At 31.3% G+C, this 114,998-nt stretch overlaps 2 protein-coding genes across 3 annotated transcripts; both read left to right on the top strand.

Moving 5' to 3' along the window:
• Nucleotides 1-14,557: 14,557 nt before the first annotated feature.
• LOC134696230 (dachshund homolog 1-like) lies at nucleotides 14,558-74,014 on the top strand. Of its 2 annotated transcripts, none has more exons than XM_063557910.1 (10): nucleotides 14,558-15,177; nucleotides 28,872-28,990; nucleotides 49,432-49,624; nucleotides 54,355-54,443; nucleotides 56,819-56,935; nucleotides 62,559-62,768; nucleotides 69,809-69,892; nucleotides 70,270-70,416; nucleotides 71,255-71,323; nucleotides 71,787-74,014. In XM_063557910.1, the coding sequence occupies exons 1-10, from the start codon at nucleotides 14,681-14,683 to the stop codon at nucleotides 71,894-71,896; spliced, it is 1,635 nt and encodes a 544-aa protein (XP_063413980.1). In that variant the 5' UTR covers nucleotides 14,558-14,680; the 3' UTR covers nucleotides 71,897-74,014. The 2 variants fall into 2 exon arrangements, with proteins under 2 accessions (XP_063413980.1, XP_063413981.1); XM_063557911.1 differs by having other exon boundaries at nucleotides 14,559-15,177; nucleotides 49,435-49,624.
• Nucleotides 74,015-97,258: 23,244 nt separating this feature from the next.
• Nucleotides 97,259-107,197, top strand: LOC134696228 (mitochondrial import inner membrane translocase subunit Tim9-like). Its single transcript, XM_063557904.1, has 3 exons — nucleotides 97,259-97,380; nucleotides 106,231-106,326; nucleotides 106,947-107,197. The coding sequence occupies exons 1-3, from the start codon at nucleotides 97,342-97,344 to the stop codon at nucleotides 107,121-107,123; spliced, it is 312 nt and encodes a 103-aa protein (XP_063413974.1). The 5' UTR covers nucleotides 97,259-97,341; the 3' UTR covers nucleotides 107,124-107,197.
• Nucleotides 107,198-114,998: the final 7,801 nt, after the last annotated feature.

Raw genomic sequence — 114,998 nt, 5'->3', positions numbered from 1 at the left:
TACTTCAGACATCCAGATGTCAGAACATTGCACAACAAGGAACACTAACGAATGTCAGACATCGACATTTCAGAACATTGACACAACTAGGAACACTGGCAAATATCAGACATCCAGATGTCAGTACATTGATGCAACTAGGAACACTAACAGACTTCAGACATCCTGATGTTAGACGATTTCACAACAAGGAACATAAGCAAACGTCAGACATTCAGATGTCAGAAAATTGACACAACAAAGAACATGAACAAACGTCAGACATATAAATGTCAGAACGTTGACACAAATATGATCATGAACGAACGTCAGGCGTGTATATGTCAAAATATTGACACAACTAGGAACATGAACATATGTTAGACATCCAAATGTCAGAACGTTGACACAAATATGATCATGAACGAACGTCAGGCGTGTATATGTCAAAATATTGACACAACTAGGAACATGAACATATGTTAGACATCCAAATGTCAGAACGTTGACACAAATATGATCATGAACGAACGTCAGGCGTGTATATGTCAAAATATTGACACAACTAGGAACATGAACATATGTTAGACATCCAAATGTCAGGACGTTGACGCAACTATGATCATAAACATACTTCAGGCATTTATATGGCAGAATATTGTCACAACTAGGAATATGAACAAACGTTAGATATCCAGATATCAGACCGTTGACGCAACTAGTGTCATGACAAACGTCAGGCATCCAGATATCAGAACGTTCACGCAACTAGAATCATGAACAAACGTAAGACATATAGATGTCAAAAAATTGACGCAACTATGATCATGAACAAACTTCAGGCATTTATATGTCAGAATATTGTCCCAACTAGGAACATGAACAAACGTTAGATATTCAGATATCAGACCGTTGACGCAACTAGTATCATGACAAACGTCAGGCATCCAGATATCAGCCCGTTGACGCAACTAGTGTCATGACAAACGTCAGGCATCCAGATATCAGAACTTTGACGCAACTAGGAACATGAACAAACATCAGACATCCAGATGTCAGTACAGTGACACAAATAGGAACATTAGCCGACTTCAGACATCCAGATTATTTAAGATATACCAAGAAGATCAATTGTAAGTTCCTCATTTATTTGCATTTACGTTCTCGTGTATATTATATCGAAGATTTGTGATTTTAAATCCTTAGATGTGTCAGTCATACGTCCGAGCAAGGATTTGTACAAATCCTTGGTACGAGTCTTGTTAGAAATACACATAATATCTGTCTTCAGACTGATTATTAATAAATTCTTTGAAAACATTATTTGGGATCGACATAGTGTAAACAAAATACATAACATAAATTCTTTTTAGCTTTTTACCGACATAGAACTAAAGTCAATCACAAAAAAATATAACATACATGTATATGATATCGTGAATAATTGGATCACCAATGGTCTCTAAAATAGGAATATGTACTTAGTACTATTATTGCAATCCTTGTAAAAATCAAAACAATCGTTGTTTGATAGGTGCTCATACTAAATTACTGGGAATATTGATACATTGTATTATGTTTGACATCTAAAATTATTAGACGTCAATTTGCTTGTTAACATTATCACGTCCGAAATGAAATAAAACCAATTTACAGAAATCACTCCTATCTTTTCCGGTATTCGTTTTCGTAAATGACGACACCTCCCAGTCGTAAAATTGTAATAAATAGAAAACAAAAACGACAATTATCACAATTTTTATATAACAGTAATTGGCAGACCGTGAAAACTTTCACTGTCCACATCAGCATCATTTTGTTGGTGTCAATAATTGACAGAATTCGATTCCATCATAATGTTTGGATTAAATAAATGTGTAGAAATGTTTTGTTAACGATATTGTTTTCACGCAGTTTTATTTATTTATTTATCATTTATCATGTGAATTGGGCAGTGCTACGTCAGTCCAGTTAGACATATAGTATCATTATTGTAGTCGCTGGTCCTTCAAAACTTTACTGACACCTTTCCCGTCAAGTATCTTAAGCATAAAAAGGAAAACTGACGCAAATGGTGTAACTACTAGTATTTGGACTGATTTTTGTATCATAAACATTTTACCTCTTTGTGATCCTTTATCATAGGGCAACGACTAACGACTGAGCATTGTGTGGCGTATGTAAATGTGATTAATCTCCAATTCCGGCAGTGAAAGATAATATTACTGTCATCTCCTGAATTTTCTATAAAGAAAAAGGATTAAGGGGAACACAAACAAAATTACACATGAATGGTAGGAGTCAGTTATTAAAAAATGAAAAAATGTACGAAAACATAATATGTTTTTTTTATCATAAGAGGGGCCAGCATCCCTTCCCCGTATCCGCGGTCCTTGGAGAGTATAAACGGATACTAAAATAATCTGAAACTATCAGTAGAATATAGTGCCTGTCCTTTTACTGTCTTTTTCTATCTATTTATAGGACAAATGACAGAAAAAGGTCAATACTAATAAATTCTAGTTTTTACATTTTGAAAAAATTCAATAAACTGCTTGATTTTAGTTATTCTAATTATATGTTAACCATCCATAATGCTCTGTCATAATGAGATACGTTTGTTTAAATTGTATAAAGCTCGATGTTCAATTCAAAAATACTTGTAATATTATTATTTATTAGCCTCACTACCATCATTTGCAAAATAACCTAAAATTAAGATATTGAAAAAGACACGTGCTCTTTTAATTTTTTGGTTTCTTTTTGAAAATGAAGTAAATAAATGAGAACATCTCCTTTGACTTTTAGAATAAAGGATATTGTAGTTAGATTTATGAAATTAGTTTTTCCATTACGAGCAAGTCCCAAACCGCATTATCTCTTAATGGCTGGTAATTAACCCTCTTCATAACATTGCGTGGATCTCTTCTGAAGTTACTTAATTATTCCAAACATTAATATAATATACTGCTCTGAAGACAAAAATATGACGGAAAAAATGTTAAAAGGAACTTAAGACGTTATGCCAGATATTCAATTTACCGAGGAAACAATCAAATTTCTCGAGAGCTTTTACATTTTGGTTACATTAAAGAAGTAATGACATTGTCAACTTATGTTTTGCTTTCAGAACACATTAGGGAGTCGGAACCGTGTAAAAGTCACCCAATAACCAGTTTATAACTTAACATTATGAATACGCAACCATTGGAAAATATTCATAACCGAGTCCGGATATTGGTTAAAAATCATATGTTGTTCCGTGACAGCGGAAACGATGAACTCGCATGAAAACAGCATTTCCGAATGAAGCTTTAATCAGCATAGCAAGGAAAATTTGTACAAATTTATCTTTTATGCTTATAAATCATTATCAGTTAATGACATAAAAATTATTGAACGATTATCGTTTCTTTCGTGTATGAGATTTTTAATTGCTCTTTTCTCTTTGGTATTAATTTCTTTCCATAATAATAAACAAGTCAACATTTAGCAAAATGTTTTAAATGAGATTTTTTAATGAAGATATTTTTTGATGCAGTTTTGACGCAATTTCCGACAAAAATTAAGTCTTTTATATTTTATTTCTCTGTCGGACTGTAAATTAGTATATTGCATGTGGTTGGTATTTCCTTAAGGAGAATGTTAGGAAATGGGTGACCGTGCAAGCTGTATCAAGAGGAAACAACAATAATGCTGCGTAATGTTAGGATTGTTATAAAAAGTCAGTCATTCAATTAGTCTTTCAAACGTTTTTATTTTGACCACAAGATTTGTTTTTGTTCTTTGATTGTATCCGTTTGTTGCTGTTTTTTGTTTGTTTATTTAAGGGGGTGCCTTTGATATTTCTGCGACCAAATGAATACTTGCTATATGTTTTCTTCTTTGCACTTGAATGTTTTAATAAATTTTAGAAACAAAACTCAAGGAAGGACCAACACGTCCGTCACAAAAAAATCTTGCGGTTAAGAGTAATGGCAAGTTTTTTGGAAGTGTTCATGATTTACGAGTATTTTTTTTTTTAGAAATAGCGACAGAACGGCAGTTTTTCAATTTATTTTATGTCCTTCCTTTAAATCAATCAAATTTTTTCTACAAAAAAAAACCCTGATGCAATTAAAATATCTAAATACTTATTAGTGCCTGGTTTGTTGATTCTAATGGTGTGGAATCGCATGTCAGACGACCGCGAGCAGACGACCGCCAACATTCATACGTCGGTCGATTGTTCATTATAGTAGAAGTATCAGTAACTGAAGAAAAGCAGACTTTCTATCAAGAGAATCAAATCCCCCGTAAAAAAAATAAAGAAATTATCTATCTCAATATAAAGTGTTTTTATAATTATTTATTGTTTTGCTTTTGGGGAGAGTCTTGCAATATAGTTGTTTAATGAAATGAAAACTTCATCAAAATATTAAGATTTCGATTTGAAATCAGAAAAGCGATCGGTTTTGTTTTTTCACTTGCCCTGGGGTTAGATTGGTTAGATTGATTCTGTTTTAAAAGACCACAGGCCGCAATGTTGATGGTTATGGAGAACTAATTAACATAGATGCTTATTTCATCATAATTCTTGATCGTCTGTTCATTAATTGTTCTGTTCAATTAAATTAAGAAGAAAGTAATACATCATGTAAAAGGGTCGTAGTTATGTAGGCCACACTCAATAGTTCCAAAGATATAAGTAGAATTGGGGAGTCCGGAGCCTTGCAATCGGCAATTTTACTATACATATATGGAAGTTTTTAGAGGCGGATTTAGGGGGGGTGCAGGGGGAAATCACTTAAGCGTGACTGGAAAGGGCCCCCTCTTAGGCATTCAGTGGGCCCCCACTTATGAAAATTTTGATCCGCCACTGGGTTTAACATAAATTGATACGATATTGGTTGAATAATTGTAAGCTCTATCGTCTCCTGGTATATATCCTGCTTCTGTTACGAGGAAACGGCATTTGAAATTAATGTATACATGCGGACGGTGCCGCGCGTGTTTGGCGGTGTCTTCTTAGCGGTTTGGGTAATGCAATGTCGATTCCTGTGACAAATGAAAAGATCAACAATAGAGATCATTCAAACAGACTATAAATATGATTGCAGAAAAGAAAAAAGATACGTACAAAATATTGAAAAATATGAAAATATTATTCTGTACTTGTGGAGCAAGCAATAATGAAAAATAACATACTAATAATCAAATCTATTTTTAAAAAACTCATTCTCTTAGGAGACAGGATATTCTCTTAGGAGACAGGATATTTTTGTTCTTTATAAAGGAAAAAAAACCAACACATTTTCGTGATTGAATGTTGCGCCAAAATCTAAATCAAAGACATTTTAATAGTTTTTTCTAGTTGCCTGAGCTCATGATAATTTAACCCTGATAAGCACATCCGATGCCGATGACTAGCTTTAAAACATATCAACAGGACAACGGGATGGTGTCCACTTTCCCGCCATTTTAACTTTCTGACCCATGAAATGTACTCGTCCGCCCTACAGGGCGGAAAATGGAGGTTCTTTTAAAAGCATTTGCATATAAAGTACGTATTTATGGAAGTTGTTTTTGTCAAAATAATGGTATATTAATCGGTCAATATTTGAATTTATTGTAAAATTTATTTTACATACAATTTCATTCGAATTTAAAGATCTTTAAAAATAAAAACTAATGCTTCAAGTGCGTTTTAATCCGCTTAAAAATTGTAGGCACGTCCACGGGACTGTGTTTATTCTAAATTTATTTGACTTTTACTCAACTCTTGGGACATGCTGGCGACTATTCAGACTGGACACAGAAATTGAAATATTAAAATTATTTACTTAAATATGAATTACATCTGGCATGTTTTAAAGAAATCAATTTGAAGCATTCAAGATTGTAGAATTTTCAGATTTAAGGATTGAAAATTGAAGTGACCAATTGAAGACAAACCCTGAGCAAATATTACCGCGTCAACTCGTGCAAATACGGAGGTCTCGTTTTATTTTAATGTTTTCTTTAAACAATTTACACAAATAATGAAATCTTCAAAATTTAAATTAAACTAATATTTTCAAACTAAACTTCTTTGGCTTACAATACAACAATATCAAATATTACAACGTCCGGAAAGGTGTTGTAGACTTTGAAAAGAAAAGGAAAATCTCCATAAAATTATTGGTTAGAAAACAACTAACACTTTTCTTTTCGTCGGCCTGTCTGTCCCTAACTTTTTGTCCTAGTCACAATTTTTAATCGCCTTCTTGGGTCCGTTCAGACTTCGTAAAATTGTTGCTTTTATATAACAACATCCCCACAACATTGTTTGTGTGTCTGTACTGTTTGTTGGTTGTCGGTAGTTGGCTGTTTTTATCATATTGGAGCCTTTTATATATAGGTGACTATACGGTATGTGTTTTGTTAATTTTTTGAAGACCTTAAGGTGACCAATAATTGATTATATCCACTTTATTAAAATTCTATTGGATTGAATTCTCATTGGCAGTTGCACCACATCTCCTTATTTTATATATCCTCCTTAAACCCGATCCAATACAGGGAACACATAAACCCGGATAGCATTCTCTATTTAATCGGATACAATACATGAAACACATGAACCCGGACAACGTTCTCTTTGAGATCATTAGAACTGTATACTCTCAAACCTCGCTCATAATTACAGTAACATATAGACTCGGATATTGATAAGAAAAATCATGGTCACAACACATAGACCCGGCTAAATTTTTCTTTAGAACTAGGATATGAACACCTACATTAACTTCCGAAGCATGGTTGCCGGGGTCTCCGAACTTTCCCGAAGTCCTGCGTTTAAGGATTGATTGCCGAGTTTATGAGCTTCGGTCCTTGCTTGGAAGTTGCACAAATGCCTGATTAAAAATAAATAACAATCTAAAAGTACTAACACTCCAATGAACAAATAGCTCCGGAGAAGAACTCTCTGATGCCATATTAACACCAAGACGGCATATACATACATAAAAGACATAAAGTTCTATAGAAAATGACATTCAATCCAAGGACACAAACTCTGGCCTGGATGAGGTACACCACGAAACCAGGTTTGAACCTTAATGAAGAACAATCTTAAAACACTACAATCCGAGGAACATATTGTTTGGGATAAAGTTCTCTCTGAAACCAATTTAACTATACGAATCTGTAAACCTGAGTAAAGTACTATATAAATACACCTACAATTCAATGAACACAAAGATGAGGTTTTAATTATATTCTCTACATTCATAGGAACCGTCTCTATAAGAATCGTAGACTTGGATAATATCGTCTCTCAAATCAAATGGAACTCCAGGAACGCATAGACTAAACTAATATCTTCTCTTAAATCAGCCTTGAATTTATTCTTTACCTATGAAAACTTTTATTATTTCGAAATCATGTACATCTAATAAAAATCCAAATTCATTCTGAAACTGAGTATTTTTTGCAAAAAAAGGGATGAGTTATCTCGCTTCGATGATTTTAGACGAAAAGTTTACAAGGAATATGTTACTGTCTTAATGGCTATATTATCATTTGGAAACCGTGGAAACGTACCACAGTCACCGTTGTTTTCAAAGAGATAGAAGTCGAAAGAAAATACACTTCCATACTTGGTCATTATCATTGACTTGTAGAGCATCGAGTAATATTTATACCAAACGGGTATATATCTGTTAGATTTGAAAAAATAATCTTTTATATAAATAAAGCAATTATTGAATCAGAGACATATTTTAGCGTTTTGCAAATACGATACCGTTATAGATTTTCTTTTGAACAGGTATGTTCCATTTTGTTGAATGTCAGAATTTAAAAAACTTTACCTCTAATGAATAATAAAAAATATATAGTTTTATATAAAAGAGGAAGTATTTGCACATTATAATAACAGGTGCTAGTTCTTCACTGTCGGATCATCTATTTATTATCCGTAAAGCTATTTGTACGCACATATAAATTTACCTTGTGATTGTTGAAAAGATATAATTGAATAAAATTTAATTAAATACTAGTAGAAAACTTTATCGTTTTGTCCTCACCTATAGATATGTATCTTACTATTCATAAAGGATACCTGTGTTCAGACCAAGATTGATGGACGAGCGATGCGGGTTACTTTTTCCACTTTCCAATAATTTTATTTAATAACAACTTTTGTAAAATTAATTTCACTAAAACCGCCATTTATTGAGGTAATATCAAGGATTAGATTTATAAATAGGTAAATTGTAGAAAAATATGAATTTTTATCTAATTCTGCGTGTGATGGCCCAGTCTAAATCATAATAATGGGTATTTGTATACATAATATAATAATTTTATAAAATTAATTCTATAAACTTGTCGCTGTATGATTTATAAGAATCTCGGTGTTTTCTTCAACAAAGTGTGAATGATTTAAATAACGAGTGATATAGTTTACACTTATAGGGAGTCCCATAAATTCTAATTTACTTTTTCCCTTTTTCGGCCTTTGAATTTATATTATTTCAAAATTATGTACATCTCAAAAAATTCTTTTTATTTTTTCTCCCTCATTTTAGGTTTTTGCTGTATTTGCATTTTTGCGCACATAAAGCAGTAAAGATAAATTGAAACATTCAGTGTATCTGAACTTAAACTGTTACATATCGAATAGACTACTTTCTAAAAGATTTCTTTAGACTATCAACTGCTCTGTATCAAGGATCTATACCGGACAAAGCAATTGTTTATCTTGTTGTATTATTTCACATGATTTTGAAATATGTTAGGAATGTGTGATGCAGCTTATCTTTTTGTAATTTATATAATTTCGTGCAGAATTTGCATATTGGTTGCTCGCTCCTTGCAGGCTGTCAGTGCATTTTTAGAGTGGCTCTGTGTAAACAAATGCAACCTCTCAGCGATCTCTTAGTATTATAGGGTAGAAGTATTTTAAGATGTTATAGTATGCTGTCTTTCTGTCTAGTTTTTATTGTTAAAGAAGTTACTTAAAAAAATCCAGATTAACATAAATCAAAACCACAAACGTAAAAAAAAAAATCAAAATCAACCCTTTGGATATTTTATATATCTCTTGTTGAGAAAAGGTATTGTGATTTATTGGTTGAAAATGTCTTTATTCGCACTTTGTAAAACAAATAAAGTATGATAACGCGATTCTTTACAAATTAAAGAGTGTGCTAGATCTTAACACGTTTTTATAAATCTTGAACAAATTTTATCAATATTTGTATTGATTATCAATTTGTATAGTTTACATCTTTTGATGGGGACCCAATTAACACTGTGACAATCTTAATATTTACGATAGATTTAAAGGGAATTAACTTTATAAATAGGGAATTGAAGTGTGAAGTATTTGACGCTTTTCTAAATAGAAAATAAACATATTCTGTAATAGATAAATAATATGGTCCATTTAATTTTGATTTGAGTCAATTATTTATGCATTAAATTTAATAGATAGTTACAATTTTGTATAACCGTGACGAGTTTCTTCTTTGAAAAATAATAAACTGTAAAAGAGAGCAAGAATATCTATAATATTTGAACCCTGAGAATAAAGATTTCTTAGGTTTATCCAATAAAAATTAGACATTTTCAGAATAGAACCGTATAATTGATACTTTTCAGTGGGTTTTATATATCAAGATAAGACATATGAAAATCAACTAATAACTTGTCACTGTTAAAACTACACAATATGTATACATACTATTTATGTTTATGTTTTAAAATGAATCAAGCGGCTGTGCCGGCAAAATTAAGATTAGATTAATTTTCTTTTTCTCTATTTATTAACATGTCCATTTCATGGAAAAAGACTGAACTGGAATTAACTTGACATATGTTTTACAATTAATGTAACATACCAAGAGAACGGTTATACCGCTTTATAGTTCTTTTCCATATACAAACTGCATAAGTATATGTTTGAGAAAATGGCTCAACTATTTGCAGCGGAACTCATGAGTTCTGTATAGTTGTCGTCGCTTGCCATTATTGTTTTTCGTTTTTAATTATTATCTTGGGTTTATTTTTTATTAAATATTCTACCAGGGTCTTATAAAGCTTACTACACAGTATGGGTTTTGCTGTGTTTTTTAAAGTCGTATGATGACATTGTTTATATGGTGGATGATTGTCTAATTAACAATCATACTACATCTCCTTATCATTTTATATCAATTCAATATATAACTGAAGTCACGGTTTTCTTGACACCAGAAATCACCAGTTTCTGCAGATATATCATATTTCATTCATTATCAAGTGTTGTTTATATGAAATATATATCGATAAAGATTATTAAATGCACCAGATATGCAGTTTATTTATGCTACATTAACCTACCTAGTGCAGTTTTGTAAAAAGTCACAGTTAATATACTATTGAAGAGAGATACACTTGTATGACCCTCAGATTATTAAATTCTAGAAACCTTCTCCAGTTACAAATATTACTTATTGTAGAATTTTATGGCCTTTATTTAGCAGTGTGAACTATAGTGGAAAGCCGGTAATTAGTCGCTCCAATTACACAAGGACTTTCTTATTTACGAGTTGTGTCTAAATCATATATTATTTATTTATTAACATTGGCTTTATTTACGGCGTAGTAAAAATTAAAAAAAATCAACTGATTTTGAATTTCTTTTTGAATGGTGAAGAAACGACTTATATTGCTAACGTACAATCATACATGTAAAATCATTATAAAATATTAGGGTTTTAAGCATATTACTATAATAGTCCCATAAATAGACGACAGTAAGATTCCTTCCAACACAAGGCTTTTTGGTGAACTTTTAGATAGAAATATTTTTTTACGATAGATTATTTTATCATTATTATTTAATATTGTAATAATATAATCTACGCTATGGTTTTAATTGCGAAGTACAATAAACTGATCTAATTAATAACTAATAATACTTAATTAACCTTCCTCGTGACAATCGTAATCTAATTGGCTATCAGATAATTACAAACGTATAATAAATCTACAACTGATCCAAGTTTTCTTGTGTTCGGTTTCCGATTGTCTACAAATTTTACAACAATCGTAAAAAAACGAACTGTGTCCTTTTTTGTGAACAAATGTAAAAATTAAAAACAAATTATTTTTTGCTTTTATGTTGAGTTCGAAAAGCTGTTCCAAAGGAAATAATGCTAGACTAAATGTACTTAAAATATCTGTACTAGTCTGATTTTGTCAAATTTTATTTTCTTTCGGATTTTCGGATACAAATCTGAAAGTGGGGTTTGAAATACTTCGGAACCGCTCTGTAATACTATTTCAGTATTTAAAAGAATGTGGTCCTTTTAGTGTTATGGAAAACAAACTAATTGTATTAATACGACAGAACGCAAGAAACCTGAAATCAACTGCCAAATAGGTTCCTAGTTGACAACAGCCTAGAGTTCCCATTTCGTAAAGTTTGTCAGATTGGCGTCCATATTTTGACTTATTGCTATAGGTTTGGTTCGTAGGTGTCGTCAAGACGGCGAGAGTTCACCGTCCAAATCTTTATAATTTTGCTCTAGCGGTATATCCTATCTTCTCTTGTTTTCAATTCATATTTTGTGCCATGATGATGTGTGACATACAAATGTTTTCAGATTTTATGTGAAATACTTACTCAGTTAGCTTATATGGTCTAAACTAATTAAGTTAAAACAACAAAATTGGACTGTTAGTATCCGGCTTATTTTGATAGTACGATTGATACACAATTGCTCTCGTTTTACTAGTAAGATTGTATTGGTAACATCTCGTTCTCTCTAAAAGATATTATCTTTCTCATGTGGTAAAATTGTCTTGTTAACATCTCGTTCTTACAATAAGATTGGCGTGTGAACATCTCGTTCTTACGTTAAAATTGTCTTGTAAACATCTTGTTCTCATAGTAAGATTTTATTGTTAACATCTCTTTCGCACAATAAGACTGTAGTGTTCACATCTCGTTCTCATAATAAGATTGTATGTACACATCTTGTTCTAACAGAAAGATTTTACTGTTAATATCTCGTTCTCACAGTGAAATAGAATGGTTAACATTTCGTTCTCACGGTAATATTTTATTGTTAATCTCTCGTTCTCACAATTATATTGTATTGTTAACATGTCGTTATATTGTATTATTAATTCATCTTGTTCTCACAGTAAGATTGTATCGTTAACATATCGTTCTCACAGAAAGATTGTAAATGATAATATATCGTTCTCACAGTAAACTAGCATTGTTAACATTTCGTTTTCACAGTAAGATTGTATTGTTGACATATCGTTAGATTGTATTGTTAATTCATCTTGTTTTCACAGTAAGATTGTATTGTAAACATCCTGTTCTCATAGTAATATTATGTTGGTAACATCTCGTTCTCACTGTAAGATTGTATTGTTAACATCCCGTTAACACCGGAAAATTCTATTGGTAACATTTCGTTTTCGCAGTTAGATTTTATTGTTAAAATCTCGTTCTCACTGTAAGATTGTATTGGTAACATATCGTTCTCACTTTAAAATTGTGTTGTTAGCATCCTGTTCTCACGTTCATATTATGTTGTTGATATCCCGTTCTCACATTAAGATTGTGTTGATAATGGCCCGTTCTCACATTAAGATTGTGTTGTAAATGTCCCGTTCTCACATGAAGATTGTGTTGTTAATGTCCCGTTCTCACATGAAGATTGTGTTATTAATATCCCGTTCTCACATTAAGATTGTGTAGTTGATATCCCGTTCTCACGTTAAGAGTGTGTTGTTAATGTCCCGTTCTCAAATTAAGAGTGTGTTATTAATATCCCGTTCTCACATGAAGATTGTGTTGTTAATGTCCCGTTCTCACAGTAAGATTGAACTGATGGCCTCATTTCACACTCCCTTAAATGAAAAAAATCAAAGATACGCAACTTGTATAACAAACTCAGTGATTAGAATCACTGTAATTAAAATAAAATACGAGTGTCGAAATGAACAACTATATATATATATATATATATAGACTGATCCGAAAGCCCGATTTTTCATTTTCAATTGTATTATAAAACGCGGTGTAACTGAACACAAATACGTAAAAACAGCACAGTAAATACATGTAAGAGATGTTCATATCCTAAAATATTAAGTAGCATACAACATATCTGTTAATAAGGGCCAGCCAAATGACTTTCTATGCACTCATTAATGATAGTTGCATCGGTCATAAAATTAACCATACTGATTAAGAATAAGTACGGATTCCTTGCAACTTTACGTGTGGATGTTTCATGGGTTTATCATTTTAAGTAAATAGTAGTCATTTTTCTATATGTCAGGGTTTCACTGTGACAAAAATTAGATCCACGAAAATTTGAAGAATGGGCTATGAATTCGCCACACTGAATTTTAGTACCTTTGAAATTTTCGTTAGAGAAACCGCTAAAGATGGTGGATAAAGAAATTCGACAGTCGGTAGTTCTCATCCCAAATGCACCCCAAAACTAGACAATTGTTGTTATCTGTTACAAAAATGCGCGTTTTGCGGTTATGAATTCCGCCGTTTATCCTGTTTCATACATAAGAAAAATATTTATAAACACTTATAAGACAATTGTCATTAAAATGTTAATTACGACATTGTCAAGTAGCGGATACAACAATATTTCCTTCACATTTCTTACTATATCAACGTGCAACGATATATCCGTTCGAATCCTGATAAGGGACAAATCGAAATTACTGAAAAATCAAAGTAACAGGAAAAAGTCAAATAAATAAATCGTATAAGTTTCCGCGATGTTTGTGTCGTATATCTCAAATTAAAGAAAGAACGCAAATTTGACAGAGAATGATAAAAATAGTGATTATTTGATGCATATGTTATAATGGACTGATACATTCTCTGATAAATTGTTTATTTATTATATGCACCGACCATTGCTAGTTATTGCAGTTTTTTGCGCTAATTGTTTTCGTTATAAATTTAACCACAAATGTGTAATTCTACTTTCTCACGACAAACAGATAAAGACAATTTCAATCTGTACCCAAATTAAATAGCATTGTTGTGAATAATTAAAACCTTTGTTTACTATTCGGATTGGAACTTTATTAAGATACGTATATCAAAGTTTGGCAATCAAATAAATACAAATTTTTCTCGTCCTTAAGATAACAAATTAAGGATCAGAAGATTGCTAGAAATATTAAAGAATTGTTATCTATCAAATTAGGAAGTTTTTCTGTCTCTAAATGTAGAATTAAATATTTAGTCGGTTGTTTATCGGTTTTGTTAAAATCCAATGTATAAATAAATTCGTTTCTAAGTTTTCAGATGATAATCACCGCTACAGTTTTTCTTTGATATGCATTGTTTTTATGTAAACAATTTACAATGCAATAAATTGTTGACTTTTATTTCAATAATTCTTGAAATTTAGAAATTTGTTCAACAAATGTCATTTTTACAAATAAATGCAGTATTTGCATAAGTAATCGATCCGAGTTAGTAGGCGTGAACATTTTTATTGCCTGTCAGTCAATCTCTCCTCGCATCTGATTGGTGATAATATTCAAAGTAATTAGAATCCAGCCTGTAACATTATGAAAAAAGATAAAACGACAACCCACAAAACATATCTACAAATGTATTTATCTTTGTGTTAAAACATTTAACTTTTAACTTTATTTGTGTTTGCAGTTGCGACAAAAGGTATTTACTTCAATGGATCCAACTTTGTTGCACAAAGTGGAGCATCTTAGATCACCACCACAAGCTCACTCCAGCCCAGGAACTACCCCAGGGACAATCAGTCTAGCCCACGGGACGATGTTACCAGCACTCAACCTCAACAGCAGCCTGATGAACAAGATTCACAAGACGACATCTTACAGTTCCCCACCGCCAGTAGCAAATAATCCGGACAACAATGTGTGCAAACTTATCGACTACCGTGGGGCCAAGATAGCCGCCTTTGTTGTGGAGGGTAGGGAACTTATTTGTCTCCCTCAAGCTTTTGAACTGTTTCTGAAGCATCTTGTTGGAGGACTACACACTGTATATACCAAACTAAAGAGACTAGACATAACTCCAGTAGTGTGTAATGTTGAGCAGGTCCGGATTCTCCGGGGGCTGGGAGCTATCCAGCCCGGGGTCAACAGATGTAAACTCATCTCTTGCAAAGAATTTGATGTTCTGTACGAAGACTGCACAAATTCAAGGTACGTCATTTTATCTTTATAATAGACATTTACATTATTTCAAACTTTTCTTTACTGTTGTACTATTTAAATCACTTTACTGTTGCACTATTTAAATCAATTATATATTTTTTGCACTGAAGATGCAAAGTCTGGTTCATTTGAAAAAAATATGCTATTTACCGTTTCAGCGTGACTGTAATCGATGATAAATTGATAATCAATCTTGTCTATAAATAATCAAAATCAATAATCTTTTATCTCAAGGTGTTTAATAATAAATTTTGAATTTGTTTCCAAATGGCAAAAGAATAAGTGAAATGCATTTGATATAGTGACTTTATTGAAGTTAAATGTTTATTTATGTTCTGAATTGTAAACACACAAAACCCCCACAAAACTGTGTCAACAATTTATTATGTGACGGGTAATAGGGAAGATGTCCATTTTAACAAACGCGTGGCTCATTTCAAATAAAATTATAAAATCATTGATTTCTATTTGTATTTAGCCACGTATTATAAGTTTATTATTATTATGGTCAAGTTCAAAAGAATACTCTATACTCTTCACGAGTTGATGATTTTCATCTGCTTGAATACGTTTCATTATACAGAACGTTACCTGGTAGCGATTTCCCTGAAATTTAAAGAAAAAAATACAATTCACAAGAAACTATTTTTGTCATCTGAAAACATATTTAAAGTATTTTAAGACTTGTCGGAGAAGTAAGCGCGAATAACAAATGGACCAAGTAGAGAGACAGAGAACGGTGATGATTAAACTGTGGTCCGGAGTATTGATGTCCCACGGAGCGCCTTTATTGAAGTTTTAAGCACACATATGGATGCTCGTATCAAATGAATAAAACATTGTTCTTTTATCAGAACCAAAGCAGTATGACAATAACACTACGACATTTTATTATCATTTTCATATTTGATAATATTGATGAACTGCATGGGGTAATATCTGGTATTTGAAGGGGGTCTAGTTTACAGGGAGGTGTCAGTTTTATTTCCCTCTGTAATTTGCAGATGACATAGTGTAATATCGTCTGATACCACCCAGCCAGTGTCACATGTCAAATTACGTGTAATTAATACATTTTCTTGTAATTGGCAATAAATTGATACGAAAAATATTTAATTCTAATTTGAGATAAAATTTATCAGCCTAATACAGAAAATTTATAGATTTCTTATCTTTCAATGAATTCTTATCAATTATTAAATTTACATATCTAAACACTTCGTAAATATACAAATTTATATGGAAAACAAGCACTTGTTTCTGAATTTATTTTAAAGAAAACACAAATCATTTACAGAGCTCTGCAGTCGTTATGCAACAGAATTGCTAAATATGCATCGTTTACATATATTAAGCTCACCCCTGTCCCGATGGCATTATATTTATAAACACGTATTAATATCTTGAAACATTATTTAACAATATATTTTGCAGTTGATTTAAATATGATGTTGTGATAGAATTCCATGCATTGTATTCTTTGCACACATCGTTAGGGTTTCATTTTGCAAATGTAAATAACTTTTATTAAATATCAAACCGATTCGAATTAAATTTAATATGGACAATTTACGGTGCTTATAATTCTATTCGCTTCATATGCGCTCAATAAGAAGAGATGAATGCAAGGATTTAACTGTTTTCCAATAAATTTAGATTTAATATAGATTTAAAAATTGTCATCTGAATCTTTTGTACCTTCGCTTTAATCGCCTTTTCTATGGAGGGCATGCATATTTAGTAAATTCCCAATAAATATACATGTCAGATAAAAAAAAGTTAAAAGGTTTGTTTTTTCAATATCTAATCTAACTAACCAACACCAAAAGTTTCTGTAATTATTTTCCTATGAATAAATAAAACAATCTGTTTGAGAGGGATACATTTCAGAGAAAACTATTATCGCTAATACATTTCCGCATTGGTAGTATTTGTTGTATAAATAGAGTTTTTTCAAATCTTTTTTAAATACATAATTTACGACTGTTGCAACTTACATTTAATTATTTGTATCTTCAAAAGTTCCATTCTATTTATTTGTTTACTTACAAAAAATAGACTCTTTTTATCTACACAATGTGAGATATTCAAATAATGGTTTCAAATAAACACTAATAATTAGTATTATGTATTAAATAAGCTAGTTCTTTGTAAGCATGTCTTGCATAAATAAAATAAATAAATAAATCATTAAACGATTAAAGAATATAATAGGAAAAACAAATCCAGCAGTTTCCCCGAGCGTTCCAGGTGTACTCGATATGTTTCGTGAAGATAAAACAGGCCTTTCGATAACTTCGAAATTACCGATCTTTTTTTGCCAATGAAATAAAAATAAAAGCAAAGCATTTGTAAATTTGTTTGTTAATGTTTCTAACTAACAGTACAATGATCATTAATTTGGACATTATTTCTCCCTTTTTGTCTTATCATCAACAATTTATTTCGTACACCTTGATTTTATCAAGAGGGGAACAGAAAATCTGAACTGCGAAGCAATAAAACAGATTAAGAATCATCTAACTAATGAAACTTTATCATTATCGATAATAAGCCGTCAATACGCCATATTTCTTTAATAATTCTTATCGAAAACAAATCGCATTCTCTCATATTTCGTGCCAAATGGAAATTTTCATCATCGTAAATTAGAGATTTGGTCCCGACCTCATGAAACCTACAATCATTTTCTTACATTTACTTTGTTTAATGACTTACAATTAAATGATTATCATTTTGTTGCCTTAGTTACTTCTAATTAACAAATGCTTTTTATGAAAAAAAAGTAATACAGTATGCCACGTTTACGTACGCTAAACGCTGAAACATGTGACGTATTAAAAATGAAAATCTTTAACAAAAGGTTAGTTTCAAATCCTTTTATCTGTGAATTAATTCAGATATCAATGAATTTATGAATATACGCTTTGTGTAGAAATGTTATTGCTAATATATGTCTGGTAATCCAGGATCAAGATAGCCCAGATTGCGACATTCGGATTGCGATAATAGGATGTCCAATTGAAAATGATTAAAATTATCTGTTTCTTTTGTCAAATAATATCTAAATTTGTACCAAAGCATTGGAAATGTATTGATGTATTATCATTACTTTGATAAGCGAGCAGTTTGGAATGATCTTTGATTTGAGACCCCCCAAGGATGGGAACTATTCTAGACAAGATACAAGCTAACTTACTTGTCAAAATTGAAAAGTAATCATTCAAATTTATCCAATATTTAGGATTTATTCAAATCCATTTTCCTTCTGTAATATTGACGGAAGATAAGACATATTAATTCAAATTGACATATCACAAAGTTTGATTTGAAATTCGGTTCAATATGTGACCATTGATAGTTATCATTGTGGGGCTCTATAAGTTTTGTTATTTTATATATGAGCGGGGCTTAATGTGCCTTTGTTATAGTCTTGTATTATTTTGATTTTAGTTTCTAGTGTATAATTTGGAAATTATTATGGCGTTCATAATCACTGAACTAGAATATATTTGTTTAGGGGCCAGCTGAAGGACGCCTCCGGGTGCGGGAATTTCTCGCTACATTGAAGACCTGTTGGTGACCTTCTGCTGTTGTTTTTTCTATGGTCGGGTTGTTGTCTCTTTGACACATTCCCCATTTCCATTTTCAATTTTATTATCCAATAATCTTGGACAACTTAATATATTTAACACTCTTAAGCATCATCTTTACTCATAGTTTAAATTCTTTCACTGCTTAATTGTACAAATGTACATTCGATCAACATTTGCAGCATAAGACATACAACCGTTCGAGTCTTCGTCGTTGCTAGTGTATTATAATTCTCCAGAAGTATCCCTTTCCATGTTCATGTATGACCCAAACTCAATATGTGTTTAGCTCCATTCCACACAACAGCCTGGGCATATTGTTAAAGTCAGTATATCAAAAAGAAGTTGCAGTATGATGGCCAATGAGACAACTATCCACAAAAGACCAAAATGACACTTCATACCATGTCAGAGTATTCTTACGTTATTCCTACCATGTCTGAGTATTTTTTCTTTATGCCTATATATACGTATTACAATATTATTTGTTATCTAAGTGTTAAATATTTAGGTACATACGATCCGACTTACTTAATGTACACGGCGTAACACCACTTGCATTCGGAGGCATATATACTTGTTGTCCCGATACATCTCGTTCTGGTAAAAATTGCAGCTTTACAATGTAACTCGTTTAATTTTCAATACTGAAGGGGGGACTCGTCATCCTGGGAAAGATGAGTTAAAATGACGCTGCACATCTGCTTTTCGTCACTTGGAGTACCAAGACAAATAGATAGTCAGTTGTCAACCACTATAGATAGGTGACATTTTATTTATCTTTTTCAACTGGAAATTAAGGTCCACTCAAGACACTTCACCAAATAAAAATTTATCATTTGTTACAATTTTGTGAAAGAAAAGACACTGTTAAGATAACTGAATGTGAACAATTGATAAACGGACATATTCTAGTTGTGAAGTCTATCAATTACAACTTGAAATATTCTTATCCAAAAATAGAATTCGTATTTCTCCTTGCTAAAGTACACGGAAAAATGCAACTTTACTTGTGTGGTTAAATATACATGTATAAGGAAATGTGGGATATATATTAATGAAACAGCGAACCAACTATACTAGTGACATAAACGATCTCGTTTAGTTCTGCTTTTGATTTTTTGTATCAAACATCTTGCTTATGCAAGTCTCGTGCTTCATGGTTGATTTCGTCTGCTGAATTTTCCAATATTTTTTTAGTTTATAAACAAACTGAGAAGATGTTGTATATTTGCCAATGAGACAACAAGAGACCAAATGACCTGGGGTGGTGTTCTTGAAGCTATCTTAGGATTAGGACGTGTCCTAAGTCTATCTTTGTCATAAGTCGTGTTCTCGACGCTCTCTTAAATTATGATATATCTCATTTTTCGTCCTAACTTTAGGACACCCAATAAGGTGTCTTAAGAGCATCCTATCTTCATCCTAGCATAATTAAGGTTGTAGTTTGCTTTTTGTTCATTATTTTACGTGAAAATGAACATGAAATGAAACTCACCATCGGTTATTAACTCGTGTATAAAAAATTGTGCATGATTTTAAACTTTGAACTTCGTGTTTCACGATACGATTACACTACAAATTTAATTCTCATTTCAAAACAAATGTTTTTTTCTAGTTTAAATAACAATCCGATGATATAATTACATTGGTAATTATGCATTTAATTCTGTACATGTTTTTATAAAATTCGTAAAAAAATTTATTAAATAATTTCGTCATTAATAAATGATTTACCAAAAAATTACTTTAACGATTTAAAATTTCGACTTAGGATATGTTTAGGACGTCCTAACATAAGATTCGTCTGAGATAGCTTCGATAAACAACTCAGTAGTGTCCTAAGTTGATCCTAAGTCCATCCTAAAATTGGTCTAAGATATGTCTTAGGACGAATTTTAGGATACTTTCGAGAACACCACCCCTGGTCATAACTAAGCAGCTATAGGTAACTGTACAGTCTTCAAATATGCAAAATCCATATACCGCAGAGCAAGCTGTAACTCTTTTTGTGTATTTGGAACGCCGAATTGTCGATGTGCACACTGATTTCAGTAGCAGAGTCAGCTGGGTGACCCGCCCGTTGTTGTACGCTTTTCTGTTTAGAAATTTGATCAATTACCAGTTCTAATAGGTCTACATAAAATAGTGTTATCAATTTAATTTGAAAATGTCGCCAGAAATTGACACGTTTATTTCATGTGCAACTAAATGCTTTGTAATTTATCACCTAATGTATTTATTAATTCTTTTATTCGACTGACTGCAATCAATTTATATTTGTAATAATTTAAAAAGATTATTAAGAAAATGTTTATGTATCTAAACAAGCTGTAATTACATTGTAAGAATGGCATCTTCAAAAAGAAGGAAAGTGCTAGGAAAAAATAGAATTTTGATCCTTAAATTCTAATGAACAAACAGAAAGAGTGAAAAGTAACAAATACCTTCGCTAGTACTTTTTATTAATCTACCACCTTTAAGCATGTAACAAAACGTATTTCGAGATATCAATTTGTTGGACTATTGACTGAAATTTAAAGCACTTAAACTCGCTCCTAAACTTGTCTTTTCGTTAGTATAGATACAGATGACTTGGTTTGCTGACGGTTCAGAAAAGTGAAAAGATAGTTCTTGTAGAGATTAAGAGCGCTTCCGTTCAAGAAACGTCTGTGACATGAACTCTGAACTGTTCTTTATTAGCTATTTTGTGTTCGCCCTCCTTGGTTTTTTGATTAACGATTTTGACAATTTATCACAAGAATCCATTACCCCAAAATTCCGTTTTAGAAATGACATTCTCTCTCTCCAGACCAAAACTTACTATTATCTCTTATCCTGCTGCCTTAGATGGCCGACTCGCGAGCATAACATTTATGTATTATAATCTTCCAAATTGTTCATCAGTTCAGAAAGTTTAAGAAATTTAGACATTTTAAATAATTTTCTAACAAAAACTCCTATTTTACGACAATTTATTACAGTGCAGAATTTCACATGGTTTAGAAAAACGCCATTGAAGCTATAACATATTTAAATGTTTAATAAAACACTCAAGAAATTCATTTAAATGAGGTACTCTTTTTCTAATATTTATCTCTGTAAAATTTATTGTCATAAAAACTAACAGCCTATGCTTTTAAGATGACACTTTTGTAATTTAAAATAACATTAAGAATTGGAATGCATACGTGTGAAACGGTCTTTTGTTGAAGATACGAATAAATTTATCGGATGAAAAAGATGAATTTAAAAAAGAATAAATTTATAACAATACAACTGACCCTCGTCAATGGACAACTGATATTTTCTTAAAAGGATGGACAATACCGCATGTCATTTTTTGTCATCTGCAGTAATTGTTGCATCTGTGTCCCCAGGGAACCCAAAGTTCACCCTAACAATCAAAAATTGTAAGATTACCAGATAAATATCACTTTGGAGTACCCTTTTACAAAAGATCAGGTCATTTTTTATTTCATCCCATTCAGACATTCGGTCACATTAAATAGGAAATTGATCCGCACCTGCATTTAAATCCAACTTATTTTCTTTATGGCTTGCTTCTGAGATGCATTTTGAGACAGATGTTCTTAAAAAAAGTGATAATTTATTTTTATCCCAAAACAACACTGCAATTTTGCCTAAAGAGACAAAATTTTCCCATGAAATAGTCATAGTGCTTAATTATAGGGTAGGGCCTTTTGAAATATTAAGATCTTTTGATATTTTTATGAAACCTTATATGAAATTATATTAGCAGACTTGCAGAAAGAAAAACGATACAGGCGACCACGACTGAGCGTTCGAACGCCAACCAAGTAATCGAACAAACCTTGAAAATCACGCTTACGTTTGTTTATTTCATTTCACATATTTTAGAATTAGATATAAAAGAAATTTGAATAATCTTTTAGATGCAAATATGAAATTGAAAAGTTAAACTGTATATTCTTTCCTTATACAAATATATGTAAATTATATTTAAACATAAGATATGTAAAGGTTGTGTTTGTCGATTAAGATTTTTGTCTTAGAACATTATACCGTGGAGATTTTCATTGTAAAGACACGATCGGTCACTTCACCTGACATCATTTGTTTACTGTTTTTCTAATCAAATATTATAAAGAAATTTAGAATGATATTTAAACAAAATCAATTTCTTTTTGTTTATCTACATAATATAACAGGACAGTACAGGTCTTTGGATTTAATTTGATGTAAATACCGGTTAATTCTTTATTTGTTTAAGTGGTTGAAAACCGCTGTTGCCTTTGAACGCTTGGCACTTCAACCAATTCAAATAAAACAAGTTATCCTAAAAGAGAAAGGATAAACACTAAGTCGTCTAACGTTAAACAAAAACAATCTTCATAATGGGTTAAGGAAGAACACAAAAGCATAATTAAATACGAAAGGTTTTGATATATGGAGTTACTTCACTGCAATGTTGACATATATGTCACGAAACGGCAACCCTCCCATACAAACGGAAACTTCTATGTGACTACAGTTGTCTCTGTCCGGTGCACACGGGAACATTACCTGGTGAAAATAGAAACGGAAATCTTCAACCTTTGGTAATTTAATATATCCGTCATATCGTCGCAGTCCATTTAAAGAAACGGCTATTGCTACAAACGTTGCTGTAATTTAATTTCCTTAAAAAACAAGAGTTATACAATGTATGTTTGTTAATTGAAATTTGACAGATTATTTGTCATAGAAATGATTTTATTTGTATTTATTATTAAATGTTTGTATTCATATGGCAGAAATAGAACTATGTAATTGATTTTGATTTTTATCATTTAATTGTGTGAAAAGTTGAAATCTCGCATGTGCAGTCTCAGTCAAGCAATCGGTCTATTTGTTTGAATGATTTTCATTTGAACAATATCATTTGTTTTGTGTCAAATTTTGCGCCACATTTGATACCGCCGATTACACAGACGCTAGATGAACAAATAAATCCAGAATCAATTTAACATAACTGTTTCGTTATTATTCCCAATGATATCGAATTTCTGTCTTAATTAGCTTTAGTTGTATTTAATCAAATTATTCAATATAGACAACAGGTTTTTACAAGTTTTGAATAAAGCATTTGAAAAAGCAATTCCATGATTGACAGCGATACTATAGATGATTTGTGTCAATATTGAGCCAATCTGAGCCTAGAAGTGAAAACTTAAAAGTATCATCTTGCTTTTCTACAATTTATGTGATGGTTCTTGAAAGCGTCACCTGGCGTTGTTCCATATGAATGATATGAACGTAAGAGACGTGATGTACGAGTATACGCATCTTTAATAAAGATTTTCCTGTCAACGTTTAGGCACACACACACACACACTCACTCCACCGCTTATTTTTCACAAGCAATCTTGCAAATTGAATAAATGCAACTGGTCTTTTGCAACTTATAAAGTGATGTTATGGTCAGTTTTAATACGAACCAAGTCCCTTTTTACGTTATCGCTAGATTAACTAAATTGAGTTGATATCAAACATATGATATTACATGAGAACTCAACACAAAAAGGGTTGTTAATATTTTATTTGTTTTCTTGGATTACTATTTTAAGTGATAGTGATAGGCCTACTCTCTGAAGTTTGGACCATATCGATCCTGAGTATCGATCCAGATAGGACTAAGCATTTAACTTTTTTTTTACCAGGCCCGGAATTGCGTTAACTCGGTTCCGTTTACAGTTGAATTTCTAACTAAAGACCTTAATAAGTGTCATTTTTTTCTTTGTATGTCTGGTTTGCCAAACATGCCAGAACAACCATTCCGAAGTGAAAAAAGACGGACGGTCACGAATGTTTATGGTCAGATTTGATAGTTACAACGAAAGACATTTCCGAGAAAATATAAATGATTAAAATGTTTGATCATCATATTTTTGATGATTCAATATATGTTTACTGAATACAGACGACATATTATATAAAATTACAAAAGGATGTGCTTAAGAGGAAGAAATCCGTACACTCCAGGTTCAAAACAATCCCGTGTTTATCTTGAAATACAATACCTACCATTTGAACATGACTAATCTCCAATTACAATATATCATATCCAATTTAATAAAATTCAACTTTTGTGGTATTTAAAACCTTTTACATTTATATCAAAATTAGTAATGTTATTCATTTTGTTCAACTGAAATATTTCAACAAACGGATGATACATTTTGGGTGTATCCTAATTTAATCTAGAATTTAATTAGAATTCTTATGACGAATGTGGAGAAAAATAACAATAGGTGAGAAGTTCATGGATTTGAAGAGTCGAATATTCAAATATATATTTATTTCCAACAGGCATAGAGTCATTTTTCACTTTTTACCCAGACGCAAAAATATGAAGATGAAGGGACGGCTTTATAACTGAAAAAAATCAATTACACTCAAATGAGATAAATTGGCAAGGAGATCAGATTTCATTCTTAGTGAAGCGGGTATCTGTTTATTGTCCCGTCAAAAAGCAACATAAATAGGTGTAAAAATACTTAAATAAACATACTGTTTTCCTTTTTTATGGGAGTCAGCCCGGTACAGTTTGATTGTTTACATTCATAAGAATAAAATCCCATGGTGTAATTCATATTTGGTATAGATCTTATCGACAAGGGCAGAATCAATTTTCTAACAGAATGGGAGGTAACTCTGGTGACAGTTATGTTGTTTAATATTAATAAACATTACAGATTGGACAGCACATGTATTACATTACTTAATTTTTATATTTTAAAATTCATTTGAACAATTGTAACTTTTAATCTTGCATCAGATCGTGCAATGGAATCGCTTATGGGCAGTAGATACTTGAATAATATTTCCCAAAATTAAAGATTTATCTCCCTTTAATTGGTGTTCTTGTCATACAGCCGGCTGCATTCGATATGTATCTTTTAGCATTTCGAGTAACAAAAGTTCTTACGGATTAAATCTCTTGTAATTGCATTCTTAATTACCTATTTTATACGAATTCAATAAGTGTTTTGCATGCCCAACAATAGACCAAAATTTATTTATGTTAATTTTAGAGTGGTTGTCAAATGTAGCTAAAGTGACAAGAGGCGGTGTTGTATTAATAATGCGTGTGGGCAGGCCTAGAACTGATTGCTCGTTTTGCAAGCTTAAATCACATTGAATATTTTCATTTAATAGTACAATGGAATTAAACATTTGATTCAAATGTTAGAATACGGATTGAATATGATTATCTTTCTACAAAGATTCGTCAAACAAAGAATTTCAATTTTCAAAATAGTAAACTTATACTTTAGAAATGAGATTCATAAGAGTTACAATCTTTTTTGACAATAATAGCTTCCATTTTCTTTGAAAAACAAACGTCAAACGTGTTTGTGTGTTAATGTTGCTAGCTCTGTTTGTAACAATGATAAAGTGGCCATTGTGAAATTATTCATTGTGATGCAGATAGCGAATTGTGGTGTGACACCTGCTGCTTGCCAGACACAGAATGTTAAATTAAAATTTAATATTTTTTTCTTCTTTAATTCAGCCATTTAATCAGAGTCAACAGGTTAGGGAGATAGATAGGATTTGAATTTTTATTTCATTCGGAGTATGATACCTATTGCCTTTTCATTTAAAGAAGTGATCCATGGGTGAAATTTGCCGTCTGCTGTCAACTTCAAAGATTAAACCATATATCTATGATTGACTGTTCATGAATAGGATGGTGTATGCTCAACAATTTAACTCTTTAATATTTCTTTTCAAAAAGTGAAATTGTATCCTTAAATATATCTCGATCTAAATCTGTTGAAAATTTGAACCATTTCAATTTCAAATACATTTTTAATTTTAATAATGATATTTAAACGAGGGGCGCTGTGACGTATTATTCTGGGTCCATCATCTGAATCGACACGGATGGTCCTTGGAATTGACTTTCTGTATCAGGTTAACACTGAGAATGTAGTAAACATTTTTATATAAGTCTTGCAGCGTAAAATGAAATAAAATATAAGAATAGTTGCTACAAATAAAAAGATTCGCATTTTTATAAATGTCAAACTTACACATGTATTAAACAAGCTATCTCTTTAGTTTGAACTTGTAGAAAGCATATGGACATTTTATGTATCCTCTAGAAAAACGGGAATCTGCGATGACAAGATTTGCTACCACACACTTTAGAAGGGTTTTTTGTATTGGGTAATTGCCTCAATGAGTTGAAATACTGTGCCAAACATTTTTATATTACTGCAAATAAATCCAATAATATTTATGGACACAGCTCTGAGATCAAACGTTTGTGTACGATTGTAAATTAAAGAAATATATTTTTAACACAATGCTTGTAGTTTCCTTCCCCTTTCTGAAGCATCACTACACTAAGTTTATAGATCAATTGGTTAGCCTGGGATCCTGGTTATTATACATTACTGCAATGAAGAGGAACTTTTTGATAACTTTATAAATATTATATCAAGTGAACAGTATCCGAACACTTCTCACATTCATCCTATCTTTACAGTCTTGCCTATCATCTATAGTAAATAACATAATGACATAAGAGCTACGATTCCGCAGCTAACTCTTGCAAGTCTTGTGCAGTTCATATACCAAAAATGAGGAGTTGGTTTATATTTTGCCGGTGTTATATAGTCATTCTCCCCCCATGCCAGTTCCCCCCCCCCCCCCCCCCCCGGGGGAAAGACTGGCATGAGCCAATCTTTCCCCTGGGGAAATTTTGGATCATTGTGATTCATCCCCTGCGGAAAGTTGACAATACGTATACATATAGTAACTTCCCCCCCATGCCAATCTTTCCCCCATCATAGATTTCACTATGTTTATAAAGAGTCTGGAAATTAAACCGAACAGTGTTAGAATTAGATTTATTTATAAGGCGGAACACTTAGCTTATCATGCTACTCACGGGGGAAAAATTGGCCTGATCCTAGTTTTCCCCTTATAACGCTGAGGGGGAAAAGTGGGATCATGCCAATTTTTCCGGGGGAAATACTGGATCGGTCCAGTATTTCCCCCCGGAATTTTTGGCACGGGGGAAGAATGGCTATAGGACACCGGCATTACTTTTATTTGGAACTAAGAAGTTTATTGTCAATTCAGTACATTTACAGTACATTTAGTTTATTAGCTGAACTAACTTTTATCTTTCAGACCAAATATAGGTTGTAAAGATTTAAAAATGTTTTATATTGTATTTACTTACTTATTCAAATAAAACATTACCCATATTTTATTGAATTTATTTAAATAATTCTAAAATTTGAATAAATCTTTCCCTTGTTTTCAAGTATTTTAAATTATTTACACAGTATAAACATCTAAATGGCAACTCAAGAATATTCCTTTGATCTCCTACTAATTGCAGTATAGTTTACACACACATGTGGAATTTATAGAAACATACTACAATCTAATACATTTCTACTGTAAAATATTGTAGTATCTACTTCAACAAGTGCAGCTTTATAAATACTTTGAAATTGTCATAAATTAAGTTGATTTATAACAATCATACTAATTTACAGGGCAGAATTCAGTGTAATCTAAGTTTTTTATGCTGATTGTAATTTATTTTAAAGATAAAAAAGATTTACTTTTGTTAGCATTGATAATTCAACTGGCATTTTTTTCAAAGTTGCAGTCTAAAGATTTATGCATCTTCATGCAAGTGCTGCATTTGTTAATAAACATACAGTATCATACAGTAGAAAAATGTCTACACATAATGTCAAGCACCTTATTACTCAAGTGAAAAAAAAATCTCTTCTAAAGCACACACATCAGAATAACAAAAAATCTATAAGTTGTCAGTTATATATGACTTATTAAGGACAACCACAGAATAGCACAAGGTTGAACTTGATTTTTTTTTGCATGACGGACATCCCTTTTCAATTTTCACATTTTTTAAATTAATTCTAATGTTTCACTTTTCTTCGTAGATTGCTTGTTTCACATTTCATTGTAGATTCTGTCATTTCACATTTCCTAGTTGATTCTGTTGTTTCACATTTCTGGATAGCTAGATCATGTTGTTTCACATATATGATTTGAACCTTTCTGTTTTAGTGCCAGACCAGGACGACCACCAAAGAGAAGTCCATCCATTCATGCTAGTCCAGATACCCTAGAGAAACTCAAGAAAAGCAGACTGGATACAGACTTCCAATATGACCCAAGACTATTTGGTACGTACATCACAAACTTTATATTTATCAATAATAAGTCTTGTTTAAAATTTTATATTTTTTTAGGGAGTGGAAATGGAATGTGTCTTAAAAAAAGTTTAATCTGTAGCTCATGATTTATTTTATTTTGAGGAAAGGCAAAAAAAAATGAGAGCTGGACGAAGTTTTGGGGTTGATACAGTGATTAGAAATGATTTTTTATCCATTTGAGTTAAGAACTTAGATACTATAGAAATATTCAGTATGTTTTCTTTCATATAATTTGATTATAAAATCATTGTCTTAATCACATACAGTACTACTCTGAGACACAGAATGTTAATTTATAAATAATTGCAAGTGATAAACTGAATCAGAATTTTGATTTGAAATATATATTATAGAAATTATTTATCAATAATTTAAACAGCTCTACAGCAAAGTTTATTCTGAAATTAGTAATTTCTGACAGGTCAAATAAATGTACAGTTTGTTTCAAATCTCTAAACCGTATGCATTGTTTTTTCCTAATTATCCATATGAAGAAAATCAAACAAGTTTGACAGTAAATGTAAATTTATACCATTCTAATCTAAATACCTTGTAGCAAATACATAATATCTCATTAACACTGAATCATTTTGTAATAGAGCGCACCCAAGAATTATTGGCACCTTGTCATTTGTGTAAACAATAGAAGTCAAACGTTCCCTTTATACTTTAATTGAGATTGTATTTTCATTTGAAATAACACAAATGGCTTATAATCATTCTCAGTCAATTAGATATATTTCTCTCTTTTAATGTATATTTGAATAGGAAAAAGTGCAATTTGATTGTGGTTTTATGTAAATAAAAGCAAACAAAGCAGGAGTTATTAAGGTTTACAGGTGTTACGGCCAGAAATCGCCTTTTAATTGTAGCCAACAAAAGACACAAATCAATAGTAAAATTTAACAATATTTAATATACAAAAGTTTACAAAAGGTATTACACAAATATTACTGTTAACTTAACTGTCAAAATATGAGTCCAATCTGTTATCTTTATCTGTATCCGGAAATCTTTCGGAATCCAATTTGAATATTACGTTCACTACTAATGTCGCAATCCAGTATGATGTTGTTTGTAGAATAAAAGTGTCAATCCAAATGCTGTGAATACTAATGTCTATCAATGTCTATGTCCAAGTTTAATTATGAGAGTTAAACTTTAGTGTCTGTATATATAGTGTTGTCATGGAAAGTTCTAGAACACTCTATAATGGAACATTGTGGAAAATCCTGGAAAGTTACAATGGAAGTTTCTGGAATAACGTAGAAGTTTAAATTACGCATCTTTTATAAGGATCATTCTAGAAAGTTCCAATCATTCTGTGATTGTTCCAGTGATTCATAAACTGCACAGTTATATAATAATTTGATAAACAACTATCAGGCCATTCAACACAAATTAGGCCAACATAAATAAACATAATCATTACAATATCATAACACCTCCCCCCTTAAAAGAAGTTTTAGTGTAACAAAAACTTATCATGAATAATATGAACAAAAATACATAATATATACAAAGTGATTTAATAAGCTCTAGATAAAGCATCAGCTATTACATTATCTTTACCCTTAATATGTTTTACAATTACATCATATTCCTGTAACAATAAACTCCACCTAGTCAACCTCTGATTCTTGTTTCTCATTTTATGCATGAAGGTGAGAGGATTATGATCAGTATAAACAAGAATAGGATATACAGTGGGATTCAAATATACATCAAAATGTTGAAGTGCTGACAACATTGCAAAACACTCTTTTTCAATAGTTGAATAATTTTTCTGATGTTTATCTAATTTCTTAGAAAAATATGATATAGGTTTTTCAACATTATCATCTGTCTCTTGATATAAAACAGCTCCTATTCCTACATCGCTTGCATCAACGGCAAGTTTAAATTGTTTTTCAAAGTCTGGAGTAATCAGAACTGGACTATTAATTAAAAGTGATTTGCTATTTTCAAAAGCTTTTTGACAATTTTCGCTCCAGATAAATTTAGAATCTTTCCGTAAAAGATGAGTCAATGGTTGAACAACAGTAGCAAAATTTGAACAAAATTTTCTGTAAAATCCAATCATGCCTAAATATCTCATAAGTTGTTTTCTATTTGTAGGAGGTGGAAATTTGGAAATAGCTTCCACTTTAGCCATAATAGGTTTTACTTGACCTTGGCCAACTGTATGCCCTAAATAATCAACAGTGGCCTGACAAAATTCACTTTTACCAAGATTAACAGTCAAATTTGATTTTGACAATCTATCAAAAGTATCATACAAATGTTTTAAATGCTGTTCCCAGCTATCACTACATACAATAAGATCATCAATATAAGCATAACAACAGTCTAAATCTTTTATAACATTATTGATCATTCTTTGAAATGTAGCTGGAGCACTTGTCATGCCAAATGGCATTACAGTATATTGAAATAAGCCATCTGGTGTAACAAAAGCTGATATTTCACGAGCTCTCTGTGTCAATTGAACTTGCCAATAACCTTTCAATAAATCAAATTTGCTCACAAATTTTGCTTGACCAATATTGTCAATACAATCGTCTATCCTTGGAATCGGATAGGAATCAGATTTTGAGACTGAATTTACTTTTCTGAAATCAGTCACGAAACGAAAAGTTTTATCTGGTTTTGGCACAAGGAGACAAGGAGAGCTCCATTCACTGTTACTCGGCTCAATAATATCATTGTCAAGCATATATTTAATTTCTTTTCTCATAACTTCAAGTTTGAGTGGATTGAGCCTGTAAGGATGTTGCTTAATTGGAGAAGCATCTCCGACATCAACATCATGACAAACAGCAGTGGTTTTGTTTGGCACATCTGGAAAAAGATTTTTAAAAGAAAATACCAAAGTTTTTATTTCTTCTCTACGATCAAAAGACAGATGTGCAAGTTTTGAATCTAAATTTGACAAAATTTCTGAATTTTTCAATCTAACTGTCTCTTTAATAGATTTACAACTAAAATTTGGTTCAATTACATCTGGTTTGTCATGATTGTTCTCAAATTGAACCATGCCTAGAGTGGCAACTGGTTTACTATCACATACATTAGTACGCTCAAAATATGGTTTTAACATATTAATATGACACACTCTATTTTGTTTGCGCCGACCTGGAGTTTTTACAATATAATTCAAATCATTAATTTTACTCTCTATTGTATAAGGACCACAATATTTAGCCTGTAAAGGATGTCCAGGGACAGGCAGAAATACAAGTACCTTATCACCAGGCTCAAAAACTCTGTCCCTGGCATCTTTATCATACCATATTTTCATCTTGTTCTGTACATTTTTTAAGTTTTTCTGAGCAATTTGACAAGCAGTATACAATTTTTCTTTAAATCTAGATACATAGTCTAAAAGATTCAAGTCAGTATGTTCAATAAGCCACTTTTCCTTAATCAATTTTAACGGTCCCCTTACAGTATGACCAAATACCAACTCAAAGGGACTAAATCCAAGGGATTCTTGAACAGCCTCTCGAACCGCAAAAAGTAGAAAGTGAACTCCATCATCCCAGTCTCTGTCAAATTGAAGACAAAAAGTTCTAATCATGTTCTTCAATGTTTGATGAAAACGTTCTAAGGCACCTTGAGATTCTGGATGATAAGCACTTGATCTGTATTGAGCAATCCCTAACTGGTATACGACTTGCTGAAATAAACCTGACATGAAATTTGATCCCTGGTCGGACTGTATAGACTTAGGAAGTCCTACTAATGTGAAAAATTTGATCAAAGCTTTGACGATAGTAGGTGTCTTGATATTTCTGAGCGGAATAGCTTCAGGAAAGCGGGTAGATGTACACATGATTGTCAATAAATATGCATTTCCAGTCTTGGTCTTTGGTAAAGGTCCAACGCAGTCAATTAGAACTCTGCTGAAAGGTTCGTCGAAGGCTGGAATAGGCAGAAGTGGTGCTGGTGGTATTTTCTGGTTAGGCTTACCAACAACCTGGCATATATGACATGATTTGCAGTATTCTGCAACATCATTTCTAAGTTTAGGCCAGTAGAAATGCTGCAAAATCTTAAGGCAAGTCTTCCTGATACCTAAGTGTCCAGCCAAGGGGGTGTCATGGGCAAGACCAATAATTTCTTGCCTATAAACTTTAGGCACCACCACTTGGTACACCACTCTCCATTCCTCCTCTGGTGTAGCATCAGGAGGCCTCCACTTCCTCATTAAAATGCCGTCCTGATGGTAAAAGCATTCTGCCACTTTGTCAGCTTCCTCCTGTGGTTGAGCCCTCTGGCTGAGCTGAAGAACCTCAGGGTCTTTATGTTGTTCTTCGAGTAAATTCTTTCGGTCTAATGAATGGCTGTTTACATCTGGCCATGGCATAATAACATTTTTGTTAACACTAGGTGGTTTTATAATAGCCTTTTCTGAGTTACCAGGATCTTCAATATCAGCTATAAAAGTGTCAGAAAGGTCCATGTAATCAAACTTGTCTTCTTGCAAATTCTCATTTTGTTGTTTTCTAGCCATCGCCCTAGTAACAACACAAGCTGGATACAATTCAGCATCATCTTCAGGTGATTTAACATCCACCACCGGTTCACTGGTAACAATTGGTTCAGCAACCACTTTGTTCCTAGCTAGATCATTTCCTAGCAATAATGTAACACCCTCAACAGGGAGATTAGGACGAACACCTACAACAACTGGTCCAGTTATCAAATCTGACTTCAGATAAATACGATGAAGAGGAACATCTATACAACCCAACTCTACACCTTGTAACAAAACGGAGGCACCAACAGAAGTCTTCTCAGACAAAGGCAACACACCTTCTAACAATAAAGATAGAGAAGCTCCAGTGTCCCGTAAAATCTTAATAGGCTGAAGAGTGGTATCATCAACAATAGCAACAAACCCATCAGACATAAAAGGTTTATATTCCTCCATATAATCACAAAAACTGGACTTAAAAGCCTGACTCGCAGGACATTCCAATGTACTGGTAATATAAGGTGTCGTACAAGCACTGGTCTTCGGCTTATTATCTCGTTCATTCTTCTTCTGGAGTCTAAAACAATCAGCCATCAGGTGACCAATCTTCTTACAATAAGCACAAGTCAGTGACTTCTTCTCAAAAGTATCAAATTTTGGACTAGACATATTATAACTGGACTGACTCTTATTCTGTGGAACAGGTTTACTATCAGTATGATCAGTGCTTTGATTTTTGTAATTTCCACTGGAAGTATTAACATTTTGACCCTTGAAACTTCTTTTATGTGAAAGAGTATAATTATCTGAAATAACAGCTGCATCATGTATTGACTCAACAGTTTTGTCGTCTAAATGTGTTTTTAAGTCTAAATGAACACATTGTTTGAACTCTTCTAATAACATCAATTGTCTTAGGTTATCAAAATTGTTATCTGTTTTCTTTGACGTAAGCCATTTATCAAATAGATCTTCTTTTTCTTTTTTATCCATTTCCAACCTTTCCTTCATTTCCAGTTCTTTTAATTTAAGTTCATGTTCTAATGCAAGCTGTTTTAATTTAATAGCGTCAACAGTTTCGACCTTAAGATCAAGAGCCTCTTCACCTAAAATTTCTGCGTCAACTAATTTGTCTATGACCAAATTTTTTATAATTTGTTTTCTCATAGATACTTTAAAAACTAATTTCAGTTGTTTAGCAAGCAACACTAATTCCTCTTTCTTTAAATTATCAAAACTCTCCAGGTCTGGCGTTTTCAAAAATTTACCAACATCAAATGCCATTTTGTAGAACTTTGTTGGCTAGTTATAATAAAAATACTAAACAAATTTTGAATAAAATATTTTTAAGATATCCCGGACGAGCCCCCAATTTCTGTTACGGCCAGAAATCGCCTTTTAATTGTAGCCAACAAAAGACACAAATCAATAGTAAAATTTAACAATATTTAATATACAAAAGTTTACAAAAGGTATTACACAAATATTACTGTTAACTTAACTGTCAAAATATGAGTCCAATCTGTTATCTTTATCTGTATCCGGAAATCTTTCGGAATCCAATTTGAATATTACGTTCACTACTAATGTCGCAATCCAGTATGATGTTGTTTGTAGAATAAAAGTGTCAATCCAAATGCTGTGAATACTAATGTCTATCAATGTCTATGTCCAAGTTTAATTATGAGAGTTAAACTTTAGTGTCTGTATATATAGTGTTGTCATGGAAAGTTCTAGAACACTCTATAATGGAACATTGTGGAAAATCCTGGAAAGTTACAATGGAAGTTTCTGGAATAACGTAGAAGTTTAAATTACGCATCTTTTATAAGGATCATTCTAGAAAGTTCCAATCATTCTGTGATTGTTCCAGTGATTCATAAACTGCACAGTTATATAATAATTTGATAAACAACTATCAGGCCATTCAACACAAATTAGGCCAACATAAATAAACATAATCATTACAATATCATAACACAGGGCATTTACATGTTTACTCAGAGCTATTGCTTATTAGACCACTTAAATTCAGCAATGGAAGGCAAACAACATTCACACATCTGTCATTTAAACTCTAACAAATCATCACCAAAAACTGATTATGTTTTGTTTCAAATTGTTACATAACAGTACGAAACATTGGTTTCAAAGAAATCTGGAAAAATAAAAATATAGAAGTTTTGAATCAAATCCCAATAATAGAGAAAAAGAAAAATAAACAATCTGAGATTGTTTGGATTACATGGTAGATTTGAAATGGGCAAGAAAGAATGCCTAAAAAGTTTCTTTGTGTCTTTATCTAATGGCTGGACAGATAAGATTGTTCAGGATTTTTCTAAGAATTTGGCACTTTTTGGTGAATATTTTCACTGTGTTTCTTAGTTATTCATTCATTGTAGATTATTACTTATTCCAACTGCAATTGTCTACTAGTTTTGTCACCTAGAAAACTTAAAAGTATGAGGAATTTTCAATTAGATGTCTATGAGTATTTCTGATAGATAAGAACATATCAAAAGACTAAGACTAGAAGCTTGAATGCTGGATATTTTGTATTTTCAAATGGAACTATGCCTTATATGATACATTTGTTTATTGTCAGTTATCTGCCATTGTCAGCATTGATGGAAACATTATACTTTATAAAGTACGACTTACAGATGGTCTCATTAAAGTTTGATATTTATATCAAAGGAATAGGACACCTGCTTTTAGTAACACAATTATATAACAATCCAGGTTCTGTTACAGGAATGAATCAAAATGTTGTTTGTTGGGGATTTGGAAAATAAATTAATGGTTTAATAACATTCAACGCAGGTAAATCCTAATAGAATCTAGCAGGGAAATCCTAATCCATTCTTACAGGTAAATCCTAATCTGGCCATTCATTTGAGTTTCCATGCATTTCTATTTTTGTCTCTTTTAAAACATAAACAAAACAAAAATTTAGTGGTTGAATCTTAAGTTCAGCAGGAGCTCAAATTATTGGCGGTCGAAGTTCTACAGGAGATAGCATTACAGCGTGAGAGTTTGTTGGTTTGATCCCTCCTGGTTGAAGCCAAAGTCTTTAAAAAAACTGATAGAATTATATTAATTATATTTTATCTGAGCATTGTATTTGTGTAGGCTTTTGATAAGTTTTGTTATCTCCTTAGCAAGTGTGGTCTAATACAAAGTGTTTTTATCTTAATTCCAATAATCGGACCTCTCTTTGTGCAAAATTAGTATGTAATACTTGCCACTAGACAAAGTAACATAAAGCAATCTTCAGAATGTCCTTCATAACATCTCAATTATAGCAATGAACCTCAATCTTTTCATTTGACTTTATTAAGTGGAAGTCAATGGTCAAATTATACAGGTTGTAACTGACTTTGATATGTACTAATGAGAAAATACAATTACATGGTGACACTTATCAAAACAACTGTAATAAATTGTTCTGCAACATTGGAAATAGATTGAATAAAGACTGTTTATAGGAGAGGTGTGTAATTCATCAACAAGGGAAAGGCAGATTTGATTGTTACTTGGAATGACAGCTCTATTAACACTTACTGACCCAGGTTCCTTTGTTTGTCCCCAGATCTAAGGAGCGCCTGATTAATTTATCATTTAAATGAAACAATAGAAATTTAACTAGGTGATAACGAATAGATTTAGGTAAATTTAATTAAGATATTGTAAAGGTCAGGAAGAGTTAGTCACTCCAGTTTGTCTTTTTGATACAACATGTGACTGGATTGTTTGTATTTAATGGCCAAACAAATGGAGGGCCTACATTTTACAGATTTGGTTGAGTTTATTAAATATATCCCTGCTGAAGATGCTCTTTTGTGTTTCAGTTTATAGGTCAATATACAAACAGACTTGTTCAAAATGTCCAATAGTTGAAGATTTCATACAGGCCTTTAAACCAATAAGCAGCTAGTGGTCAGCGAAGAAGCGATATCTCTATGCCAGATGATTATATCCCCTTACAAGGCTAATGAGCTCCTTAAGTTGAGAGGGATGCATTTGACCAAATATTTACGTTTCCTCATCCTTCAAAAGATCCAAGACCCCCTTGATACCAGAAAACTTCTTCTGTTCATCTTTCATTTGGCACCAGAACCTGTATATTAGTCTTTGGTTTGGTCAGCTGATGATTTACAACTTAACATTCAGAAAAGGATGATAGAACCCATTGGGGGATCCAAAATTTTACATAAAGGGGGGGGACCCACTGACTGACCTAAGTGGGGCCTGCTCCAGTCATGCTTCAGTGATTCCCTATATATTTTTCCCACGAAAGGGGGGCCCCCTTGATCCACCTTTGGAACCCAATTTCTTATGAGTACAAAAACAGGCTCTGTAAAAAGGAGTAATTGAAGAGGAACATCACAGTACAAAGTTTGTTGATTTAATCTCTTTTAAACTGAATGCACAAAATATGTGACTGCACTTGGTTCTGCAGTAAAAAAATAAACATTTCCTGTAAAACATCTTGCAAATTAAACTGAGCAAGGCTTCGGAGAAAGTTTCTACATCTAATTATCACTTCTTTATCACAGATTTATCAAATCAAATAGAATTTTGGATTTAATTTCATGCTTTAATTTGTATGTAATTTTTGGATAAGATAAGTTGGATTATTGGAGAATAAGTTAAGAGATTGTGTTACAAACATTTATGCATGAATTGATGATAATTTGTGCATTTTGTATAAATAATCATGGTTCCAAATTGATAAACCAGACTGGAAACTGATTTATAGAAATTTGATTACATTACAGAGAGCTTGCACTAAATTGACTCAAAGCACTGAGACGTTAGCTTGTAAGCATTCTTAATAAGTGGTTTGGGTTTGTTACAAGTTGACATAAAGTGAACTGTTGAATGAGAATCGTGGCTTGAACTGAAGTTCATCTAAGTCAATATAACTCATGTGAAAAATTCTGGTGGGACTTCATCCCAACAGAGGAAAGTAAATACAGAGAAATACAATTTTATAACATACTTTTTTAAACTTAGGCCAATCAGATGTCAGAGTGCGATAAAGACAATCTTCTGTAAAATAAAAGTAACTAAAAATATCAGAGATATTGTGTTTTTTTGACAATATAAGCCATTTGTTACTTATACTGGTTATTTATTTTTGTAGGTAACTATGTTCAGAGGTGGAGAAAAGTTGTATTTTAAGGATTCTACATTTTATTGTTTTGGTTATTTTACTGAGGAACAAGGATTTTTATTTTCTTAATTTGTGGTTTAACCTACACTAATGAAAAACAAATAGACAATTAAATAAACACTTCTTGAATTAGTCTTTGGGGGCATCTGTACAAGATTCGTGCAACTTTGTACTAATTGGAAAGGTTAGTTAGTTTTTAGGGAGTGTCTTATGTTCTACACAGCACCATAGTGTTTTTAGTAGAACAGTCATTTGAAAAAGATCAATTTATGCAAATTCAAACATATACATTTGAATTTGATCAGTGACTGTATTTCAGACTGTTTGAGAGCATCCAAAAACACTCATCATAAGATTTGTTCATGTACACTTGGAAAATTCTTAGTATTTAAGATTCTTTTTTATTCTTATTCATTACTTTAGTATTTTAAATTCCTATTTTTACTTATTTATGTCGACTACTTATTCCTTTTTAGTAGAATGTATGTGAGGTTTCAAAGCTTTGCTGGTTACAAGAATATTTATAGGGTCAACTTTCAAAGAATCTTTGTTTGTGGTCTTTTGATATTCCCTTGCATACCTTTGAACTAAACATGAACTTCATTAGTTCATAAAACATAAGTACAATCTATGTTTAATTACTGAATCAGTTTATATTTTGTTTATGTATTCAATTATAAATACTAACTTGAGAGTAAAGAAACCCCGTAATCAATACAGACAGAGAAAAGAACAAACGGAAACACACATTAAAAATTATCGGAATGAAAAGTATCGTTGAACTAATGAAGTACGTTTGATTTTTATCTAAGACGTAATTAGACGTTTTCTAAGATTATTTGGAGGTTAGCGAGTCCATATCAACAAGTTTAGTCACATGTGAGAAGTCAAACGATGCATAGAAATCAATGGAAACCTATAATTATGACATCTGAACAAGAAATATTTGTATTTATAAAAATCATTCTCTTGTAAGTTTGTTAATTAAACATGAATGGACAGCTACTCTTAAATCAATTTATTATACTTCACTTACATGTTGTGGTGTTGTGATCAATTAAAACTACTTTAAATCTGCTTTGAAAGTTTCATTTTAACCCCCATTCCCAAAAAATAAATGTCAAATGCAGACATACAGCAGAGAAGTTAGAATTGCATTAAAAACTTTTCTTTACCGTACTTCCTTGGCACGAAACATTTTATTTCAACTGTTGTTTATTTCATATGAATTTTTGTTTGTTCTCTAGTGTATAAGAGTTCAGGCTAGTTTAACTTACATATGACTATGAGTATATGTTAACTCTTTAATTCATTAATTCTCAAAATGTAGAACAGCAACACAATGCTAAGAACCTTCTAGATAACAATTACTGTTCCTTAAAGTAGATTGTTAGTTTTCCTATCGAAGGTCAATTGTTTTCTCCCGGAATTCAGGCTCCTTCCACAATAAACTGGTGGCCACAAAAAAGCTTGAAAAGTGGCGCTAAACATTAACAACAATTAAATGAATAGTTATTCTCTAGTAATTTATGGTTTTCTCTCATTTATCATTCTTTGTCTTGACCTATTATGGCAGCAAGCCTTCACCTCTAAGTAGTAAAATGAATGTTGTTACATTTTAAATTTTCTGTGTCCCTAATCTTGTTACAAATGATGACAGTTCTATAATATCATTATTAAGCCAAGCACATAGTTATATATATTGTAATTTTGGACACTTTTATGCTGTCAGAAAACTTAAAAAGTTTGATATAGTACCTGTGCACCTACCCACACCTTTACCAATGCTAAATGTAACCTTGGTCCAAACTGCTCCAATACTATTCAGCAGAGAATGGCTTAGTCTGAAGTCATTGATCATAAATGCATCTTGTTAGTTTATTTCTTTTGTACTGTATCGATAAATAGATTATATATGTTTTTTAAGGTTTTAGAACATTTAATGTCTGACTAAAATGACCACCCCAAAAAGATAAAACGTTCCATTATGTAAATAATATGCCTTTGCAGAACAGATGTGCACCCCTTCTAATATCACCTTTTATTTGCAGTCATCTCTCAAATGTTGTAATAAAAATAATTGATAAAAGAAATTCTATATTTTTCAAGTTTTTTATTTGATTTTGGAAACATCTTGCCATGTTGAAATGGGGGAAGTGAACCAAAGTTACACTTAAAAGCCTTGGTTTTATTTATTCTAAGTAGGAACACCTTGTTGTTTCTGAGACATTATTGTAAAATGATAATTAATCAAACCTGATTTACCATTTATAATGTTTATAATAAACTAAAGGATTTATGGAAAGAGAAAAAACAATTATATAGAGATGAAATTTATTTCTTATGTTATCATATTTTTGCAATGGTTTTCATGACAATATCATTAATGGCTGATAATGGGTATAATGTTCCAGGAAACAGATTAACCAAATGTTATGCAGTAAAAAAAAAGTTATACTGTGATGAAATTTAAACAAATTAAAGAAAAGAAATAAAATGGTCCAATGCTAAAATGACCCAAAATAAATCTTTTCTGATTTTATCCCAAACTTAAATTTGAAAGTGGATCTTTTACTCCTACAGCATTTTAATAATACAGAAAAAATCTAAGGGATAGGAAATTAATCATTGCTAATTTATAAAGACAATTGATGACACCAATGAAAGGTACATTTTATTAATGAAATTTCCCATCTTGTGACAATGGAATTTGTTCATTTATTCTTTGTTTTCCTGTGCTAATCATTCAATTCAACATGCAATCACACCACATTCTTTTTAATTAACTGATTGCAAAAAAAGACAATTTTTATCTGTTTCTTTTGGTTTAATTGTGAAGATTTGGGAAAACCACAAAGTTTGATTAAATGCCACAAGATTTGAACACTTTATATTAATCTAAAATCCATTAAGGAAATTGCTAATTATCTGATTCCAATCAAATAATTATCTTACTCTTCAGTTTTATCTCTGTTACTTGTATAGTTTTGTTAGATTTGTCATTTTGTAAGTCTCAGAGAATTTAAGAAGTCTCTTGTAATTTATTCAATACTTTTTGTCAAGCTTGGGAAGTAAAAAATTGCAATCTCAGAAAAAAAATATTAAAGGGTTACTTCCCTCTAATTTAAAAAAGTTTTGAGTTATGTCCCTTTAATAGCAATGAAAATCATTTAGTCATTTGATTTGCAATTGAATAAAAAGCATTTGTCTGTGGCCACCAACCGATGGTATTGGCTTGTTGTATTGTAATCAATTATCAAATAACAACATTTTAATCTAAATGAAAAGATTAAACAGTAATTTCCAGCGGAAACAAACATATGAAATTTCTCAGTAGAATTAATGATTTTTGCAACTGATGAAATTGAGTGCATAAATTTTACATTTATAGGAAATGATTTGTTGTAAATTGACGTAAGGGGATTGCGACATTTTATTATATTAGATTATACCAATAACGGCGGATGTTTCACAACAGAGATTTACAATAAATATGTTATTTAGAAACATTACTCCTCATTTCTGCTGTCAAAATCCTTTACAGAATTATATTACAATAAAATTTCCAAATTTTCATTTCCTTTGCTAGAGGAAATGGGAGTTATACATAAAAATTACGACACTGTTATTTAGGAAAAAAGTCAATACCATGAAAACAAAATGGCAAATTATAATTACATATTAAATCCATTTTTCATCTCTTGTTGTAATTTAATACACAAAAAATTGATAGTAAATTTGATACCATATTAAATGTTGATTTTATTCAATAAAAGTATCATTTATTTCTGATTAACAGTTATTCAATAGTTTTTCATTTAATTTGATTACAAAACTTATCTAATTCTGAAAAAAATTATTCAATTTTAAAAACCAGCTGAAGTGCATATTGAGCTAGTTGGAGTGAATTGCACTATAAAAACAAACTTAAATGGTGAGAGAAAAAGGCTGAAAAATATAAGGTGTTGTATACTATTTCAAGAGAAAAAAAATAAAATGAATTATTTAAATAAGTATTATTATATAGTTAAGTAGAATGTTCCTTAACATGTTTAAAAACGCCAGAACTAGTCTTTAATGCTAAAAGGTTAATTCCCTCAAACAAATGCAGCTAACAATTTGAAAAAATCTGATCAGGGACAGTTGTTACCAAGATGAAGGGGTAATATAGGCTTCATTTGGTCAGAGAGTTTGGCCATATTTTAATATTGACATTGGGCATAAGTTCCAGGTTTCTGGATCTGTTTGCATATACAGTTAAGAGTTTTGTCCATTCCATGGTTTAAAAGATATTATGTAAATGTAATAAGTATACTTTTCTTTGTTACAATGTATTCCTCTTCCTTCCCCCCCCCCCCCCCCCCCCCCACTTCATTCAAGCTGATACCTTAGAGATTATAATGATAATATGATATATTTGTATATTAGCAAATTAGCAAATTCACAGAGCATCTTCATCTTTTAGATGCTTGAATATGACGTTGATGTTAAATTATCAAATATCTTTCAAAACAAGCAGTGCACTTAGTTACTTAACATAAATTATAGTTATTTGGCCAATTTCTTCAATTACACATCTTGTCTGCCTGTCAGTTTCTATGCTTTCTGTGGATGATTGACAATTTATTTCTTTGGAAACGTAATGCACCTGTAATCGCCCATGCAATCGCCATACGATGTCAGATGTTTTCGTTTGCTGTTATTGAAATGCACGCGAAAGATTGAAATAATTCTGTTGATGTTTGTTAAGTTACGAACTCCTTAGAAAAACATATACATGCATCTAAAACTCTATTAATTTCTATGGATTTGTAGAATTTATGTAATAAGCTAGTCGGCATAAATCATTCATTACCAAATTATACAAACATATAAATAATAAAGTGAAGTATTTTAAAACCCAAACAAAAATTGACTTTGAAATCATTTTATTGAATTTAAATCTTAACATTTGTAATACTTGAGTTATTACTTAGCATTAAGCTATTTGCAATAATATGCACTTGAAAGTTCCCCTGAACATATTGAACCTGTATTTTTTCTAATATTAAGGCCAACATGGAGACTTCTGTAATTACATGGCAAAGCAAACACTTGATAGAAATTTCTTGTCCTTTTTTTAAATATTTTATATGTAGACTTTACCAAATTGTTGTAAAAATAAATTAACAAGTTGTTAATCTAATATTAGAAATACATGGGGGATAAACCAATCGAAGGAAACTTTCATTGGAGATAACTACTTTTATGGGAGATAACTCCAATCAAAGTTTTCATACTTGTATGGGAGATAAACTCCAATCAAAGTTATGATACTTGTACGGGAGATAACTCCAAACAAAGTTTTCATACTTGTACGGGAGATAACTCCAAACAAAGTTTTCATACTTGTATGGGAGATAACTCCAATCAAAGTTTTCATACTTGTATGGGAGATAAACTCCAATCAAAGTTATGATACTTGTACGGGAGATAACTCCAAACAAAGTTTTCATACTTGTACGGGAGATAACTCCAAACAAAGTTTTCATACTTGTATGGGAGATAACTCCAATCAAAGTTTTCATACTTGTATGGGAGATAAACTCCAATCAAAGTTATGATACTTGTATGGGAGATAAACTCCAATCAAAGTTATGATACTTGTACGGGAGATAACTCCAAACAAAGTTTTCATACTTGTACGGGAGATAACTCCAAACAAAGTTTTCATACTTGTATGGGAGATAACTCCAATCAAAGTTTTCATACTTGTACGGGAGATAACTCCAATCAAAGTTTTCATACTTGTATGGGAGATAAACTCCAATCAAAGTTATGATACTTGTACGGGAGATAACTCCAAACAAAGTTTTCATACTTGTACGGGAGATAACTCCAAACAAAGTTTTCATACTTGTATGGGAGATAACTCCAATCAAAGTTTTCATACTTGTATGGGAGATAACTCCAATCAAAGTTTTCATACTTGTATGGGAGATAAACTCCAATCAAAGTTATGATACTTGTACAGGAGATAACTCAAATCAACGTTTTTACACTTGCCTGGGAGATAACTGCAATCAAGTTAACCAACTTAACTCTGAACAGAAACAGTGAACCCGGTTTAAAATATGCTAGCACTGAAGTCAGCAAGAGGACTGGCCTCTCTGCAAGGATATAATACTCATACTCAAAGCTGTCTAAATAAATGCTATGTCATTAGTGGAGAAGAGAATATACGTTTTTTAGAACTTTTTTTGTTTTGACAGAACTATAAACCTATATCTCTAAAAGTTGAAACAAGTTTTTTTGTTTTTTTTTATAGTTTGCTAATGAAATGTTTATATAACAAATTTACCAAATTAAGGATGTCAAATGAAAAAGTGCTTAATTACAGACTTCAGGAAATATAATGTAATTAAATAAGAACAATAATCTAAATTATTGTAATCCAGTCAGTATTAATATGATCCATTCTTTTGAAATATTTCATTTGGAAACTTTACAGTCTTACAAGAAACTCGTGTCATCACTTTGAAATGTGAGAATTTCTGTTTTGACTTAAATTTCAATGTTTTTTGATAGTGCTAAAATCAGCTTTATTCTAAAACCCAATCAGGAATATTATGTTAGAATCCAACCTCTTAAAATGGGTTAATTATTTTCTGGAAAATTGATGTAATGTTTGTTCTTATTATAATTCATGATATAAAATAACCTGGATAGAGAAATAGAGAAACAGATTCATATTTATAAATTGAACACAAGAAAAAAACATTGACAATAGGTCTTTATTTGTAAAAAAAATTAGTATACACTCAAAGCCATATTAGAAGAGAAAGAAACAAAATCACTTCATACAAATCAAAAAACCAAAAGCAAAATAGCAGCATTTTATTGCGGTTCTGAATCTCAAAGTCACTATGAGGCCTTCAACACAGAGCAAAAACTCTAGCTCACTGTAAGTTCAACCTCATAGATAGTCTGAGATTACTCTGTCATCCAACAGCTGTTTTGCCAGACAAGCTGGTGCTGTAGGATGACAGAGCAATCTCGGACTACCTGATAGGGTGGGTACAGGAAAACATTTAGAATTAAGTTTTTCTTATTCTGTGCTTTTCGTCTGTGGTCCGGTTGGAAAGACAAAATCTATACCATAAGCGGAGTCCAACAATTTTATAAGAAATGAGATGAATGCAGATATGTACTATTTTGTACTTATATTTCAACTACGAGTATCCTAGTTGTCTCAGGGAAGATAACTGGGTAGTTAATTGATGAATACACAGAAAATTATACATTGTTTCAGTCTCTGGATCTTTGAAATACTTCAAATTTAGATAGTTACATACGTATTTAGAGTTTTTATGTTTATAAAAAAAAGAAAGAGTTAGAACATCCTTCAAACTATATTTACGATTAGGATAAAAAGTGGAATTAAAAACTAATCAGAAGAAATCTTGAAGAAGTTTTGATAATTTTTAAGTATTTCTTCAAATTAACAGGACATGTCGAAATTATCAAAATGTTCATTACATTTCCTGCATCTTAATTAAAAGATTCTGCACTGAATTACCACGGTTACTGGGGACGTAACAGCGTGAAACCGTAAAAATAACACTTATCGCATGCTGCAGAAACTAGAATGGAGAAATAGAAATATATTGAAATCCACTTATTTAATGAATTTCATTTTTTTGTACATGTCAATTTTGAAAAGAGAAAATAAATTGGTTTCTAAAGCACAGCTATTTCACTTGGACCATATCAATAAAAAGCAGAAATAATAGATAATTCTGAGGGATCATACTTGTCATTCTAAAAAAGATAGGGGAAAATTAGGTATGGCATCACTGGGAGGTATTGTAAAGGGCAGGCATAGGACATTTATCTAAAAAAAATAACAAAAGGAAGATCGGATTAAATGCTTTGGAACACTTACCATTAAAGCAATTAATTTGGTTAGGAAAGCGTGAAGGATAAATTTCATCGTCCTTTTAAATTGTCGATATTCCCTAAAAGAATCCAATTTCATCAAATTCTTTGAATTGCAAAACATGTGCATTTTTTGCACATAAACATATATATGTCTGACCTTTGAACTGATGTTAAATGTTGTTTTGTAAGTTTTGAAGTAAAGGGAATACTCCTTTGAACTTTTATATATCATTTATCTGAATTTGTGATATGTAGGAGCTTGCTTTTCCTACAAGGAACCTCTTCAATCGTCAATATTTGTAATAGAGAATTATATTTGTCATAACACATGTTTTGTGATTGAATCCCCATCATAATTCGGGATAACGTTTCTCCCGTCGCGGACAGATAATAGTAATATTGTATCAATCGTAAAAATGACAATTCAATCGATAAATAGTTTACTAACTAAGTTTATAGATTTAATAAAAAGGGAAATAAATATCAGAGGGATCAATTCATATGAAATTATTGCATTATGAATGTATTGGATTTTGACTTTTTCTCAAATAACAATTGGTATGAGATCAAATTTATCACGGAACAGGGTTGTATTTGGCGATTGTGTTTATTTGTTTTCCCTGAAGAGGTCTTGTGTAGATATCAGAGGATAAAATACCGGGTTTATTTAAAATGCATTGTCACTGATCTAACTGACCAGGTTAGCCATTGTGTGAAATCTTTATTTTATTCTTATCACCTGAAAGTGTTTTTCAAGTAGTCGTAGGGTTTAAAGGATTGACTGAGGAGAGAAATATCTTCTTAGAGCTTCTGAAGGGATACGTTTTATTGAAAAAGAAGTGAGGCAAATATAATTGATCACCAATAGATGTAGGGGTATTCACCTGTCATATTTGTTACTTATTTGGGTTCAGCATTCCACATATACCTTGCTTTTATCAAAAGAGTAAAAATAAATATTTGGTAAAAAGTGTTAGTATAAAAAAGAAGATGTGGTATACTTACCAATGAGACAACTCTCCACAAAAGACCAAAATGACTCAGCAATTAACAACTATAGGTCATTGTATGGCCTTCAACAATGAGCAAAGCCCATACCACATGTCAGCTATAAAAGGCTTGAAATGACAATGTAAAACAATTCAAACAAGAAAACTAACAACCTTCATTTACAGTCCCAACATTTGACACTAACACTAACACTCTACTATTACCAGTGTCAAACGTTGGGACTGTAAAAGATGCACTAACACTTCAGGAGGTAAAATCATACACAGTAAAAACAGAATTCTTTTTTGAAAATAAAATGGAATTTCTATTCATACATGACTATAGAATGAAAAGGTGAATTTGGGTAAAGTTCATTAAGATAACAGCAACCAACAGTTATAAAGTATGAAGTCTTTTGTAATTGTCCACAGTATTGTTTCTTTGGTATTGATAGACACATCATGTTTTTATTGTGAATATGTTTAAAAGAAACTATCAAAAAGTTTTCTACATTGTTTTTATTTACAAATAATTTTTTTGTCCTTATCAGACAAAGATTTCAATTTGAACTTTAATTTATTTAGATTAAGTTTTGAATTGCTGACACTGTTTAACACTCAGCTGTCAAGATCTACCAAATATAGAAAGTCAAACTAAATAGAAAAAAAATATCAATTTTTGATTGTATACATCTGTTAATGCTAAAAGCAATCTGATGTGAGCTTGAGATAGTTTTCTAAGATCTTTGTTCTATCTTCAAAATCCATAATCTTTTGTTAGTTAAGTTTTGCAATTTGTATTTATTTAAGTAAAATCATAGTTTTGAAATGTTGACATTTTTATCTTCACTTTTCCATAACTATTGTTTCTCTGTGTCAATACAATATTTACGATATTTTAATAATGACAGAGCTATATTTTACGTCAGAACCATATCCGCTGCAACCTTACGATACCTGCCTATTTCCCGTTGTCCTAAGTTTTAGCAAACATTTCAGTTCTAATCATAAAAGTAGTGATCATCTTGAATGTATTCTTATTCCTTGTTTTACATTTATTTTTCATTTTTGTTGATTCCCTGAAATTATTGGGAGTCTGTTGATACAGAGAGCAATTTTAGTTATAAAATGAATACAGTATTGTTAAGGCTTCTTTGTCAATGACAATATCATATTCAGTAATATTTTACAATTTTTTAAATGACTTTTTTCAAATCAAAACTGTCTGAATAATTCCAATCAAGAACAATAAATCTATTCTAGACTGCCAAACAAAGCACTTTGAAAACTCTCAGAGGTGACAGGCTTCACCATTGTGTCTCTAAAGTGGTAGATTTAAAATGAATTCATAGATCTTTAACTTTTTATTATATATTAGATGTTAAGTCAGTCTTCATTTCATTGAATTTTAAATGGAACTGACATATACAATTAATTCAGTCTTAAAAGATGATTGTAAAATATTTAAAAATATTTTCCTGAAATTTCCATGTAACTCATGTTTATAGGGTTAAGCGTAGAAAAAAAATAAAACAGTGGCGCCCCTAAATAAAACAAAGTAAAACTTAATACTATATAAGTTGCCAAAGAGTTATAGATATTTCTTACTCCTGCTTTTGACAATTAACCAATCACATTTGATAATAAAGTTTATGGTCATTAATTCTTTGATATTTAATCTAGTGTGCAGAGTTACTTTAGGCAAAGTTAATTCAAAGGATTGATATGTTATCTGTACAAATGTATCAGAGAAACATAAACAAGGGACCAGTAGTACAACATACAACCAGTAGAAAAAGATCCTTTGACTAAATGTAATAACTTGTAACTTTTTATCTTTCAGCAGACAGGAAAGCTTTATTCAATGGATTTGCACACCATCCATATGCCATGGGACCATTGCCATTCATGCCATTCAACAATCACATGTTATCTCCTCCTGTTTCCTTGGCGATGGCCTCTCACCTTGGCCTACGACCTGATGGATCCATGATGAAGGACAGATCAGGTTCTGAATCTGATGTTATATCACCAAGGTAACTTAATGATTTAAGAAAAGCAAATGCTATAGATTAACAATTTCAATATATATTCCAACCCCAGAACTTCATATTTGGACCTCTCAATTTGTAATGAACCACCTCTTAGATTTAGCTTGATGTGCCTTATTTTGTGCATACAGTCATTAATATCATAGTATTTTAACTTGTTGCTGCATTAAAGACCTTGTCAAAGCTCTGTTTACTGCAGATCTGTGTTCCAACAAAATGCTAATATTCAAAAGCTACGTAGAGACGTAGTAAAAACTCATTGATGAACTGTTGACGATAAACCTTAAATCTCATTCATGAAAGATGTCAGTAATGTTTGTTATTTTCTTAATGCACCATTTAATTTATTTACTTATCAGATTGAAATTAACTTCAGTTAGGAACATTGTTGTTTCAAATTAGAACAGTTTTTACTAAATGTATTACCCAAAATCTAGATAATTACTAAAAGGAACTATCAAGAAAATTATAAGTTGTTTATAGTGCATGCATATCTTTTAAATGTCACTCTTGTTTTGGAATTTGTGTTGTCTTTAAAACACATATTTTTAGAAAAACATAATCAATTAATAAAACAAGTCAGTTTTATGTTCTAAGAATTAAGTATGGTACACACAAATACCAATAAATAGTATTCCAGTAGCATATAAAGAAACTGTATGTCTACCATATATTTGTATGTGATTTGTGAGTGATATTTCAGTTAACCCCCTTATTAAGATTGAGTAGTGAGCCAATAGACCTCCCTATAAACCATTACAGTCTATAACCGTACTAATACAAACATAGGGTTATTACGATTAATTCCGTCACTTATAGACACGTCTGTCTTCTCTACCATATTGAGATGTCATTTTATTTTCTCCATTTGTTGTCTGTTGCTTCGACAAACACGCAATTATTGTACAATTTATACTCGTCATGAAAACGTCTTAACGCTAAGTGGCAGAAAATCAGATCTTGGGAGTCTGAATCGTTGTAAATGATATATATTTAAGAGAATTGTAATCGGAGAAAATGATCGGCTTTCATTGACAAACTGTAGAAATTGTCTCCCAATATTGGATGTGATTTACATGTTTCTAACAATCATAGAAAACTGAGTTTATTTGTCTTTTATAAAGTGGCATGCATTATTGTGATGTGGAGATGGAATCTAAATTACATGGAATTAAATTGTTTTTGCTTCATAGAAAATTGATACATTAGGATTGAAGTATATTAGAAAATGTTATCCGAGATTTAGATAAAGCACTGAATATTATTGGTTTTGTATACTCTCATACCAATAAGTATAAGGAAAGAGTGTCTTAATATGTTTTATACTGTACATGGGGTTATTTCTTGGTTTAAGATATTTAATAATTTTAATAAGTGGGATAATTTTATGGCTGGCAATATTGTTTAGACAAGAAGTATTCAAGCTATTAGGACTATGATTAGTTTGAATTGTCAGGCTTAAACACTCTATTTATTGGTTATACTCACTACTCAGAAATAAAATATATTATCATGTTTTAATTTTTCATTTTCAAATTTGTATTTACGAAGTATGAATATTAACCATGATTAGTAATTTCATTGCTTTTTTTAAAGTCAAACATCAGAATTCAGTCTTTCAAGAATTAGAGATTTAACCAGCAATACAAAGTAGAATACATGCAGCATACTGCAGTTCTATTTAAGTCTTAATGTCTTTTGTATTTCTGCATGTATGAGTTTGTGGACATGAAACTGGATACAAAATTAGCATGCAAAGACATCAATGCATAACAGATATAATCACTGTCTTAAAACTTTAAAATAAAATTCTTTTTATTTGTTTGAAGATGGGGAAATAAAGATTTTATTTTAAAGAAAACCGTAATCATTTAATGTGAATGATATTCAATCAATAGGAACTATGGTTAAAAGAAAGATTTTATTATATCTTTGATTTTAATGACTGTCTTACATCATAGAGTCTTTATCATATGTACATCTTTGAAATAAATAGAAAAGGAGGGATAAAACCAATATGAAACCATTTCATCTTGAAAGCATTAATTAGGACAAACCATTTCCCAAAAATATTATCAAACGATTCATATATATCTTTGTGTTCTAAAGAGTAATATTTGAATTATGACGATTCTTTTGATGATTAATGATTTCAAACGCAGAAAGATTTTTTACAAACTAATAAGATTTTTCCAGCTCAAATGATAAAAAGCAATGTTTTTCTACACTCTAAGCAGGAAATTGAAATGAAGAAAAAAGTGAAAGGATTTATATTAGAAATAATTATAATCTGCCAAGTGATATTTGTTGAAAACATATGGAAAATTATCCTTGATGACATAACATGTTTCTGCTCACAGGTTAATAAAATTACGAATGGAAAGCTTAAAAGATTTGAAACATCTTTCAATAATTATTACAAATATATGATCTACAACATTAGAGATGTGTTGGCAGGCTTTATACAGCTGATCAGTAAGGTTAAATGTACTCCAACAATTAATATCTTCTGCTAAATACTCTTACATAGGTGCAAAAACTGTCGTCTGCTGAATACTCTTACATAGGTGCAAAAACTATTTTAAAGTTTGAATGTAAAACTTTGCAACTAAAGTGCATTGAAAAAGAAAGATATAGGTTGACTTTATATGTTGAAGGGAGCTCGCATATTGGTTGACTGCTGAATTTTGTAGGAGCATTAGACATAGAAGCCTCAGGCATGTTTATAATAATCCTCTGTAGATATACCAGCAGTCAAATATATTCCTCTCTTTTATGATTATGATGTGATGACTATGTTGAGCAGTTCCAGAATGATTTATACATGCATTTATGGAAATTAAGAGAAAATTTCAAAAATATATAAGCTGTACTTCAATTTTTATACGACCGCAAATTTTGAAAAAATTTTCGTCGTATATTGCTATCACGTTGGCGTCGTCGTCGTCGTCGTCGTCCGAATACTTTTAGTTTTCGCACTCTAACTTTAGTAAAAGTGAATAGAAATCTATGAAATTTTAACACAAGATTTATGACCATAAAAGGAAGGCTGGTATTGATTTTGGGAGTTTTGGTCCCAATATTTTAGGAATTAGGGGCCAAAAAGGGCCCAAATAAGCATTTTCTTGGTTTTCGCACTATAACTTTAGTTTAAGTTAATAGAAATCTATGAAATTTTGACACAAGGTTTATGACCACAAAAGAAAGGTTGGGATTGATTTTGGGAGTTTTGGTTTCAACAGTTTAGGAATTAGGGGCCAAAAAAGGGCCCAAATAAGCATTATTCTTGGTTTTCGCACAATAACTTTAGTTAAAGTAAATAGAAATCAATGAAATTTAAACACAATGTTTATGACCACAAAAGGAAGGTTGGTATAGATTTTGGGAGTTTCGGTCCCAACAGTTTAGGAATTAGGGGCCAAAAAGGGACCCAAATAAGCATTTTTTGGGTTTTCCCACCATAGCGTTAGTATAAGTAAATAGAAATCTATGAAATTTAAACACAAGGTTTATGACTAGAAAAGGAAGGTTGGTATTGATTTTGGGAGTTTTGGTCCCAACAGTTAAGGAAAAAGGGGCCCAAAGGGTCCAAAATTAAACTTTGTTTGATTTCATCAAAATTGAATAATTGGGGTTCTTTGATATGCTGAATCTAAAAATGTACTTAGATTTTTGATTATTATCCCAGTTTTAAAGTTGGCCCAAATCGAGGTCCAAAATTAAACATTGTTTGATTTCATCAAAAATTGAATAATTGGGGTTCTTTGATATGCCAAATCTAACTGTGTATGTAGATCCTTAATTTTTGGTCTAGTTTTAAAATTGGTCTAAATTAAAGTGCAAAGGGTCCAAAATTAAACTAAGTTTGATTTTAACAAAAATCAAATTCTTGGGCCTCTTTGATATGCTGAATCTAAACATGTACTTAGATTTTTGATTATGGGCCCAGTTTTCAAGTTGGTCCAAATTAGGATCTAAAATTATTATATTAAGTATTGTGCAATAGCAAGTCTTTTCAATTGCACAGTATTGTGCAATGGCAAGAAATATCTAATTTCACAATATTGTGAAATAGCAAATTTTTTTTTAATTAAGAGTTATCTTTCTTTGTCCAGTAAAGTAAGCAAGAAATATCTGCAAGAATTTTTTTTAATTGGAGTTATCTTTCTTTGTCCAGAATCAACTTAAATCTTTGTTATATACAATATACAATGTATATTCACTTTTTACTACCAACTGATAAATTTAAATAATCTTTACCATTCAGTGATAACAAGCAGTTTTTTTTACATCTTAATATTTTATGATGTATTTAAATGAGTAGTAATTGTTGCAAACTCCATTAGAATATTTTAATTGAAATTAGTTTTGGAATAAGGGAAAGGAGGATGTGATTAAAAAATTGGGTTCAATTTTTCTCATTTGAAATTTCATAAATAAAAAGAAAATTTCTTCAAACATTTTTTTGAGAGGATTAATTCAACAGCATAGTGAATTGCTCTAAGAGAAAACAAAAATTTTAAGTTCATTTGAATACATTCATTCTGTGTCAGAAACCTATGCTGTGTCAACTATTTAATCACAATCCAAATTTAGAGCGGAATCCAGCTTGAATGTTGTGTCCATACTTGCCCCAACTGTTCAGGGTTCAACCTCTGCGGTCGTATAAAGCTACGCCCTGCGGAGCATCTGGTTTATTTTTTTTTCAATTACAGGATAAGAGATGACAGGTTGGAGATGCTACAGAAACCAATGAGATCTTCTCCTACTTATGACATAGATAACAGGGCATCAGACTATGATAGTATGTATACTGAGTCATTACACTCCCCCCTCTTAAACTCATAGATAACAGGGCATCAGACTATGATAGTATGTATACTGAGTCATTACACTCCCCCCTCTTTAACTCATAGATAACAGGTCATCAGACTATGATAGTATGTATACAGAGTCATTACACTCCCCCCTCTTAAACTCATAGATAACAGGGCATCAAACTATGATAGTATGTATACTGAGTCATTACACTCCCCCCTCTTAAACTCATAGAAAACAGGGCATCAGACTATGATAGTATGTATACTGAGTCATTACAATCCCCCCTCTTAAACTCATAGATAACAGGGCATCAGACTATGATAGTATGTATACTGAGTCATTACACTCCCCCCTCTTAAACTCCTAGATTACAGGGCATCAAACTATGATAGTATGTATACAGAGTCATTACAATCCCCCCTCTTAAACTCATAGATAACAGGTCATCAGACTATGATAGTATGTATACTGAGTCATTACACTCCCCCCTCTTTAACTCATAGAAAACAGGGCATCAGACTATGATAGTATGTATACTGAGTCATTACACTCCCCCCTCTTTAACTCATAGAAAACAGGGCATCAGACTATGATAGTATGTATACTGAGTCATTTCACTCCCCCCTCTTTAACTCATAGAAAACAGGGCATCAGACTATGATAGTATGTATACTGAGTCATTACACTCCCCCCTCTTAAACTCATAGAAAACAGGGCATCAGACTATGATAGTATGTATACTGAGTCATTACACTCCTACCTCTTAAAATTTTATCCTGCTCCCAGAGACAGGCTTCAGCTGGCCGCTAAACAAAATGTGAATCAGTTCAATGAAAATACACATCACACCAAACTCCAATGTATACAGAATCATTTTAATCAACCCTAACTTCAAGTTTCTGTCTCACAAATCAGACAAATTTTACCTACAAAATAGCATTTTACTAGATTAAGTTAATCCAATGATAGCACCCCCATTTCCTTATTGTAAATCAGACTATTGTTAAACAAAGGCTCCTGAACTTATCTATATCCATTGTAATGATGGGCAACCAGATGTTTAATACAAGTGCTCTTAGAAAATAATTTAAAGGTCAAGTTCAAGGTCAAAGGGTTCATTCCAAATCAGTTGAAACTTTGTCCTTTGCTGAGTAAAAGTATGATTTTCAATAGACCCAGAGTCCGTGGAGTACATACAGAGATGGGACTGGACCAATCTAAATTAATGGAAGATGAATTCAACGAATATGAAGAAAAAAAATCTTTTTGTTATTATGCTGTCTTAGTTATTTTGTATGAAAATAATGTCTTCATACACAATCAAATCTATTTAACTTGTGTCTATTTAATTCAATTAAAGAACATATAATTAAGCTTTGATATATTCCCCAAATTCCCCAATACTGACAAACATCTGCAAATGGTGTAAAAATTAATACAGCTATGTGCTTAGGTGATGAACTCTTATTTGCAGAATTCCGATAATGACATAGTTCGGAAGTTTTAGAACTCAATCATGATGAAATCTTTTTATAATATAAAATTGAAACATACAAAGTTCATTTTCTACATTTGAAATGTACATTAGATTGCGATATTTCTCAGATTAGATTCAGTCCCAGAAACGTTTATTACTACCTAGAGTAATGGCTAAATGTGTTTTTTAATATAAAACATGATTTTCTTGACATTCTAAATCTGATAGATGTTTGTAAATTGTTTTCTGCTGCTAAATTTCCACCATAACATTACAATTTTTGATGTTTTTGAATTAATGTAGAGCCATTTATTGGATTGATGATACCACAAATGATTCACAAGTGAAATGAATTTATTGTTTATATTTTCTATAACATCTGTATTATCAATTATTTTAACTTTTCTATTGAAACATAAAAAGAACTTAGTTACTGACAATAATCAAAATTGTTAATATAATTTGGCATGGTGATTCAATTTGTCTAATGTCTGAAAAAATATATATGAATAAAAACATTTATTTTTGTAACAACTTATTCTGTTTAAATGAAGAAAATCTAAATGAAGAAAATCTTGAACTGGGGAAAAATTAACAAAGATCTATTAGCTTTGAATATTTTTTTTACAAAATTTGACCATTCCTGTTCAGGCTTGTTTCCTAAACAATTGGAAAGTTATGTTCATAAAAAGTAAAGTTGTTTAAGAATTTAAGAACTTAACAAGAACACAGTATTAAAACAGAAGCAGGATTTCCCACAGAATCACCCCTTTAAAGGATAATGAAAAACATTCAGATTTGCCCATTATATTCTTTTAAAGAAATTGCTGTGTTTCTGTAGTTAAACTTAAAATGTAGTTCTAAATAATTTATATTTTTAGACAATCGACCTTTGAACCTCCACATAAATGGACATGCTAAAGACTTGCCACAGAACAAAAGTGATGATTTGTCAGATGAAGAAGATGATAGATTGTCAGATGAAGATAGGGATGATGGTAAGATAGATGAAGATGATGAATTGAAGATGAAATTTGGGACATGCTATAGCTAAATTAAAGTTTAAAAATTTCAAGATATTTCCCTTTTCAACAAAGGTTTATTAGAGGAGATACACTATAAAAAAGTTATGAATGAAATCCAAGTTATAGTTAACTTACTACCATGAGGTTGTAATATTAATTTTTTAGTTCTGTGTCAGTGGTAAAAGGTCAAGGTCACACATTGGACTTAATAGAGAAAAGCTTTCTTGTTCCAAAGAGGTTGGATCTAGCATACATTCTAGTAAAATCAAGTTAAAATTATGTAAACTTAATTCAATTCTATGCTAAGATCAGAAGTCAAAAATAAGATCAAATCTATAGCATGATTATAGGGGTAAGATATTAAAGACCTTATTAATCCTCAACAGTATTTGATCATGGTGAAAATATTTTTTTTTATTAAGTTCAGAGGTCAAGGTCTTTAACAACATAGAGTGTTAGAAAACAAATAATTTAGTTACCACATGGACAAGCCTTTCATTTAATCTGTCACAGTTACAAAACTCCATTGCATTATTATATTGAAATAATATTGTAATCATTTCCAACATTACAATTCCAAGTCAGACGTCAAAATCACTAAATGAGGAAATCAAAAGAAAAACAAATAATGAGTTGACCAATCTTTATATTGCTTCATATTAATTGCTTTTTCCTCTTTGGTATATTTTCAATGCATGATATTTTGTAGAATAAAACCCGATAAACAATATCATAAGAATTCAATCTTTCATGTCAAAGGTTAAAGGACAGAGAAATAGGACGTTAGAGAAAAATAAGACAGGGGAAAATGTACCCACTAGATGTTTGTTTATAATAATGAGGTTAAATAAACCATTGGTTATAAATGATTGATGAACAAGTTTGAATAATTAAAATGATTCTGTCTCCATCACAAAAATGACAGAAGAAGCTTTGTTTTTTAATCTCAATTCAATGTTAATTCTTTTGAGTTCATTAAAAAATCCAGCAGTTTCTGTTTATTAGAAAAGACAGTAATTGGGAAATTTCTAAAACACTAATTACAAAAAAAACACTGTGTTTGATTAAAAGGAAACATTTTTAAAAAGTTATTCTAAAACAGATGAACATTTTACCCTCATTATGTGGAGCGTACAGTCATTTCAAACTCAGCAGGAATATGTGAAATAACTTGTCCCAAAAATATCCAAAATGGAATGTATTCCATTTAAACTATTTTATTGAAACAGTCAAATTATAAATTTGATTTCTCCACATGTAAAAGTCTTAGAACACGGCAAGAAGTATGTAATAATGTTTGTTTGTTATTAGCTTCGTGCATCTTGGTGCATCTGTATTGCCACGGTAACAGCATGTGTCTCAAACTTTCATATTATCAAATTGTTATTTTTTAATTTCTATCTGTTCCCCATCACTATATGTTCAATTCTTACACAGAAGGAAATATTATGTCTCACTTTGATACAAACAAGCAGACACCAAAAATAAAGACATATTTCATATGAGTTAATGAGCATGCTCAGTAGGCATGGGGATTTGTTCTTAAAAACATCTATTTGACCACGCTTTGCTCATTAGAGCTTCAAAATTATATTTATTTTTCAACAGGAGAAGAAGAAATTGGATTCTAATTATTTTATAAAATCTTCATTAAACTAAATTCATCAGAACAAAATAGATTTGGAAATTTGCTAATTTTAATGCATTCTACCAGACAACATCCACCTTAACTAATTTACTTGTAAATGTTTAGTCGCCAGAATAAAGAGTCAGTACTAATTGTCGGAAGTACTTGCTGGCTTTGTGAAAAAAGTTTTTTAGTTTTATCTGTGTGAGTGTGAACATCATAGCAATTTGCATGATTTATTCTGAAGATTAACATTATTAAAACTGAAACGAAATGGCATATGTTCTGGTGAATTATATTTGTCTTTTGTTTCAACTTTGGAAAACATAAAATTTGATACATTACAACTTGAACAATAAAAGGAGATTCAAAAACATATCAAACCTGTTTGTATACTAATGGTACTGTTCAGGTTTTTGATTTTTTTCACTCTCAAAATAAGGATATCCAAAATGAACATAAACATGACAGCAACTAAACACTTGTATTTTCAAATTTTTGCACTGAAAATGTTGTGTGATTAATAAGATTTAATTAAATGCAATAAAGATCTCTTTCTTTGTCTATGTGCATGTTTATTTTATGCCATGAGCCTTTCTTGTATTCAATTTGCAAAGATGCCCCATTGCTGCATTAAAATAAACAAAGTCGAAGAGGAAATATGTCTTGTTTTCTTTAAGAGTTTCCATCTCTTTTCATTTCCCATCGAAACTAATTTTATTGAATCTGATATAAAGCAGTTATCAGATAATTTGATGAGTGGAGTGTCTTTTACTGGAGTGTAAATCTAATACGAGATCCACGCTCCTTCAGGATACTTGTACACCATTGTCGCGTAATATTGGCAAATTCAATCATACACGACAGATAGGAAAAGACATAGAGATAACGAGGGGAAAAAGCAATGATCGTCAAATTAATAAACTCACAATTAACACAATAAATTTATGACATGTTATTAGAGGGTCTGTCATTTTCGCGCGGTTGATTTCTCGAAGTGCTTTGAGGTATGACATTTACGATTCCGTTTTGATAGGAAAATCACTCATATGAATGAAAAGATTTGTTCATTTGTTTTAGAGCTGTTTAGTTTTAATCTGAAGAGTAAATTGGTAAAGAGAAAAATATACGATGATAATAATGCTTCGATGAGATATAATGACAGAAATAAATGGAACATGAAATAATAGGATTTTTAGCAGAAAATTATTTTTCTTTGAGGCTTTCTATAATATGAAGACACATATGATATTTTACTCTAATGGAACAATTTACCCTGCAGTAATTCTGTCTTCTGTTTTGAAATAATTAGATTTAAATATAATTGTTAAATGCCTTTCAATAACAAATACTTTCTATGTTATGTTATGCTTTGTTTGCAAAAGAATTTCTAAATGATGCATTTTTATGCTGACTTAACTGACTTGGACATAAGTACAGAAAATCATGGATGTTGCTTACTTTTTAATATTTATTTTTTAAAGTTAGACTTTACTTAGTTTTACCTTATTTATTCTTTTCAAATTTTATTTCAGTCCAATGTTTAAGTATGTTGTCATCACTTTATATTTTAAAGTACATCCCCACAGAAATAGGTGGAAAAGAGTAAAAATGCTGATTTTAGTTATTTTTATTTTGTTTCACTTGTCAGATGTTGTCCCTCAATTGCCAATAAATCATGAATCTTCATTCAGATATATTCAATAAGTTGTTTGTGTTAATTAAGATGTACTTTCATAAGATGTGAAAAGATCAACAATGCATGCTAGCTTTGGTTCTTCTTGAAATCCATTTTTTCAGAATAGCAACACAAATCTTAACAGTTTTTTTTACAACATATATGATTTCTGATCTCATAGCAAATGTTTCTGGAATTACATTTATTAGAGTCAATCCACACTGCGAAGTTTGAAAAATAACACCTAAATGTCTAAAGATTGACTGATCAAACTGTTTATCACCTCTGCAGCAAGTCAGCTTTTTCTTCTTCCTTTTTTTTCTGTTTGCACTGACAGAAGAACTTACAAGATATGAATTAGTATGTAAGGTTATCTATACAGAACATATGTTTTGTGATGATTTGATGTCGTAAATCAACACATGTTTAATTTTTCTACATTTATATTATTTCACATTTTAATAATTGAAATCTTTACCGAACATCTGTACATGATGAAACTATGAAACAAATTGTTGATTTATGGTTGTGAATTTCTTTGAGGAACTGAGAAGGTCAGCTTTAATGGAATCCGACATTTATCTTGGTAATTGAAGAAATTGTTACAAATTACTTACAATGGAGAAATATTCTCATAATGCTTAAAAATGCAGTAAACAAAAGCTCAATTTTTTTTTTGTAACTTTGATGATATTGAATTTCATTTTTTGTTTTGGGTAAAAGTTTGGTTGATAATATGAATTGAACATTTTAAATCTATAGAATTACATTAAGTACTCAGTAAAGAGTTATTGACCTTGCTTATCCAAAAAGTTTTGACATTCTGGGAAGAAAGAATAGCTTATTTCAGAGACAGTCTCATTCTATAACATGAGGAAAATAAATAATACAGATTAAAAAGCATACATAAGTCAAAAAATGGATGACCTTGAATAAGGCTGAAGGTGATTTGTCTCTATAAATTTTAGCTTGGTTTTAAGAATTGAGTCAGTAGCTGCTGAAAAACAATAAAGTTGTTTGGAAAGCCAAACAAAATAACATATTAATAGAGGCTCAAAAAGTTCAAAGACATTTAGGCACTTAAAAAAATAATCCTGCTCAGACAAACATTTGTTTGAAAGAAATGGAACCAAATGATACAAATTCCTGACGAGAGTTTCCAAGTTCAGTTCTAACATAAATCATAGGTAAATCAACATTGTGCATTAGTCGTCTTATGTGAGTACTTATGTAAACTTGGCCTAACACTTATTTATCATATCAGAGAACATTAATAATTCTACCAACTCTTTATTATACTCATTCAAGTATTTAATTTGTGCACTTGTGTTTATTATTTTGGTTTTATGTGTTTGCAAGTGTTTTCCCCTCATAAACTAAAGCTTTAACATCAGTTTGTTCTATAACTCAGCCATTTTATATGACAATTGCACCACAATAAGAAGTCAGCTGGCCTTGGTATTAAAAACAGATTTTAGAATTGTAATATTGAATTATAAGAACGTGATTTATAATTTCAAAATTCCAGGTTTTGCTATGGATTATAGTAAAAATAATGTTGAAACTGAAAAAAGTCATTGAAACCATCTTGTCCGATTATGATGTTTAAGTTTTTTATTTGCTTTTCCTGTCATTGTTATTGAATAGAAGGACATTCTATAATACCCACATTATGCTAGTTAAGAACTATTGTAATTTACTGCACTGGCATCACTCTGCTCTGTTGCTTTGTAATTTTGATATACTATGCATGATCTATACATATAGATACACTAAGCATGATCTATACATATAGATATATTATGCATGATCTATACATATAGATATACTATGCATGCTCTATACATATAGATATACTTTGCATGATCTAAACATTATGCATGCTCTATACATATAGATATACTATGCATGATCTATACATACAGATATACTATGCATGATCTATACAAACAGATATACTATGCATGATATATACATATAGATATACTATGCATGATCTATACATACAGATATACTATGCATGATCTATACATATAAATATACTATGCATTATCTAAACATATAGATATACTATGCAAGATCTATACATACAGATATACTATGCATGATCTATACATATAGATATACTATCCATGATATATATATATATAAATATTCTATGTATGATCTATACATTGACATATATCTATACATATAGATATTCTATGTATAAATATTAAGCATATTTGTTGATACCTTGGATGTTTAAGTTTTCTAAAACTGGCACTAAAATGTTTCATTTTTCTTTACAGATTTGGACAATAGTAACAGTGAGAGTGATGCATTAAGTGAGAATGGAGAAAAGACAGTAACCCAACAGAACAACTTCTCTAATCCATTGTTAAATGGAGAAAATGCATCCATATCATCTATAGAAACTCTACTCCTCAACATACAGGGGCTGCTGAAAGTGGCTGCTGAGAATGCACGTCACCACGAAAGGCAACTCAGTTATGAGAAAGGTTGGTATAACTAAGTTGTATAAGAATCAGACTGGCAACTCAAAGGAAATTTGTATATCCAACAAAACAGAACATAGAACGGTCATGTTCAAATATTGATGTTTATGATGTGTATTGGGAGAAGTGGAATGGAATGATATCATAATCCTGTGCACTGAGCTGAAGAAACGAATTAAGTTATTATATCTTATAAAAGCTGTATCAAATGAACACCTGTATCACAATTTTGAAATGTGAATTTATGTCTTTTATGGCATTAAAATTTACTTTTGTTTTGACAGATATGAAATTTATAGTAATACTCAGTACAAATCTCTTGAACACTTGGCATTTGATATCCCAAAAAGATGTCAGTATTTATGAAAACATTTTACAGAGTTAATAAGACACTTAATTAAAGTTTAGATTGGTATGTGGGGATGCTCTAGTGCAATTAAAAAAAAACGGGGGTGTAGTGGCAGGATTTTGGAAATGAATATGCTGTAATAGTCATAGCCTTGCCAGGATAAAAATGAATAATATACCCCCACAGTTAAAATGCAAAAAAATGTTGCAGTTGAAATTAAAAATTTGTTTTTGCACGAACTAGCAACAGGTTGAAGTGGAAGGGATGTTCATACAAGCAGTAATGATATCCTGAGAGGTTCTGGTAGTCAGAACTCCACCTTTCTTCAAATCCAAAAAAAAAAGGCCTATATAAAATTTTCATTTACATTGTATATAATATATATGAAAATCAGGTTACGTGTTCAGTTTTCAAAAGTTGTTTCCCCTGTTCAAACAAGTGTAGGCGTCAGAGATATTTCTGTTCAAGGACATTACAATATTTCTGTTTATCAATGAATTTTCTGCATGAGTGTTGTTTATTTGTTATTAAAAGTCAGCAGCGTAAAAAAGAATAAAGTGTACCGATTAACTTGAGATGTAGGATAGATTAACTTCACACTATTTTTGGCAATTGGATTTTAATTTGAAATCATGCATTTTTTTCCAATTCAACAATTAACAGTTTTTGTTGTAGTCATAATATCTCATTATATTCTTGAGCACTGATAAATATCATTTGTAAATAATAAGTGTATATTTAAATCACGATTTAAAGCATATTTTAATAATGAATTTGGAATTCTACCGATTTGTTAACAGGAGTAGAAGGGGAGGGTTCAAGTTACAAAACTTGAACATTAAGAAAAGCCGATTTGCTTGTGGTCCGTTCGCCTGATTTAACTACCAGGTGGGCAGATGTAATACAGTGATGCAACCAAGGTCAACAGTCGTTGTGCGGAGTGACTGTAGTGTCACAAGCCTACCGTAAATAATGACAGAGAACAGTTTCACAACATTCATAAAATTACCCAATATATACTTAGATTTCTTTCAAATGATTGCAATTAAACAAGCTTTCTGTTTACTATGACATTTGAGTTTTTTGTAGGGAGTCGTTTTTCACTGAACCGTAAAAAATCTGCCCACTGAACATGTCATAAAATGCAGGAAAATAACATAGGAAACATAAAAATCCTATGATCTAAGGGTCATTAGTACAATATTTCTGATTGTTCTTCATGCATGAGTAACTCTGTACCGATTCACCTAAGTATCATTTCAATCCATCCAAATTATACCACTTTTGTTCAAAAAGAAAATCATGTATTATCAGTGAATCGTATGTTGGATTGCAATCTGATTCTAATTTTCCAATATTCATTCGTAGGGAAATTTGCCGCTTAACTGAAATTTAAAAAGAACACTGGGTACATTTACGAATGGTATACACTTGACTACGATTAGCTTCCAGCATTAAATGGCTCATAAATCAGGGTTTTCTTTATATGTAAATATTTCAATAGTAATGATTAAATTTCATTAACTTCCGTCTGTTTTTAAGTCTCTAATATTGTTCTGCTCTCACAGATTTACATAATCAAGCCAAGTTTATTAAATACATAGAAAGCATTTTTCTTTCGATTATGTAAAGTTGTGCATTTTCTTCTAAAGATATTTCTGATTATCCTACTATTGGCATTGATTTAAGGTGCAGATGTGTAAAATTTGACGAGTTGTGATTGCGGATTTTAATTTGTGGTTTTTGATTTGTTCAAAGACTGTGAAATTATTGAATTGTCATTCAAACTATGAACAACTACTTCAAAGTCTTCATACGGATGTGGCTTATTTTCTTATTGAATCTGTTTATATATCTGACTGGTAATTTGTGTAAATTTAATTTAGCGCCATAGATTATAGGATTAAGGATCGCATAATTATCAAGTAATTTCCCTTAGTGCTCAACAATGATAACATCACAATGTGATATATGTTTTGATTAGCTTTCAATTAATTTGCAGGAAATATAATTCTAATGATATACTTTGAAAGAAAAGAAATATCAAAAGATTGGAAGGTTAAACGGCGTTGTAATAAAATGAATTGAAAAAAAAATTACTGTCATTTATAATGCATAGTTTTTTGTGCAGTTATAGAAATTCTGATAGTTTTCACTAGTAATTTGCATTCACAATGAATTTGAATTTAATTGATTGAACTATTTTATTTGGTTCTATTTGAATAGAATTTTAAATTTTAATGTCATTTTTAATGTCAATTGCCCTTCTATCAATAAAACCGTTTCAGATATTTTGGTAATAAAAATGATAAAAACTTTTTATGAACATTTTATTTTTATCGGACAGTAATAAATTATATGCTCATTTACATTAACATTTAAAATAAAATAAATTCAGCTCAAATTTTGTTACCGATCATTAAAAATCAATTTTACATTTGTTTCACGCTTAGTCTTGCGTTTCAATATAAAGGTAAATTTTTTTGAAATGGTAGTTTTTATATAAAGTTATATGATTCAAAGTTTTATGGATTGATTTGCATATTTGAATAAATGTTTAAATTTTTCAAATCGTAATGATCACGGAATTCATGAAAAATTCATTGGTATAATTGAAAATTACAGATGCGGATAAGTTAGGATGAAATTTGAGACTGTAATTTATTTATTTGAAACTAACTGTGTGTCATATGATTTAGACGTATGATTTACGAGCATTTGTTAAATCTTATAGTTTCTTTTCAAAAGTTGTTTTTCGCTTTAATTTCATTTCACACCCGAATATATACTGAAATAAATATAAAATGTAAAAATTAATAATATTTATTCAAATTGAAAAGATGGGTGGTCGTACTTCCAACTGATGATAAAACTGAATTATTATAATGTTTCTACAATTTTCACTTTATTCGTATTTAAAAAAGACACTTAGATAAACATTTCAGTCTGCTTACAATTGATGAAACTGACTTTCATTGGACATCTGAGAAATGGTCATCTTACTGATTAGAAGCTAGGACACCTTTAGGCCAGCCTGCTGTTCTTCTTATTCAGATTTAATCCTAAATGATGATAAAATCTTCTTTCATTTTTTCGTTCCAACAATAAGATAAACCAATTGATATTTTGTATTCTGTAAAAGGATATTATTTTAATGGCAGTTGTTCAGGTGCAGATGAGATACAGCCATGACCCATTTGACTGGACCTAAAAGTATATGATGTTTCTCTTGTTTTGCACTCATGATTATCTAGCCAGTCCAAGTTCTTATTTGATCAAATTCAATCACCTTTCATTTAAGGAATTAGGCAAATTTTTACCAATGTTACCCCATTATTTAACCCTTCAAAATTATGAACTGTGATAGTAGATATTTGAACCACCATTTATTGTATTGTGTATTTCATTGGATTGCTGGTAGGCCAACAAAAAATATGATTGAAGATGAAAGTTCCAAAGTCCTTACCAATAAACAGAACTTGGTTTCAATGTTTTTTTAATCATCTTTATGTGACACTTGGATTTTGTTGATCTCTTACATAGAAAAAAAGTTTAAACAAAGCAAATACCTGAAGTTGAAATCTATGACAAGACAAAAGAATATAGAAATGAACAAAGAGATGAATATTGTTTTCTTGGAGTAATTGGAAATTCCCTCTAGAGTAGTTTATCTACCTGTTGGGAGATTATTTCAATATAAAACGTAATTTGTTTTGAAAAAATCTGAGAATTAAAAGTCTGGTAAACGATCTGATAATAACACAGGAGACTTATTATGTTTTAACATCCGTGTGTAAGCCAAAGAAGTAATATTAGATGTCATTTAATTTTGATGATTTTACATTGACAAGATGCATGACATTATGGCGAACAATTTCTGTAAAATAATTACATTGTATGATCTCCATTTTACAATCGTATACATCCCTATTTTAATCATAAATGAAATGGCAATCGTCGAATGATTTAATGATCTGATGGAGTAATAACATTGTCTTTCACTAAATGAAAATTAAAAAAGTGCAATTCTCAACGGAGTTCTTATATGATATTTCTAATAGTTTTGTCCATAAGATATCATAGCAAATGAAGCAAAGGTCTATGGTTTTGTTAACTGCACACCACAAATCCCTCTGAATCGTGAAAATAAATGTTATGTATTGGATAAACGATAGTAAAAGCCGGAAATTGACAATCTCATGAGACGAATGAGAAGAAAATAATATTCAATCTGTAAATGATTTATACGGGTTTATAGAATTTATAATTACTTTGTATAAACTTGTTTTGTATCTGTTGCATTTGCTGGAATAATGGTTAATGTTACATTGTTTTTCTCTTTGCTTGTTTGCATTAAAAAAATTAAGTTGAAATTAATGTATTAATATGCCAAGTTCTGAACAAGGATTTGTATAGTGAGACTTTTCAAATCCTGTCGTAAACAAAATATATACTATGGTAAATTATGGTTCAAAGGTTTTTATACCTTAAACATCACAGATGCTTTTAGTGGGCTGTAGTTATGTTAAGCTGTTTTTGGCATAGCTAAAATATTTTTCAATCTCCTTATAACTAGGCTGTTTTAAAGTTTCTTGTAAAGCAAGGTTTTTATTTCACATGGCTTCTATGTACTGACTGAGAAAAATGTTGCTAAATTTTATTACCATAGTTAGTTTGATACCAAATATGAACAAAATCTTTCTCCTGTTTCTCTAAATAAACTTGTGTAAAATTTATAACAGAAATAAAAAAATACAAGAATGCTTATAGACATTATAATTTTCAAATGGAAATTAGAAATATACATTGTAAAGATTAGAAGCCATTATTTTATTTGTAATTACTACTGAATACAGACACAATTCCATTAGCTATAACCCCACATCTGAACATTTTATACCTTTCTTTATGGACCTTAGACAATCAAATCTCCTTGTTTTCTTTCTTTTTATGTTTTTGAAATGACCAGGATTATATCTGACTATTTATCACCAGGAAATAAAATGGACATGTTAAAGGAATTGATTGTCTCTTTCCAAATGAATTCCTGTTTTTAACAGACTGCTATAGATATATTTGTAATAAACTGAATAAGTTTAACTATGGATAGATAAATGTAAATTAACTCCTGTCTGGCTGCTTTCATGTGACTGTCACACGATGTTCAACTCCTGATGACATCATTACAAACATCTCAGCCGAGTATTGAATAATCACAAATTATAGGTAATCCAGGGGGCGCCACAAGATGACCTTACATTCCACCCCACCCCCATAACTCCTGTCTGGCTGCTTTCATGCAACTGTCACAATATGCTTCCTCTCACATCATAACATCTTATTAGAGAATTGAATAAGCACAAAATATATGTAAGCCAGGGGTAGCCACAAAACAACCTAGCATTCCACCTCTCACATTCATATGGAGGAAAGATTGGCAGTTCAAAGTACATTTTTCAGATTTTTATTGCATAAAAAAATGAATATCTTACAGTATAGTCACAGTTCTTATGCTTCGAGTGAATCATTTAATCATGTAAAGCTATTAATGTTTCATTTAAACAAACAAAAATGCCACAAGATCAAATAGAATGAAAACTGAAGGGACATATTCAGTCTTGGACAATATAAAACTAATTTCTAGCACCTTGTAAATGTTTCAAGATCTGATTTTTTCATTTGTGTGAAATTCTAAAAACTGGCTTCAAAACTAGCAAAATACAAACTTCAATTTTTGGATTTGTGATTACTTAAAATTGAATTTAGTGTGATAAAATCATTTTCCCAAACAAGACTATTCCTCTTTTCCTAATTATCAAAGGGAATGGAAAAAAAACTGATTTAAATAAATACTGGGATTTGTATATTAAATGTAATGAAGGCCGACACACTGAGCTCCAGACAGGGATATAAATATAAGGATTTGGAAATATAACGACATAACGAGGAAATAATATCCATATTGATGAACCAGTCTTACACAGATTTGTGGAATTTATGATGACATTCCATTTCTAAGATCTCGACTACAAGTTATGAATTCAACGACTGATTTGAGGATACAAATCATATTTTTGTTGGATTTCTTGACACAAGTCATTTCTTGTCTGTCTTAATCTTGATGTATCTATGACAAAGTGGAAAGACAATATTGTCTAGGATCTTTTGATTTTTATTCTGATGTATTTACAATATCAATTTCCTCCGTTTTTGTTTCATGACCAGATATAATTTTTCAAGCATATAAAATAATGTTTTAGTATGATGTTTTGTATGCATGCTATAATTGCTGCAGATGTCATGCAGTACACAGAATATAGGTGTGCTTAATGAATAGATAGAGGGTTCTAAATTGTTGGGTTGAAAAAGACTAATGATATGAATTTTGAAATACAAATTGCAATATACTATAAAATTGCATCATATTTGATTTCAAATTTTGTAATGAAAAACATTTTTCTACTTCTGTTTTCTACCTCATACCTTGGACTGTGAGAACATATGTTATACTTATGGTATTACTTATATAATCAAATTAGCATTCAACTATTAATTTACATATTTAGTCTAAAAGAACAGAAACAAGGACTGTGACATTATATGTAATATACACTATCAAAGATGCTTCAGAATTTTTATAAACAGATTTGAAGTTGAGCATAAATTTTAATATTGCTGATTTTTATTTTTTCAGCTGAGTTGAAAATGGAATTATTAAGAGAGAGAGAAGTAAGAGAAGGAGTAGAGAAACAATTGGATGAAGAGAAGAAATCAAAAGGTAATATACTTAGTTAATAAATTGAGTAACTTAAAAATTATTATAGATCAATTCAAGTTTAATCTTTAAAATGTGTTTTTTTTTCTATTTCAAATAATAGTTAAATATATGAAGCAGTATTCTCATAGCATAGTGGTGGTTTAGGGGGGGTCTCATTTTATGTATGCTCTCATTTACCACCAGTGTGTGGTGGGTTTTGTGTTGCTCAATGTTTTGTGTGTTTTTCTCTTGGTTATTTTTTTGTTTTTTGCCTTGCTATTGTAAGTTTGTTTCAACTTTGGTGTATTTTGCTTCACTTTAATAATTGTTGCTTGCCGTTGATACATTAATGAAGAAACTTAAATAGTTTGACAATTTTATGCTTTGTATTTTTTTAGGCATTCTGATACGAAGACTAAAGAAGGAAAGAAGAGCCAGAAAAAGGGTACAAGAAAGATTAGAAAACCCCACAACAACAGAAACAGTAAAAGCAGTCCAAGAAACAGTAGCTAGTCCTCAGTCTGTTAAACATTTTCATGGCAGTGGTTAGTAGTACCTTATATTTGTATATAACTAAATATATCATAAACTTAGTATAAGCTAGGCATTTGTAATTTTTTTCAACTTGAACTGCTTTATTTGTGAATTTTCTCTTTTTTTTTGTCTTCACATAAAATAAGAGTTTACATGGATATAGGGATAAAAAAGAAATGAGTGATACTTAACGGACATTAACATGATGTTAAAACCAATAAGAATATTAGCAGTGTGTAATCTATGATAAAGACTATGTCACTATAGATATAATCTATGATAAAGACTATGTCACTATAGATATAATCTATGTTAAAGACTATGTCACTATAGATATAATCTATGATAAAGACTATGTCACTATAGATATAATCTATGATAAAGACTATGTCACTATAGATATAATCTATGATAAAGACTATGTCACTATAGATATAATATATGTTAAAGACTATGTCACTATAGATATAATCTATGTTAAAGACTATGTCACTATAGATATAATCTATGATAAAGACTATGTCACTATAGATATAATCTATGTTAAAGACTATGTCACTATAGATATAATCTATGATAAAGACTATGTCACTATAGATATAATATATGTTAAAGACTATGTCACTATAGATATAATCTATGTTAAAGACTATGTCACTATAGATATAATCTATGATAAAGACTATGTCACTATAGATATAATATATGTTAAAGACTATGTCACTATAGATATAATCTATGTTAAAGACTATGTCACTATAGATATACTATATGTTAAAGACTATGTCACTATAGATACAATCTATGTTTAAGAACACAAATATAAGAATTGTATACTTTGTGTTTCAGACTCTACAACAGAGAGAGATACAGACAAAGACAGCAGTAATTCTGATTCAGAATCCAAACATGTCACAGGTATTTAGCAATCAAACTCAAATTTGTCTTTGTGCCAAAAAAGTCATCAAATATTTTATATATGACATCATTTTTAATGAGCAGCAGTATCCACACAATCATTATTGTCTTGAATAGGTTTGAAACACTTGCCACTGGACATAAAGCAAACATTAATCAATCTGTAATGTGAGTCAATCATTACAACCTATTCCTATGACCTCTAAATTCTTGTTACCTATAAAAGAGAGGGTAATGATACCAAAGGGATAATCAAACTCATAAGTCGAATTCAAACTGACAATTCCATGGCAAAAAAAAGGTCATAGAAATATCGTAAATTTTACCCCTGTCTCATTGCCTTAATGTTGTTGAAGAATTTAACCACTGGTTTTTGTTTGCCTATATTTTTCTAGAGCATTATCCTGCATTCTAAGTGTTTTATGTGATTATGGTTAGTAAATTATTAATATTTTCATTTCAGAATCACAAGACAGAAGTTCACGACCATTATTTGAGAGTTTCTTGTCTCATGCCGGAAATCCCAACCGCTATCCATACCTTCCAATGGCAAAAAGTACGGAAGTACAGTGACTATTTTATAAACGTTGACAATGGGTGCTGAAGATTTTATAAACTCAGTGTAAAATCAAACTTCACAGGGACCGTTGAATTTAGATGTTGTACTGGATATTGACCCCATGTAACAGAAGTATACTCAGTGAAACGTCACAGTTTAAGATTGTAAGAGCAAAGGACTCAAGGTTGTGTGAAGACGAACATTTGTAAACATGTTAATTTAAATTAAGTGTATGTTTTTGTATTCACTAGAAGAGATGAATTTTGGGACACTTGTAACAGACACAACAGTATTTGTATGAAATCTTTTCTGAATGAGCTAAATTATTCTTTAAATAGCAATACTTACGATCTCAAGCTAGACATTACAATAGTTTGGGTAATTTACCTATGTTTTTATGTTTAGTTACTTTATACCAACTTTGATGGCATTAACTGATAATGTTGAATGATGGAGCTAGAAATTATTTTCAGTGTTTTTGTAAGAAAAAGTGTATTTCTGGTCTCATTTTGATGTTATTAAAATAGATTTTGGAATAATGGGATTTCCTAAACCTTGTCCTTGATTTTTAACTGATGCATAATGCAGCAGCTTAATCAAATAATTTATGTAGACCATTATGATACACATTAAGTACATGTCTTATGAAAATATCATTAATATATTGTGAAATGATACAGGGAGTAAAACAACAACTTGTAATAAGCTTATTCATGAAACACAGATAATATTGCTAGTTGTATTTATCACATTATTTAGACTTTTTTAGATGTTAGATGATCTTCTATACAAGTTCTGAGGGGTTTTTTCAAATGTACTTAACTTACACTGTAAAAGTTCTTTGTATTTCTATATTCAATTAAAAATCCTTAGTAGAATTTCACTATGCCATTCAAGTTTTAGTTTTATGAGATGTCAGTTCATTAAAGATAAGTTTAGAACAGTCACAGTGTTTGATCTTAAAATTTAGTTTCACCAAAACTATGTTTGTTCTTTGATTTGATGAACATGAATTGTTGTTTCAGTTTGTTTTACTGAATTCTGTGAAAATGTGAAAGTGAAAGTAGGATGATGAAAATGAAAGTAGAATGATATACATATGGAATTAGGTCGATGTTTTGTACATAAAGAATAATAGTGCAATATACCTTTGTAAGTGGAGAAATGTTTTATGTATTTTTTGTAATTTGTCCCATTTTTAATAGACATTATGCCATGTTTTAAATATGTAGGTTTAACTAGCTTTATACTAAGGACAGTGGTCATGCACTTGACCTTAATGTCTCTTTTATGAAGGAAGGGGTCTTTGAATAGCTAAATATATTTCCATACATTTAAATGTCCACTTTGATTTTCATTGATCAGACTTTATTTTTACCGAAAATTGAAAACAACATCTTTGTGGATATAATCATGAAGAAAACCAGTAACAATCCTTAATGAGACACAAAATAAAACTAGGGAAAATAGTTTACAAAACATGAGATACACCTATAAAACCTGATAATTGTTAACAAAACCAGAGATAATCCTAACAAGGCCAGAAGAATTTAACCCTTTGAAAATGAAGTCAATTTTTTCCTACATCACCATGCCAGTACACTTTTCTATGATGTACATCCCTAAAGAAATTGAAATTCCTGAAAATCAGCTGTACCAATGAATTGAATGCTAAGGTTTTATCATCCATTTTCACAAATAACACAGCTACTGGATACTGGCACACTTAAAGGATGAAAATAACTTTATATTCATATATAGTACATATCTCCCATATTTAAAGGATGAAAGTGTGAATATATTTTTTTTAGAATAGCTTTAATAATTATTCTAAAATAAGAAGAACCTTAATTTTTAAAGGAAGCGTTGTTTTAGCTGTTGTATGAGAAAGACCAATTTTTTATCATTATTATTCTGAATTTGTCAAATGTTTGACTTAAATAATTGTATGAGTAAAAAGAACAGTTGCCTGGCAGTTTTAATGTCAAGAAAGACAACTCTCTACGGGAGATAATCTTTGTATTGTGTAAAAGGGAGATAACTCCTTACAAAAAGTGTGTGTATTTATATGTAGATAAAATACACATTCCTTATTAATTGTTAAATATATGCCAATAAATTTAAGAAATACATTTACTTTTTATTTACAAAAGTACAGTTAGCTGACATTATAAAACATCGATCCTTACAAAGGTTTGCATACAATACTTGTCACTGGACACTAAACATGTTACAATATATCATTAAAAAATGAGGCATTCATGGAATATTTGTCACTGGAATTAAACAAGCCACAATATATCAATCCAGATACCTCTTCCATGAAATATTTGTCACTGAACATTAACCAATCAATCCAGAACAAGACTTATATTTAATATTTGTCACTGGACACAGAAGATAATCTTGGTATTGTGTTAAATAGAGATCACTTCTTGCACAAAGTGTGTGTATTTATTTAGATAAAATACACATTACTTATTAATAGTTAAATATATTTGCCTATCAATTGAAGAAATACATATACTTTCATTATTTACAAAAGTACACTACGCTGACATTCTAAATAAGATATGCATGACATATTTGTCACTGAAATTTAAGAAAGCAACAACAAATCAATCCAGAGTAATGCATTAAAGAAATACTTGTCACTGGGCATCAAACAATTCACAATACATCAATCCATAATAAGGTTTGCATGAATAATTTGTCACTGGAAATAAAACAAGCCACTATAAATCATCAGCCAAGAAAACTTTAAGGGTTGCATGAAATATTTTTCACTGGACATTAAACAACAAACAATAAATTAATCCAGAATAAGACATGCTTTAAAAATATTTGTCACTGGACATTAAACAAACCACTAAAGATGATCAGTCTAGGAAAAGAATTGAAATAAAACAGTCCAGAAAAAGATTGAAGGAAAATATTTGTAACTGGACATTAAACAACCAATCATAAATTAATTCAGAATAAGGCTTGCTTGAAATATTTGGCACTGGACATAAAACAAGCCATTATATATCATCAGGAAAAAAAGATTTCTTGAAATACATGCCAGTGGACATTAAACAACCAGCCATAATTTAGTCAAGAATAAGACATGCTTGAAATATTTGTAGCTGGACATTAAACAAACATAATAAATCATCAGTCCAGAAAAAAGGATTGAATGAAATATTTGTCACTGGACATTTAACAACCACCAATAAATTAATCCAGTATAAGGTCAGCTAAAAATATTTGTCACTAGACATTAAAAGAAGCTACAATGTATCAATCAAGAATTACGTTTGCATAAAAAAAATGTGTCACTGAACATTATGTCTAAACATTACCCAAAACTGTGAAGGTCAACTGTCTTTTAATATTCTCGATACTGTATACTATGTTGTTTAATCCCCCGAGCATGACCAAATGTAACACAATTATAATAAGATGTGGCATGATTGCCCATGATACATATAAACACCAAAGACCATGCAAAGAACAAAGATGCGAAGAACAACATGTATAAATAGTGACATTTCTAGTGGTCTTGTGATGTTTTTAAATTTTGAATAATTGATGTTGTCTACGTTATGTCCAGTGTCAAATGTTTCATAAAATTCAGGACAAGAAAAATAATTTACAGGATGACGGCCGGGCAATTGAACTGCCACTCAGGTATTTAGTTAGGCAACAGGTCACACAAGGACCCGGCCTCTTAGTTGTTGAAAGTGTTCTTATGATATGGAGAGTGAATAGCAATCGCTACTTGGCAAAATTTGACAAGAGTTTTAACTGCCGGTCGGACAAAGACGAAAATCGACCACATGTGTCTTCCCCAGTCAGTCTTGTGGTCTGAAAGAGAAAACTATAATGTACTGAATTATATCATGGAAGTTATATTCAAATATTACATCCATGCTTAAATAAAAAAAAAAAAAGGAAAGAACAACAAAAAGTCCAAACAGCAGTCAACGACAAACATTGCATGTTAGGCTCTGTATGAGCTTTGGACGTGTACAAAAAGAATGTATTCTTAAAAACACAAAGTTATTTCTGAATAATGGCACCAGTAGCATACCGCTGTTCAAAAGTCATATATTGATTGAGAGAAAACAAATCCGGGTTACAAACTTAAACCGAGGAAACACATCAACTATAAAAGGGAAACAAAGGAACTGCTTTAGGTATATTATAAAATTACAATTTTGTTCCGTCGATTACAAGAAAAGCAAAATGAGTATGTTAAATTTGATGTATGCCTTTTTGTGATTCTTCGTTACATTTGTTGTTTTTATAGTGATGCAAGTATGTTTGTTTTGTTCATACTTTTAACGACAAAATTATTTTTATGTCTACCTGTACGAATTTCAAACGCGCATTTTTACACCAGCAATGATAACCTTCTTTCCTTTACGGGTAGACTTTATATACATAAATTAAGTGGTACAAGAAAAGCAAAATGAGTATGTTAAATTTGATGTATGCCTTTTTGTGATTCTTCGTTACATTTGTTGTTTTTATAGTGATATTAAGATGATAACACAATATTGACTGCTGTACCCCTATTTTTGACATTTTTACTCTTTGAGTATGTTTGTTTTGTTCATACATCGTTGACAATGTAATGGAATTTGATGCGACTGTCATACAAGTGAGAGGTTTAGCTAGCTATAAAACCAGGTTCAATCCACCATTTTCTACATTAGAAAATGCCTGTACCAAGTCAGGAATATGACAGTTGTTATCCATTCGTTTGATGTGTTTGGACTTTTGATTTTGGATTTTCCTTTTTGAATTTTCCTCGGAGTTCGGTATTTTTGTGTTTTTACTTTTTAGATACCAAATTAAAAACTTTCAATTCTAATATTTTGAGAATATATTTACATTGGTGACAAAATCAACAAAATATTTAATTCTTCTGCATCCTGTTACATCTGGCAAACAAATCTAATTAAATGTTTATAAATAAGTCTTTTGTACTTCTGAAGCATGTTTCTTGTTCTCTTCAAAAGATATAACTGATTTTTGATCCTCGTTTATTATATAAATGTTAAACGCTGAAACATATCTTCCAATTAGCATACAAAACTAAGAACACATGCCTAGGGTCGGTTTGGTGCGACTCCATCTCTGTTTGGACCACCTTAACTGACCTCGTTTTGGATGATTTCAAAAGTGACAATTTCAAATATTTCTAACACCAGATCTGTATAATAAAACACAAATGTAAAAGAAATTGTGGAAAATAAATCACTATAATAGTTTGGCCACGTGTAGTAACTTTACTGGCACACATCAGGGGAATATTAACGGCCACACGTCCGCTGTGCCACGGTTTGTTGAGATGAAGTGCATTTCTAGCTATGTTTTTGCTTGTAAAATTATTCATCATTTTAATGACAAAAGGAAGAAACGATCCTTGAAAGAAAAGTATTCTCCATCTGACGAGTATTGTTTTGTGTTATCTTCATGTAGATGATAGGGAAGTGTTATATTTAATATTTTTCTTTAACTATTAATTAAGATTTTTTTAGCATTTGATTGACCTCTACAGGACTGGCTGTAAAATTAAATATAATAGTGCCAGTAATAAACTCGTTTCCAGATATCTTTGTCTCAAAATCAAATCCTCCATCCACCATCGCAACTCCATCGAACTTTGTACGTTGTATACTGCCTTCGTCGTCGTTAAACATCCTTCGTGGTCCTCTACTGAGACAAACAATTCGAAAAGCTAAATACCAAACACACGTTTTATTTAAAAATAATATCAAAATGGGTTTAACGTGACAGAACAGCTAAAATCATCGAAGGTCACATTTGTCTCACCCTAATTAAAATATATGGATAGCTGATTTCGTTATATTCATATGAGTAAGCGAGTATCGATTGATCAAAATTTTAGTGAGATTGAATTATATGGTATAAGAAGATGTGCCGGGTTTGAGGGCTTATGAGACAACTCTCCATCAAAGTCACAATTTGTAAAAGCAAACTATGAGTACGGTTTTCTACACGAAGCATTGACTCACATCGAACGGCAAACTATTAAGGGCCACTAAAATGACATTAAAACATTCAAACAAGAAAACGAGAAACAAGAAACACTTATAAAACCACATCAAGAAATGACAACCCCTGAACACCAGGTTCCTAACTTGGGACAGTTGCAAACAAATGAAGCGGGTTTAAACGTTTAAATGTATACCAACCATCACCCTTACCTGGAACAGTGTTCTGTATAGTGCATATACTGCAACCCGTTTATTCAATTTCATTTGCATAACTTATAAACTGAAAATCAAGTTATGATGAAACATAATAATTCTTTAAAAAAAATCTAAATACCTAAAGCAAACGTCTGAGAGCAGATGAAACAAAGCAAAAGACCGAGAGTGAAGTCGAAATCGAACCTTCACTATACAAAGCAGTATCAAATAAAAGACTTAATGATGAGGTATGTTTATTTATTATAAATTTGTTTCCTGATATCAACACAGCTACAGTAACCCGTCAGTTTTCATGTTTTACAAATAGATTATTAGACTGACACTAATCACGTTATAACTGATGTCTATTTTTTAACATCATTTCACCAAAAATATGCACTTGCTGTCTCCGATTAATAATTTAATCATTTCATCTGCTGTATAAAACTGTTGAACAACTAAGATACATATAATGTATAGATATTCATCTCTTTATGATATTCCCTCTATTGCGAAAATTAATATGAGTTGTAACTTGCATGTGAAAAAGGAAATGGTTACCCTTTCGGAGTACCATGATTTAACTTTCGGTATAGATAGGAACTCGTTTTGTCCAGGGCTCATTTTACATGTACCCAAGCGATCTTTAACGCTAGCCAAGTAAATATCTTCCAAATAACTATTTTGAGACTAATTGCTCTCATGCACATTAATTTTATGAAAAAATCATCATATTTTTTTTTAGGCCATAGCTGAAGATTGAGTATACCAAAGTTTCCAGATGCAAAAGAGACGTGAAACAAAGATATATATATATATATATATATTGATTATATCTTAGACCGTCTTAAGAAACAACCTTGCCTGAAAGCCTTCAACAATCAGCATAACGATATCGTATAGTATGTTGTTTTTAAATCCTTCGTGCCTGACCAAATAAGAAACAATTACATAAAGAAAGAAAAAGAGTGGCGTGATAAATGTTAAAACAATAAGCCAAACTGCGACATTTGACAGTTATCAAACAAAAACAAATGCATTTTAAGCTCCTGACTCTAGACAGATGCAAAAAATAAGACAGGTTAATTTTTTTCGAGCCCTAAATTTCCTCTGGGAAAGTGGTGTAACAGCAAAACACAAGAAAGAACTATGAAACTCATTGAAAGAACATGATTCATAAGAACATATCTAAGAAAGAGTACTCGAGGTAAATGAAATCAAACTTTAAGTCCTTTAAAACCTGGGACTATTGTACTAATATTGTATAATAGTCCAAGATAAAACTAATATAATAACATGCTCCCGTGACTAAATTAGCGATCAGTACACATACAACGGACTTGGTGTAATTAACAGTCTGAGACCAAAACATGAGTATCAACAGAGAGAAGACTGGCTTTTTTATTTCTTTACACATGTTCATCAGTGTAATCAATGGTTGCACAGTGGAGTATAATTATATATATGTTCCAATACAACACATATTATCAATGCTACAATAGAAATATAACATTATTATACTTGAACCAATATTTTCCCAAGATAATTATCACTGTTAATTATGAACAGTACCATGAACAAATGATATAATACTTGTACCAATATTTCCACATGTTATTTATCACAGTTAACATTTCTTCTATTATCAAAAGGTACTAACTATGCAATTCGATATAATACTTGTACCAATACCTCCACATGATAATTAACACTGTTAACAGTTCTACATTTAATAAATAGTATGATGAAATTTAATATAATACTTGTACCAATACTTCCACATGTCAATTTACACTGTTTACATTTCTACATGTTATAAATAGTATGAAGAAATTTAATATAATACGTGTATCATTACTTCCACATGTTAATTAACACTGTTAACTGTTCTACATTTTATAAATAATATAATGAAATTTAATTTAATACATGTACCAATACCTCCACATGTTAATTTACACTGTTTACATTTCTACATGTTATAAATAGTATGAAGAAATTTAATATAATACGTGTATCATTACTTCCACATGTTAATTAACACTGTTAACTGTTCTACATTTTATAAATAATATAATGAAATTTAATTTAATACATGTACCAATACCTCCACATGTTAATTTACACTGTTAACATTTCTACATGTTATAAATTGTATGATGAAATTTAATATAATACTTGTACTAATACTTCTACATGTTAGTTTACACTGTTAATATTTTTACATGTTATAAATAGTATGATGAAATTTAATATAATATGTGTACCAATACTTCCACATGTTAATCAACACTGTTAATATTTCTACATGTTATAAATAGTATGATGAAATTTAATATAATTCTTGTACTAATACTTCCACATGTTAGTTTACACTGTTAACATTTCTACATGTTATAAATAGTATGATGAAATTTAATATAATTCTTGTACTAATACTTCTACATGTTAGTTTACACTGTTAATATTTCTACATGGTATAAATAGTATGATGAAATTTTATATAATACGTGTATCAATACTTCCACATGTTAATTAACACTGTTAACAGTTCTACATTTTATAAATAGTATGATGAAATTTAATATAATACTTGTACCAATACTTCCACATGTTTAAAATTAACACTGTTAACAGTTCTACATGTTATATAAATAGTATGATGAAATTTAATATAAAACTTGTACTAATACTTCCACATGTTAATTAACACTGTTAACAGTTCTACATTTTATAAATAGTAAGATGAAATTTAATATAATACGTGTACCAATATTCCCACATGTTAATTAACATTGTTAACATTTCTACATGTTATCAATAGTACCATGAACTTTAGTATAATTAATGTTCCAATATTCCCACATCTTAATATTTAAGAATTGAATGCTTCTTTTTGTAAATTTATTGGGTGGTAAAAGCGTTGACCGAAGTACATTTTGTATGAAGCGCGGAAGCGCTTCGTTCTAAAAATGTACGCACGGTCAACGCTTTTACAACCCTATAAAGTTTCAAAAAGAAGTATTCAATACTTATAATTACATTTTTTTTAGCTAAAATCATAAAAACACGATTTTTATCCAGTTTTATTTAATTCACCTGTGCACTTTTTTGTGGGACCTCGTGTCATCATGCATGATAAATGTTATTGTCTGATGCAATTGTTTACGGAATAACATGTTAGCCAATCAGAATAACGTATTATAATGAAACTTACATCTAATGTAATTATATACTGTTAACGTTTCTTCATGTTAGAAATAACGCTTAATATCAAATTATCTTTGTTTGAAATAAATGAAAAAAAACTGTTGATGTATCTTTCCTTTTTTATCAGGACAAAAATGTTTACATATAAAAACAATCGCTGTTTACAGTGAAAAATAGTAGCTTACGCGTCTACAGAATTTGTTCTATCACAATCTGATTAAATCTGTATTTGACAGTAAACAAATTTATTGATAAAATATCTAAATAAGTAGGCCTGAAATTTAAAGTGGTTCATTTAAATTTAAAATTGTTTATGGGTAGAAGGGACTTCTTTTAATATTCATTTAGGAAAAATATTAAATTGTTAAGAAAATAACATAAAACCTCTATACCGACAAATTTACAGCTTGTGTAAATATACGGTGTGTTGTATGCTATATATCTAAATTTTAATTACAGAAATGTTTTTGCCAGCTGTTGAAAATCTGATCTGATTTATTGAAATCGACTCTATATACCCCAGGTACAACAATACCAAGGTTTATACAGTAATCTCTTATCTTCATCATTATATTACAATGTTTCCATCATATTTAGTGGTCCCCAATTGAGTTATTTATAAAATGATCAGGTTAAAGAGTGAAATAAACTGTGGAACCTATAGGCAGACAAGTTCTACGTAGAAGCAAATTTAGAGTCTTTAACTGAAAACTATTCCCAACAAGGTTGTCCCAAAAATCGAAAGACGGTTAAATGGTTTTTTTTCAAATCTTAATATTCAGACGAAACACCGGCAGACAGATGTTTGCAGAAAATCTGTCGACTGCAAACATTAAGTCCAGTTTCCTTTCTTCAACACGAGTCCAAGAGAACAACTTATGATACCGTTGGTGTTTTCCTATATTAAAACAGTGTAATAAAAACTGTATACATATTACTTCCAAAGATATGCAGAAAAAAAGAATCAGGAAGATTCAAACAATACCAGAACTCAGATGTTAAATTCACCAATAACAAAAACAACGACACAGAACACTAAATAAAATACTGGAACATACTTAATTAACGAGATCTTCTGCTACATAAATGAATGGTATGGAGTGTTCTGTAAAGCGGCTAACGAATTTGTCCAAAACCAATACCCAAAAATGTGTCATTGTCCTCTGGTTACTATATTTGGTTTCTAAATGTATCCTTGCAGTTGCTGTTTGAGAACATTAATTACGGTTTTGTACATGGAAGTAACCGGAGACGGCAGTCGACGTTGACGTTCGGCGTTTATTGATAAACCAAATAAAGACAGGGTGCAAGATATTCAACAAATCTCTGAATAAAAGATAGAATTGAATTGTAAAGTATGGTATCATACTTCAAGTAAACGACCACTTGGCACACCGTTGACTAAGGTAGATATCACGTGTTACATCTGTCTGAGAGATACCATCAGTAACAACATAGGAAGCTAAAAACGTATTAAAATGGAAATTAAAATTTATATTTTTGAATATTAAATTTCAATTGACAATTGGCATCATATTAAAGAAAATTATAATTTTTACGATTTCTCATCTGCATTTCATATGAAATTCTACAAATACAATCTGAGTTAATATGATTATATCTCTGAGATATCTCATTTCATTACGACCTTTTTACATTTAGATTTATTGCTCGTTACATAAGTTATTTTGCTGATTTTTTATTGTGATAATATTTCAATAATTATTACATTTTAAGCATATAAATTGTCCATATGAGGATTATGTTTCATAGGATCACATATTTAAAAACATAAATATGCGATTCTTCCAGATAAAATAATAAGTGGCATCATATTTTACATAAATTTCCTCTTTTTGTTCATTTAGAAACTCATATATTTTTCTTTCTGATGTGGTAGGACTTGATCACCCCTTGAGTGACTCAACAGGTGGTCTTGGTCTTTGAAAGTTTGAAAGTATATATATAATATATACAGTCTCGGTATACAGTACATATATACATCGTAGACAGAGGGGATGGAAGACGGTAAAATCAAAATTATATATCATATCTTTTATTTATTTCAAATGATCAATCATCACAGCTGCTGCTTTTACAAGAGAAAGGCTCCGTATTCGTCAATGCACAAGAGCTTAAAAAAAATTAAGCACGCATATTGTTTTCAATTAGAAAACAAACTAGCCAAGTTTGTCTAAAAAATTATGAATGAGACAATACTGCAAGACTTATTCTGGAGAAATCTAATGATTTTCAGAACTCTGAACTTGGCATTAAATGAAATAAAGAGACATAACGAATATGTCGGTTTGATATCGGCGTTAGAAATATAAAGAAATAGAAAATAAAAGGGTATGAATTTTGTAAAGGGAGATAAACCTTTGAATCATGGATGGGTTTGTAAATCCAATTTCATCACTGCTTTTAAAGCATTCGAGTGACAGATACATCTATCAAAGGTGTTACTTAAAAACTAAGATGATTTTTATTATTCAAAAAGGTGCAAACGGTCGACTTTAAGTATTTTTAGACAGTATGTATTTAATCCTATTGTTGGTGCGCGCAGCACGTGTTTCTGGAATAACCTTCGATAAAACGCATGACAAAAAGGTCTGAAAGTCAAGCATGTAATAATTTCAAGAGCATTAGAACAAAAGAGGTCTAAGTCAAATAAAAGAGTAGGTAATTTTTGTCTATTGGGGTTACAATCCTAGTTTTTCCTCTCTTCACAAATCACGTGAGGATAAAATCTAAGCAAGTATTTATCATTTATATAAATACATTACATAATTTTTTCATGGAGATTCCATCATTATGATTGACAGAAAACAATCACGCCGTGTTTTGAATCGAAACGCATCTAGTCCAAGAACGCACGTGCTCACATGACAAATTTATGACAATGCACAGAGAGCATTTGATCAATAGTACATCAAACCAATGAAAGATTTAAAATTATAAGTATTTAAATATAATTCTAAGAATTAAATGCTTCTTTTTTTTTTATATAGTTTTATTGTAATGTTGCTCGTACTCACATTATCAGTTTGAAGCGCTTCAGTGCTTTATTCAAATCATGCAGCAAAATCAAACGCAAAGTTAAACCCACAGAATGACAGCTTCGCAAAAGAGACAATATCACTGAACTAGTATATATTTGTTTAGGGGCCAGCTGAAGGACGCCTCCGGGCTTGGGAGTTTCTGGCTACATTGAAGACCTGTTTGGTGACCTTCTGCTGTTGTTTTTTCTATGGTCGGGTTGTTGTCTCTTTGACACATTTGCCATTTCCATTCTCAATTTAAAATTTCAAATTTTCTTAATACATAGATATATCTTACCATTTTTAAAGTGCATGTTCTGTGCTAAATGATTTTGATAGAAACTATATTTTTCGTAATTATTACATAATTCGAGGACACTTTAAAATAGCGCAGTTTATCTTGCACCAAGAAAGAGATATTTTACAAATCAGTTAAATTTGAGGAATCGACATGATTTATTCTATAATATGATAATTGCGAGAAGGATGCCAGTGAAATTAACAATTTTTTTCAACCGTTTTATTGTTAGTGAATTAAAGTAATGGAAATTAGAATCGTTCTACCCGCAATAAACCCTTGTACAGTAACGATTTGCAATAGGCCACCTAAGACACATCAAAGTTAACTTATCGGAAATTCAGATGCTTGAAATCCCGGCAACTTTATTTATTTGTTGATGTACAATTTGAGATGCAATAAAATCAGTGAGAAAGAGAGCTAATGTTCTGATTTTCACTTGTTTCCTTTTAATTTCTCTCAGTCATAACTCGAACAATTTCTCAATCAAACATTTAAAGTGGAATAAATAAAACGAATATGGTGTTATTTAATTGAATTTTATTATTGAGACGTCATCGCTTCTTTCTTTTCTTATCAGTTTTCTACCTTTTATTTCCTTTCGACAAATACAACGGGAAATTTATATGCTGAATGTGACATGTGATTTGGTAGAAACATACCATATATCGCAATCTACACACAATTAAATACAAATAATTTTGATAATTTTCCAATCGTTATTAATTGTTGGAATTTTATGAGCTTTTGAAATGACTGCTGAACATCAGCGCTTCATTGTGATTGTTAAATTTCTTTGACCGAATTTTCATATAGCATTAGGATGATGAAAAAATGACTGCATCTGAATATCTCCAACGTGTCTCAAAACTTAAATGAATAGGTGAAATGCCCCCCAAAAAAGAAGAAGAAAGGAAAACAAACAATCAAAACAAGTTTTTTTTTCTTTCTCAAACAACTTTTTTAATACATTCCGTATGTGCCTGTCTCAAGAAAGAAGCCTGTAATTCAGACTATATATATATGCGGTATGGGTTTTCCTCATTGTTGAAGGGCATACGATGGCCTATAGTTGTTAATTTCTGTGCTATTTGGTCTCTTGTGGAGAGTTGTCTTCTTTTTTATATTTACTTTTTCTAAGTGGACCATCAGAAGTACTGATATATAGAACATTTAAAAAATATTACGTAAAGAATGTTTAAGCCTCAGATAACATAAAAAGAGATAACAAAACACATAAGTACTAACGAAACGAGAGCAATCAAAGTCAACTGAACGTGCTGTTGTGGATTCATCCCGTCCTACAATCTATTATCGAAAGCGTTAACTTATATTTACAGCAGATTCCATTGAGTGTGTAGCGAAAGGTAATATCTTTGGTTTGCTTGCTTGTTAGCTGAACCGAAAAGTCACTATAAGGTCCGTTATACTACCCTCCTTTCGAAGTAGCATAGTCCAACAGACAGATCAATTGGTTTTCTGTTGGACTAGTCTATTCTAAAGGTAGGGTAGTTTACCTAACCTATAAATGACTGCACGGTTCAGCTAACAAGCAATCTAACCAAATATATTACCTTTGGTTACACACTCAATGGAATCCGCTGTAACAGAGCAGCGTCATAAGTCTATCAAATGAAAGTTATAAATTTAAAGAACAATTCCTAAACTTGTTAGGTTTATAAATAATAAAGCCACAACCAGTTGCGTTGGTATGGTATCCGATTGTTTTATCGTCACCTGGTATCAACTGCATTCAAGTTGCCTATGATGCTTCCTTGTTTGTTCTTGATACAGACAGGAACGAGACATTTAGACACATTTTACATGCCTATGGTTCATAAGGTATTTCCCCCTGGTGTTAGCTGCCTTTATATCAAAAGAACGCCGTAAGATATTAAAGGTTTATTCAAACTCACAAATTTGACACAAACCGGCAAAGAAAGGAAACACTATCAAAACAATCAACAGTAAATATATCCAAAGCATTATATAGAAAACTAAAGACGAACCCTACCAAAATCAGGGGATTATCGTGGTACTTCTTAAGGGCAGGCGGATCCTGCTCCACGTGCCGTATGATTATCCATCGTGTTGCTCATGGAGGAACACACCCGCTGATAAGTTTAAATGAAAGCCGGGTCACATTCGAAAAGATATAGGACGTGTAGTCGCATTGGTTTATAATAGATAGGCCTAATCAGTAACAGCAACAACGACTCTTATATCCAACGTAACGAAAAAGACAAGCTCAGCATCGGGATTCATGAGAAGTAATTTGAGAAACTGCCAACAGCAAAAAAAGAGGAAACGAGCAATAGCACTGAACATGTTTCGGCACCGCAGTAAAATGTCTCTGATTATTTGTATGAGAAATTAATGATACATATTTCTTCAATCAAATGAAGTATGACCAGATAGAATCTGGAATTAGCGTCTTAATTCAATCATTGTTTTCTGGTTTTGTTTTAGATCGGGTGAAGGAGTACATCTTCGACAGTTTGACTGACAGAAATCATTAATTATTGTGTCAAACACAGATTTTATATTAACACTAGTATCAATTATTACCAATTGTACAAAACAGAGCAGTATAATATGGATATAATTTGTACTTTCATTATAAAAGTTTTTTTCTATCTTAATGGGTGGCAGACCAAATTTTATTATTATACGTAGAGATTTGTTTATATGAAAGACGTTTTGCTTGAATAATTCTTCCAATGTTTTATTCATTTTGCCAGTTGCTAGCTTTAAATTTTTAAGTAATTTCCTATAAGATGCTCGACCCGGACAACTTTTGAGTCTTTGAGTCGATTTAGGTTTTGGTGGTGCAAAAATATGGATGAGATGAAGAAAGTAGAAAATTAAGATTTTTTGCAGTTTCTGGTAGCCTTCAGTGTTTAATGCTAATTTTAACTGTGACCGCTCATTGTTTGCATATTTTTTCACTTTTAAATCTTGACTATATTTAGATTTAGAGGCTTATGAGTAACTAAATACACCAATTGAGTTAGAACCATCAAACTGTGTGTATGTTGTATTCTTGTGTGTGTAAGAAGGAGAGTGTGCGTTCTATGATTGAAATGCAACGGTACTGGTATATTTAATAAACCACATTTCGTTAAGCATTAAAATTAATCCTTTTGTTTACGGATGCCATTTCAAGGTGAAATCAGTGCGTAACTCCTATGGTATGTCTGTAAATCTATGGACAATTGACCTGTAACCTTTTTTATTGTTTGTCCTCATTACTCAGTTATACCAATAACTTTAATGGTAATAAAAAAGTTTCTGATTTCCTCCGTGTCTTTTTCACTTCAAAGGCTTGGCTATCAATAGAGATAGGTATTTCTTCAAGGCCTGAGAACAATAAAAACAATTGCTGCTTTTTTCTTTCAAAATTACTGTTTGATGTTACTATTTGATACCAAATGGTAGAAATAATTACAAAAGTTTGTCATATTTATCTTTAAATGAAATTATCTTAAGATATTATCTTTAAATAAATCAATCTGTTACTAGATAAATTCTATAAAATCCGTCACTGGACAATGTGTTTTATGATTACAGGATCAAAGGTCAATCTCACCTCCATGATAAAACAGATCAAAATTCAGCCCAAACAAACAAACAATTTCAATTGGAAAGCAAAGAATATAGTAAGTCTTTTTATGAATAAACAATTGTTCAGAATGATATAAATATATTTTTTTCGGAGTTTTCTTCACATCATGATTGTCAAGTATGTTATATATAAGATACCGACCATTCACCTTTTTTTGGTTGTAAGTTTGATTCTAATTGATTTGATCATTTTTAGAAGGAAAGTGAAATTTACAGGGGGGGAATTCATCTTCAAGTTTAAAAAAGATGTTCCTGTACGTTTTGTCTAACTCAATGTATAAAAATCTCGAGTGAAAGAAAAAAAAATACATTGACCATGGCCGATTGGTTTTAATTCTGATAATTTTAAACGCTACATTTTATGTATATCAATTTCGTTCCGGAATGACTTTATGACTTCTTCTGACAAACGTTTTGTAATTTCTGTCGTTGGGATGCTGTCTCATTGAATTTGTGACCAGGCATACCACACATCTCATTTATATGAACATTGATGCAATTTAACCCGACATCCTTCCTATTGTCTTACACCCAGTAGATAAACTACATCATAAAAAGTTGAAATAAGTACAAAAAACTTCATAGTAAAATAAAAGCATTCACGAAATAATTTATTGTATTCTGTACATCATATTTTGTCTCATGCAAAAACAATTAAACAACAGTTCTTTTTCCGGTTTTAATGAAATTATCATCTATTCCTCGTTTTGGATAATTGACATCGAGGTTTATGAAGAAAGTACCCCATTGGTTCACGACTAAAACACTTGTTACTGGGGAGATTCATCATAACAGACTATGACGAACATGCATCGTATAAATTAGATATGACAAACAACTTCCTTATGCAATGCTTGTATGTTATTTCCGTTCAAATGTGACTTTTTCGCCGTCTGTGTTTTATTTCTTCTCCTGCGAGGTTTATGACATATGCGTGTAACAATAGTTATAAATGAGATCACCATTAATGTTTTAAACAAGTGCACTCAGCAGGAGGCAAATGTAATGCATATAAATTCAGATGGTGCCACACCTATTTTTTTCTAATGTTGAAAATAAATCCCCATTTTTAATTTTTTGAAGAAAAATGGGCACCGACCATTCATCCTATGCATGTTATGCAAGGAGTTCAGAATGCCGCGTGTTCTTGTCATAGATATAGATTGATTCAGACTGCGTTATTTTAAGTTTATTTGGGAAAAAATGCAAATTGGAAGAAGAAAAAAGCTTGTTTCTGTAATCAAAATTAATAAGTCCGATTGTAAAAAAGAAAAAAGAAAAAAAGAGTTTTATCTGTTTTAAAAGTTGATCAAATGACTGAATCAGAGTAGAAACCCAGGCCCAACTTCCCCTTGAATGTCATTGTAAACTTCAGTACATTTCACATCAGAGTGGTTCTCTACGCAATTGTTTAAATATATGTTTTGGATTTCATTTGATTTCCTATTATCCGACCTAAAGTTTACAATGAAACGTTGATTGGTTCGTCTTTATTGTTTTATTTAGGCTTTCCCTTCGGCGTCTGCTTGATTAAAAAAAAAAATATTTAACCCCCAAATTGAGACAAACTTAAAAATCATATTAAGTTATATTAATTCTGTTCGTTAGTCCAATAAGTTAACTATAATGTTTACACACAACACTGACAAAATGACTCTCCATATGTCTTTAAATACACTTTCACACGACAAAGTTATCATTCAGATATGCGGGTTCATTTGTGTGCAAGCTACCGTTATTGTTACAGTTAAAAATATAGTTAAATGGAGAAAAAACACAAAGAGTGTAAAGCATGTTTTTTATGTTTTGTTTTTTGTATGCTTTAGTATGTTATTTCACGCAACAACGTAATTATGGGAATGTATATATGTATTAGATACTTAGGACACCAACGTATCTCATCACGGAATTTGCACAGGCAGGGGCGTAGCTAGGTATTCAGCCAACTGTAGGCACCAATCGGCAGGGGGTCTGGGGGCCGCTTAAGGCCCCCAGTAGGTCCAGGGCAGAGCCCCGGTAGGGGGTTCAGGGGGGCGAAGCCCCCCGACGGAAAACGATTTTCAGCATTTCAGCTGCATAATTTGATGTACAAAAATATTAAATTTACTGGTTATTTATACATGATAATTTTAATATACATGATGAAAAGTTCGAAAAATTAAGAATAATTCACCATTACATCTGATTAGTGAATTAGATAGCGCAATACAATCGGAAATATGAAGCAAAAAATTACATCATGCACTGCCCAGCGTAGATCAGCGTCTCTCTTTCATTAAGCAGTACACCCTGTTTGGTGTGTTCATATCTATTCCATTCTGATTGATACGTAGAACTTAATTAATAGTCAAATTTGTGACGATCCTTCATTGAAGTATAAATGTGCATTTCATCTTATATAAATAAATAAATTTAAAAAAAACGTAACGTAAAAACTGATATTACTATATAATAAAACTATCCTTTTGGCTAGACAAAAATCATCAATCTTTATTTATTCTTAAACCTTCACCCTAGCCACATAAACACATACACACAGTTCTGTCCTGTTCATACTATCGTAATAAAATTCAAGAAATTCGTATCTCTCATGTTTTATCCTAGGAATTTGGACAAATAAAAAAACACAAATTTACAATAAATAAGACGGGGAGCTAGGTCCTGTAAAGGGCACCTGTTAAAAACGTCCAGGCCGAAGGTCTGGAAATTTGAAAATGCCATGCATTGGAAAATGAGGAATTATTGGATAGGAGCAGAAATTTTGCCTTTCAGTAGACCAACTACGAACTCCCCAATGAGTGGCATTCGTTCTACAACTAGGCATCGGATTTAATGTCCACATCCTCACCAGACGTGACTGCGTATATATTTATACATCCTGCACAGCCAAACGGACGACCAACATTGGCAAGTCGGGTGAAGGCAAAGTGGAAAGCTAGTCGAAAACAAACAACAAATTAAAGTCAAAACACTCATGTGTCTAAGTCACAGTGATGTTCATTCAAGTTTTTGTTGATAAAAGTGAAATGATCTGAACCAATAAAGTTCTAGATTATAGATTCTATATAAGGTAAAATCATAATAACATTCATTTCCATCCAATATTCCATTCACTAAAAAAGAGAAACTATTGTGCACATGACATTCGATAATCAAAGAGTTTTGACAACTTCACTGGCGTTCATCATTTTTTTTACTGATAAAAAAAAATATTTGTGAAAAATTATGTGTAGGCACGTGCCTATAGTGACTAACGGCAGCTACGCCCCTGACAGGTCTTGATATTATGATAAATTAAAATTATAGATTTTTAATAATCGGTAATTAAGAAAGATGTCGTTCAGGAATTAAAAAATTATTTTACGATTATACATCCACTTCTTCTTGAATATGTATACACAGAAATTTCTACCAAAAAAATATGAAACTCTAAACTGCAAGTTTAAGACATTTTCTAGTTCACTTACCGTTACGATCTTATTAAGTCAATAGATGAAACTCTTTATTGATAAAAATGAACAAATCGTATCGAAATATAATTAAATGATCTTATATTCATAGACAATACAGATTGCTAAAAAAATGTATCATGAACATAATTATTTTTTATATTAAAATATCATATTATTTTATTAATGGAATACACCGAAGACAACCCAAGTCTAATATGAATTGGCTTTGTGTGTAAGTTACCTAACAAGACAAAAAAGATCTCTCTTAACAGTTGTGATCGATGTGTTGAAACATATATTAAAGTATTCCTTCTATGTTCTTTCTGGTATGATGAGAAAACTGATTCTACTGCAGGTGGACGTTTGTTCCAAGAGAGTAGCACCAGCCGAGAAGTAAGCAGGTTTGTGTCGACATGAAATATTTTGTAATTCTATGTGTGTATCTACCGAAAAATTTCTGTTGTTAAATTATTCGAAACACTTATATTATGTTTTTCTTCAACAGGCATAGCCTGCATTTTTTTATGCTCTCCACATTCTTTCTTCATTTTGATATTTCAACGATTTTATTCGAGGAACACTTTAAGTCTTGTGTAGACGAAATGCAGGTCATTTTTGTCTGGTATAAACTATTAATCAAAGTACTGAAGTACTGAACATCGGATGACCGCAGGTTCTTGTGGATGGTCAAAAGCACATGTCACAGAAACAGATCACATCTCTATACATGAAACTTGGGTAAATTTACAGAGATATTTTTTTCTGATACAAGTTCGTGCTTGGATGATGAATAAATGACAGAAAATTCAACCTCACCGTAATAACTATTATATTGCAGTGCAAGAAATCAGTATACCTTGGACTATTATACTGGTATAATAATAGTCGTAGAGAATACACTGGTTTGTTGTTATATATATTATTAATATTACGATTGCATGTATGTACCAATTATCAGGTTGTCTGCATGTTGATATCGTAAAATATCAGCTGCGAGACATAATATTAAGCTTTTTTTCGATTAAGCGCAGCGAACGAGATCAAAAAGCCTTCATATTATTTCGAGCATTTACAATATTAATATGCCGATATCCTGATAATCGATTTATCGGGCTGCATTTGCGTCTTTTGGAAGTATTGTCTTAGTTTCATCAGCAACCGGAAGTTGACTTGATAAGTTCGGGGCAAACGGCTTATCAACGTCGGTTCAAACATTATGACGTCGCTGATATGTCCGGGTCAATGTTATTAAGGCCAGGTCAACGTATTTGACGTCACAAAGCCGTGATATGGAGTTTTATTTTAAGAGCTGAGCAGATTGATATAGACAGTTGGACGACCGATAAATGTCATTTTCATCTATTTGTATATATGATAATTCTATTCTACTATTATTATAGTGCAGTGCAAGTGCATGGTGGACACTCTTCTGTAAAAAAATCAAAGTCTAATAGGCTGTAAAAGCAATTGCTGCCGTGTTAATGTTTTGGGACACTTTTATTTTTCGTCTACATATTTATATAAGAATTAAACCTGACAGGACATGGTTGTCTAGTGAAAAGCAAGAAGGTTTTGACTTTATATCAATTAAAGACTTAAGCAGGAAATCATTTTTAATATGTTTTAAATTTCACAAGGAGACAACAAGTTTACCAGGCTAAAGTTGGGGTAATTATGGATTATCCCCTGGTAGTGTTTGTAACTGGGCAATAATTACTTTTATTTATTTAATTTTAACGATTTTCATAATTAATTTAAATTAACCATTCAGTTAAAACATTTCACCTTTCGAGACGCTAATGTTGAAAAATGGGACAGAAATAAAATAGCTTACAAGACATAAACATGTAAACAATAAATATATATTTCAGCTTACTAAAAATATTTTCATAGTGTTACTTTGACATCATTTCTTAAAACTAAGTCCCACACATAATTGTTCATTTGATATGGGTCATCCTCATGCGGTAGGAGAAGTTTTCATGTCGCTAATTAGTCTTCTTGTCGCTTAATTTATTCTTCTTGTCCGTTCTTGAAGCTTCTTGTCGCTAAAAGTTCTTCTTGACGTTATTAGTGAGACCGCTATTTTTAGATTACAGGTGGTCATTTACACTACACGTATAACCTGTGTAGTGATTTTTATTTTACGATAAATTTATGAATGAACGATAATTTTATGAATGAACAAGAGCACCTGACCTCTTTCTGAAACACCAATTAAACATATATAATCGTATTTATTAAGATATAATTCAGTCAAATTTTCACCACTAAATCAACAACTGAAATGATTCCATATTTTGTTGAAACATCGTACAACCGGAGAACAGAAATCGCAGGTATGAAAATGCACTTTTTTCACTGGTGTTGAAAACCCAAAACTAATTTGACTAGAATTTATGAATGACGGAAATTTAAGCGATAACAATACATCGGAGTGACCTCAAGGTCATCCTCTGTAAAAAGGTATAAGCTCTTTTCGTGTGCCAAGAATGATAACTCTAAATTTTATCCGATGTTCCTGTATTTTGTGCCACAGTTGGTCCGAGAACACAATTAATTTCCCCTATCTCATCTGTCTATTATAACATAGTGATTAATAAAAAAAATACCACCTGCGCTTTTCTAACAAGATTTGGTGTACATAACGTTTGGCATTATTAAACCACAAAACATATCAAAAAATTAGAAAACTTCATCGTCTCATTTTCTCTTGCACAAAACACAAGGACACCAGTATGGGTCAAGCCAGAGAGCTTCCGAAAAGGGGAAATCCCACCTATGTTTACCTAACCAAATCACCGTCATTTTTGCTCAAAATATCAAAAAGAAATTTTACAGAAAAACTCTTAGATGACCTAACATTCACATTAAAGCACAATAAAGGGGGGAAAATTCAAAGGAAAGGCAAACAAATTGAAGGGGGATACTTGTGTTCCCGGACCAGTTGCTACAAGGCAGTAGGTTCGATGTATAAAAGCAATTCGGGATTCGACACTTATTAATATTAAAGGCCAAATCAGAATGTCCATTTTAAAACTTAATAATTCACATATGGGTGTGCTTCAGCAAATATGACAACGGGTGTTTTTTTCTTAAGTTATAATTCAAACAGTATGCCCAGTCATGCTTTTTGCTACAGACTATATATTACATGTATATTTTTATCATTGAATAATGACGGTATGTTTATTAAAATTATGAGAATTTTGGTATAATAGCTACTTGATTTAGTCTCAGTTGTGCCAAATTATTGCTTTTGTATATGTTAAATTGTACAAAAGTATACATAAATATATATACATTTAAAAAAATATACATTTATGTGTATGTAGTGAAGTGATTTTTTTAGGGAAAATTTGATAAATCTTATTAGATTTTACTTTTTGAGGTTAATTAGATATTAGTAGATATAATTGAAGGTTTTTTCTCTTTTCTGCAGAACTTAAATATGTGATAAGCTTCCCAATTGGGAGTATCAATTTCTATGTATCAACGTTCAAGCAACGCCTTAATTCATACGGACTATATATATCTCCCAATTGATACGATACTCCCGGGCTTGTATTTTTTTATCATGATTTCCTTGAAAGAGGGTTGCTACTCACAAAGAAGCTATTAAACCAAGAGTTCCAAATGGTGAAGTTGAAATCATCCTTTCGTAAATTTTACGGCGGCCATCACAAGTTGATTGACCGACCGTTATGGAATAACCGTTTCACAAAGGCAGTGTCTGCGCGTACCCGCATGCGGGTATGAATAAGTCAAATTACCGTTCTAGGCTGCGCGTACCCACATCCGGTTTTCTAATAAAATGCCATTGGATCGGGTATAAAACGTGAAATATCTACGGAAATTATCGATAAAATGGGGATATCGTGTAGAACGAGTGAAAAGTATGAAAAATAATCATTTCAAATTGTATTTATTAAATAATGATACATAATAATCATTGCAAAATTAAATGCACAATGATGGAAAATGAACCTGTACAGTCCCTGTAAATGAAAAACATGATAGAAATTAATACTATCATAAAAATTTTAAGCAAATTTAAAGAATATTTTTTTTATTACTTAAAAATATACCCATATGATATTTTAAAATAATCTTAAAGTAAAATGTTAAACAGAAACTAAAATTTTAAAATATATAAAACTACTAAAATTAAAGCATGAGGTTTATAAAAATTAAAATTTAAAGAAGCAAGTAATAATGATTAATGAAACGTGAACGGAGGCTGGCAACATTTGAAATGTGCAGCCGGGTTGAAATCCGTGCCAAAACAATCATATTTGATATGTAAAAATGTGTTCCAAATCTTAATTAGTTACATGAATCTTTTGTAATTGGTTTAAATTGATATTGTAACTTGCTTCTTTAATTTTTATAAACTCCAGCTTTAATTTTAGTAGTTTTCTTTTACGTTTTTCTTTTCAGGGATTGTACAGTTTCATTTTCCATTATTGTGCATTTAATTTTAATTAATAAATACAATTTGAAAATATTATTTTTTCATATTCTTCACTCGTTCTACACGAAATCCCTATACTATCGATAATTTTCTTACATATTTCACGTTTCATTCCCGATTCGATGGCCTTTTATTAGAAAACCGGATGTGGGTACGCGCAGCCTAGAACGGCAATTTGACTATTCGTACCCGCATGCGGGTACGCGCAGACACTGCCTTTCACAAATGATATCGTATATATATATATATATATGTTTTTTATCACCTCCCCTTTTCACGAATGTGACCTACCGACTAAGTCGTTGACTAGTTACCGGGGTGTAATAACATACGCAACACGACAGGTGCCAGATATGCGGCAGAATCTGCTTACCCTTCCGGAGCACATGAGATCGCCCCCAGTTTTTGGTAGGGTTCATGTTGCTCAATCTGTAGTTTTTCCATATTGTGTCTCAGTGTAAACTATTATTTGTCTGTCTGTATTTTTATTTTTTAGTCATGGCGTTGCACGGTCAGCTTCTTCTATTAAGATTCAGACTAAAGAAACTGTATCGAATCTAAATCTTCAGTTTTCATAATCAAAATAAAAAGATTAATTAGTAATTTTATAATCTTTCTCAGGCTTAGATTGAGAACTTTTGAAAAACCTTTTCTATGAATTTTAACTCTGATATTTAAAGAGAGTTCTTTTAAAGAGAACACAATCCAGTTTATTTTTCTATTACGTTATCATAGCAGTGTTGACAGAGCCTTTTACTTCTTGGTAGAAGCTAAAGTGTTCGAGATTGTATTATTTTCGTTAACGTTTTCCAGATTTTATTGCAGTAAAATTACAATTACACACAACCTAATATTTTGAGAATTCTTCAGTCATTCAGTCCCAGTAAAAATTCTTAAATTCCTATTTTTAAAAGTGGCCATTATAAATGAAAATATATTTGAAATTAAGTAACAGAAAGATTATATAGCTTGTTTTCTTATTTCAAAATGACTTAGTTAATTTTAACTCTATACCATTACTAGCTCCTGACGGTGCTCCCAAATGGAGGACTTTGAAAACAAAACGTATAAAAAAGTTACAATTCATTCACCCGTTTCTCTCCCTGCAACTTAAAGCGAACGGCATGTGAAAAGGACACTAAAAATATTTGACTATGGCAGTAAATTTAGAAGACCCTACACACAGTAGAAATGTACTTATGATATTTGTAATCTAAACTTTTTCATAGTTTCCATCCTAAAGTAATTAGAAATCATGTCTAAACAAGAAATCAAACGTGTTCTGATCAACACTGACAACAGGTCAATCTTAAAATGACTTGTGACGTTGTGTGTAGCACTGTAGTGCTTGTTGGATCTTCCTGAACATGCACTAAATATTCCCCGAATGGACATTAAGAAACATTCACTCGATAATATTAACCTGGTTTGCCGCACAGGAACGTGGGGACAGGACCATATTTATTTTTCTTTCCATCTTTATTTTCAAAATTATTTTCCCCCTTTTATTTCAATTATTGTTATGTTATTCTGAGTAACACCAATCCTTGTCCTTACACAAATATACAAGAAACAACATTGGTGTACTTTTAACTATCAATTGCCAGTTTAGAGTTCATAGCTCTGTCACTGTTGATTTATTTCTATCATTAATTAGCAATATTATATAGGCATGGGCTTTGGCTACATGGAAATAAAATAATAATTGAAAATGCCAGAATGGCAAATTGGGTAAGGAACCGAAGATTTAGGAATGTAACAATAATATTTGTGTCTACCGTTACATTTTCTTGTACATTGAGTTAATGTTACATTGAAAACTGCAATGTACACAATTTATAAAACATAAACCTTCAGATTTCTATAGTTTTGTTGCTTAATTGATATATGTACAAGATAATATTTGTAATAATAATAATACTAATATTATTATTCAACAAATAGAAGATAAGTATTTGAATAGTTTTAAGTATTAATTGTTTAGGTGTTCTGAAGCAAACTCCTACAGTTTAGTAGTGCCAAAGGCAAAAAATATAGCTCAATAGTTCGTTGTTAAGAACTTGGGCTGAGAAAGGTGTTCACTGACTAATTATATGTAATTAACTGCACACGGTCATTATACTTTGAACAATTATAGATGATGTGATACCTATAAACAAATTTTATGCAGTTATACAAACTAAAAAAATTGATACATCAAAGGCAAATAGCTTGCTAACAGTGAAATAAAATTAATACTGTGAACTTCTGAATACATGTATCCTAGCAGGACATAATTTTGTTTCAAAATCTTTAACTTAAAAAAAAGGGATGGTGCAGAATGGAATTGTACAGTACGCAATACAGATGTGCACATTGATGCATCACTGGTTTGTGATGGCTGCTTGGAGTGGTTTCACCAAAACTGTGTCCGACTAAAACATGCTTTAAAAACAAACATACTGGATTTGTAAAAACTGTTATTGTTAATTGTAAAATATTAAAATTGTATCATATGCAATATTGTAAATGGACCATAATTTGCTATTGGGCTCCGTTTCCTATAACTATAGAAAAGTGATAAAATGTGAATTACTGTAAGAAAAGTTGCAACTACATCTAAAGATGCCATTATTTTTATCAACATACAAGTGTATGCTACTCTTCCCTAGAAAAAAAAATAAAATATATATACGAATTTCAAAGATTCTACAACCGTATTTTTGTGTCGTTTCTCGCGTTACTTATTGCTTCCGAAGAGCATAACGCTGACTGATTTATAGATAATCGTCACCGGCAAATTCGTAACTTTTGCTTTCAAATAACAAAGAACATCGACCAATAAGAATAGTGAGAAGAAAATGCAGAGAACTATAAGTATTTATGTAGCAGATGTAAGAACAGTCATGACAGTGGCGTGATCTTTGTGTCCGATTTCGTAACACAATTTTTAGATGATGTAATCTGCTTTGTTGTAATAGAATTCTTAAAAACAATATGCAAACATGAACTCTCGCGAGATGTTCAAACAGGTAAATCCGAGATGATTTACATATTTGTTTTGATCTTCGTAATAATTAAGTAAGAAAATTATGTTGTCGTTATGCGTTACATTTCACACGAAACAGAAGTTCAGTTATTTATTAAAATTGTTTTTGTCCTTAAGTTCTAACCATTTCCGGTTATATGTGAAACACGTGACTAACATGTGATAACGCCATTGCGGCCGGATGTACGAAATACTAGGTCTAAACATTGTTTTTGTTTCCAACGGGATGTAAGCAAACATAATCTGTAGACTTGTTTCGTCTTGTTTAAAAGAGAAAAATACAATTGTCAAAGAGATTGCGCCGGTGGTCTGTTATTTTTCCTATGTGCATAATGTTACATACGATCCTGTGTGAAAATTAATGCCCAATGACTTGACAAAATCGATTTCATATTTGACAGACGTTAGAACACACTTCGTTTCCCGATAATGACGTGAAGAGTCCTTGGAAAAATCAATCGAAATTACGTCTCTTATCATTGTACCAATGCTCGTTGGATTGATTTAACTTCAGCAGTAAATATTACTGGATATTTTAGGTGAATAAATATAATTTAATAACAAATACATGTTAATATACCGTTACAGTTAGAATGTACAAAGTTGGAATCCTGTCACAGTTTTTAATTAATATTTTTTATTCATGTTCTGCAAACACTTATCAGAAACGCAATAAACTTGTCAAAGGAGAAGTAAATTTTTACCATGCATGCCTTGAAAGGAAGTACTTTATTGATTTTAGCCCACTAAAGTAGGTTAAAATGTGGAAACCATGTAGATGGTGTACAGGTCAAAAGTATCACATTGTGCCTATTTTAAAGATTTTAATTCCAAGTTAAAAGTTTTTTTCTTTACTGGATTTAAAGAATGTTACATTGCCAATGATTTGGAATAAATTGTATATAACTGGAATATCAAAACCAAATATAAATACATTTTTGTTGCTTAAACATCAAGATACAACGATTATGGTATCCTGTATCAATGGAGAAAATATGGAAAATTCTGAATAAATTGTACTAATTGTTTTCAAAACAAGCACATATTTAGGAGTTCTATAATACTGTTACATTTAAGATGGATTTTAAGAAAAAGTATACTGTTCAGATTATTTTAAGCAGATTTTGCAATAAAATAAAACTAAAAAAAATGCTTTCGGTTTCTTATGGTTTCCTGTCAGGTTTAAAAAAAACTTGAATATAACATTGAAAATAGATTTTAAATATTAACATGAAGCAAGTAACACAAGTAATCGTGTTTATTTATGCCTTTTGAATTATATTGTGCAAAATAAAGAAAATAAAGATTGGTTTCCTGTTTGGTTTCATGTCACGTAAACGGTGAATCAAAATGTATTAATTTTTTCTCGAAAAACTCAATTGTTCCATTCATACTATTCTAACACCAACACAACCCACAAAATAAAAGTTAAAATTTTAGAACTTATAAAAAAGGATACAAAAAGAAAAAAAAGGCCGAATACCAAATTATGGTCCAAATATGAAATAAAAATGTTCAAGTTTAATCTTAATACATATTACTTATGTTACTAGTATTATCCTACGATGCAGTGCATAAACCCTTTCCTCAATGGAAATTCTTTTTTGCATACTTATACTTGATTCAAAGTCAAAAGGCCTCATTTTGGAGTAAAGGTTCAATGTAACAATAACGCAATGTAACTGTAGAAAAAAACATCATTTTTACATTCTTAATTAAACAGTTCCTTACCCAATCATACGTTCCGGCAATTACTTTCCAATGTAACAATAATTTTCATATTATTGTTTCATTCACATGTAAATGTAGCCATTTCCATGTAACTGTAGCCAGTGGCTATTATATATTTGTAGTAGACAGTAATTCTTATAATTATTGGATATATCACCAAAATAGCTGCTGCCTGCATGATGCCCATGCCTAAATTTAGCCTTAAAATAAGCACATTGACCCATTTTTTTCTGTTGAAAAAAGCAGCTATGGACTAATTCATGAATGTTGTATCAAAATTGTTTTGAAAATATCAAAGGTAACTTCATTTCCACCTGCAAAAATAATTTCCGCAGCTTTTTTGTTAAGCCTTCGACTTTTGTCAAAAATGCAAGACATAGCAATCCTACATTCTGTCTTCATCGTTGTCGGCAGTGTCCATAAATATTCACTCTGTAGTTAAAGTTTTTGAAATTTTAATAACTTTCTTCAACTATCATAGACCTGTACCAAACTTTGACAGAAGCTTGTTTATGATCATAAGATAGTATCCAGCAGAAAAAAAAATTCTCAAAAAAATTTCAGTTTTTCCTTATTTTATTAGCTCACCAGGCCCGAAGGTCCAAGTGAGCGTTTCTCATCACTAGGCGTCCTTCGTCTGTTGTCATTAACTTTACAAAATCTTCTCCTCTGAAACTACTGGGCAAAATTAACCAAACTCGACCACAATCATCATTGGGGTATCTAGTGTAAAAAATGTGTCCGGTGACCTGGCCAACCAGTTGTTGGGTTGCTGCCCCTGAATTGGTAATTTTAAGGAAATTTTGCTGTTTTTGGTTATTATCTTGAATATTATTATAGATAGAGATAAACTGTAAACAGCAATAATATTCAGCAAAGTAAGGTCTACAAATAAGTCAACATGACCAAAATGGTCAGTTGACCCCTTAAGGAGTTCTTGCTCTGTATAGTTTATAATTTTTCATAAATATTTGTTATCTTTTACAAAAATCTTCTCCTCTGAAACTACTGGGTCAAATTTAAACAAGTTTATCCACAATCATTATTATGGTATCTTGTTTGAAAAAAAATGTGTGCGGTAACCCAGTCAACCAATCAAGATGGCCACCATGGCTAAAAATAGAACATAGGGGTAAACTGTAGATTTTGGCTTATTACTCTGAAATCAAAGCATTTAGAGCAAATTGACAAGGGTTGATTTCTTTATCAAGTCAATATCTATCTGCTATGAAATTTTCAGATGAATTGGACAACTGGTTGTTGGGTTGCTGCCCCCTAATTGGTAAATTTTAAAGAAATTTTCGGTTTTTGGTTATCTTGAATACTGTTATAGATAGAGACAAACTGTAAAAAGCAATAATGTTCAGCAAAGTAAGATCTAATAATAAGTCAACATTACCACAATAGTCAGTTGACCCCTTAAAGAGTGATTGCTCTTTACAGTAAATTTTTAACAATTTTCATTTATAATTTTGTAAATTTTTGTAAATTTTTACACAATTTTTGTTAATCTGTATCTAAATGGCTAAATATATATGGATAGAGAAAATTGTAAGTAGCAAGAATATTCAGTAAAAGTAAGATCTACAAACACATCACAATCATCAAAACACAATTTTGTCATGAATCCATCTGCGTCCTTTGTTAAATGTGCACATAGAGCAAGGTGGTTATTATCTTGAATTTTATTATAAATAGAGATAAACTGTAAACAGCAATAATGTACAGCAAAGTAATTCCTAAAAATAAGGAAATAAAACCATAACGGTCAAATGACCCCTTAAGGAGTTATTGCCCTTTCTAGATGTTTTTAACAATTTTCATAAATTTTGTAGATTTTTACAAAATATTTTCCACTGTAACTACTTGGTCAAGTTCATTATAGATAGAGATAATTGTAAGCAGCAAAAATGTTCAGTAAATTAAGATCTTCAAACTCATCACAATCACTGAAACACAATGTTGTCATGAATCCATCTGTGTCCCTTGTTTAATTTACACAAAGACCAAGGTGAGCAACACTCTACTTTATAAATTGACTTAGTTCTTCTGCCAGGAAACATTACATTCACTCTGTGGTTAACAATTGTTATGTGTACAATTAGACTTGTAAAGAAGATTTTATAATTTGTGCACGGTACATGAATCTGGTATCTGTTCTAACAATATTTGAAGTTATCTTCCTTTATAGATATAGGAAGATGTGGTGTGAGTGCCAATGAGACAACTCTCCATCCAAGTAACAATTTAAAAAGTAAACCATTATAGGTTAAAGTACGGCCTTCAACACGGAGCCTTGGCTTACACCGAACAACAAGCTATAAGGGGCCCCAAAATTACTAGTGTAAAACCATTCAAACAGGAAAACCAACGGGCTAATCTATATAAACAAAACGAGAAACATGCATATATTACATAAACAAACGACAACTACTGTACATCAGATTCCTGACTTAGGACAGGTGCAGACATTTGCAGCGGGATTAAACGTTTTAATGGATCCAAACCTTCTCCCTTTTTCTGAAACAATAGCATAACATCACAACATAGAAAAACACACGATTAAATATCAATCGGCAGACTTAACTCAATCAAAAAACGTATGATTACACAATGAACGAATAAATTTGATCTGCGATATCTGAATACAAATGCACAATTAATTAAATATTAGAGACAAACATTCATGACCAACAATTTAAGCTAACAAACAAATTCAAACAAAGCCATGGCAGGACATCACTGAGAAATATTTAACCAATCAAAATTCACTTTAGAAAAAAACCGGTTTTAAAAAAATAATTATAATCTTGAAGTTTATACAAATGGAGTAAGAATAAGTGAAAAATTGAAGATATTACAAATAATCAAAGCTGGTGTACAGACAAGATCCATATAAATAAAAAATAACAAAAAAGCATTATAAACAGTATCACATATAATTGTCCACATATAATTGTAGTTGATAACATTCATAGATTTCCCTTCTAAGACCTGATACAATGCAAATCCCACAGCAAAACAAATGCAAGCTTTAATTTCATCTAGTCAACATTTCAAATTCCACATGCACTTTGATTAATATCTGTCTCAAATAAAAGGGATGATTTTTCATTTCCTATCGTTAATTATCCGTTTTTAGATGGTGACGTTCCCTTGTCACCATCTTAAGGTATTTAAGTATCTCAACTTGTACGAATAGCTCGTGTTTGTAACAATGTTTTAGATTTTAACGAGAGAAATGTATTACTGAAACATTATTACACCAAGGTTTTCGATATCACAAACTAGTCAAAACATTTACTAAATTTTATCATCGGTATAAAGACATCATTCGTAAATATAGCTCAACATGCAGACTTCTAATACGTTCAGGTATTTCACATCCAATTTTTTATGGAAATATTCTTTATAAAGCACAAAGGTGTCAGTATTCACCTCAGAAACTTACAAAACCTTTGAATAGACTTATTAAGAAGGGATATAATTAAGATACTGTTGTCAAGTCATTAAAGATTGCATATTTTGGCGTTAATATTGAGTCACTGATAAGGTCTTTGCATCGGAACTAAACACATTTATTCTAAAAACAGTTATTGGCATGACACGGGTTATGTTCTTCTCATATATGTTATGATGGTATGATACTAAACCCCTAACGGGAAGGATTGTGCCTGATGTTCATATGATGAAATCATAACCTTTCAGTCAGTTTAATTGAAGTCTGGAGCTGGCATGTCAGTTAACTGCTAGTAGTCTGTTGTTATTTATGTATTATTCTCATTTTGTTTATTTTCTTTGGTTACATCTTCTGACATCAGACTCGGACTTCTCTTGAACTGAATTTTAATGTGCATATTGTTATGCATTTACGGTACTTTTCTACATTGGTTAGAGGTATAGGGGGAGGGTTGAGATCTCACAAACATGTTTAACCCAGCTGCATTTTTGCACCTGTCCCAAGTCAGGAGCCTCTGGCCTTTGTTAGTCTTGTATTATTTTATTTTAGTTTCTTGTGTACAATTTGGAAATTAGTATGGCGTTCATTATCACTGGACTAGTATATATTTGTTTAAGGGCCAGCTGAAGGACGCCTCTGGGTGTGGGAATTTCTCGCTACATTGAAGACCTGTTGGTGAACTGCTGTTGTTTTTTATTTGGTCGGGTTGTTGTCTCTTTGACACATTCCCCATTTCCATTTTCAATTTTATTATTTGCTACTATGTAAATTTACATCACACACATATATCATGAATAGATTAGATTAGATTTTATTTTATTTAAAGTGCAACCTGATACAATATACATGAAATTACAATTACATTTCAATACATTAGCAATAGTATACCATATCAGCCAGCCTTTAGAGGCTTATGAAGCACTAACAATATTCATACAAGATTATAAACATACAAAGAATATATATTAACTCGATTATTCATTCTGAGATCTGAGGTTGTTTAAAGTTTTTATAAAAAAAAATCTCTCTTTTTTAGTGTTTGTTCTTTTACATCATTGCATAAGTGGTGGTTTTAATATGTTAATTGTGAAATTCTCATTTAAAATAGATCTGTAATATAAATATGTATAATTTGAAAACATTTTAAGCTGGAATTGCTTCCCTTAAAATCAAGAGCAAAAATAATTTAGATGATGAATTCAATTAAAGTATGCATAAAAAATTTCTGTATGTGTTCAGTACTAGGTGCTGTTTGCACAAATTGTATATATTTCATGTACATAAAATTGAGAATGGAAATGGAGAATGTGTCAAAGAGAAAACAACCCGACCAAATAAAAAACAACAGCAGAAGGTCACCAACAGGTCTTCAATGGAGCGACAAATTCCCGCACCTGGAGGCGTCCTTCAGCTGGCCCCTAAACAAATATATACTAGTTTCAGTGATAATGAACGCCATATTAATTTACATGTACAGATAGTTAATAAAATAAAAAGAATTGTGTATAATAAGATGCAGTTGTTAGCCTTGTTCATGTTCATTTATAAGTTTTTTGTTTTGTGTGGTAATAGATATTTAACATTTCATATGAAATGCAATTTTTGTGAGATGGCATATAATCTATGCATTCTTTATAATGCATTATAATATATATTCATTCACATACCAGTATCTAAATAAATTAATTTTATCACAAAACCATAGGAAATACAGTTCCACAGAAAAAGTTATTTGAGTCAGTAATATCTTTAATTTTTATGTAGGTTATCCAAACATTTGTTTGTAGACTTAGTAAACTATAGGATACTTTTTTTTTTTTTCAGTTGAGAGATTTTTTGTTGTTGTACAATGTGTTAACAGAACAGTGTTTTAACAGTTGTGTCAAACGATTTCACAGTAAAAACTTATCCAGAGGAGAGGTAACTATAATTAAGATAAAATAGTGTTCTTACAATATTTGGTACAATGGTAAAGCTATACCTAATCGTCTCATTTCTGTTTGTCAAGTACGTGTATATATTGTATAATCTTCCTTATAAAAAGTATAAATGATAATTGTGAGCTTTTTTATTCATCCTATGTATTAAAATAGCTCTTTGATTTTAATAAACAAACTAGTTGGGTAAACTTTCTCATAATATTTTAACACCTACTATTTTGCAGTTTTACATTACCAGTTTTTTTTCCATTAGGTATAGTACATTTATATGTATCTATATTATATCTAAAGCTATGAACCCTCGCTTGTCTAAATAAGTTATATAGATATAGGAAGATGTGGTGTGAGTGCCAATGAGACAACAATCCATCCAAATTTCAATTTAAATTAAAGAAAACCTATAGGTCAATGTACGGCCTGTAACATATTATTTACATGGAACTACAGATTGATGTTTCTTTATATTTAGTACAAAGCCATGTTAAGCTACTTATTGTACAATCAAGGGCTGACTGTGTATGACCCAAATGGGTAGTCAAGGTCATAAAACCCATCTTCATCATATGATAAGTTTTCAGGTCTGATGTTTTTTTATTACAGAATGATTGTGCTAACCTGTGTACAGACAGATATGTGTCATTCAATCAGAAGTTAATGATGACATTTGTAGAAAATCAGAATAAAAAGAACAAGGATTTAGAGGAGGCCATGAAATCATCAATGGCACCCACTTTAATGCCACAATCCAGTGGACCACCTTCCAGTGAACCAACATGACTTTCATTGAAGTGTAATTAAAAAACATTTGAATAAATAAAAAAAAAAAGTTGAATAAATTTTATGTCTAAAAATTTTTAATAGAAATTATCTGGTATGTTCTTGAATACCCTAAAGTAACAATCCTGTAATCCCATTCTTATTCCGTGTTTATAACATCACTGAAATGAAAAAAGGGGACATGGCATGATTGCCGATGAGACAACTCTTCACCGCAGATCAAAGGACATAGAAATTAACTACAGGTCACCATATGACTTTTGAGAATAAGCAAAACCAATACCAAAAAGCAAGCTATTAAAGGCCTTGATTGACAATTGAAATAAGAAAACAAACGGCATGATTAAAATAAGGAACAATATAAAGGTACAAACATTTATGATACAGAGCAACAAATGACAACCACTGAATTACAGGCTCCTGACTTGGGACTGGCTAATACAGAATGTCTGATGTTTACTTATTAGGAGCACAATTTCTGGTTTGATTTGTGCGACTCAAACTTAAGTTACCGTATGCAGCCTGTTGGAGACAGCTATTTATTGCCATTGTTTGGCCACTGAGGTGTCTGACTTTCTTCCACTGAGGGTTTTTGATTGCCCTGTAAGTATCATCTCACTTTTAAACCCCCTCTTTAAAAAAGTGGGGATAACTGCTTTACCTCTGTCTGTCCGTCTGCCTGTATTACTGTCCCATGCCCTGATTTAATGTCAGTCATTTTGTCCTATCTTTCTTGGAACTACATTAAAAGGATTTCTGAAATTTCAATTATATAATGAGACTTTTCAATACTATTTCGTTTTCGCCTTGGCATATTTTCAATGATATCGAAGGATTCAGATAAACTCTAATGCCGATTGTTACAATTGCAACTCATTAACAACTCATTCCAAACAGATAAACCGTACTATGTAAAATTAATGTGCTCCGATACTACACGTCTAAGTCTGAGTATAACACATTCAAATGTTGTATAAGATACAAGTTACTTTCCGATTTTGTCATGATCTCCAATTAAACTTCTTTTTGCATGCCGAATCGATGTGCACGCAACTGCGTGTTAGTGTATACGGAGCTACGCTCCTATATAATTTACAAATATATGTCTCTGTTCGTACATAGTCTTACATAGTGTGTAACGGAGCGCTGGATCACTCCACTATGATCAGATCTTCATATAGATTTGAAAACTTTTTAATATTTTGAATTGCACGGACCATTCATGATTACATGTGTATAATGGTTTACTCCTCTCCTGATGTCATTACTAACATTTACACTACATTTCATAGGGTTCAATTGCTAATTCGCAGTTCTAAATGTTGTATCTGAAGTTTTTGTGTTTTACTTCTGTTATACCTGTTATTTTAGGGATGTTGTTTTTAGCATGAAGGTCTTAACTCCTCCATTGGGTTGGTTCCCCATATACAGTCCGCATTTGGAAAAACATATTCAATAGAGTTAAGAAAATGTTGCGAACGAACTGGTGCTCTTGAACTAACATAATGCTTTGAATGGTTAAAACTATTTGCATAATTTACTTTGGGTAGAGATCTGATTAATTACGAATGTAACAATAATTATTGAGGCTACGGTTACATTGCGTTATTGTTACATGAAAAACAGCAATGTACGATGGGACTAGTAATTATTACTAAAAAATAAAAATTGAAGACATTTATTTTATTTTTACAATACATACAATAATTACATCCAATTTCTTTATTTTTTTATTTACAATGACAGTTTCTAGGCGTATTAAATTATAATCCTGGTACCTGCTGGTGGACGTTTCGTCCCCGAGGGTATCACCAGCGCACTAGTTAGCACTTCGGTGTTGACATGAATATCAATAATGTTGGTCATTTTTATAAATTTCCTGTTATAAAACTTTGAATTTTTCGAAAAACTAAGGATTTTCTTATCCCAGGAATAGATTACCTTAGCCGTATTTGGCACAACTTTATTTGGAATTTTGGCAAGGTGACGAGGGTAGTAAAAATATAATTAAAAAAAAGGTAAAAAAAGGGGGGGGGGCAAATGGGAAAAGTGGGAAGCATTCCATGGCCACCCCTCAATTACAAGAGTCAGTGGATTAAGTCACTTAACTAATTGAATACATCTTTATTACGGTTTACTGTAATGACTTTAAACAGTTGAATACATCTTTGTTACGGTTTACTGTAATGACTTTAAACAGTTGAATACATGACTTTAAACAGTTGAATACATCTTTGTTACGGTTTACTGTAATGAATTTAAACAGTTGAATACATCTTTGTTCATGCCGGTTTACTGTAATGACTTTAAACAGTTGAATACATCTTTGTTACGGTTTACTGTAATGACTTTAAACAGTTGAATACATCTTTGTTACGGTTTACTGTAATGACTTTAAACAGTTCCGTTGAAAGTAGTCATTTGTAACTCTCAACCAAATATCACAAAAACTTTTAATGACTCATAATTTCAGCTTTATCTTTTTTATACGACTTTGATGTAGACGGGGTAAGTTATGGTATGTCGTCGAATGACCATCTGTATGTCGTCAACACGCCGTACATTAACTACACCATGCTTTATAAATTTCCCATAAAAAAATTGGCGATTTTTTTAAAATTTCTTTTGGTGTAAACTCCCTCTCGATTTAAAAAAAAAAGATTTAAGATTAAGGGAGAGTGTGTCTACAGTCTTCAAAAATCAATCATATGTTTTTTTTAAAAGTAAATCCAATTGATATTATTACAGAAACTTTCCTTTTGTTATGAGGTAAAAATGTAACAGTACTTCTGTTATGCCCAGATATCATTTTTCCATGAAGCCGCATGCACAGTACCTGCAATACTGGCCATGAATCCCTACTAACACAAAGGTTCCTGGTTCGTTTCCCGTTCGGGATGAAAATTTCAGGAACTCAATTTTCGGCTCTCCCTTGACACCATTTGCGAGTATGGTCTTGAGGAAACGATGATAGTCCGTCGGAAGGGGACGATAAATGGCTGACCCGTGTTAAGAGAGAGCCATATCTCTTGCACGTTTAAGACACCCTTGTAGATTTCGAAAAAGAGTAGGCTAATGCCGCTACAAGGCAGCACTCGCACCCGCAAAGTGGAAAGGGATTAATATAAGTTGTAAAACTTGTTTCCCTATCCACTATAAATAAATATGTTTAAACTAATCCCTGATACATTATTAAAATATGTAGTCATCACTGCAATTTATAAGTGCAAAAAATTATTTACTTTATAATAAGTGAGAGTAGAATAAAATAAAACAAGTTGTAAAAAACGTCAAATACAGGATTTTGTTGTCATATAATTTATCAAGTTGAAGTTATAGCTAATAACTACATGCAGTTTTCTTTCTCTTAACTACTTAACAAAAAATATCCCAAGTTATGTCGAGAAAACCAGTACTAGTATATATTTTAAATTAATTTCAAAAAGAATAGTGATTTATGTATTGGTGACACACACATAGAACGATATTTGAATTGATTTCAAGCTTTTGGCTAATCGTAACGCCTAAGGTTGCCTGGATCTAAAGGTCCCGGCGGGTAAGGTTACAGAATTTTTTTTAATTGAAGTCCAAAGTTTCGATAGGGTTACCCCACCACCTCTAATCTTTAATTCAGCAAAAACAATCCCTTTGGCAAAGTCTAAATTTACCTGGAACCTGCCAAAGACCCAGGTGGGTAAAAAGACGGATTTTTTTTTAATTGAAGCATAAAGTTGGAGTAGAGTGCCCCAATCACCTCCAGACTTTAATTCACAATGAAAGTCCCTACAGCAAAGTTGTGTCCACTCTAGAAACACATGATAGCTATAGGCAATTGCCTAAGGTTGCCTGGACCCAAAGACCCAGGTGGGTAAAGTTACGGATTTAAAAAAAAAATGAAATCCACAGTTGAGGCAAGGTGACTCTACAACCTCCCAACTCTAATTCATAGAAAAGTCCCTACGGCAAAGCTTAGGTCCACGTTAGGTACAATTGATAGGCAGTTGCCTACGGTTGCCTGAACCCAAAGGCTTAGATGTGTAAAGTTACGGAATTTTTTTTTATTGAAGAAAAAGTTGTGGAAGAGTGAGCGACCCAACCACCTCCAAACTTTAATTTATAATATACGCGTCAAAGCTTTTGTCAACACTAGAAACAAACGATAGACTAAGTTGACTGGATCCAAAGACCCAAGTGGGTAAAGTTACGGATTTTTTTTTATGGAGGTCAAATGTTGGGGTAGGGTGGCCCTACCATCCCCCATTCTTTAATTCATAAAAATTTCCCTACGGCTAATCTTTTTTCAACTTTAGATACAAATAATAGGCAATTGCTTAAGGTGGCTTGGATCCACACACCAAGGTGGGAAAGGTTAAGGACTTTTTTTTTATTGACCAGAGTTCTGGTACACCGCTACTTTTGCATAAGTACTATTTCTGTACCAAAATCTGTAGTACTGGAAATGACTGAGACATTGTTAAGTTTTGAATGCATAAAAAATGTAAAGTTCTGACTCTATCAATATGTGTTTTTCACAACTAAAATATAGGATGTACTGTACTGTAACTTACAAACCTACATTGTTATTACTTACGGCGGGGACTTTCTATAATAAGATATAGAAAGTCCCGCAGAGCTTTAAAGCTTTCCCTTAAATTGGTTACAAAATCTTTAAATAATTCTGCTTTAAAATTCATCTTTTCTTCTAGTTATTGAAAATTATCAGAGGTAAGCTTTTTCATGTCCAGTATGCGACTCATACAACCACGATATTATATACAGTTCCATTATGATTGAATTTCAAATAAATAGATTCGTGTTTAATATAATTATGATCTGTGTGGGAAATGTTTAAGATATTTTCACCCCAAAATTAACGCTAAGTACAGACAAACCTGTGCATCTATATAGAAAAGTTTTAAGGCATAGCATGCCCCACATAAATTGAATTCCCGTGAGGGAATATCGCATTGTGTGGTTTACCATCAAACCGAGGACATGTCTTTTGCTTATTTCTGTCACAAAATGGCTATATCATTGACGTTCACCCCTTGATATTTTCATATTGAAACACAATGCACATGATTTAGGTTTCAGAACATGGAGTTATGGTTTCATTTCATGCATAATAAAGCAAAAAATAAAAGCAAAAAACAAGAGAGACTCAAACAACTAAATAGAACTAGAGGCCTTAAAGAGCCTGTGTCGCTCACCTTGGTCTATATGCATATTAAACAAAGGACGCAGATGGATTCATGACAAAATTGTGTTTTGGTGATGTGTTCGTAGATTTTACCTTACTGAACAATCTTACTGCTTAAAAGTATCTCTATCTAAAATGAACTTGGCCCAGGAGTGACAGTGGGAAATATTTTGAAATAACTTACAAAATTTATGAAAATTGTTAAAATATGACTTTAGGGTTAATTGACCACTTTGGTCATGTTGACTTATTCGTAGCTCTTAATTTGCTGTACATTATTGCTGTTTACAGTTTATCCCTATATATAATAATATTCATGATAATAACCAAAAGCTGCAAAATATTACTAGTATGTTCTTAACATTACCTATTCAGGGGCAGCAACTCAACAAGTTGCTTGATTTGTCTGAAAATTTCAGGGCAGATAGATCTTACCTAATGAACAGTTTTATTCATATCAGATTTGCTCTAAATGCTTTGGTTTCAGAGATATGAGCCAAAAACTGCGTTTCAGCCTATGTACTATTTTTAATCATGTCAGCCATCTTGGTTAGCGGGTGGGGTCATCAGACACATTTTTTTTACTAGATACCCTAATGATGATTGTGGTCAAGTTTAGTTAAAGTTGTTTTAGTAATTTCAGAGGATAAGATTTTTGTAAAAGATATAAATTTACAAAATATTGTTAACAATTTACTATAAAGGGCAATAACTTCGTAAGGGGTCAACTGACCATTTTGGTCATGTTGACTTATTTGTAGATCTTACTTTAATGGAAATTATTGCTGTTTACAGTTTGAATGAGTAAGTTCTGTGTTGACTGCTGTATTTTTGACATTTTTACCTTTTATGCCTGTTTGTTTTGTTCACAAATCCTTGTCAATATAATGGAATTTGATTTGACATATGAGTGAGAGGTTTAGCTAGCTATAAAACAAGATTCAATCCACCATTGCCATTTGATTAAGGACTTTCCGTTTTGAATTTTCCTCTGAGTTCAGTAAATTTGTACTTTTTTCTAAAAATAAATTGACAGCTTATTACCTCAAGACAGTACAACATTTCTTTATACTGATTTAAAAGCAGTTTGAGGGAGGTAATTCAAACATAACATTATGAACTTGTTTTCCCTCTAAATCCTAACTAGTTTGAGTCTTTACCCTCTAAAGCCAGTCCTAACCATCCCTTTGTGGTATGGAAAATTGTGGCATAATTTCAGAGAGACCCATACAACGTTCCACAAGTTATTGTCTGGATACAATAAAAATGCTTTTTGGGGCCCTTATTTGGGCCTGTTGGGACCATAACCCCAAAAAATCAATCTCAACCTACCAACAGTTTAGTATACTATATATAAATATGCCACATGCATTTATTTAGAGAGCATATCAATCACAGACTCAGTAGTTGAACAACAATTATATAACTATCCTAGCTGTTATTAAATTTGTGCAAAATCATGTTTGGTCAGCCTGTAAATGATTAAAATAGAAACTTATCAGCTTATGGGAAGAAAAGAAAATGTCTCCATAATCAAAGAAAACACGTTCGAGTCTCACAACCTGGTCAATCCGAAATAGCCAGGAGACACTTAGCTGCTGCTAAAACTGATGAAAAGCTACAACTCTATCTAGTAACTGAGAAGTGCTACAATAGTTATAAATAAGCAGCACATAAACAGTAACAAGAAAGGCTGTTAACCTGTTAATTTTTAGACGGCAGCAATTTCAATATTTAAAGTTATCAGATTGATGAAGAAAACACAAACTACATGAGACAAAACAGAAAAAGTGCACTTCCATTAGACTAGTACATTCTACCCTTACTATGAAATCACATTCTCTCACAGATGTCCTCCCTCTCTAAATTCCAATTACATTCATATACCCTCCCCCTCCCCATCTTTTTATTTTTCTCCCTCGTTTACACTTTCATGACACCCTTAACCACCAACCACCTATAATACCCATTATGCCTCGTGTTATATTCCCTATGATAAAATTTGGTTAGTAGATGAATATGATATTATAAGATGTACCAGATATGGAAGAACTCAAATTTTAGAAATATGAAGGAAATTTTGATACCAAACATAAAAATATGATCCTGAGCCACTTTTAGAAATGTAGTCTTATTTTCTACACATAATGGTTATCATAGCATTCATACAAAAGATTAACAGCCAAAGTTACAGAAAGCCAAATTGTGTAATGTAAATTTTAAAAATAGAATGCTACCTTGATTGATAAACATTATGAATGCCAAAAGTGTATATTTAACTTTCATTTTTAAGTGTTTGGGTGTGTTGATGAAAAAATATGTTGAAAAAAAAAAATACATAAAAAAGGCCAAATGGTAAAAAATCCAAACAGTTCAAAACACATAAAGCAAAAAGCCAAATGAAGAATGCCAAAGTTTAAAAATGCCAAATGGTATTAAAAAAACCTGTCTGCTTGTACTAGCCAGCTGGCCTGTGGGTTAGCTGGACTTTAAGGTGCTAGTTCACCAAGACAAATGCCCACAGTTAAACACTTATCTTTTCCTTTTGGAGTACCAGTTTTTAAGTCTTTGATTTGACTTGGGGGCTTAACATTTTTACTAAATAAAAGAAAAAAACAAAAAAACAAAACAAGTCTCTTGTACAAGTTAAATTTAAAGTCTTAAAAGTAAAATAT

Source organism: Mytilus trossulus, chromosome 14 (assembly GCF_036588685.1).
Source record: "Mytilus trossulus isolate FHL-02 chromosome 14, PNRI_Mtr1.1.1.hap1, whole genome shotgun sequence".
Classification (NCBI taxonomy): Eukaryota; Metazoa; Mollusca; class Bivalvia; order Mytilida; family Mytilidae; genus Mytilus; species Mytilus trossulus.
This window is presented reverse-complemented; position numbering and strand designations above follow the sequence as displayed.

Excerpts from the sequence above, each read along its gene's own strand:
- LOC134696230 (XM_063557910.1), top strand. The coding sequence starts at position 14,681 with ATGGATCCAACTTTGTTGCACAAAGTGGAGCATCTTAGATCACCACCA. Across the intron at positions 69,893-70,269 it reads TGAAGAGAAGAAATCAAAAG|GCATTCTGATACGAAGACTA; the intron begins GTAATATACTTA and ends GTATTTTTTTAG. Across the intron at positions 70,417-71,254 it reads TAAACATTTTCATGGCAGTG|ACTCTACAACAGAGAGAGAT; the intron begins GTTAGTAGTACC and ends TTTGTGTTTCAG.
- LOC134696228 (XM_063557904.1), top strand. The coding sequence starts at position 97,342 with ATGGCAGTAAATTTAGAAGACCCTACACACAGTAGAAAT. Across the intron at positions 97,381-106,230 it reads ACCCTACACACAGTAGAAAT|TTGAGAGATTTTTTGTTGTT; the intron begins GTACTTATGATA and ends TTTTTTTTTCAG. Across the intron at positions 106,327-106,946 it reads AAAACTTATCCAGAGGAGAG|AATGATTGTGCTAACCTGTG; the intron begins GTAACTATAATT and ends TTTTTATTACAG.